The sequence below is a fragment of the Haemaphysalis longicornis genome, unplaced genomic scaffold, assembly GCF_048455015.1.
Source record: "Haemaphysalis longicornis isolate Haplotype H1 unplaced genomic scaffold, Haemaphysalis longicornis Haplotype H1 scaffold_7, whole genome shotgun sequence".
Taxonomy (NCBI): domain Eukaryota; kingdom Metazoa; phylum Arthropoda; class Arachnida; order Ixodida; family Ixodidae; genus Haemaphysalis; species Haemaphysalis longicornis.
Genome location: NW_027526422.1, coordinates 150,461,299 through 150,605,477, shown reverse-complemented (window position 1 = coordinate 150,605,477; position 144,179 = coordinate 150,461,299). Strand labels below are relative to the sequence as shown.

The window sequence follows — 144,179 nt, the reverse complement described above, 5'->3', positions numbered from 1 at the left end:
TTTCAAGCCGATGACTAAGGCCTCAGTAATCAGGCACGTTTGTACTCTGGTGCAAGGGCCACGTTCATAGAAGCACAGCAACCAATCCACGAACAAGTTTGGCACAACTGGAGGAGATGTCCGCACATTCGTATCGAAGCAAAGCACGGTGTTGCACTGCTGAAAGCTGTCAAAACATACGCAAACAAGGACGCTCTGGAGCCGGAACTGCTAGAAACAAACGCCCGTTCGCAGCTGTGTCTTTTGTATTTTCGTATACTTAATATCTAATGTAATCGTATATCCCAGCTTCCCATTACTGTAGCAGAACGTGGAGGTAGAAAGTTCAGTAACACATCTGAAGCTCGCTTCTTACGCTTATGGCGGGTGCCGGGCACGCAGGGCCCTCACCCACAATTTTATTTTTTCTGCCTTCGTTTTGATTTGGTGGAGCCCTGGGACCTCTCTGCAACACACGGACAGACGGTCGACAGGTTGGCGCCGTATTCCCGCGAGATGTCTACCAGGTCGGCTTACAAGCTTCAAGGCTATATTGTGCGTGAGTTGTATGGAGGATGGGAGGAGAACGCCAAGCAGACTCGTTGTTTCATGTTTCATGCGCGAATGCTCTATATTGTTAGATCAAAGATTTCGCAGCATCAGCTTACGGTGAGAGATATTGCGGCATCGGATGCGCGCTGTTCGTATCCCCACATCCCCCCCCCCCCTGCTTCTTGATTCTAATCCCCGCCTGCTGGCCTGGCCACGCGGCGCCTGCCGCTGAGAGAGACGCCGGTCTGCCGTCGGCGCCACAGACAGTTGTACAGAGAAAGCTATGCCTCAAAAAGCCTGCCGAAGCTCGAAGAGCCGACCTAACGGCTCCTTCGGCCAGGCGCGCTTGCGGCGATCGAGTTCACTTAAACACGCGCTGGGGCAGGCTGCGCTGATTCACTTACTGAAGATGGCGGGTATACGTTCTCGTTTTCGTAGCCGGTGCTCCCTTTGAGATGTACCGATGCAGTCGTCGTCACAGACTAATTAAGTAGCCGGAAAGCGCCAGCAATGGTGACGCCGTCGTCTAAAAATCCCCATTCCATTCCCATTCCATTCCGACCAAATGGCGCTTAATTCCATTCCCATTCCATTCCGGCATCTCGAAAAGGTGGAATGAATCCGGAATCATTCCAATTCCGGAGTGGTAACTCCGCAACACTGATAGCCACGTCCTTTGTTTAACAGCTAGGGACTGAGGTTGAGAATATTGAAAAAAATCTTACAAAGGTTTAGAATAGTTCATAATACAATTACATGAAAAGTAAGTGACAGTACCTGTTCTTAAAATCACTTGAACCGAATGTGTTCAAGCAGAGGGGCCAGGCAGGGACTCTGTCTTGACAAGCTTGTTGACATTAGAGTTCGTTGATGATGGCCACAAGCACTTCTTGTCGTTATGACGCAGCCAGTTCGTTGGTACAACAGCGACGGTGTCACTGTCCACAAACCTTACTACTGCATACATGACCTATTAAAGGAGACGGTGGTCTTCAAAATGATAGTCGCCAAAAAGTCTGTGTGTAGTATATACATTTGCATTTTAAAACTCATTAAAAAGCTAGGTACTTCATTTTAACGAGAATATCAACAGTTGTTAAAGTAGCCTTTGGCAGGACCACAATATTTGCTACTTAGTAGGAAGTATATCTGTGGTATATTTGCACTCTTAGCCTTCCTAAAAAACAAACGTGTAACTCAAGCCAATATTTATTGTGCAGATCACAAAGTTCTCCACACAATGGTACAAAAAAATAACACCAAGTTGGTGCAACGCGAACCATAACTGGCTAGTTCCTAGGATGCCTGCACCTGTAGACAATTCAGGTCGCTTCTACAGCAGTGCCCCTTTTAACATGTAACATATTTGGGCACTTGGCAAGGTGCTTGACATGCTATATTGGCACAGACGGCGGAAACAGTGTATGAAGTAGAGGGAAGAGTGCGAACTCTGTTTCGGAGTCCCTTAGGGGCACCAAAACGCACTTGGTTTTCACCTCTCAAAGCTTCCATGACAACAGTGGACCGTCAGACTCTTTAACAATGCAAATCCCAAGATTAGATGACGCACACGGTTTGGTGTAGAGGTCACCGATGACTGTAAGCTTTCTGCCAACTAGGAGTTTGTTCCCACGCCCATCGTGCGCAAAGTTAGCTACTAAGACAGGAACTGAATCAGACACGATGCAGGCATTATTACCAGTTGGTGTTCTCAAGACGAACTGAGGGAACCTTGCAATTTGAAACTGCGGCCCGCACGATCCCACTGCCAGAATGCCACTGCTGTGCATTTTTGAGTACTTAATTTTCTTCGAACAATGCTTAATTAAGCTTGTATAAGCTTGTAGTGGCTGTTGGCTGCCATGGCTAAGTCGACGTTTTGATGTTCAGGAACCCTTGCCTCGTCCCGCCTATTCCTGCCTGGCCGCCCGCTGTCACCACAGATTGGCACCGTCCCCGTCATCGTCCAAGAAGGGCGTCATCCACCCCACCCCCTGACGTCACACCGATACCAGCGCCACCGGACCCGTGAAAAAGAAACTGCCGGCACCTGTTCCTTGGGATTCGCGGCTGTTGGCTGCCATGGCTAAGTCGTCTTTTTGATGTTCTAGGTAGGCATGTCGCTTGCCCCTTTTCTTGACCTTTGTCACGAGCCTATTTTTGGCCGCTGATCGCCACTTTTAGAAGTTTTTCGTTTCTGTGTCTAAAGAAGTGTCATGGGTGTAGACTTGTCGACGTACCGTGCGCGGATTGGTAGATTTGTCTCTTGCCGAGGGCCCACAAGCCCATCAGTGCTTGCTTTTCTGCTGCGGCAATCCTATTGCGCAGTGTATGCCTGAGACCTTCGTTCTTGCTTCTAAGCACGTGCTTTGCGCTACTGCTCCTTTGCGCAGGCGATGTGGAAGCAAACCCCGGTCCTAAGATTCATGACGTTTTAGCTCTAATGAGGGAATTTCACGGTGAAACAACGGCTACCCTGGCAGAATTAAAAAATGACATTCATAGTATTACCTCACGAATTCTTGTAATTGAGTGTAACCTCAAAAAAATAACGCAGATTGAGACTAAGTTCGAGGGCGTAGGTGTCTCCGTCCGTGAAGTCAAATCGAGCATAACCAAGGTAAACGATGAACTGATTGACGTAGTGGACGACATGAATAACAGAATGAGAAGAAACAATCTAATAGTCAGAGGTTTTCCTGAGACCGAAAAGGAGGGTTATGAGGAATCAGAAAACACAGTGAAAGAGTTCTTTTCCACTTACCTTAAAGTGCAAACTGTCGATATTGAACGTGCTCATCGGTTAGGTAAGCGGCGCCCCGACTTTGATAGACCCATTATTGTTAAGTTTCTTAACTTCAAGTCCAAAACCCACATTTTGAACAATGCCCCCAAACTGATGAACCTCGAGTACCCAAAAGTTTGGATAGATGAAGATTTTTCGCCATAAGTGCAAATAGCGCGCAAAAAATTGAGGGACTTTGCTAAAGAAAACCGCAAAGGAAACGAACGCTTTTCGCTGCGCTTCAACTACCTTTACATTTGGGATCGCATGTTTCGATATGACTCAGGCACCGACAGTATTGTCGAGGTAACCACTAACCGCGATATCTCAACTGATGTAACAGACCCACAAGGCGCTATTGTACACGTGCCCACGTTACAACCTACTTCCGCAGATTGACAAACGGTTTCACTTAATAGAAAATCAACCGCTAGATCAGATATTATCAGTGCTGTTAGCCAATTTCCGAAGCATCTTCAGCAAGCTCGATAACCTAAAAGCACTTATCCACACGTGTTCGGCTGACATAATCATTGGTTCGGAAACGTGGCTCTGCGACGAAATTTCAAACAGTGAACTTAACTTTCCTACACAGTTTGCCGTTTTTCGCAAGGACAGAGCAGTATCTAGAGGAGGAGGAGTTATTATAGTAGTTAAAAAAAGAATTCCAACCCTCAGCTATCGTTTATGAAACACCCCTCGAAATTATTTGGGTTACTGCGCGGTCAGTCCATATCACTTTCGTTATTGGCGCGTGCTACCGTCCACCCGACAGCGGTCCTGAGTTTATAGACTTGTTAAATGATTCCCTCGAGTATATATCTAAACACTATCCAAATGCTGTACTGATTTTAGGTGGTGACTAACTATCCCGGCATAGAATGGTCGGCCTCATCCGTTCCCAGTAACAGTTTGCTTGCGTTTTCTTCATTTGGCACATGTACACCATTTGACCCAGTTAGTCGAAGAACCCACCCGGGGCGTTAATATTTTAGACCTGCTTTTCACTACCCATCCTGAGAATCCCCTCACCCGCGTTATCGAAAAGATTAGCGATCACAGGGTCGTTCACTGTTCCCTTTTCATACCACGCGTCGAATGTGCTAAGGTTGTCAAACACTTGTTGAACTATGCATGCGCTGACACCGAGAGGATGGATAGAATGTTTGAAGAATTTATACCCAGATTCGAATCTGATTTTGGAAATCGCACAACAAATGAAAACTGGCACCTATTTCGTGACACTCTGAAACAAATGGAAGAATGCTGCGTCCCAAATTTAACCATCAGCTCTAAAACTAATGATCCCTGGTTCACACGTGATGTAAAAAGATGTTTAAACAGGAAAAAAACTGCATTCAAAAAGGCTACGCGAACAAATTCAACGGTGGACAGGCTTAGTTATAAAAATATATCAAAGGAATCCGAAACTTCCATAAAAGAGGCCAAAGACAAATATTTCAACTGCACTCTTCCCAACCTTCTTAAATCCGATCCCAAAAACTTCTGGCGTGTGGTCAATCCTAGAGAAAGTCCTACTGATTCAGCACTAGTGAACAATAAAGGCGACATCTTATCAATGGAGGAAAGCGCTGAACACTTCAATAATCATTTTTCATCAGTATTTGCGGACGAACTTCCACTAAATTTCCCGATGCCGGCCCAACCTGACATTCTCCACCCTTTTCTTGCAATTACCGTAACCGAAAATGGTGTTGCGCGTGCAATAGAACGTCTTCCTTGCAAAACAAGCCCGGGGCCTGATGGGATTAGCGCCAAACTTCACAAATTAACCTGCCACAAATCAGCATACCTATTGACACTCATCTTTCAGCAATCGCTTGATACGGGCTGTGTACCGGAGGATTGGAAGTATGCTCATGTCAAACCTCTATTCAAATCTGGCGAAAAGTCCTCTCCCAACAATTACCGGCCTATCTCGTTAACGTGTATTTCTTGCAAGCTACTAGAGCATATTCTTCACTCACACATTATAGCGCACGCAAACAGAAACAATTTACTCATCGAGAACCAACATGGTTTTCGCAACAAGCACTCCTGCAATACCCAACTATTTGAACTGTTAACTGACCTCCATAAATCCATGCACGACTCTGTTCCTACTGATGCAATCTTTATAGATCTTTCTAAGGCATTCGATCGCGTACAACACAAACGTTTATTAGCCAAAGTCCGCAACCTTCAACTTGACGAAAAAACGACACAATGGATTTCCGAGTTCCTATGCAACCGACACCAATCAGTAAAATTAAACAATATAATTTCCAGAAAAAGCCCGATCAAATCAGGTGTTCCTCAGGAATCTGTACTTGGCCCTTTATTATTCTTGATTTATATTAACGACATCGGATCTAACATTGCCTCTTCAATACGTCTATTCGCGGACGACTGTGTCGTATATAGGGAAATAACCGTACCAACCGACGTTTCTACCCTACAGTCAGACTTAATGAAACTCGCGGAGTGGTGCCGATTGTGGCAAATGGAAAATAACATTGGAAAAACAAAACACATCAGATTTTCTTCCGGTACAGCCAACCCTCCTCCCACATATGCAGTTAATGACAGCATAGTTGAGACGGCGTCATCAATAAAATACCTTGGCATTTTCTAAGCTATGATTTAACATGGAACACTCATCTTGAGTACATTACTATTAAATCCTTTCAAAAACTCGGTCTCCTGAAGCTTCGTCTTAAGTGCGCAAACGCAGACACTAAACTTCAGGCATATAAAGCTTTGATCAGGCCTTCCTTGGAGTACGCGTCAACTATCTGGCACCCTCATACGGCAATATTGACTGACATGCTGGAATCAGTACAAAATAAAGCAGCCAGGTTCATCTGTTCTTGTTACTCTAGTTATGAAAGCGTCTCATTACTAAAGCATAATTTGAACCTTCCTTCTCTTGCCATGCGCAGAAAGTTGTCTCGCCTTTCCTTTTTTCACTCTTTGTATAATAGTGACACAACGTTTTCCCGAAGTTTCATTCACCCTGCTCCTTACGTATCTGCTCGAATCGACCATGCGCATAAGATTAAACCAATATTTTCGCGCACTAACAAATACCAGTTGTCACCCCTTTCTTTGTGTATAAACGAATGGAATTCCCTACCTTCAGCCATAGTCTCCCTCACTGATCCATCGCGTTTCAAATCTGCTTTATTGTCTTATTTAGAATCCGGTGAAGATATGTAGCGATTCTTTTCGTGTATTACGCGTGTTGACAATGCGCACACTTCTTTTCAAGTTTGTTACATGCTGTTTTGACTCACCACTTTGTCCCAGTTCCCTCACCAAATGTATAGTTGACAATGTTGTACCCGGTTTTTGTATCCCCCCTTATGTAATGCCCTCTGGGCTTTTAAGGTATATAAATAAATAAATAAATAAAAATGTGCCAGCACTCTCCCGTTCCTTTATGCGATTTACTGCCTGCTCCAAGGGCTTTCTCGCATGCTTCACCAAATTCTTAAGATGGTGCAGAAACGTTTCAGCTGGGAAAGCGCTGAAACTATCAAGTGGCCCAAAGTTGAGAACAACATCTACCAAGTGCACTAAACAATGAACATTGTAGGAGACGTAGTCCCTCTTGAAGAAGAAGCTGAATGACTGAAGAAAGCAGATGAGAAGCTCCTTAGCATAGCTATTGTACTCCTGACATGTAACATCGCTTGCAAGGAGAGAAATTGCAACGTGCAAGAGGAGGAAATGGATGTACTGGTCGTTGACAGGATGTCTTTCAAGACAACTGGACCAAAATACAGAAGAAAGCTCCGCAGTTCTGTAGCCTTCCAACGATCAATATGTTTAAGAGACCGTGGCTTTCGCGCAAATTCCTCGCACTTCATGTCTGCTAGTCTCACCAGGCATTCTGAAATCTTGTCAGCGAGACTCTGATGCAGGCGACAGTTTTGAGGGCCCCTCATCCAAAGCAGAATAACTTTTTTTGTGACTCCAATGCAAACTAGATGCATGTAGTCTAGAGGGCACTGGGAAACAAGACCGATTGGCAAGGCAGAAAGAGGAGTATCCTCTTTGTGGTGCTCCGGATGTGTTTTTTGAGCAAAACCATCGTCCGTCCGCAGCGGAGCATTTGTTTCAAGAAACACTTGTCGTCGAAGGATGCGCTTCCCCTTCTGCGTGCACTTCCCGCATCGATAGAAACCACTATGCCATTTTATGCCTAGAATTTGTGCACGTGCAGGAGCGTCACATATAAATCCTTGGACACTTATGGAAAAGCGAGTACCATCAATGAAGAGACCTTCTGCTATAAGCTCAAGCAACTCGTTTAGCAATGGACCCAGGAAGTCAGTAAGGACTTCAGGTTTCTCATATCAGTGGTAGCAGGCAACCAGAAACACCCCACTGCCAGGAATATCTTCAGTCTTGGCCAAAATTGGCCACAACTGGCTATTTGAGCTCTTGCAGAGCTGAAGCCCGTCTACATAAAACAAAAGTGAGATGCTTTTCGACTGCAATGACAAATCAGAAACCTTTGCCAAGAGGCCCTTTACACCAACAGCTATGCCAAAGTAGCTGTAAGTAGAACCGTCTCCTACTACCTCTACCTGCGCTAGACGTGGTGTCTAAGCAAAGTACGTGCATCAGATGGTAAATCTGAAAAACATGCGTGGTGGTTTAGAATCTTCAAAAGAGAGGTCAGTGAGGTGTGAGTAACGTTCTGCTCGCATGCCCACTTCCTTAAGTGAACAGCTACCTGCTCCGAATTGGTCGCTGAAATAGAATGTGGGCATTCGGCTTTAATTCCATTCCCTTCACTGTCACTTTGGCTTGAGGTTTCATGTCCTATTGCGCTAACCTCAGTAGAAGTAGGTACCCTACTAGCCAACTCTGGCACTTCGACAGCTTCAGGATCACTCCGACCAGTTTCAAAATCCTGGCCTGGTGAATGACGAAAAGTTGATATTACGGCACTCGTTCATGCCTCTGTATCCGGTGTTTCCCGACCCGACTGATCCACTGAGAACGTAGAAAAAGCTCGTGTGCTCTGAGCATCGCATTGTTCTACTAGTGGTCGAACGGCAGCATTGAGGCGACGGCTCCTTTGACTCCGCGATAGCGCGTCTATCGGTTTCTTTTTTCTTTCCATGAATCAAAGCTCACAAATGAGGAATTCTCAATCCCAACTCACTTTCAGACGTCACAGACACACCACGTATTCGTCGAAACGGTTGCTGCCAGTGCGCGAAACAACGTTAGAAACAACAAACAATAGAGCTGCTTGGCGCGAGAACGAACATGGAGGAGAAAAACAAAGAGGCGCGAAAGCGTGGCGCATGCGCACTACAAAAAAAATTGTTTTGGCCGGGCCGTAGGATTTCGTATCTTTCCGACATAAATAACGTCTCTATGCATAACGTAAAACATAAGCTATTTGTATAAGCATTTTATTTTTGTATAAAACAGGTCACGTTAAATTTGTTTTGGTAGCCAAAAAAAAAACAGATTTGAAGTCGACGATAGCAGCAGACTGTGAGCGCCCGAATCATTGGCTAATCACTAGCGCCATCTTTAGTTACCTTAGGCCGACGCAGTTACAGCCCTATTCAGTGGTTACAGGAATGTGGGCCCAAGGCACCCAAGGGAGGTCTGGACGCGCTTAGTGCGCTGAAGCCCCAACCACATGGAGCGATTTTGCAAGCGACTTGGGGAGCGACGCGACTAGCGACGAACTACTTTTCGCCGCGGACCAAGTCGCTCATCGAATCGCTCGGTTCTGGGTCGCCAGAAACAGTCGCTCGCCTCCCGGAAGTGGCCTCAGCGACTAGCCAATAGGAGAGCCCCTACGTAGCACGCAACCTCCGGTTTTGGAAGAGAACGGGGGGAAGATTTTGCAAATCCACGCAGACGGCGTTGGTGGTGCAGCGGAAAAGAAAGCTTTGCGTGGCAAAGCTTGTGTACACGCTGAAGCAGGAGCAAGAAGGCTCCCGCACACACTGGGTGAGACTGGGTGAGAACGACGTCAAGAAAGCGAATTCTTCACGGCGTTCATGTTGGAGCCGAGAGACGAGGCGCAGAAGGAAAAGCGTGCGCTATCGCTAACCCAAACCAGTTTTAGAGATGCAATGAAGTGCAAAAAGCAACATAGAAAGGCGTAATACTTTTTAGTCATGCGTTTTATGACAAATTAACAAAAAAATGTTTGCAAACAACCAGCGTACCAAGCGCGTTTGTGCGGCAACATTGAAATCGCCATCCTCAGTCGCTCGAGCAGTCGCTGTCATGTGGTTGCCTCGGCGAGCGACTTCGGTTCGGCGACTGCGAATCCTACTCGCGTCGCTCGTCGCGTCGCTGGAAAAATCGCTTCATGTGGTTAACGCTTTAGTCTGTGCCTTTTTGTGCCCACCTCCGGTGCTTCCAGCGCGGTCAGCCGTGTTGTTTACTTTCCTTTCGATAAGTCTGATTCGCCTCGCCATGTGCCCCGCCCTTGACACCGGAGCCTCTGTGCAGCGACGCAAGTACGCATAAGCCGGCCTTCGCCGTTCGACAGCAAGTGCGCCATTTTGTCTTCCTCGCCCGGTCGTTTCGCGCCGTTCTTTCGCTGTCCTCCTTGAGCGCGTCTGCGCTTTCTTACTGGTGGACGCGCCAGCAAGATTGTGTTGTGTGTGTGACCGCCTGCGTAAAGCCGGCTCAGCGGAATATGCCTGGAATTGTGTGGGAGCGCCTCGACCCAGTGACAATGTCGCGTCTAGACATCGACCTCATGCGGGAACAATTGGCTCGGCGACAGCTGGACACCGCCGGTTCCAAAGAAGACCTCTTTCAGCGACTTGAAGCCGAGATTCGGCAGCAGTGTGAATCGAGCTCCCCATTTGAAGCGAAGGCTTCCGCCTCGTCCACCGCGGCACCTTTGACGCTAGACCCAGCCACGGTACAGAGCCTTGCCTTGCTGTTCCAGCAGCTACCTCGCCCTGCAGCGACGGGGGCGACACTGCCCGACCTGTCATCTTCCATCCCGCCGTTTGAGCACAGCCGCAGCCTCAATGTATGGCTTGACGACGCGCAAGGAGTGTAGCAGTTTGCTTAATTGGACGACGCCACCACTCGCCTGATCGCTGCTCAAACTGGCATCTCGCGGTCGGTAACAAGTACGCCACTTGGGTCACTTGAAGTGCAGCCGAGGCCAGCAGAGGCCATTCAGGCAAAACGCAAGTTTGGTTCATTCGAAAGATTGCCTCGTTAGAATCATACTTATACCACTTTTAACGCTCACTTCGCTCATATAAGCTATATAATTAGGAAAGCAGGGAATGGCCATGCGACCCACTAGCTCATTTCCTGTAACAGCACCTATGATGTCATATGCCCAGCTGGGCAATTGGCTGAGGCCGACAAAAGCAAACGCAAATTAGGCAGGGGTTATAAGCTTGCCGAACGAGCAGTTCGCGCTCAAATGTAAGACATATTCATTTTACCGCAATAAGAATGGTGTGGTTACAATGAAAGTTACGAAAATACACTTAAGCAGTGAAAGTTACGAAAATACACTTAAGCAAAGAAGTACCGATGCCAACTGCTGTTGGTACTGGGCGGGCTATGCCTGCTTTAGCTGCACAGCAGTTCGCCACTTTGGAGTTGTTTTACATGACACTGGCTGATTGTCATAAGCGACGTTGCCTTACGTGACCTGGTTTGTTGAGGATTGTTTCACAAAACAATTAATTTGGTGAGAGAATCAAAATTTTAACCTAAATGGATTTCTCAGTGAATACTTATTTATTTATTTATGAAATACTGCAGGCCATAAAAATGGCCCAAGCAGGAGTGGGAGGTGGTACAACGATAATGATATGACCAATTACACAGTCGTACAGGTGTAGAAAAAAAAAGAAAAAAAACGGGAAAAACAGACAGGTATACAAAATATTCACAAGTAACATTAATCACACTTCAAAGTAATTTTCCAAAGATTTTAGTACATTTCCAGACTCAAAAATATGGTGCGGCAGTTCGTTCCAGTCTGTTATTGTGCGTGGGAAAAAAGAGTACTTGAAGTTGCTAGTGCGTGCAAAGATAGGTGTGAATTTGTAAGAATGGTATCCTCTAGTAGGGCGTGAAGATAACGGAGTGAGGACGTGCGAAAGTTCCATGATGCTGTTTTTCCTGGATAGTTGAAACAGAAATTTAAGTCTCGCTAGTTTCCTTCGGGATTCTAAAGTTGGAATTTTGTTATTAATCATTAGTTCTGTCGGGGAGTCAGTCTGGCGGAAGCGATTGTAGATAAACCGAACAGCTAATCTTTGGACTCTATCAAGATTGTTAATATCTTTTTTAGTGTGCGGATCCCAGACTTCAGACGCGTACTCTAAACAAGGCCGGACTATTGTGTTAAATCCGAGGAGTTTAGTTTTAGCGGGAGAGCTTTTGAGGGTGTGCCTTAGTAACCCTAATTTTCTACGAGCAGATGAGCAAATCTTTTCAATGTGGCAGGACCAAGTTAAATTGTTGGTGATTGTGACGCCAAGATATTTATAACTTTGTGTAAGTAAAAGGGGAGTTCCTTTTACAGTGTACGAGTAAATTAGTGGTTGCTTTTTGTTAGTAATGCGCATAGATACAGTTTTCTCGGGGTTTATGTGCATGTCCCAGCACTCACACCAGTTATTAACTGCATCAATACTTTGGTTCAATAACACTTGGTCATCTGTGGATTTGACTGAACGAAACAGAAGGCAATCATCGGCAAACAGTCGCATTTCAACACCATGTTTGGCACAGGATGTAATATCATTGATGTAGATTAAAAACAGTAGTGGTCCCAGTACGCTACCCTGGGGAACTCCGGAGTTAACAGGAAGAGGATTTGAGTAGGTACCATTTATATCAACAAACTGTGTGCGAGAAGATAGATACGATGTTACCCATTTAACAATGGTCGAGGGAAAACCAAGCAAGTTAAGTTTGTGAATTAATTTGGAGTGGGGTATTTTATCAAATGCCTTGCTGAAGTCAAGGAAGATAATGTCAGTTTGACCGGATTTATCTAGGACTGAGGAGAAAGAATGTATACAGGAAACTAATTGGGTTGTAGTGGATAGACCTTTACGAAAACCGTGCTGGAATGGTGATAGTACGTTGCGCTCCTCTAGAAAAGTAATCATATAGTTCGAAATTATGTGCTCTAGAAGTTTACAACAAGTGCTAGTTAGGGATATTGGTCTGTAGTTAGACAAAAAAGTGGTATTTCCTTTTTTAAGAACGGGAATTACTCGAGCAATGCGCCAGTCGGAGGGAACAATGCCTTGGGATAACGATAAGCGAAAGATTAATACAAGGAAGCGGGAAAGCGACTGGGCGTAACGACGTAAAAAAGCATTTGGCAGGTTGTCCGGACCACAAGAAGATTTTGTTTTAAGGTTCAGAAGCATGGAAAAGACACCTTCAAATGTTATGAAGTCAGGATCAATTTCTGCAGAATTACTACCAATGGCACTATTAAATGAGCATGGATTGGAAAAAACAGAGTGAAAGTAACGGTTAAACTCTGTGGCCATTTGTTTCTCATCTTGAATATTTTGATCGCCAAGCACAATGCAATCTGCAGTTTTCTGTTGATTAACTTTTATGTGGCACCAAAACTTGGCTGGATCACTCTTAAGGAATTGGGGTAATTTAACAGAATAAAATACGTTTTTGCTGGACCGTATTTTTTCTGAAAGCGTTCTCTTTAATCTCTGAAATGGCAATCCTTTTGAGTTGCGCTTTCTCATACGCTTCATTTTCCATGCAATTTGAATAATTTCTCTAGTTATCCATGGATTTTTGGAATGCTGCTTTTTAGTTTTGTTTGGAATAAAATTGTCGAGGCAATAGCCACAGAGTGACCGGAATATATTCCAAAGATAGTTTACATCATCACCAGAAAAGCGATCGAAGGCTACATCAAGGTAATCTAGAATTGTCTCGTCATGGGCTCTAAAAAAATTTTTAAACACTTTTTCTTTCCCGTGCATATTGTCAGATTGATTACCAAGACGGCATGTAAAGAGAACCATTTTGTGATCAGATAGGCCATCATCAACCGATACATAATAATAATATTTTTATTTTTCTTAGAGGAACAAAATACATGACGGGTCAGCCCAAGCCAGACAGGCTTGTCGGGCTGTACTCGGCAGCCAGTGTCAGGACACTATAAAATACTGCAGGGGTAAAAGAAGGAAGAAAAGAAAAGAAAAGGGAGAGGAAAAAGAAACGGTAGTACAATGAAACCAAAAGGAAAAAAAATCAAGGAAGTAAGCAATATGTGATGCATACATACAATATGGCACAGGGTTACGCAACTTCAGAGAAGTTTTTTCTTAAATACATTTTCAGAGCGCTTTTAGATGAAATGGAGTAAATAGCAGTGGGCATAGAATTAAATATATCGGGAACATAATAATTGCGTACAAAACGTCCAAATCGCGTATAACATCGGGGCGTGATAAACAAAGGATGACGTCTCAGTGGTCTTGTAGGGACAAAACGAAACAAAAAATCGCTATTCCAAAAATTGCGAGAGACAACAGTGTGCAAAAACAAAGCGTCAAAAGAAGGCAATTGTAAAGCAGAGAACAAACTGGTATTTTCGGGAATGTTGATATTGTAGGCTACATTTCTTAGCAACGTTTTTATAATGCAGTTTATTTTCGTACTCCAAGTGAAAGAACAGTGAAAATATACAGTGATTCCGTATCTCAAGATACTGTAGCCAAGTGCATGTAGGATAATCTTACGCACTGGAAAGGGGAGGAGGAAACGACTGTTATAAAGAGTACATGACAAGCCCCGAAGCTTATTGCAGAGCATAGATAGGTGACTGTTCCATGTCATATCCGAGTCGAAGATAATTCCTAAATACTTTACATTCGGCGATAATAGAAGAGGAGAGCATTGACAATTATTACATCGTGAACCATGAAGAACGAGGGGTACAGTATGATCAATTTGCTTGTGTGGATTGTGAAAACAAACCAGTTTTGTTTTTTGCTTATTTATTGTAATAAAGTTTCTGGAAAACCAGTCCATAACAGATTGACTATCCCCTTGTAACATTGCAACTGATTTGCTGTAAACGGAGTGCTTGGCAAGAAGAACAGTGTCATCGGCATACTGAAATATTTGGCAGTGGGTTATATGATTAGGTAAGTCGTTTACATAGACATTGAATAATATGGGAGATAGCACGGACCCTTGTGGGACACCAGATTTTAGGAGAACTTTCGAACTAACGTTATCACCAATCTTGACTACCTGTGAGCGATTGCAAAAATAGTTAGCTAACAGTTTGCTGAATGGACCTCGAAATCCTAGTAGATATAGTTTTCGCAGTAGTATTGTGGGTATAACAGAATCAAATGCTTTGCTTGCATCCAAAAAAAGACCCGTTACTACTTCGTTGTTATCGAAAGCGGAGAAGATTAAATCCGACAATTTTTCCAAAAGTACAACAGTCCCCTTCCCAGGAACAAAACCAAATTGTGAACTCGGCAATAAGTTGTGTTTTTCCAGGAAGTTGGTTATTACTCTGGCTAAGTGTTTTTCTAAAATTTGGCTAATCGCAGGTAAAATCGAAATCGGCCTGTAGTTGTCAACCTGTTTGAAAGAGCCATTTTTATGTAATGGCTTCACAACTGCAGTTTTTAATTCATCTGGAAGAAAACCAAGTTCAATGTAACTGTTCAGCATAAATAGAAGTACCTTTTCTAAAACGGGAAGGTTACGTTGCAACTCGTAGACAGATATACCATCCAAACCAGGCGCCTTCTTTTGCTTAAAACTAAATAGTATGTTGTGTAAGTCATACGAAGTCATGAAAGGAAGGAATGCAGAGGATTCTAAACTGCTAATGTTGTCGCAACCTTGGATATCAGCTGAATGCGTAGCCAATGATGTTTTAGCGAAGTGAACATTGAAATCAGTAACTGCGGATTCCAAATTGGTGAAGTGTTTGCCAAAGACGTCAACTGATTGGGCAGGATGTCGACCGAATATTTGAATAATTGTTGACCAAGTTTTCCTAGGGTTGTGTCTGTTGTCATGGAAGGTTTTACTGTAAAATGAGCGCTTCTCTGACCGAAGTAACGCAGTTACCTTATTTCTATGAACTTTGTATAGGTTCCTCAGAGCAGTGTTATTAGGAGAGCGCCTACACTTCTCCCAAAGTTTGTCTTTTTCTTTAATAGCCCTAAGAACGGTAGAGGTAAGCCAAGGCAAGTCCATATTGCGGTTTTTAATTTTGATGGTTTTTTGTGCAGTGCCTTTTAATGTGTCAATAATGGTAACAAATTTAGTATAAATATTTCGTGCAGTTGCCCCTGCCATGAATGCTTCCCAGTCAAAATTATTGACTAAATTATCGAATTTAGCTACGTCAAGAATAGACACCTGCAAGTGCTGGGGTGAAACCTTTTTCAGCACGGGAAAATAAACATGGCAACCCACAAAGTAGTGGTCGGCAAGTTTCTGTTTGATAATTGCCGAATCGATGCGAAAAAATGGTGCCCTAACATTGATATGGTCAATACATGAAGTTACTAATTTCGTACCAAGGTATTCTTCCCTTGTAGCGGAGCAAATGGTTGGAATAACCCCGGATTTGGCCAACACGTTTAAATATTCGCAAGCAGTCGGGCGCGCCGCACATAAAGTATTTATGTTGATATCACCAGCCAGACAAAAGAGTGAAGTTGAGGGAAAGGAAAGTAAGAATTCATCCAGTTCGCTTACGAAAAGGTTGGCATTTTCGGAGGGTGGTCTGTAGATAGCCAGGAGCGTATGTATGTCAGAAAGGCATTTGCTAGGAAACACGAGATCTAATATGGACGATGTGTGATCCTGCACCCTTGTCGGCACATTCACAGCTTGTTCAAGATCGCATGCCAGCATTAAATCGAAAACAACCTGATCACTTGAGGAGGAAGAGCTTAGTTTGGACCAATTAATATTAGGTAAATTAAAATCCCCTGTTAGTATTAGGCGGCTTCCAGAATATTCTACACAGAAATCATAGATTTTGGACAAAAAATTGTCATCTGAAGTCGGAGAGCGGTAGGCCGCTACTAAAATAATAGAATTTCAAAACACGTTTAGTTTCAAACATAAGCTTTCATGGTCGTCTATTTGTTTCAATGGCGTAACCATCACATGAGTGCTCAAAATAACGGCGACACCTCCGCCACGCGACGGTCTGTCCCTTCTATACACTTTAAAGTTGCGAGGAACAATTTCAGCATCACTGACACCTTCGTGCAGCCAAGTTTCAGTCAAGACCGTGATGTCAGGAGAGTATGCTAACAATGTGCTCTCTAGTTCAACGACTTTGTTGATAATGCTTCGCGCGTTGATATTAAGAAGACGCAAGGTTTGATTACGTGGAGGCGGGATTTGTCAGGCATTTTCCGGGGGCTTAGGTGCCGGTGATGAACTTAGACGGGTAATGGTTGGAACCTTTACGGGACAATTGGTGCTGTCATCCCACATGAACGTGTCGTCATCGATACGGAGCTTATCGTGCAAAAGATAGGGTTTCTTGCGGTTTGCCTTATCAATTTTAGCACTGTCCCACAGCAGTTTACGCCTGCGGAGCGTGCAGCGGGAGTAATCATTTTGGATAAAAATTTCGGTGCCTTTGAGCTTCTTGGCGTTGGTTAGTATTTCTTGTTTTTCGTTGTAATCCTGTAGGTACAGAATTATGGGACGATTGCCAGTTTTCTTTCCAAGTCTGTGTATTCGTCCAATTGACTTGCACTCTACGCCAAGCTTTTTGCCAAATAGTTGTTTAACGACGTCATTTTTTAGATGATCTTCCGTTTCATTTACTTTTTCTACAAGGCCATATATGACTAAATTTGAACGGCGGCTACGGTCTTCTATGTCAACAATCTTTTCTGATGTCCCCACTACGGAAGTCTTTATTTCTTTTAAGCTTGAATCAAACTGATCGATCTTGCTTGTTGAGTCTTTTGTTTCGGTGACAAGTTTTCTACCACAGAAATTTTTTCAGTGATAACCGCAAGAGAGGATTTTTGGACAGCCTGTTCGCTTTTCAAATCGACTATGCTTTTCAAAATTTCACCTTGTTGCGCCAAGATTTCAGCGAGCATCTCTTCTATTTGAGGACCGGGATTCAGTTCTACATCTCCACAAAGCAAAAGTTTGCAAGCATGAAAACAATCATACACAATACAGATGCACATTTGTGGGCATGGCACAACAATCAAAAACCTATTACTTGAACGTACGCAGCTGTGTTTGCTACTAACCTGGATAGCAAAGGGAACAGACATGGTCAGCATTGCTGTTTTGCTCACTTCGCCATGCCCACTGAAGTGAAACCGTTGAAGGCCAGGCTTTATAGTCCGCGCTGAGGCTGACGTCACAGGCAGGAGCGCCATGGAGCAGTCGACGAGCAGTTGAGTGGGCATGGCGAAGTGAGCAAAACAGCAATGCTGACCATGTCTGTTCCCTTTGCTATCCAGGCAATCCTGCTTGGTAGCGTTTTCTTCGAGCCCGTCTGTCATCAGAAGCCCATATTCCTGCCCTGGCCTGCCTCGTCACAGCCTACCGCACCACCGCGCATGCCTGAACCAAGGCACGTGCTGTATAGTCTCCCGCCCGTCGACTGCTCCATGGCGCTCCTGCCTGTGACGTCAGCCTCAGTCACAACATCAATTGCTGCCGAACAAGCACTGGGGCCACTATAAAACATGTAATCTTTTGAATCAAACTTGAATTTTGTCTGCATCGCCCCTTTAAAGGAGCCATGAATACAAAAAACATGTTTGTTCTATTCGAAACATTTCGTGTTTTATAGTTTCACCAGCGCTTGTGGGGCAGCAAATTATCCCGTATTCACTGAGAAATTAATCAATTTATGCTAACATTTTGATTTTCCCGCCAAATCGTGTGTTTTCGTAACGTCTACAATGAAGTCAATGGCGCGTATAAAAAAACGTCCACTGCGCCATTCGGCTCTTCAGCCTTGCTTGCCGTCAAACCTCCCAGGTGGCGCTAGCATACTCAGCACTCCGGCGTTGCTTTGTTTTAAATGCATAGCATTTTAGTAACTCACAATGTCACGCGGCGTTCGGCCTAGTCCGCAGCCAGGCCACTACACTATAAAAGAAACAACAGTTTCCGGCGCCCGGATTCGAACCCATGACGGCGCGGGCGGAACGGCAAGTGCCGGGCGCACTACCGATTGAGCCACGCAACCAACACGGATTTCGATGCACCGATAGCGCCTTATATCCTTCACTCATTTATGGTTTGTTTCGAAAGCGCCATAAGTTGTCACGCGCCTCCGCAAGATGGCGACACAGGTTCCGCGATCGAGACTATGATCGAGAGACCCGCCATAAGTTGTCACGCGCCTCCGCAAGATGGCGACACAGGTCCCGCGATCGAGACTATGATCGAGAGACCAGCAGCGCTGGTCGCGTCTCGTGCTGCCGGGACGCCCCGCTGTAGCCCACCGCAAATTTGATGACGTGCAGCGTGTAACAAGAAAACCAACAACCAATACGTAATCCATACGACTTGCCGGCGCACCCCCTCGGAAATGCTGTGCATTTGATCGTGCCCCTCGCGAGGGGGATGTTTTTTCTTTTAGATACGCCTGACCTTCGTTTAACCATATGTCCAGATATTTGTATTCCGTTACCCACGGTATTGCTGCTTTTTCTTCTTCTTCTCTTCACGTCACTAAAGCTACGTGCAGTTCGGTCTTAATAGAATGCCCGCACGCTCGCCATGCGATACAATGTTTTCGAAATCGGCTCCCCTTTAGCGCGCATACAGACACTGCGTGTACAAGCGTTACGATGATGCAGTTTAAACAGTGACGACTTCACAAAAGCAAGTGGAGCAGTTACGCGTAAGAATGAATTGTGCAGGAAGACGTACACCACACTTTGCAATGGCTGCTTCTTTGGTTCATGGCTATATTGTTATCTGGTATGTACCATGCCAACTACACCAAACGACCTTCTGCACACCGATTGCAGCACTTACAGATATAGATAAGGAGAAAGAGGGAAGACGCATGATGGCACTGTGTTCCCACCATCATGTGTCACCTCCTTTGTCATTCCGGTCTTCAAGCGCTGTTTCCGATGATCCAAAACCAGTTCGCATAACTGTGAATACTGCGCCCTTCTGTACGCCATTTCGAGCTTATGCAGACGTATTCCCGGAGATTGTAATAGCTGCTTTTCCTTAGCAAAACATTCAACGTCCTATTTTTGTTTCATACCCCAAAAACCTTCGTCCCTCTGATTGCGTGCACAGGAAGCGGTTTGCCAACAGCCGATCAACTGGGTGCCCGCCTTCTATGCGACTTGCATGGAGCCCAGCGAGGACAGTTTCCCACCCGCCTTGGCTCATTTTGCGGAGTGGAAGAAGAGCTTGGGCCTGCTCTGGCCTGAGCTACCGCAGGCGCCGACGCCGCACCCGCTGGACGTCCTCCTCTCCCTCGACCTGCGGTGGAACATCCACCTGGTCTTCACAACGAAGGTGCTGGTGGACCACCGGCGCAGCCCTCAGGCCGCGTTCTTCCTGTCGAGGGGAACGTTGGACCCACACTTGAAGCGACGTGAAGACGCTCTGCAAGGCCGCAGCTTCCGGGACTCCGTCGCCCTCCACATCAAGTATGCTGCACAGTCATGTTAGTGCACGCACGGGTTGTCCCGGGCGGGAACATGAGCTTTTTGCGCTCGAAAGTATGTGCGCCAATTTCTGAACTGGATCGGGAATTGCAACTTACGCTCGCTCCTTGCTGCACAGTCACACGTGTGTTTGTTGGGCCACGGCCGTGCTGCAGCGGAGGGACCCGCTCTTGGCCTAGTCCGGCCGCCGTTAAACACAAGGAATTCATTTTGATATAAACTTTATATCCTAAACAAGGCCCAGTGCCACGGGCAACGCTTATGCAGTCAGCATCACGCTGTCTTGTTATGCCGTAACCACGACCTGTTGACGCAGCCGTCGCCGCCTGCATAGAGCAGCACGACAAATCGCTGTGTAGATACGCCAGTATCTACGCTGAGGCATAAAATAAGTAGGGAATGAATATGATAATGCCTAAAAATCTGCATATACGGGCGTAGAGCGCCCGTAGATTTACAAATTAAGATGCTCATGAAGGCGGATAAAATAACTCTATGTTGGAGACGTAACATTGCCTGGACCTTCAGAGCGTGCTGAGCTAGAAGGGCTCACTGTGCGCACAAAAGAATTATCAGGACCTCCCTCCTGTTTGAGGGTGTTGCAAGTCACGCCCTCTACGATATGAGCTGAAGCAGTTGATATTGTCACGGGCTATTGCACCTTGGCAAAGGAAAGGACTTCAATAAAGGAGCGAAGATTATCCAGGTGTCGAAGTATGGCCAATCTCTCATCCAGAGATACGCGCCACTGCACTGGTCGGAAGCCAAACTAGTACATAGGCTTAGAAAAGGAGACGACGACGCTGAGAGCCTTGTGGACGTGCGCGCTGTTCCTTTAACATTGTAGCTGCCTTAGCAATCGGCTTATATTTGCCTGTTAATACATTTTATGACGAACAGTGCCTTCACTGTCATGTCACATTTCGCGTCACAAGATTTACAAAATAGTTTAGAATGCATTTGTCAGTGAACATTGCTTTATCTCCTGATGAACGTGAAGGGTGCAGTGGAATGTTGTATGTGCAAGTTTTAGGAGAGGGTCGTTTTCTCACGGTGTTCATAATGTGAACTTAACACCTGGAGCATGGAAAGCCGTTCCCCACTCTTGAAACAAACTGCCAGGAGCGTGCCATTAAAAGATATGCGTGTGTGGCGCGAGTGTGGCCTATTTGCAATCTGCAAATGGAAACAACGCAAGGCGGAGCCCCAAGTTAAGAACTTCATCCAGCATTTTAAGGATGTTTGACTGGCGGATCCATATACCCAGAGAATGCAGTTTAACGATACTGACGAGGTCTATCCAGTAGATAGCCTAACATGCTACGTCAGGTGACTAATACGACAAATGAAAAAAAACGCCGGCGAGCGGTCTCGAGACAGAGTTCAGCAGTTAAGGGTAAAATTTGAACGTATTTACACCTGGCTTGTTTTTGTTACGGTAGAAAGTAATCGCTTCCTGAAACATGGGGTATGCTTGACAAACGGGGTCATGTAATGCAACGTCGCTTACGCCAATCAGCCAGCGTTGTATCAGACAACTCTAAAACATCGGACTGCTTGCAGCTAAAACAAGCATAGTGCGCCCAGTACCAACAGTAGTGCGCATCGGTACTTCTATGTTTACCTGTATTTTTGTAACTGTTGCTCTTTACTGCACAATTCTTACTGCTGTAAAATGGATATGCATTGCATTTAGGCGAAATAGCTTGTTTGGCAAGCTTATAAGCCCTGCCTAATTCGCGTTTGCTTTTGCCGGCCACCGCCTATGGCATCATAGGTTCTGTTAGCTAGTGGGTCGCGTGGCCATTCCCTTTTTTACTAATTATGTAGCTTATTTGAGTGAAGTCTACGTTAAAAGCCGTTTTAGTATGATTCTAACCAGGCAATTTTTTGAATCAATCAAACTTGTGTTTTCATTTTCATTTTTTTTTTCATTTATTTACTCTCAGGGCACGGGGCATTACAGAGAGGAGTAGGCTAACAAAAAATATACAGTAAAAAGGCAGTGTTACAAGGAATTACAATTCAGTGTTCGAAATGGCTGTTTTGAAGGCGTTGGCGTCAGTGATTGATGCAATGAATGCTGGAAGGTGATTCCAGTCGCCGGACGTTTTTGGAACAAAAGAGTGGAAATATGGGTTCATGTGGCTGAAAGGAACGCCAACCTTGTATTGGTGATCACTACGGGATGATATGTAAGTTCGGGGCAAAAACAGTGAATCGGAGAGGACTCTATTAGTATGATAAATCTTATGAAAGAGACACAGACGTGAATTTCTGCGTCGTAGGGAAAGGTTAGGCAGGTTAAGATTGACTTTCATTGACGTGACACTTGCAGTCCGAAAGTAGTTAGACATAATAAAACGTGCAGAGCGATTCTGAATGGATTCGGTACTGTCTATGAGGGTGTTAAGGTGAGGATCCCAAATAGAAGACGCATATTCAAGTTTTGGCCGTCAGGGCTCCTTTAAGGACACGTTTTTCACAGAATTGACCCTAATCGAGTGGTAAGAACAGGCTATGAAGGTATCTCAGGCCAGAAAAAGTGCAAAACGCTCGTAAGCCAACCACCTACAGGTTTCAAACCCATCAACAGCGCCAACCAGCCGCGGCCTGCGCAACAGTCACTGCCAAACTCGCAGCCATCTGTGGTACCACAACAGACCAAGGACAACTTGTGCCAGCGCCTTGCTGACAACTTATGTGCTTTAGCTGGACGAAGCCCATGCCTGAAAGTGGCAGCAGCATCGTCCATTCCACTTTTGGCTACAGGATGAGCAAGGACTTCCTGCTTAGCATGTGTGGCATACTGTGTGCCACACGCAGCTCTTCCAGAGTCATGGTACTGTTCAAGTGGGTGTCGCCAGCCCCCTGTCCGAAGACGACTGGAGCGCCTTTCACGAAGCCAGGACTAAGGCCCTTACCAGGCTTCGGTGAGCATCGAACTGCCAGTGTAAGGAAGCAGCACAGTGTAGACTCACCTCTGCAGCACAGCCACAGCCTAAACGGCCACAATGCACTTATTGGCTGCCTATTGGCTCCACAGAATTGACCCTAATCGAGTGGTAAGAACAGGCTATGAAGGTATCTCAGGCCAGAAAAAGTGCAAAACGCTCGTGAGCCAACCACCTACAGGTTTCAAACCCATCAACAGCGCCAACCAGCCGCGGCCTGCGCAACAGTCACTGCCAAACTCGCAGCCATCTGTGGTACCACAACAGACCAAGGACAACTTGTGCCAGCGCCTTGCTGACCCCTTATGTGCTTTAGCTGGACGAAGCCCATGCCTGAAAGTGGCAGCAGCATCGTCCATTCCACTTTTGGCTACAGGATGAGCAAGGACTTCCTGCTTAGCATGTGTGGCATACTGTGTGCCACACGCAGCTCTTCCAGAGTCATGGTACTGTTCAAGTGGGTGTCGTCAGCCCCCTGTCCGAAGACGACTGGAGCGCCTTTCACGAAGCCAGGACTAAGGCCCTTACCAGGCTTCGGTGAGCATCGAACTGCCAGTGTAAGGAAGCAGCACAGTGTACACTCACCTCTGCAGCACAGCCACAGCCTAAACGGCCACAATGCACTTATTGGCTGCCTAGCCACCTACATGACTTCGTGCACGAGTGAAACGTTCGGCAGCGTTTCTCCCGCGTGTATCAGTGTTGCGCCTGTTGTGGATAATGTGCGCCAATGCAGCTCCAGGACCAAGCGATGTCTGGAATGCGCTCGCTTGTTTGTGCTTCTTTTGTGCCCGCCTCCAGCATGTTCAGTCATGTTATGTGATGTTGAATAAGCACATTCCTTTCAATTAGTCCGATTTGCCTCGCCATGCAACCTCAACACCCCAGCCTCCATGCCCGCAGTACCGCATACGGTGCAATTTATGAATCGCGAGGAGGTCCGGAGCTAGCGCAAATTAAATGTAGTGTGATTTTAGCAGTACAATTCACGACAATCAAGGCCTAAACCTTAAAAATAGCTATGGTGATTTTATTGAATTGTCGGATTTGAAGATGCGCAGCGGGCAAAATGGATCATGGAGAAAGAATCTGGCTTGGATGTTTTCGAAAAAGCATATTGCGATCGCAAGATTAAGTGAAGATTGAAAATGTAAGCGCTTTCGAGCTCAAGTTGGATGTCGGAATTCGCTACTATAGAAGTATAGAGCATGTGCTTGAAATTTGCTTTGAAACGGCATATTAAGGCGTATGGAAGCGCAAATGTCAGAAAAGAATTTTTAATAAATTTATCATGAGTGGTTTTCAAAGTGTCAAAACGTGTAAGAAACAAATAGGCTCGGGTAACACTTTACCATGTCTCTGAATAAACCTCGCTCAAGCGACGTTTTTAAAACCTCTTGGCGTAGCCAATGCTTGGTTTGTTCTCAGCAAGACATCTTTTACACGTTTACAAATAAACTTGTAAGAACTGCTAGCAGTAAACGTCTGAAAGATGTCTTCGTGTAGAGGTAGACGATTGTAGCTGTTTCAAGCTGTTTCAAGACGTCTTCAAGATTACTTGTGTTTCATGGGTTTGAGCACAGTCAAGAATATGGGCCGTAATAAGTGAGCTTGCTGCTTCAACATCTAAATGACTTATTAGCGAAGGGGTTAGTCTGGAAAGTTCTTTGAATGTTTTCCAGTCAGCTGCATGTTGTTTAAAAGTTAGAGGCAAATCAGTGTCTTGGGAGTTACTGCTTATAGCTAGTAGTTTCACGGGGAAATGGTCGCTGCCATAGGGGTTGTTAATTACTTTCCACTCACAGGTGGGCAGTAAAATTGCGGAGCCAATTTCCAAGTCTATTGCGGAATATGTGTTGTGGGCCGTGTTGTAGTATGTTGGATGTTTCTTATTAAAGATGCAACTGCCGGATGATGTGATGAACTTTTGATGAACAACCCTGAAAGGGTTGATGAACAACCCTCTCGCGCATCAGCTCGCGCAGATCCCCAGAGAGGGTTGTGGGCATTAAAATCCCCAATAATTAAGTAGGGTTCAGGTAGCTCATTGGTGAGCTTTTCGAATTCGATGCTGGATAGACGATAGTCCGGTGGAATGTAAAGAGAACACACTGTAATTAGTCTATCAAAAATTATGGCTCTAACGGCAACTGCTTCAAATGAAGTTTGTAGCTGCAGGTGTTGACAAGCAACAGATTTTTGCACTATTATTGCCACACCACCAGACGGATGGTGGTAGTTCAGTCTGGCTTTACGAAATATAGTGTATTGTGTTAAAACGTTTGTCTGAGATGGGCGTAGATGTGTTTCTTGGAGGCACAGTATGTTTGGTTTGTCCCCGCACGGGGCACCTTGAGTATTCATGGTGACGGTGTTGGCGACACCGCGGACCCCGAGCCCCCAACATAAACTCTGACCTACCGTGGTGATGTGTTTAAAAGTGAAGGGTAGAAGCCTCAAACGGTGGTGGCCGTCGGAGCCCAGGTCAAGCTCCGGTGGATGGGCTCCCTGTCTGTTTACCAGGCAGGGAGCTCCGGGACCTCTCAGGCTATCAGGGTAAGGTTTGAGAAGAAAGTACCCCCGTCCCCTGCTTTTTTCTATGCTGTATGGAAAATTCAAAACCCCCCTCCAAACGTGATCGGTCCCTGAAAAGGGGCCGCACCGAAGTATCTTTCCCTCCACTTTCAAGTATGAGCTTCCCAAAGCCAGACAAATACTCTCGTTTCCTTGTTATCGAATCTCTTGATTCAGCTCGCCCTCTTGCTTCACAATCAGTATTTTTAATTACAAAATACCTTGATGGAATAATTGGGAAAACCTACAATGCCAAAAAACAACGCACAGGTGAAGTCCTTGTTGAAGTAAAAAACCAGCAGCAGGCAACTACACTTCTTGGTCAGAAGAAAATGGTCGATCTGGACATCAGGGTCACACCCCACTGCAGCCTGAATAGCTCGCAGGATGTGATCTCTGAGGCAGATATTCTTAATGAGACAGATGCCGACATTCTTGAAGGTCTAAAGGATCAGGGTGTCACAGCCGTGCGCCGCATCACGATGCGTAGAGATGATAAGGTAATCCCCACGAAACACATTATCCTGACCTTCAACTGCTCCTCACTTCCTGACCATATCAACGCAGGGTTCATCCGATGCTCCATTCGTCCTTACATTCTAAACCCGCGCCGCTGCTTTAAGTGCCAGCGGTTCGGGCACGGAACCAACTCCTGCCGTGGTCGTCTGACCTGCGCAAAGTGCGCTCAGCATGATCATCCTTCCGATAATTGTCCATCGTCAACCCTCACCTGCGCCAACTGTCAGGGACCCCATGCCGCCTACTCTCGAACGTGCGAGAAGTTTAAGCAGGAGAAGGCGATCATTAATGTGAAGGTAACTGAGAACATCACCTTCCCAGAGGCACGAAAGAGGTTCGCCTCTTTCCCCCTGGGGAGGTACGCCGACGCGGCTCGCCGGGGGGCGGAGCGGCGTCTGGTGTCCACAGGGACCCAGTTCAGCGAGTCTGACCTGGTCCCTTCTCCGCCCCCCCCCCTGGGGTGCCTCAGGCAGCCCAATCCGTTGCCACGCCGCTTGCTGAGGCAGCAGCGGTTGTGGTGACAACCTCTTCTGTGGGGACCGGTGCCGCTCCCGCCTCTGCCTCCCCGTCCTCCAGTGCGTTGGAGGTTGCCGACCGGATGGACACCGGGGGCCCCGCATCGGCTCCCGCCGCCACCGCCCCCCCCGTGCCACCTCTGGTGTCCCGGACGCCCTCGGCGGTGGCGGCTCAAACGAAGGGCTCCCGAAAGGGGGCCAAGTCCGGGGGGCCTGGTCCGCCGGGCATCCTTCTGGCATCCGACGAGGAGATGGATGTCACGCCGTTCGTGCCTGCTACGCAGCGCAAGGAGCGGCCTCCGATGTCCAAGCAGACAGAAAAGCCTAAAAATCCTAGAATAAGAGCACCGAAAGACGACACATGAACAAACACACACACACACACTCCAGTTATTCTTAAACTTAAATAATGGGAACAGAAAACATCATCCAATGGAACTGCAGAGGCCTCCTTAAAAATCTTGGCGATGTGTATGAGATTCTGCATGCCAGTCAGCCAAGTATCATGTGTCTCCAGGAAACCCACCTCAATTCTAAACAAACAAATATCTTAAATAGGTACATGGTATTCAGAAAGGACAGGGTTGGCTGCACACACTCTTCAGGAGGTGTGGCAATTGTCGCCCGGAAATCCTTAGCCTGCCACCTTGTCACTCTGAACACTGTCCTTGAGGCTGTAGCAATCCGTACGATAATATTTAATAGTTTATGCTCGGTATGCTCGGTTATAACGGTATGCTCCATATACATTCCTCCTGATGTCACACTTTTGAGCTCTGACTTCGAGGCGCTGGTCGACCAGCTACCCGAACCGTAGATCCTAACAGGCGACCTTAATGCACACAACTCTCTTTGGGGCTCCTCCAGAACGGATGTCCGAGGTCGCCTGTTGGAGAAGTTTCTTACATCCTCCGGAGCATGCCTTTTCAACAAAAAACAGCCTACATATCATAACTTAGGACACAATACATACTCTCATCTTGACTTGGCTATTGGTTCCGCAGTTCTCTTTCCATGTCTTGAGTGGGGTGTGGGCACGGACCCATATGGTAGTGACCATTTCCCCACTTCATTAACGTATATAGGTATAGGCCCGAGCAGTCCATCTTCCCATAAAAGGTTTAATGAATCAAAAGCAAACTGGAGCACATTTACACAAACATCTCAACTACACCACACATCCATAAAACACCTACACGTGGAGGAAGCCGCCCAACTCGTCACTGCGCACATCCTCGACGCTGCCGAAAAGTTCATTCCCCAGGCCTCCAGTGGGTCCCGCACCCCAAGGAGACCCTGGTGGAACGAGGACTGCAGGCGGGCGCGAGAGGCCCAGAACAAGGCGTGGGGTGTCCTTCGCCGGTACCCCACGTCACATAACCTCATTTCTTTTAAACGGGCAAAGGCTTTCGGGAAGCGACTGCGTCGTGAGGCGAAAAGGGAGAGTTGGCGCACCTTCCTTACTTCCATCAACTCATACACTGACACGCACAAAGTCTGGACACGAATACGAAAACTAAAAGGACAACAGACACACAGCCTGCCCCTTTTTAGTACAACAGGGGACACACTGGAAGACCAGGCTAACACACTTGCAGAACACTTCGAACACGTGTCCAGTTCAGCACACTACACCAACACTTTCATTAAACACAAAGCATCATGTGAGAAGAAGTCCTTGCGAGACACTAATAAGTCGAACTCATCCTATAACACCCCCTTTTCACTTCATGAGCTGAAGGTCGCACTCGGTACTTGTAAACCTTCAGCTCCAGGTGCAGACAGGATTTCATACACTATGATACAACACTTACATGCAGACACACTTGAAACACTTCTTCACCTCTACAATAAAATATTTCTTTCGGGGCACTTCCCACGCTCTTGGAGGGAGGCCATAGTAGTGGCTTTCCTAAAGGAAGGGAAGGACCCTTCCTCTCCCGCCAGTTATCGCCCCATTGCCCTGACAAGCTGCCTGTGTAAGCTCTTCGAGAAGATGATAAACAGGAGACTCGTGTACTTCTTAGAGTACAACGGTCTTCTCGAGAGCTGTCAGGCAGGCTTTACGGCGGGGCGATCTACGAACGATCAACTCGTTGCGTTAGAGTCATATATTAAAGATGCTTACCTCCATAAGCAGTACAGTATGACAGTATTCTTTGATCTTGAAAAGGCGTACGACACTGCTTGGCGGTACGGCATCCTCAGCAATTTGAAGTCCTTTGGTATGTCGGGTAACATGTAGAACACGCTTGCCAGTTACCTCTCTGAAAGAACGTTTCGCGTGCGAGTTGGAACTGCACTCTCTAGAGTTCATGTGCAGGAAAACGGTGTTCCGCAAGGTGGAGTTTTGAGTTGCACGTTGTTTATTGTAAAAATGAACTCTCTTCGGAAGGCTCTGCCACCAACCATTTCCTGCTCAATCTATGTAGACGACGTGCAATTATCCTTTAAGTCTTGTAACCTGTCTATCTGCGAGCGCCAAGTCCAGCTTGGTGTTAACAAGCTAGCTGGCTGGGCAGATAGCAACGGTTTTAAATTTAATCCAGTGAAGTGTACTTGTGTTTTGTTTTCGAAAAGGCGCGGCATTCGGCCGCGCCTTTTCTTAATGGTGTCTCAATTCCAGTCAGAAATGAACACAAGTTTTTAGGTGTAGTCCTTGACGAAAAGCTCTCGTTCATTCCACACATAAAACAACTTAAACATAAATGCTTAAAGGCCATGAATATACTCAAGGTTCTCTCCCACTCTTCTTATGGGGCTGACAAACAACTTCTTTTACGTGTTTTTACCAGCCTGATAGGTTCACGATTAGACTATGGAAGCGTTGTTTATGGGTCAGCAAGTAAGACATCCCTCAAAATGCTGGACCCAGTGCTTCATCTGGGGCTCCGGTTGGCATGTGGCGCCTTCCGGACTAGCCCGGTCGAAAGCCTCTATGTGGAGTGTAATGAGTGGAACCTACAACGTCAGCGAGCATACACAGATCTTCCTTTTGCTTTTAAAATTTCATCTATGCCACACCATCCTTTTAAATCGGCTTTTTATGATACGTCTCAGACTGCACTACTCCTAAACCGACCATCGTTCTCTGCGCCCTTCTCTTACAGAGTTAGAGAGGAAGCGTCAGAGCTTTCTGTCTCCTTTTTAGACACCATACAAAGTTCTCAAACAGATTTTATAGCACCATGGCATCTCCGCCCTGTATCATGCGACTCATCCTTCACACATGTAGATAAAAACGGAGCTCCCACATGTGCAATTCTGCAGCACTTCTTGTATTTGCAGCAGAAGTATCAATTTTCTGAATTTTATACGGACGCCTCTAAAACTGCCACCTCTGTGTCCTGCGCGGCGCATGGGCCCGGCCTTAATGTCACTAGAACTCTTAACAGTAATACCAGTATCTTTACGGCAGAGGCTTATGGTGTACTTCTTGTTGTTAATCATATCCTTCAAAGTCACATCCCACAATCCATTATATATACAGACTCCCTCAGTGTCGTGCGGGCGTTGTCGTCAACAAAGTGTTCAAAAAATCACGTTGTAAATCTAATAGTCAAGGGTATTATGTCGGTGTATGTACGCAAATTTGAACTGGTTCTTTGCTGGGTCCCTGGCCACAGTGCTATAGCCGGGAACGAAGCAGCGGACCGAATGGCTGCTGCTGCTACACTCTCGAATACAGTAGACATAACCACATTACCCTACACCGACGTGAAACCACACATCAGACAACAACTTCGCAAAACATGGCAAACACACTGGAGTGAACAGACAGACAACAAGTTTCACGTAATAAAACCACACTTGGGACCATACACCACCGACACACCTAATAGATACACTGAAGTCGCCTTGGCTAGATTACGGATAGGGCACACTCATGCAACGCACTCGCACCTTCTAACGGGGTCTCCAAGACCTCTGTGCAGCAGGTGCGGAGAGGCCCTATCCGTGATCCACATCCTCATACAATGTAAGGCACTCGACATTACACGACGAAAACACTTCCCACAACTACACACACGACATATTCCACCACACCCGTCATACTTCTTGGGAGATGATGCCATGTTCTCTGTTCAGCGAACCTTAAGGTTCCTATCTGAAGTTCATTTCTTACAACTCATCTCTTATCACCCATAGTTTTACCCCTGGTCCTATACACCAGCCACCGTATTTATCTTTTAACCACTCACGTTCTTCACCCTGGCCCTTTACACCAGACGTGCTCATAGTATTTAACTGACTTTATCTGATTTCCCTCCTTATCAAATAAACTTTGTATTTGGCGCTCTTTGCCCATGTCGGCCTTGCGCCATTAAACTTAAACCATCATCATCATCATGTTTGGTTTGTGATTTGAGAGTATATCATATATATCGTCAAGGTTGTTCAACAGCCCCCTACAATTCCACTGGATAACACTTTCAGAAGCCATAAATACCAAGAGAAGAGCGATACAGATCATCAGATGTTTTTTTTCATTAAAAGGGTCATTAGTGAGGGAGTTTTGTTTTTGGGGCCCTTTGAGTAGTTTACCTAGGTCGCCGAGTGAGTTCCCGGTGTAGTGATCTTGGACGACTTCGGTTTGTTTGATTTACCCCGACCAGTGGAACTGCAGTGCTTCTGTTGTGTTTCAGAAGCAGGTGTGCTTGGAGAGACATCCATGGCTCATCCAAGGTTTCTGAAGGAGAAGTGTCAGTGGAGACACTGTTTGTTCCAGAGGCCGCAGCCACAGCACTGGACATTGCTGCAACAGCAGTGACCGCAGGAGCAGCCTTCTGCTGTTTTGCAGATGCCCGGGACGGAGCCAGATCATCACTCATGTGGGCTGAGCTCGTGCTTGAGGCCTTAGGCACAGCACCAGAGCTCGTGCTGGAGGCCTTAGGCGCAGCACAGGTGGTCGCGCTGGAAGCCTTAGGCACAGCACTAGAGGAGGGTGTAGCAGCAGAAGCCACGGGAGCAACTATCTGCTGCTGAGCAGGGGGCTGTGGCGGGACCAGGTTGCACTGGGTGCCCGCATCCACCAGACGACGCTCCACCCCCCGGCGAGCAGCGTCTGCGTAACTTCTGCCTGAAAGCAGAGCATGCTTCAGGCGTGTTTGTGCAAAGGTTAGGTTTTCAGTGACTTTGAGTTGAATTATTTCTTTTTGCTTTTTGAATGCGAGACATGCACGTGAATACGCAGCGTGTGGGTCCCCACAGTTTGGACATTTCACTTGTTCTTTTTTGCAGTCATCACTGGTGTGATCAGCACGTGCACAGTGAGCACAGGTGGGTCGGCCACGACAAGACTGAGTTCCGTGGCCATACTTCTGGCACTTGAAACACCTTCGAGGACTAGGTATGTAGGGGCGTACTGGACAGGATATGAAGGCAGCATGGACGGATTCAGGAAGCGTTGGACGGTTGAAGGTCAGAACAACATGCTTAGTTCGAATTTCCTCACCTGCGCGACGCATGGTGATCCGCCGCACAGCCGTGACGCCCTGGTCCCTCAGTCCTTCAAGCAAATTCTCATCTGTCTCGTGAAGCAGTTCCCTCCCAGATATCACGCCTGCGTTGTATTCAGGCTACGATGTGGTGTGACCGTTACTTTCAGTTCAGCTAGGGTGTTCTGTTTTAGTAGGTTGTGACTGGTTTTTTTCGTTGCACCTCTACCAGCAGATCACCAGAGGCTAGTTTCTTAGCTTGGTAATCCCGGCCGACAACGATGTCAAGGCACTTTGCAATGAGGAAGACAGATTTTTTAGCAAGTGGTGCATTTTCATCTTCAGAGTGGATAACCAGGTATTTTGTGAAAGTTTCACCTTGGGAGACTGGTTTCAGTTGTGTTACCTCGGTGCGGCCCCTTTTAGAAGGCCGATCAGTTTTTTTGTGGGGGATAGAAAAAGCCATATGAGCATGGAATCAATTCGGCGGCAGAGCCGGTCGCCCACCACCGAGCCCAACAAGGGAACGTGACGTTAAAGTACACGCCAACCGTTACCCTGCCGCTATAACCCTATACTTGGTACCAAGGTTGATATCCCTGCACAGGGTTAACCCTTGCCGTAGAAATCAGGAAGGAAGGAGACGACAGGACAGGGGTAGGAGAGGAGATAGGAAAGTGAAAGAGTGGATAGAAAGAGAGGAAAAGGCGACTGGCTGATTCCCCCCGGGCGGGTCAGACCGGGGGTACCGTCTGCGAGAAGCGGGGGCCAAAGTGGAGTGTTGCCACTGCTGGGGGGCCATAAAGGTCCAAAACAACCCCAACTTTGGCTGAGCCACCAGATTCCCATTTTCCCCGGACACGGCAAAGCCACGCACAGCCGGGACGTGGGTGGGTCCAACCCACATGTGCTCGGGTCCGTGGTGTTGCAAGACACCAAGTGCCTACGGCAGTAGGCACCCCTGCGGAGCTCAGGAACGTGGTGGCGCTACTCAGCAAAACACCTTGAGTACACAAGGTGCCCCCTGCGGGGGGTAGAGCACCATGTACATTGCGTTCCGCCCGCAGGGTCGAGGGATCGAAACCTGGCGCCGGATAGTATTTTCTTTTATATAGTGTAGGGGGAGGGGTGCGGACAACGACGGTGCGGACTACGACGGGACAACGCGGGTGACATTGTGAGTTACTGAAATGCTCTGCATTTAAAAGCGGGACGAAGCCGACGCGGACGCCGACTTGGTTCCGGCCGAGCAGTTGCTGCGTTTGGTCAAGGAAATCGTGACGCCGTGCGCCGCGGTCCGCAAACGCAAGGGCATCCTGGACCGCGAAGCTTACGCTTCCATTATGCGGATGTCCAACCCGGAAGAGTACGAGCTTCTCCGCGAGATCCTGCACAGGCAGATGACGCATGGACAGGCCCCGTTGCGCGTCTTCCTGACGGGTCCCGCGGGCTGCGGCAAGACGTTCGCGCTCAAGCTCGCCATGGACGCCTACAACCGGTGCAACGCGACGACGGCGGCGGACAACGACAACGGCGGTGGCGCTTACAACGCGTACGTCGTGTGCGCGAGCACGGGCAAGGCCGCGGTCGCCGTGAGCGTAACGACGGTGCACGCCGCATTGAAGCTGGCGAGAAGCAGCGGTGGCAGGCGCGGCGGCGGCGGCGAACTGGACGGCGGACTGAGCCACAGCGACCTCAACACGTTCCGCGTGGCCTTCCGTCGCGTCAGATGCGTCGTCGTCGACGAAGTCAGCATGATGTCGGCGGATCAGCTCAGGGACGTCGACTGCCGCCTGCGACAGATCACCCAGCGGGCCGGCGAACCCTTCGGCGGCCTGGACGTGATTCTCTGCGGCGACCTGCGTCAGCTTCCGCCCGTGCAAGCGAGCGAGATCTACAAGCGCTGCCGCAACGCCGACGGTCTCTTCGGCGGCGGTGCCGGCGCGGTCGTCGCCTGGCACCACGTCGACTACTTCCCGCTCGTCCGTGTCGTCAGGCAGGCCGACCGCACGTTCTCGGACGTCCTCACCAAGATCGGGGACGGACGCGCCTTGGAGGACGACGAAGTGGCGCTTCTCGAGAGCAGGTTCGTCACCGCCGACCGGGCTCTAGAGCTGGCGCCGTCGGCTCTCCGGATCTTCTACTCAAACCGGGAGGTGACGCGCTACAACGAGTTGGTTGCAAGGTCGGCGGCGGAGGGCGGCCACCAGGGCGGCAACCAGGACGACGGCTACCACGTGCTGCGGGCCCGCGACGACCTCGTCGGTTGCAAGACGCCCCACCTGCTGGAAAACGCCAAGCGCAAGGTGGACAACATGACGTTGACCGATTTTGGAAACCTTGCGCGCGAAGTTCTCTTCGTCGCGGACAAGCCGTACATGCTCACCGTCAACGTGGACGTCGTGGACGGCCTCGTGAACAGCGCAGTGGGGACGCTCGACTGTGCGAGTTCGAGCAACAACAACAAGAGCGACAGCAACAGCAACAACAATGACGACCCAAGCGTCTGTGGATCCAGTTTGACGTTCCGGTGACCGGCAGGTTGACTCGCGCGCGCGCCAAACTCGCGTTGCACAAGGCCAAGAACGCCGGCTACGCCGACGTCGCCCGCAACGCCGACTGGATCCTCATAGAGACGCATTCCCTGACATTCACCATCGACCGCAACGCCGGAATAGCCTGCAAGAGAACCCAGCTCCCGGTCGTCCAAGCCAGTGCCATCACCGTTCACAAGTCGCAGGGCGCCACGTACGCCTCGGTCGTCTACGAGTACTCGCGAACCCACCCTCAGAAGCTCGTCTACGTGGCTCTCTCGCGGTGCACCCATCTCGGCAGCCTCTACCTGACCAACGCCGACGGTGACCACGCCTTCCACCACCGCGAGGCCAACCCCGACAGTGCCATGGCGGACGAGTTTTGAAGGCTGGAAAATCATCGACTGCAGACCGTAACCGGGCGCTACCTCGACGCCCTGCGACGAGAACGAGACCAACAAGACCAGCAACAACGCCGCCGCCACGCGTTTACGCTAGGCGCTGCTGAACGCTCGATCTCAGCGGGTTCACGCGCTCGACGTTGCAAGAGACCCGGTCCTGCAAGAGGTCGACGTGCTGTGTCTCGCCGAGACTTGGAACAGAGAACAAGAAGTACAACAACAGCTCGAAGGATTCGCACCCGTGGTTCGTGCGCGCGCCGTGCCCGGACGTAGCCGCGCCGCCGGCGGCGACGTCTACCGAAACGTTCGACGACGACTCGTGCCAGCGCTCGGAGACGTCGGCGTGGTACGCCACCTGTGGAGTTACGCCGACGAACGCGGCGAATACGCCGGTTTCACCGCCGTCTGCGACGACGCCTACCGTTACGGCCACCACCACCACTACGAGCGCGACGACGACGGCGAGATCAGCGTAATCGCCCTCTACCTCTCGCCGAACCTCCCTTGAGACGCCGTTGCAGAGTTCCTGGCCCGGGCCATGAGCGACCACCACCACCACCAACAACAACTGCAACTGCAACCAGAACAACGACGGCCCATAGTCCTCGTCGGGGATTTCAACGTCGACGTTCGCAAAGACGACTGGATCGTCAGGCACGTGCGCGACCGTTACGGTCTCGACTGCGTGTCTGACCACAACCCCGCCAACAGCAGCCAGCCGACCACCATCCACGGGTCCTGCATAGACCTCGTCTTTGCGTCGTCGTCGTCGTCCTTGTGCGTCCAGCCCCTACTCTCGGACCCCCTCACCGTCCACCTTAGCGACCACAAAGCGGTCGTGCTCGTCGTGCGCTAAATCGACACTCGCCATCTCAACGACCACTCCTCCCCAGAGGCCCCGCAGAGAGGGACCGGAGTAAATCCAGAGGCATTCCCCACGTCGACAACCGACTGAACACCCCTCCATCCCCAGGCCCCCCTCGAGAGATAAAAGAAGAGAAACAATAAAGATCCCACCGATTGGGGGGGTGGAGTGATGGCAATAACAAGTTGACGTTACCTACTTACGTCTCTGTCCTCTCTCTCTCTCTCTCTCTCTCTCTCTCTCTCTCTCAAACCCAACTACCAACACCAACACCTACCACCAACAACCACCACCACCACCAACCCTAAGCCACGTAAACGACCCCAATGCTCTGCATTTACTTGTGTCCCTCGCGCGGGGGCATGCGACGCAGGCTTTTTCTAGGTGACGATGCCATTGTTTCCGTGAAAGGTGTGTTTGAGTATTTGTCAGACGTCAAGTTTTTACACCTCATTTCCTATCACGCATTATGAAATGTGGCCCTATACACCAGCCATGCTCATTGTCGTTTTGTGATTTTACTTTTGTTTTTGCTGACTTAGTGTTTAAGGTTTCACCCCTCATATATGACTATTGTTTTGGCTCGACTATGGCAGTGTCGTGTATGGGTCTGCTACAAAAGCAGCACTGAAAATGCTCGACCCAGTGCTGCATCTTGGCCTTCGCCTCTCATGTGGCGCATTCCGCACTAGCCCTGTTGAAAGTCTTTATGTCGAGTGCGACAAATGGTGCCTAGGGCATCAGCGGGAGTATGTTGACCTGTTGTATGCATCCAAGATCGTGTCTCTGACCAACCATCCTTTTAATCCCACCATGAACGATACATCAAATTTACAACTCTTTTTAAACAGGCCATCTATTCCCTTACTGTTCTCTCTCAAAGTTAGGGAGGAGGCTTCTGCACTCAATGTCCCCCTTTCTGACACGCACAAGACACCCATCCATAATTTAATTCCACCATGGCATCTACATCCTATATCATGCGACCTATCATTCATATTAGTAGAAAAAAATAGGGTACCCAGAAGTGCAATTCTGCAGCACTTCCTGTTCCTGCAGGACAAGTACAGGTGCGCAGAATTCTATAGCGACGCGTCGAAAACTGGTTTTACTGTATCTTGTGCAGCGCACGGACCAAATTTTACCGTAACTAAAACAATGAATTTTCATAGCAGTATTTACACGGCAGAAGCCTATGGCATTTTACTTGTTTCAAACCACATCCTCGAACATAAAATTTCAAAGTCCATCATCTACACAGACTCTCAAAGCGTTGTACAGGCACTGTCATTAGGAAGGTCATCTAAAAACTATGTGATAAATGCTCTTTTCAAGGTACTAATACCTGCATATGCCTCAAATCTTGAAATAACTATATGCTGGGTACCAGGGCATTGTGGAATCCCTGGTAATGAGGCCGCCGACCAAATGGCTGGTGATGCTGCACTCATGACTACGGTTGACATTACAACAGTACCTTACACTGACCTAAAGACACACATCAGACGACAGCTTCGTAACACATGGCAATTACACTGGAGTGAACAGACAACAAACTACACGTAATAAAACTACAACTGGGACGCTACATAACTGACTCACACAACAGATACACTGAAGTCGCCCTGGCTAGGCTGCGGATAGGCCACACACATGCGACGCACTCCCACCTGCTCACTGGAACTTCGGGACCCACGTGCAGCAGGTGTGGAAAGGGCCTATCCGTAGTCCACATACTAATCACATGCAAGGCACTTGACACAACACGACACAAACATTTCCCTGAATTATACAGACGACACGTTCCTTTGCACCCATCATATTTTTTAGCCGACGAACCCATGTTTTCTAGTCAGCGTGTTTGTAAGTTTTTAGCTGAGGTGAACTTTCTGCAGCTCTTGTCATATCACGTGTAATCATCCTGGCCCTATACACCAGCCATCTCCATTGTCTTTTGTTTTGCATCACTTTTACTTTTAGTCACATGTTTTAGTATGTACGGTCTCATCACAATTCAGTAACATCTTCTTTGGCGCTCTTTGCCCATAGTCGGCCTTGCGCCAATAAAACCCAACTATCATCGTCATCAGTATTGTATTAGTCTTCTTCGACATGGAAAAGGCACCCGCATGGGGCACCTTGAGCAATCTTGGTGACGGTACTGGCAATACCGTGGACCCCGAGCCCCCATACTCTTGCTGTAGTCTACCGTGGCTACGAGTTTTAAGGTGAAGGGCAGAAACCACGAACGGTGGCCGTCGGAGCCCAGGTTAAGCTCTGGCGGATGGGCTCCCTGTCTGTTTACCAGGCAGGGAGCTCCGGGACCTCTCTCGGCATCACCCCCGTCCCCTGCTTCTATACTATGCTATATGGTGTTCTCTAAACCCCAACCCAAACGTGATCGGCCTAAGAAAAGGGGCCGCACCGAAGTTTCATTCCCACCTCTTTCAACGACTGTCTTTGCAACAAATGTGAATAACTACTCTCGTTTTCTTGTCTGTATTCCTGGTTTCGAAATTCCTGCAAAACACAATAGGTGGAAAGTATCAAGCTAAAAAGCTCAGGACCGGAAAAATCCTAGTAGAACTCAATGTCGAACACCAAGCCCACACTCGTCTTGCACAAACCCACATCCAGGACCTGGACATCGGGGTCACACCCCATCGGAGCCTCAATAGCTCCCAGGATTGGATTTCTGAGACAGATCTCCTTACCGAAACAGATTCAGACCTTCTTGAAGGTTTAACGGATCGGGGTGTCACAGCCGTGCACCATATCACGATGCGCAGGGGTGATACGATAATCCCCACGAAACATATCATCCTGATTTTTAACCGTTCCTCACTTCCTGAACATATCAACGCAGGCTTCATTCGATGCTCCATTCGTCCTTATATTCCGTACCCGCGCCGCTGCTTCAACTGCCAGCGGTTCGGGCATAGTACAACCTATTGCCGCGGCAAAACAACCTGTGCGAAATGCACCGCGCAGGATCACCCCACCGACAACTGTGATTCTGAAAACCTCACATGTGCAAACTTCAGGGGCCCACATGCGGCCTAATCCAGGAAGTGCGAGAAATGCCAAGTGGCAAAGAAAATAGTCAATCTAAAAGTGACAGAAAACATAACCTTCCCGCAGGCGCGGAAGAGGTTTGCCCCTTTCCCCCTGGGGAGGTACGCCGACGCGGCTCGCCGGGGGCGGAGCGGCGTCTGGTGTCCACAGGGACCCAGTTCAGCGAGTCTGACCTGGTCCCGCCCCCGCCCCCCGCTGGGTTGCCTCACGCAACCCTACCCGGCACCACGCCGCTTGCTGAGGCAGCAGCGGTTGTGGTGCAGACCACTTCTGTCGGGACCGGTGCCGCTCCCCCCTCTCTCTCCCCGTCCTCTAGTGCGTTGGAGGGTCCCGAGGGGATGGACACCGCGGGCCCTGCATCGGCTGCCACCGCCACCGCACCGCTTGTGCCACCTCTGGTGCCCCGGCCACCCTCGGTGGTGGAGGCTCAAACGAAGGGCACCCGAAGGGGGGCCAAGTCCGGGGGGCCCGGTCCGTCAGGCACCCCTCGGACATCTGATGACGACATGAATGTCTGGCCGTTCCTGCCTGCAACGCAGCGCAAGGAGCGGCCACCGACTTCCAAGCCTACAGAAAGGCCTAAAAAGCCTAATCCCAGAGTAACAGTCCCGAAAGACGACACATGAACACACACACACACTCCAGTTATTCTTAAATTTACATAATGGGAACAGAAAACATCCAATGGAACTGCAGAGGCCTCCTCAAAAATCTTGACGATGTGTATGAGATTCTACATGCCAATCAGCCAACTATCATGTGTCTCCAGGAAACCCACCTCAATTCTAAACAAACAAATTTCTTAAATAGGTACATGGTATTCAGAAAGGACAGGGTTGGCTGCACTCACTCATCAGGAGGTGTGGCCATTGTCGTCCACAAATCATTAGCATGCCACCCTCTTTCTTTAAACACTGTCCTTGAAGCTGTAGCGATCCGTACGATAATATTTAATAGGTTGATAACGCTATGCTCCATTTACATCTCCTGATTTTGCACTTCTGAGCTCTGATTTCGTGGCACTGGTTGACCAGCTGCCAGAACCATCCATCCTAACAGGCGACCTTAATGCGCACAACTCACTTTGGGGCTCCTCCAGAACGGATGCCCGAGGTCACCTGATAGAGAAGTTTCTTACATCCTCTGGAGCATGCCTTTTCAACAAAAAACAGCCTACATACCATAACGTAGGACACAATATATACTCATACCTTGACTTGGGTATTGGTTCTGCAGTTCTCTTTCCATGTCTTGAGTGGGGTGTGGGCACGGACCAATATGAGTGACCATTTCACCACTTCATTAACGTATATAGGTGCAGGCCCGAGCAGTCCATCTTTCCATAAAAGGTTTAATGAATCAAAAGCAAACTGGAGCACATTCACTCAAACATCTCAACTACACCACACAGCCATAAAACACCTACACGTGGAGGAAGCAGCCCAACTCCTCACGGCGCACATCCTCGACGTTTGCCAAAAGTCCATTCCCCAGGCCTCCAGTGCGTCCTGCAACCCAAGGAGGCCCTGGTGGAACGAGGACTGTAGGCAGGCGCGAGAGGCCCAGAACAAGGCGTGGGGGGTCCTTCGCTGGTACCCCACGTCGGATAACCTGATCTCGTTTAAACGGGCAAAGGTTTTTGGAAAGCGTGTGCGTCGGGAGGCGAAAAGGGAGAGTTGGAGCGCTTTCCTTACATCCATTAACTCATACACAGACACTCACAAGGTATGATCAAGGATATGTAAACTTCATGGACAACATATACATATCCTGCACCGGCTTAGTATAACAGGGGACACACTCGAAGACCAGGCTAATACACTTGCACAACACTTCCAACACGTTTCCAGCTCTGCACACTACACAAACACTTTCCTGAGACATAAAACTGCTTGTGAAAAGAAGTGCTTACATGATAATAAGAGGTCAAAGTCTGGTTACAATTCTGAATTTACACTCTATGAGCTGAACGCTGCCCTGAGCACATGTAAACATTCAGCTCCAGGCGCAGATCAGGTTACATACACCATGATACAATACCTACACCCAGATACTCTTAAACACTCTTGAGATACTCTTGAAACACTCTTGAGATAATCTTCGGTTCCAGGCAACTGCGGCATTGCCGGAAACGAACTGGCCGATGAAATTTCCGCCAGTGCTGCATTGGCACAGTAGACTTAACAACAGTACCTTACACAGACCTCAAGCCACACATAAGACAGCAACTCCGTAAAACTTGGCAAGCAGACTGGAGCGAACAGACAACAAACTACGCGTCATAAAACCACACTTGGGACAATACACTACCGACTCACACAACAGGCATACTGAAGTTAGCTAGATTACGGATAGGCCATACACATGCAACGCACTCGCACCTGCTCAGGGGATCTCCAAGACCCCTGTGTAGCAGGTGTGGGGAGGGCCTATCCGTGGTCCACATACTCATACAATGCAAGCCACTTGACACATCAAGACACAAACACTTCAGAGAACTCTACAGACAACATATTACCCTATATCCATCGTTTTTTCTAGGTGACGATGCCATTGTTTCCGTGAAACGTGTGTTTGGGTATTTGTCAGACGTCAAATTTTTAAACCTCATTTCCTATCACGCATAATGAAATCTGGCCCTATACACCAGCAATGCTCATTGTCGTTTTGTGATTTTACTTTTGTTTTTGCTGACTTTACTTAGTGTTTAAGGTTTCACCCCTCATGTATGACTATTGTTTTGGAGCTCTTTGCCCCAGTTGGCCTTGCGCCATAAACATCCAACCATCATCATCTTGAAACACTCCTACACCTATAGAAGGATATATGGCTTTCGGGGCAAATTCCAAAATCTTGGAGGGAGGCTATTGTAGTGGCGTTCCTGAAGGAGGGTAACAACTCTTCTCCCGCCAGTTATCGACCCATCACCCTCGCAAGCTGCCTGTGCAAGCTTCTCGAGAAGATGATTAACAGGAGACTCGTGTACTTCTTAGAGTACAATGGTCTTCTCGAGAGCTGCCAGGCCGGCTTCAGAGTGGGGCGATCCACATACGACCAACTCGTCGCCCCTTAGTCGTATATAAACGATGCCTTTGTCCACAGTGTTGTGCTACGGTCTTTTTTGATCTTGAGAAAGCCTACGACACCGCTTGGCGATAGGGATACTTAGCGACCTGAAATCATTCGGTGTTTCTGGCAATATGTTTAACACTCTTTATAGCTACCTGGTAGAACGAACCTATCGTGTAAGAGTTGGTACTGCCCTTTCAAATGTTTTTGTGCAGGAAAATGGTGTGCCTCATGGTGGCGTTTTGAGCTGCACGTTGTTCATAGTCAAGATGAACTCCGTAAGGCGTTGCCACGAACCATTTCCTGTACAATGTATGTAGATGATGTCCAAATATCTTTTAAGTCGTGTAATATGTCAATTTGCGAAGGCCAAGTCCAGCTTGGTGTTAATATGCTAGCTGGCTGGGCTGATGAGAACGGTTTAAGCTTAACCCAGTTAAGAGCACTTGAGTTGTGTTCTCCAAAAGGCGTGGGATCAGGCTAGATCCAGACATCAAACTGAATGGTGTCTCGATTCCGGTCAAAAAAGAACACAAGCTCCTAGGCATAGTCCTTGATGAAAAACTTTCTATTATCCCTCATATCAAACAACTAAAACAAAAATGTCTTAAAACAGTGAATATTCTCAAGGTCTTGTCTCATCACTCGTACGGTGCTGACAAACAACTTCTGCTGCGAGTGTTTACCAGCCTGGTAGGCTGGCGGTTAGACTATGGGAGTGTTGTGTATGGTTCAGGAAGGGAAACTGCTTTGAAAATGCTCGACCCAGTGCAGCACTTGGGCCTTCGACTTGCGTCTGGTGCTTTCCGGACTAGCCCTGTGCAAAGTCTGTACATCGAGTGTGACAGATGGTGCCTAGGGTACAAGCGCGAGTATGTCGATTTACTATATGCGTTTAAAGTTTCATCAATGTCTTATCATCCCATTAAGTCTATAATGAACGATACAGCTACATCCTAACTGTTTTTAAATCGTCCATCTAGTTCTGCGCCTTTCTCGCTCAGAGTGAGGGTGGAGGCCTCTGAACTTTCTGTCTCGTTTTTAGACAGTTTAAAACATCTCTCATTGGTTCTATAGCCCCATGGCATCTTCGTCCTGTATTGTGTGATTTGTCGTCTACGCAATTTAAGAAAAACACGGTGCCCATAACTGCCATTTTGCAGCATTTCATGTATCTCCAGGCGAAATATGGAGCGGAAGAATTTTTTAGTGATGCATCAAAAACATCCACTCCAGTGTGTTGTGCTGCACACGGACCCACCTTCAATGCTTGCAAAACAATGAATGTGAATTCCAGCATCTTTACGGCGGACGCATATGGTACATTTCTTGTTTTAAATCACATTATCTAACGTAACATTGCTTATTCCATCATTTTCACAGATTCACTTAGCGTTGTGCGCACATTGTCGTCACAAAGGTCTTGCAAAAATTACATTGTAAATCTTGTTTTTAAACATTTGACTTCAGCGTATGCGTCAGGTCTGAATGTGACCGTCTGCGGGGTTCCAGGCCACGCTGGGATCGCTGGCAATGAGTCGGCTGATAAAATGGCGGCTGCTGCTGCACTCAGAAACACTCTAGACATAGCAACAGTACCATGCACTGACCTCAAGCCACTCATCAGACAACACCTATGTAAAACATGGCCAACACACTGGAGTGAACAGACAGACAACAAACTACATGTAATAAAGCCACACTTGGGACGATACATAACTGACTCGAACAACAGACACACCGAAGTGACCTTGGCAAGATTACGGATAGGCCACACACATGCAACACACTCGCACCTGCTCACTCGATCTCCAAGACCCATGTGCAGCTGGTGTGGAGAGGGTCTATCCGTAATCCGCGTACTCATCCAATGCAAGGCACTTAACACAACACGACGCAAACACTTCCCACAACTATACAGACAATACGTCCCGTTTCACCCATCGTACTTTTTAGGAGACGAGCCAATGTTTTCCACCAAGCATGTTTTTAAGTTTCTCACCGATGTCATTTTTTTACATCTCATCTCTTATCATGCATCATGACAACCTGGCCCTTTACACCAGTCATCTTCATTAGCTTGTGTTTTACATTGTTTATTTTTACTGAAATTCTCTACTTTTAGTTTCACGTACCTGTCATGAAATCACTTTTGTTTGGCGCTCTTTGCCCTTAGCTGGCCTTGCGCCATTAAAATCCCAATATCGTCATCATATGGAAAAGGCCTATGACACGGCCTGGCGGTACGGCACCTTGTGTGACCTCAAGTCGTTTGGGGTTTCCGGCAACATGCTGAACACGCTTGGTAGCTACATGTCGGAAAGGACCTTTCGAGTGAGGGTTGGAAGTGCTCTTTCGAATGTATACGTGCAGGAAAATGGCGTCCCTCAAGGCGGTGTCTTGAGCTGTACACTCTTTATTGTTAAGATGAACTCTCTTCGGAAGGCATTGCCACAAACCATTTCCTGTTCTGTATATGTAGATGAAATTCAAATATCTTTTAAGTCCTGTACCTTTTCAATTTGTGAACGCCAAGTACAGCTTGGAATGAACAAACTTGCTGGCTGTGCGGACGCAAACGGTTTTAAACTGAACCCTGTAAAAAGTACTTGTGTTGTGTTCTCCCGGGAGCGCGGGATTGAGGCAGACCCTGAGATCACCCTTCATCACGCATCTATTCCTGTAAAAAAGGAGCACAAGTTTTTAGGTGTCATATTTGATGAAAAACTGACGTTCATTCCACACATCAAAGAACTTAAACATAAATATCTCAAAACACTAAACATTCTCAAAGTCCTCTCCCACCAATCCTATGGTGCAGACAAAGAACTCCTTTTCCATGTCTGTACCGCCTTAGTCGGGTCTCGGGTAGACTACGGTAGTGTTGTGTATGGGTCGGCATCAAAAACAGCACCTAAAATGCTTGTCCCAGTGCTCCACTTGGGCCTGCGCCTTGCATGTGGTGCGTTCCGCACTAACCCGGCCACAAAGTCTGTACGCTAAAAGTAACAAATGATGCCTGGAACATCAAGGAATGTACATTGACTTAATATATGCTTTTAAGGTCTTATCATTGAATAACCATCCGTTTAAAACCTGTCCTCAAGGATACATCTATAACCCAGCTATTCTCAAATCGTCCATCTGTGTCTTTGCCCTACTCTCTGAGGGTGAGAGAGGAAGCTTCAGGTATTTCCCTTGGGTTTTTAAATGTATGCACATCATCATCATTTTCTGGCGTTCTACCACCATGGAAACTGCAGCGTGTTTGTTGTGATGTTTTTTTATGAAAATAGATAAAAACAGGGTTCCGAGAGCTGCGATTCTGCAGCATTTCTTGTCGCTTCAGGATAAATATAAATGTGCCGAATTCTATAGCGATGCCTTGAAAACTTCAAATACGGTGTCGTGCACCGCTCATGGTCCCAACTTTAATTCTTGGAGAACCATGAATGTACCCACCACTATCTTCTCAGCAGAAGCATATGGCATTTTACTCATCGTTCAGCACATTCTTAAAAACAAATTCCCAAGTGTGTCATCTTTACAGACTCTTTGAGCGTTGTGCGTGCATTGTCTTCACACAGACCCAGGAAAAACCACAGTGTGAATCTTGTCTTTAATGCCATAATGCCTATATATGCTAAGAATTTTCAACTAATCCTGTGCTGGGTTCCAGGCCATGCTGGAATCGCCGGAAATGAGACCGCGGATCAAATGGCAGCCGCTGCTGCACTTGAAAACACAGTGGACATAACAACAATACCCTACACTGACCTCAAGCCACACATAAGACACCTTCGCAAAACATGGCAAGCTGACTGGAGTCCACAGACAGACAGACAAGTTACACATAATGAGTGAAACAAACCCACTTGTACGCCTACAGCCCGCCTGGGTTAATGCATGCTTATAAAAGATGCCGCACAATTTTGACGCTGGCTTTCACAAAAATTACGGTGAAAGCGCAGCTCGGCGTTACCGACCAAGGATGCCAAGATGGTGCACAAGTTGTCGCGCAAGGAAACCAAAACATTTAGTAAATGTTACAATGCGAACAATATATTCATGGTGCAGATGCTTACCCAAATACTTCTCGCATAAAAGTAACCATGGTATTACGTATACAACACTCATGTTTGACAACACCGCGAAACTGCTATCGTTCAGAATCACTGACACAAATACATCAAACATTTACGAGCCACAGCACGGCGGTATCATCAGGCGGAACAAAATGTGACCCATGAACACGGCACAAATTGCAAATACTTACAAAAATTAGGGCTACACAAAGAACTTCCACGAACGCGCCACAGATCAGCGCTAAGGCCGCACACTGACCGTTGGCGCCAAACTGATTACTCTCAACCCAGCGCGCGCCCAAGCTCATGCGAACGCTGAGGAGGAGGTGGAGGAGCTACAGGCAGAGATAAAGGCTTCAACGTGAATGCTCTCCCACTGTTTTCTCAGTCATGAGTCACAGGAGGCCATACCGTTTTCGCCAAAACTGATTACTCAAACCAGTGCGCGCCAAAGCTCGTGCGAACGGTGCAACGCTGCCAACGCAGCGGAGGAGGTAGCGGCAGAGAGTGCAGACAGCAAGGCTTCCACGTTAATTCTCTCCCACCGTCTCCCCAATCACAAGAGGTCATGAGGCTATATGTATATGTACAGGAGGGAACGAAAAATGGCGCGTCAAAACACTTTGCTCTCGGCTAAAGTATTCTTTCCTCTATGAGAAGATCGCTTCGCTAGAATATTGCCTTTATATAATTTAACGGACTCACGGGTTGCGGGTTTTGCTGCCGTTGGTAATTCGCATCGCAAGCATTTGTCACAACCTAATCACGTGACTATGAGCGCGAAATTCAAATTTATGTACGCGTACATATTGCGTTGCAGTCCATGTTGCCGCACTTGGGTTGATAATAATCATATCGAAGGTGAAATTTTTTCAGGTCTGAATTAAACGTCGAATTCTTCTGCAACAAGCTTGATCTGAGTAGATTTCATTGTTAACCAGTACTTATTTTGCATGACTTCTGCTGCAATGGATTTTCAGTCCTCCATGCCAATGTGATCCAGGTAAACTATATTTACGTGTACTCACCGATTTGTCTACGCCAACTGCCGTGGTGAAGTCGTCGATGACGCTCCTCTTATTTCTGCTTGCTTTACGATGCCACTTCATATCTCAAAACAAGGTTTGATGTACTCAGCTTTCAGTGCCCTTCCATACATTCAACACATCGGCACGCTCGTGAAATCAGCACAGCAGAGTTCGTTCAGAAATTGGCGTCGCAGAAAAACTTGCAGATCGTAACTTTAAAAATCGCTTGCAAAACGACCTATATGATGATAACGACGATCAAGCAGAAAACAAAATTTTTGAATGGGCGCGATTTTCTTATCTGAAACATAACGAATGTTTTCACTACGTGATGAGCGGAACAATGTAAGACTTGTTATACTACATGACAGTAGTGTGAACTAGAGGGAATGTGGCGAACTCTCCAGGTTGACCTGAAGGAAACCTAAAGCACTTTGTTTGAACGTCCTGTATTTTCCAGGCACCCAGCGATGACGACAAACAGGAAACTCTCCAAATGTCGAAGAAAGCCGAACTTGTTGGGAAGTGATATAGAGGCCTTTTGGTTTTGTACTCCCGGCCAATTATCATCGGTGTCCGATTGTTGGATGTAAATGCAAAGCTCTCAGCCACAACGACTGTGCCGTCCATGAGCGGACAACAGCTGTTCGCCTTATTTGTCTTCAGGACGCTGCGATCTAGATTTGCCGTTGCATACTGAATTCCAGCACAGCCTGGTGGCAGTGGGATGCCGTCGTGCTCCATTGTGAACAGCTCAATTACGTCAGGCGCAACTGATGGCAGAGTACGACTGGCAGCGTTTCTTTCCTGCGCTCACGGTGCAACTGCTGCAGCTGCTGTCTTCCTGGGCGTACTAGCCTTTTAATTTGGCCCATGAGGTTCTCTGAAGGAAAAACACTGAAGTCGTCAAGTGGGCCGAACTGTCGGACGTCTTGTGCGAGGTGCACCAACCCGTGGACGTTGTACGTGACATGCTGCCAGTCGCACAGCTTCCTGAAGGTTTCAATGAATGACACCAGCAGTCTGTGTGCGTGGTCGTTGTGGTAACCTTTGTTGTGGTAGCTTTGTTTGTCGAGGAGCTCCTGGAGTACAACAGGGCCGGTGTACAAGAGAAACTGTCGGTATTCTGTTGCTTTCCAGGCAGTGAGATGATCAAGAGATTGCAGTTTTCTTGCAAACTCTTTGCAAACGAAGTCGCTCAGCGATACCAATTTTACAGGAAGACTCGAAATTTCGTCGTCCCTCATCGTAAAGCAACTCCGCTTATCCAGAGCGTATGTGTTTCTTCTGGACGCCCAGGCAGACAAGGTGCATGTACTCATAAGAGAATCCTGTGACCAGGCCAAGCGGCACCATTGACAGAGGCGTGTCGCCTAGGTGGTGTTCGGGACACGCCCTCGCAGCAAAGCCAGCGTCTGTGCGGGGGGGGGGAGCACTTGTTTCAGGAAAAAATACTTTTCCCCTGTCGCCTTTTCCCTTTTGCTTGCATTTACCACATCCGTAGAAGCCACAGTGATTATTTAATGTTCAGCAGGTAGGCCCTTGCTGGAGCATCACAAATGAAACCTTTCACCTGAACGCCAAATTTGCGACCTCTTGATGTTATGCTGGTATAAACAAGCGCTAATAATTCTTGCGCTAATTCCGAAAGGGAAGTTGCTACCGAGTATGGCGTGCCTTTTCCTTCATAGCAGCCAACTAGAGATACCAACCGAGGTTTCAGTTGGTCACACCTGATAAAAAGTGTCCAAAAATGGTCTGTAGTGCTATTTCGAAGTCGCGTTCCGTCTGTGTAGAAAATGAGATCCAGTTTTGCATCAGCTTCGATGTTAGCACGTTCGTCCATCAATTCTTCTAGGGTTGTTTTCAATGACAAGTGCACATACACTTCTGGGGGAGCGGGTCGCGTTGCAGTCGTCCGCGGGGTATTAGGCAGTGTTCTAGCACTCAAAGGGAGTTCGAAGTTGCAGACACTATTCAGGTTCTGCATAAGCTTTGAAACAGCTGTTAATGGAACATTATGACCAGTCACCCACGATGCTAGTCATGTGGGAAACTCTATATCACTGTCTGAACTCTCGTCAGTTTCTGTTCGCTGCGTTTCTTCGGACGGTATGCTTGCGTGAATGACCGTCGTTGCATCCTAAACGTTTATCCCTCCTGTCACTTCATAATCGCTGCCAGGACTGGCGTTACCACCGGCTTGCTCGAATTAAGAGGTACTCCACGTTGCTTCGATCTCAATGCTCTGTGTGTCCCCAATCTCAGCTTTATTGATCGAGGGCGTTGCAAGCCGAACATCGGCATTTGAACCAGTTAGCGCTTCTATCTCTTTGTAAACTCTTCGTCTCTTTTGACGTTCAGAGAACGCCCAAAAGTCTTTTCTTTTCTTCCCGCTACTCATGATATCGCTAACAAAACGACTAAACAGAAATCGAAACGCTTACCCCAGCCAACGGTGAAGTTTTGGAGCAAATTCACACGACACAACCTATCACGGCAAAAGTTGTCCCGACTGAGATATCCCCGCCAAAACACTATTGGCGCGGGATTTTACAATCGGCTACAAGAAGTCTAGAGGAGCAACTCCTAACAGTAGTTATCAAAAATACGTTTTAAACACGTCGTTTTCGGGGGATATTATCCTTGCAATGATTGACTTCTAGAGCAGTCTTTTCCTGTCTGAAATCCTTTTCTTACGTTTCCTCCGTGAATACGACGTTTTCTAGACATTCTGTACTGCCTGGGCACGAATTTGAATCCTACTTCAATATATGACTAGCTATGACTAGGTCATAACCATAACGGATTTTTGCCCCACGTGATTCCCATCATCAAGACCTTGAATATAATTTCCCGCACGCCCTCGTGGAATCATTTTGAATTTTACCCCAATCTATGACTTATTATGACTACCTGCTGACTATACACAGGAAGCATTTTTTAAATTTACCTTGGCTGATTCCGTTAATCGGGACCTTTAACTTAATACATTACACTCCTTAGTTACACCATTTTGAATTTTTACACAATCTGCCTCATAATGCGGTCATTATTCTATCTAAACGGGCGTCGCCAAGTCAATTCAGTTGACAGCTCATTTGAAACAGCGGAGGGGACAGCCGCCGCTCCCTCCCCCTGGCGCTCACTTCTTCCTTTTTGACCCTAGCAAATCAAACCGTTAAGAGAAGCAGGCGAACAACCAGCAAGCAAACGCCACCGTGTGCTTTCCCACCACCCTCTCCCACCTTCTTAGAGGAGCCATCAAGAAGAAAAGGTGAGATAAACCTTTTTTATGACCTCAACAGTAGATTATCATTCACACGCCTAGCGGCTAAATTATCAGACACCTCCCATCCCCACCAACCGATCATGCTCATCGTACCCGCAGGTAACCTGAATTGCGAGCCCAAAGCGACACATGAAACTTAATCGCCAACCAGAGCTGCCTCCTAGGCTACTCATGTACTCAAACTCAAAATGAACTGAGGACTCAAAATGTACTCATACCTCAAATTGTACTCAAGACTCAAAGTGTACTCAGTACTCAAAATGTACTCAAACTGAAAATGTACTCAAAACTCAAAACGTACTCAGAACTCAAAAAATGTGCTCAAAATCACCTTGTCACACTAGACTCGTGCTCACTCAAACTCAAGCTCACGTGTGAGTTTGAGACCAAATGAGTCTGAGTGAGTGGACTCATGAGTGAGTGCGCCAACCTCTCATGTTGTCAATCTGATTTTTAAATCTTTGATGTCAGCGTATGCCTCAAATCTGAATGTGACCATCTGCTGAGTTTCAGGCCATGCTGGGATCGCTGACAATGAGTTGGCTAATGGAAGGGCCGCTGCTGCTGCACTCAAACACTCTAGACATAGCAGCAGTACCCTATACTGACCTCAAGCCACTCATCAGACAACACCTACGTAAAACATGGCAAACACACTGGAGTGAACTGTCAGACAACAAACTACATGTAATAAAGCCACACTTGGGACGATACACAACTGACTCACACAACAGACACACCGAAGTGATTTTAGCAAGGTTACGGATAGGCCACACACTCGTAACACAACCCCACCTGCTCACTGGATAGCGAAGACCCATGTGCAGCGCGTGTGTACAGGCAAGGTTATGGATAGGCCACACACGTAACACACTCCCATCTGCTCAGTGGATCGCAAGACCCATGTGCACAGCGTATGGAGGGGCGCTATCCGTAATTCATATACTCGTACAAAGCAAGGCACTTGACACAACACAACACAAACACTTCCCACAACTTACAGACAACACATCCCGTTTTACCCATATGCTTTTTAGGAGACGAGCCCATGTTTTCCATCAAGCGTGCTTTTAAGTTTCCCACTGATGTCAAGTTTTCACATATCATCTCCTGATATGCATCATAACCTGCCTCTTTACACCAGTCATCTTCATTACCTTGTGTTTTACTTCGTGTATTTTTACTGAAATGATTTACTTTTACAATCATGTCACTTAAATGAACTAACCATTATTTGGCGCTCTTCGCCCTTAGTCGGCCTTGTGCCATAAAAATCCAAACATCATCATCAGTTTCTCAAAATTATAATTAGTACACTCTACCAATGAAAGTAAGGCAATGAACAGTCAGTGTTTCCCATTGCGAAAAGCATAGAGAACATTGTCGGCAGAGATTACAACGCCAAGATGCTCACATCCGAGACCTCCTCGTTGAGGTAATGCGAAAGAACCAAAGCGAGAATCTCCTTAAGCAGGAGAAAATCGCTGACCTGGCAGTAACTGTAACGCCACTCCGCACGCTGAACACCATTCAAGGTGTTGTATCCAAGAATGAGCAGTTGAATGAGAATGAAGCTGACCTCCTTTGCCTGAAAGACAAAGGTGTAATCGCGGTTCGAAGAATAACCATATGAAGAGACGGGAAGGAAATCCCAACCACACACATCACCTTAACTTTTCCAAGTACCACCCTGCCTGAGATTGTGAAAGCCGCTTTCATCAGGTGCCAGGTGCGGCCATACATCCCGAACCCGAGAAGGTGCTTCAAGTGCCAAAAGTACGGTCATGGCACTCAAGCATACCGGGGCAAGTTGACATGCGCCAAGTGTGGCGACACTGAAATCTCGTCTGATAGTTCCCAGAGCACAACAACCAAGTGTCCGAACTGCAGCGGTGCACACCCTGCATACGTTCTATCCTGTCCTTCAGAAAAAAAAATTTTCCCATATTGAGATTACTGAGAACATCAGCGTCGTTGAAGCGCGCCGGAAACACAGGTTGTTTTCGGCAGCCTCCTATGCAGATGCCACCGGCCGGGGGTTGGGGAGGCGCCTGGTTAGTACAGCGACGCAGTGTGGCCTTGCTACTGCGCCGCCGTCTCTTCCCCTAACTGAGCGGCTACCGATCACTTCTGCAATGCCCGAAGAGCATCTTGCTGCCGCTCCTCCTGAGCTGCCTTTGGTAGCCCAAGTCACCACAACGGCCGCGGATCCCGCGGTTGTGGCAATTTCCAACACAACCGGAAGCCATGCCGCACCTCCTGTTCCATCACCCACATTTGATATCCCTGATTGTGAGGTGAGCATGGATACTGTGAGGCCGGCTCCCTCTGCCACGTCTGGCGTGCCTAGATCAGCGCCACCAGCGCGTGCGGCCGGCCGAAGCACCAATTGTCTTGGTGCGCGCCCCAAAGAGCCCGACTCATCGGCTACTTGAGGGGCAACGCTTCAAGCAATGGATGTTCTGCCGTCTCCTCCACCACCTGAGGTGCCCTGGGAGCGGCGCCTGTCCTCTGAGCGCCTAGAATTACAGGCTCATCAAGCAAGACATAACTAAACAAAATACACATACAGAAGTACTCATTCCTCAAAGGAACAGTATGACTCAAAGCTTACTACAATGAAATTGTAAGGGCCTGATAAAAAATATTGAGGACATTTATGGAATACTATCAGAACGCAATCCAGACATAATGTGCCTTCAAGAAACTCACCTAAACTCTAAACAAACAAACTTCCTTACACAGCATACTGTTTTTCGTAAAGAGAGGGATGGCTGCATCCACTCCTCTGGAGGTGTTGCTATAGTTGCGAAGGAGTCAATTGCATGCCATCAAGTAAGCGTACATACTAACCTTGAGGCCATTGCTGTGAGAGCAATTATTTTTGGTGGGTTGACGACAGTGTGCTCTGTATATGCCCCTCCGTATTATCTTCTCGGAGCTGCTGAGTTTCAAAGTTTAATAAATCAGCTCCCACGCCCTTTCATTCTAGCAGGAGATTTTAATGCCCATCATGAGCTGTGGGGTTCTGCACGTGCAGATGCACGTGAAAGACTCTTAGAGCAATTCTTGCTGTCATCAGGCACCTGCCTTTTTAACTAAAACACCCCACGTATTATAGCACAACACATACTCGGCTATCGATCTGGCAATGGCCTCGCCTACTCTTCCGTTTGGTACGGTGGAGCATAGATGCGAATCCCTATGGCAGCGACCATTTGGCTGTAACGTTAACTCAAACAGAAAGCCCTTCAATTCCACAACACACAAAACGTTTCCGTGCAGAGGGTGGGGATTGAAAAAATTTAAAGAAATATCCCCGCTGTTTTATGCATCTATAGGACATTTAGGTATCGACCAAGCTGCGGATATAACTACTGCACACATTATTGATGCTGCACAATCCTCCATTCCAAAACGTCCGGTACAAACAAGACCAAACGAAGGCCTTGGTGGAACGACGAGTGCAAGATGGCCCGGAAAGAGCAAAACAAAGTGTGGGCGGCCCTTACAAGGTACCCAACAACTGAAAATCTGGTTGCTTTTAAACGTACAAAAGCGAAGGGTATCAGATTTGACGTGCGGCCAAAACTGACAGTTGGAAGACATTTCTTACATCAATTAACTCGTACACTGACACGCACCAAGTCTGCAGGAGAATTAGCGCAATACAAGGACGTAACACAAACACCTTCCCACTTGTGAGTGCTGCTGGAGACACGCTTGAGGATCAAGCTAATGCTCTTAGTGAGCACTTTGAAGGTGTCTCCAGTTCCGCACACTACACCACACAATTCTTACAACACAAGAACATCGTTGAACGGCAGCCACTACGAAAGAGAAAAGCAGAACGGATGGAATGGCTACAATACAACAGCCCATTCACAAAGCACGAATTAGCTGTTGCACTTTCTACCACTGGTAAAAGTTCCCCAGGGGCTGACAAAATTACATAGGCAATGTGGAACATGTCCATGAAGATACGCAAGAAACAATACTCTTCTTATTCAACAAAATCTGGAAAACTGGACGTCTTCCTCAATCCCGGAAAGAGGCCATTGTCCCGATATAGACCCTTTGCAAAATGGCCAAATCGTTGGCGGAAAAGCAGCAAGCCACTCTGGCAACACTGTGCACCCGATGCGCCGCCATTAGAAAGGAAGCGAAAAGGCTGCGAGCACAGAGTTTCTATGGAGTAGCTACCGTCCACCGTCCACGTAATTGCATACGCGTCCCGCGAAGTGGTGTTTCCCACTGCAGGATGGGAAAATAACTTTGCCGCCCTTCCTTCGATAGAAGAGCGGCATATTGAGGATTTTTATTCTTCGAGGTCGACCACTGAAAGGTCCTACGAGTACGAGCGATCATACGTCAGCGTGGAGTCTTACGTTACGCCATCATCAGTGTTGACAAACAGCAGCAAGCAAAGGTGGGATTTGTTGCTAATAAAGAATAGCCTTAGTGCTGCCTCCTTGTTTGGTTGTCGAGTTTTAATTGCGTTTAATCGATGCGCCCTTGCCCCGTGGTAGCGGCGGCTGGCCGCTATGAACGGGCTATGAAGGGTCCGTCTCTGCTGAGCGCTCACTTTGCGTATGTTCAAACTTTCAAAACTATTCGCGAAAATTACCAAAGCATGCACAATGAAACTGATTTTGATGTCTCTGCTAGAGGTCATGTTTGCGATTCACCGCATCTGTACTTGCGGCGCTTAATTTTTCCGTCGGTGAATGCGGTGCTAATGCGGGAGCGATAGGTCGCACTCGTGCGTCAGCAGCGAGCAGAGGCAGTCGACCTTGAGAGGAACTCAGAGTAAGGACCCAACACAGAAGAAAGAGGAGAGTCGCTGCAGCGAAGCTCTCGCCGTCTCGACTCGCCCCAGACGAGCCGTTGTGCAGCGGGGTAGATAAGCGAAAGCGATTTGACCAGCGTTAATCTTCGAAAGGTAGTGCAAAACACCACTTAGGAGAGAAATATGACTACGGCGATGGGGCAACAGACTCGTGTAGCTGTGGGCGAAAACGTGCAACCGCAACGGCGTTGCTACGACCTGCTTCCTTTCTAATGGCGTCGTCGCGTTCACCACCAGTGTTACCCCCGCTGAATTCTCAGAGTTGTCCGCCTTTTTGCAAAGGGTTTATTGAAAGAAGGAAATGACTCTTCCTCATCTGGCAGCTATACGCCGATTTCATTAACGAGCTGTTTTTGTAAACTTTGAAAAATATGATAAACAGGCGCTTAATTTATTTTTTCGAATATATTGGAATTTTAGATAGCTGTCAGTCTGGCTTCTGGCCAGGTAGGTCCACAAGCGACAGTGTTGTAGCGTTGGAAGATTATAAGAGATGCATTTGTACATAAACAGTACTGTGTCTCTATCTTTTTTGATCTAGAGAAATCTTGATACCGCATGGCGTTATGGCATTTTACTTGACCATGCCGCGTTTGGTATGTGCGGCAATATGTTCAATAACCTTGAAGATTACCTTGCTCAGAACATTTCGAGTGCAGCTTGGCACAGTTTTATCGAGAGTGTTCACCCAAGAAAATGGTGTGCTGCAGGGAAATGCTTGGAGTTGCACACTTTTTATTTTTAAAATGAATAGTTTAAAGAATGTTTTACCGCGCTCACTTTTTATTCTGTCTTTGTAGACGACGTTCAGATAAGTTTCAAGTCTTCCAACAGGTCAATTTGCGACAGACAGATCCAACTGGGAGTGAATAGTCTCTCGAGGTGGGCGGATCAAGACGGTTTTAAATTCAATGGAGACAAAACCACCTGCGTCCTCTTTTCAAAACTACGGGGCATGCGACTAGATCTATTTGTCACCCTAGATGGAAAACAAATTCCAGTGAAAAAGGAGCAGCAGTTCTTTTGGTATTCTGCTGGATGCGAAGTTAAGCTTCATACCCCACATCAATGATGATGATCGTTGGATGTTTATGGCGCAAGGCCAACTAGGGCAAAGAGCGCCAAAACAATAGTCGATGATAGCGGTGAAACCTTAAACACTAAGTAAAATCAGCAAAAACAAAAGTAAAATCACAACACGACAATGAGCATGGCTGGTGTATAGGGCCAGATTTCATGATGCGTGATAGGAAATGAGGTTTAAAAACTTGACGTCGGACAAATACTCAAACACACGTTTCACGGAAACAATGGCATCATCACCTAGGAAAAACGATGGATGTAGGGGAATATGTTGTCTGTAGAGTTCTCTGAAGTGTTTGTGTCGTGTTGTGTGAAGTGCCTTGCATGCGATTAGTATGTGCACTACGGATAGGGCCTCTCCGCACCTGCTGCACTGGGGTTTAGAAGATCCCGTCAGCAGATACGAGTGCGTCGCATGGGTGTGCCCTATCCGCAGCCTACCCAAGGCGACTTCTGTGTGTCTGTTGCGTGTGTCAGTGGTGTATGGTCCCAAGCGTGGTTTTATAGCGTGTAACTTGTTGTCTGTCTGTTCACTCCAGTGTGTTTGCCATGTTCTACGCAAGTGTTGCCTTATGTGTGGCTTGAGGTCTGTATATGGTACGGTTGTTATGTCTACAGTGTTCCTGAGTGCAGCAGCAGCTGCCCTCTCGTCTGCCAACTTATTTCCAGCGATCCCAGCGTGTCCTGGGACCCAGCAGAGGAGCAGCTGATGCTTCTGCGCATACACAGACATGATAGTGTTAAATACAAGATTAACTATGTGGTTTTTGGGGGGTGTATGCGATGACAGTGCGCGAACAACACTCAAGGAATCTGTGTAGATGATAGACTTTGGAATATGATTTTCAAGTATGTGTCGTACAATCAGTAAAATTCCATACGCTTCTGCTGAAAAAATTGTTGTGTGGACGCTCATGGTTCTGGCTGCACTGAAATCCGGACCATGAGCAGCGCAGGAGACCATGGTGGAGGTTTTAGACGCGTCACTGTAAAATTCAGCACGTGGGTATTTAAACTGCAGAGACAGAAAGTGCTGCAGTATTGCAGCACGCGGTACCCGATTTTTGTCAAGCTTTATAAAAGAAAGGTCACAGGACACAGGGCGAACTTGCCAAGGCGGTAAAATGTTTAAAGAGGATGACCTGTACACGTCTAAAAAGGAAGCACTCAGATCCAAGGCTCGCTCTCTCGCTCGAAGTGAAAAAGGCGGAGTAACGGACGGGCGATTTACAAACAGCACAGATGTGGATGTATCGTTAAGGACAGGATAAAAAGGGTGGTTATTCTGAGATGAAATTTTAAAAGCATAAAGTAAGTCCATGTACGTTCGCTGGTTCTCAAGGCTCCACTTATTACATTCAACATATAGGCTCTCGACAGGGCTAGTGCGAAAAGCACCCGACGCAAGCCGTAGCCCCAAGTGTAGTACTGGGTCAAGCATTCGCAATGCTGTTTTACTCGCGGACCCATATACCACACTGCCATAGTCCAAACGAGACCCAACCAAAGCAGTATAGAGCCGTAGTAGGAGTTCTTTGTCGGAACCATACGAATTGTGGGAGAGAACCTTCAGGATATTCATTGTTTTAAGACATTTATGTTTAAGTTTCTTGATGTGTGGAATGAATGTGAGTTTCTGGTCAAACACAACACCTAAAAACTTATGCTCCTTGTTCACAGGAAGCGACACGCCATTAAGTGTAATGTCTGGGTCTGGAAGGATCCCGCGCTTCCTAGAGAACACAACGCAGGAGCTTTTTGCAGGATTCAATTTAAAACCATTCTTGTCTGCCCAGCTGGCAAGTTTCTTGACGCCGAGCTGGACTTGACGTTCGCATATTGACATATTACAAGATTTAAACGATATCCGCACGTCATCTACGTACATAGAGTAAGAAATTGTAGGCGGCAGTGCCTTCCCAAGGGAGTTCATCTTTACTATGAAGAGAGTGCAGCTTAGAACTCCACCTTGCGGCACGCCATTTTCCTGCACGTGTACCTTTGACAGTGCAGAACCAACTCTGACGCGAAAGGTTCTCTCTGACAAATAACTAATAACGGTATTTAACATGTTACCAGAGACACCGAACGACTTAAGATCTGTAAGTATGCCATAACGCCATGCGGTGTCATAGGCCTTCTCTATGTCAAAAAACACCGTAAGACAGAATTGTTTGCGAATGAAGGCATCCTTAATGTATGACTCTAGTGCCACAAGTTGATCGTTTGTGGATCTCCCTGCCCTGAAGCCTGCCTGGCAGCTCTCAAGAAGACCGTTGTACTCCAAAAAGTACACAAGCCTCCGGTTTATCATCTTCTCGAGAAGCTTGCACAGGCAGCTGGTCAGGGCAATGGGTCGATAGCTAGCGGGAGAAGAAGGGTCCTTCCCTTCTTTCAAAAATGCTACAACTATGGCATCCCTCCAAGACTTTGGAATCTGCCCCGAAAGCCATATCTTATTGAAAAGGTGAAGAAGTGTTACAAGAGTGTCTGTGTGTAAGTTCTGTATCATTGTATATGTAATGTTGTCTGGGCCTGGAGCTGAGGGTTTACACGTGCTCAGAGCACCCCTCAGCTCATGAAGTGTGAACTCAGAGTTATAAGAAGTGGCTGACCTGTCATTGTCATGTAACGGCTTCTTTTCGGCCATTTGTTTGTGTTTCATGAAAGTGTTTGTATAGTGTGCTGAACTGGAAACGTGTTGGAAGTGTTGTGCAAGTGTGTCAGCCTGGTCTTCGAGTGTAACCCCTGTAGTGCTGACCAGAGGCAGGCTGTGTGTTTGTTGTCCCTTGAGTTTGCGTATTCTCGTCCATACTTTCCGTGTGTCTGTGTAGGAGTTTATGGATGTAATGAAGGAACGCCAATTCCCTCGTTTTGCCTCACGACGCACACGTTTTCCTAACGCCTTGGCCCGTTTGAACAAAATGAGGTTTCCCGACGTGGGGTACCGACGAAGGACACCCCACGCCTTGTTCTGGGCCTCTCGCGCCCGCCTGCAGTCCTCATTCCACCACGGCCTCCGCTGGTTGCGCGGGGCACCAGAGGCGTGGGGAATGGACTTTTCGGCGGCGTCGAGGATGTGCGCCGTGAGCAGTTGGGTAGCTTCTTCAACGTGTAGGTGTCCTATGAATGTGTGGTGTAGTTTGGATGTCTCTGTAAATGTATTCCAGTTAGCTCTTGCTTCATTAAACCTTTTATGGGAAGATGGACTGCTCGGGCCTGTACCTATATACGTTAATGAAGTGGGGAAATGGTCACTACCATATGGGTCCGTGCCCACACCCCACTCAAGACATGGAAAGAGAATTGCAGAGCCAATAGCCAGGTCAAGATGTGAGTATGTGTTGTGACCTATGTTATGGTATGTAGGCTGTTTATTGTTGAAAAGGCATGCTCCAGAGGATGTAAGAAACCTCTCTATCAGGCGACCTCGGGCATCCGTACGAGAAGAGCCCCAAAGAGAATTGTGAGCGTTAAGGTCGCCTGTTAGAATGTATGGTTCGGGCAGCTGGTCAACCAGCGCCTCGAAGTCAGAGCTCAAAAGTGTAACATCAGGAGGAATATATATGGAGCATACCGTTATCAACCTATTAAATATTATTAAGCGTATTGCTACAGCCTCCAGGATAGTGTTTAAAGTGACAGGATGGCATGCTAAGGATTTCCGGACGATTATGGCCACGCCGCCAGAAGAGTGTGTGCAGCCATCCCTGTCTTTCCTGTATACTAGGTAACTATTCAAGAAATTTGTGTGTTTGGAATTCAGATGTGTTTCCTGGACACACATTAAACTTGGCTGATTGGCATGCAGAATCTCATACACGTCGTCAAGATTATTTAGAAGGCCTCTGCAGTTCCATTGAACGATATTTTCTCTTCCCATTATGATGTATTAGAGCTACTGGAGTGTGACTGTTTATGTAGGGTCTTTCGGGGCTTGGACTCTTGGACGGGTTTTCTTTACCTCATCTGGAGGTTTAGATGGAGGGACCCGCTCCTTCCGCTGCGAAGCAGACAGGAAGGGTCCCACATCCAAGTCATCAACTGATTTGGAAGGGGTACCCGGCGTACCGGACCCCCCGGACCTGGCACCCTTTGCGGTGCCCTTCGTTTTGGCCGCGACCGCCGAGGGCGTCAGGAGCGCCCCGGGTGGCACAGGCGGTGCGGCGGAGGTGGGAAACGCTGCGGTCTCCTCCAGGTCCATCTCCTCCGGGCCCTCGCATGTGCTTTGGGCCGGTGGAGAGGAGGAAACAGAGGGCGCAGCAGCATCCCCAACGGACGTGGATGCCACCACAGCCGCTGCTGGCCCAGCTAGCGCTGTGGAGGCAGGTTGGGCTGCAAGAGGCAACCCAGGGGGGGGGCGGTGGCGGGACCAAGTCCGACTCGCGGTACTGGGTCCCCGCCGAAACAAGACGCCGCTCCGCCCCCCGGCGAGCTGCGTCGGCGTACCTCCCCAGAGGGAAAGAGGCGAACCTCTTCCGCGCCTCTGGGAAGGTGATGTTTTCGTTGACTTTCAAGGCAATTATCTGTTTTTCCTGTTTGAACTTTTCACAGCTCCTAGAATAGGCAGCGTGTGGTCCCTGACAGTTCGCGCAGGTGAAGTTCTCGGATTTACAATTGTCTGTTAGATGATCATGACATACCCCACATCAAAAGTCTAAGAATAACATGCATTAAGGCACTTAACATTCTAAAGGTTCTCTCACGCCAGTGATCGGGAACTGACAAGGCTTGCTTATTGAAAATGTTTAATAGCCTTGTCAGATCGAGGCTTGACTATGGCAGTGTTATTTATCAATCATCCTCAAAGTCCGGTCTCAAACTCTTTGACCCGGTATACCACCTGGGCCTTCGATTGGCAACTGGTGCTTTCTGAACAAGCCCGATAGAAAGCCTGAATGTAGAATCGAATACGTGGTCACAACACATTCTTAAAAATCAAATTTCCATATCCATCATCTATACAGATTTCTTGAGTGTTGTTCGTGTACTGTCATACCACAAGCCCCGCAAAATCCACAGTCAGTCTCGTATAAAAATCCATCATGTCTGTGTATTCACAAAATCATGAACTGTTCCCTCGCTGGGTCCCAGAACACACGGGGTTCGCTGGAAATGGGATGGCGGATGAACGGGCCGCAGCTGCTGCAGCAAGAAACACAGTAGACACAACAACAGTACCCTAGGTCAAGCCACACATTAGACGACACATTCGTAAAATACGGCAAACTGGAGTGAGCAAACACAAAACAAATTACACGTAATAAAACCACACTTTGGACCTTACACCACCGGTACACGAACCAGATACAGGGAAGTCGCCTTGGCTAGGCTACGGATAGGGCACACACATGCAACACACACGTATCTGCTTACGGGATCTTGAAGACTCCTGTGTAGCAATAGCGCAGATACCCTATCCGTAGTACACATCTTAATTTAATGCAAGGCACTTGACACCACACGATACATACATTTACCTGAATTATACACACAAAACATGCCCTACATCCATCATAATTTTTGGCCGACAACCGAATGATTTCTATTAACGGGTGTATTAATTTTCATCAGATGTCAAATTTTTAGAGCTTCTTTCATGTTACACAGGATCATCCTGGTCCTATACACCAGCCATTTTCATTGCCTTATGTTTCGCTTCACTTTTCTTTTTACTCACGAAATTGGGTGCTTACATTTACATCATACTCGTTAAATTACTTTGTCTTTGCTGCCCTTCGACTGGTTGGCCTTGCGCCAATAAACACCAACGATCATAATCACCATAATTCGGCCACGTTACCGTCTCTTGTCGTGGATGACAAACTTGGGCAAATTGCTCTGGACATGATCACCCTACCGAATATTGTAGGGCGCAAGAGTTTACCTCTGTCAACTGCAACGTCTCACACTGGGCATATTCTACCACATATAAAAAGTTTCACCACAAGAATATCATCATCATTGAAGCCACATAGAGGATCTCACATTCCGAGGTTCTAAAAAAGTTTGCTTTTTCGGGCCTCATGTATTTCTTCCAGAGGAAGTACGTCGACGAAGTATTCCTCCTCCTCCTTGTTGGTCACCTTTGAGTGTTGTTTTCATTGGTGAACAAACAAAAACAAAGTCTGATGTACTCTTTACTAAGTGTAATTATATTGTGTACGTCAAGTATCTTGTACAAATGTTAGTTTGTCTTCAGGAGGTATCGTATAACAATGTTCCACGGCCTGTTGATGATTCGTTAAATCGTTCAAAGAGGCATTGCCGGCATACCACGCAAGGCTAGGTCCACCCGTCAATAAACATCATCATCACCACCACCACCACCACCATGATTCGTTGTTATGCGGCTATTAGTACTGATGATAATTTGATTTTAATGGCGGAAATCCGGCAATGGGCAAACAGCACCAAGAATAATGCCACTATTGGTAATTTATTCAATTCCTAAACTGTAAGCAAGTAAAAATACGTCAGGTTGGGTAGTTCATAGTCTGCTAAAGTGGCTTATTGGCCATAAACCGTGAAATCATGTGCAGGGCTTGGGCAGGCTTGTCGTGCGGAACCATGTGTCCGGAACCCTGTAAAAGTCACAGAAAACAAAATAACCAAGTAAACACTTTGCTTATATAAGGAATCAGACATAATGCAACAGAGCGCAATAGTGTGTAGTCGTTACTTGGCAGCATACCAGATCATTACTTTTCGATTTTTCACCATATTTCGGCCCTTCCTGTTCTATTGAAACACAATATCGTAAGTATTCGAATCTCCAACGTGCATAAAAAAGAATCTTCGCCCAAAAGTTCGCACTAGGCAAATGTACTTTCGGCAACAAAAATCTCTCAAGGAATTGAAATTACAATTTGAAAAATGTTTTGACAATGACAGTACATGTATGAAGCTCACATAAACATAGACAATATTCCTAGCTACGCATGGTTTAGCAGGTTTTTAATAAACAAATGAGCGTATATTACTTGTTTGAAACTTTTGATGCAAAACACTCAAATATCTAAGGCCACCCGTGTTTTTTTTTTCAAAATACGCCTTGAATTGTGTACCGAAGTAACACAACCAATGCAATCCGCCGTGGCAGCTCAGCGGCTAAGGCGTTGTGCTGCTGAGCCCAAGGACGCGGGTTGGATTCCCAGCCGCGGCTGCCGCTTTTCTGATGCAGACGACAAGAGAAAACGCCGGCGTGTTGCATATTTCCGTGCAGGTAAGATATCGAGTGGTTAGAATTAATTTGGAGACCTCTATTACGGCCCGCCTCATCGCCTGCGTAGCGTCAGCGGCTTAATCATAATTAAAGAGCGGAACTTTAGGCGAAATGCCTATTTTTTTTCTTGAGTCTGTACAAGCATGAACTAAGAGAAGGGGAGCATGTTAAGAAATAGTTTATTAAGCCTACAGTGCCTATTTTGACTATATGGGTTTTTGAGGCCTATTTTGTTTCTAGGGGCCTATATGGGTTTTTTAGCGCTTAAAAATGACGTTTTTGTGCTACATATGCATTTTTCAGTTTGTCGAGTCGATGTTCTGCAAGGACTGTTCTCGCTTCAGCTGCGCACAGCGATATATTTGTCGCACCCCGTTTGCACGAAAAATTCGCAAGCCGTGCCAAACAAGCCGAGAAACGCAACCGTGCACGAGCTACTGTCACCTCGACCTCGCCACGTCGGCCGAGCCACCAGAGGCCCTTACGCAGCGACACCGCAGCCAACCTCACCGACGTCACTCCTTTACACACGATCTGTTTTGTTCTATGTCCTTCTGACGCGCTCTGTCTGCGTACCAACGGCGAACACTCTTGTGGCAAGAGCTACAATGGCCGTATTCCAGTCGTTACGCTGTGGCTGGTGGCCGCCCCGTGAGCTGAGCGGTTCCCTACCTGGCAGCGGTTCGTAGCGAACCTGCGGCGGCTATAGGGAACCTAGCGATTCCCTAGCCGCCGGAGCTGGCAGCGCCGCTCGCCGCGCCAGAAAAAATAAAAGAATAAAAAATAAATCAAGCAAAACAGAAATAAAAAGAATAAATGAAAAAGACCGAACAAATTAAAGTAGAAAAAAACCAAACAAAAAAAACCCCTCTTTCTAAAAGGGGCGGATCGTCGGATTCGTCGTCTTAGATATGGAAAGTGAGTCGGATAGACTGAAAGAAGCCAGGCTTTGTCGTCGGAACGAAACCAAGAGGAGGCAGCTAGCCGAGGAGACAGAGGAAGAACGAGCCTTACGCCTCGAGAAGCGTCGTAACCGTACAGAGAACCAAGTTAAACAATAACATTAACCGTACCTCTCCCTAGGCACACCCAGACATAACTCAGTTAAGCAACAGCCAATTTTTTACCATGTGTCCTTTCCATTGCAAGCGCAAAAAAACGAAAAGTGAAGAAAATGGACGCGACACAGCCGCGCATATGCCACTCAAGGTCAAAGACGCCTCCTAGGGGAAAAGCACGTGCAAATCTGATACACCAGAGTTTGAAGGTGACGCCACGAACACATGCACGTCATCCGCCGATGTCGGGAACATAGCCGGACGGCAAGGTGCTGCACGTGTAGGACGAAAAAGAAACGAGAAACAGAGCTTATAGGAATAAGGATATTAGCTGAATTAGCGTCTCGACTGGGGCCAGTTGGTTCATTCTGATCTTAAACAACAGCGCAAAAGACAAGGACTAAGAAAGAAGCACAGACAAGCGCTGACAAACAACTGAGCGTAATTTATTGCTGCTCGCTTATAAATACGCTTGTCACATAAAAATACACAAAAAACAGAAGATTTACACAACCATAATAAAACGTAATCACGTCTTGTCATATCTACAACCACACGTTTACCCATTAAGGTAATTTATCTCTTTTTGCGTTAAAGCCACCGACGGCTTGCTGACACATTTTTCTTTCTTCACCGCAATCTTGAACGCTTCGTGAATCTCCCTTCGTGTCTGTATCTCTGTACCGCTTCAAAATGGCGCAGTCATCCAGAAAGGGCACACAGCCGCATGATGTGAAATGAAGAGCGAGGTTGCTTCCCGTGCGTGTTTTCATCGAGTTGGCGTGTTCACGAAGCCGGTCATTCACGCATCTTCCAGTTTGCCCGATGTACGATCTACCGCAACGAAGGGGAATGTCGTAAACGACTTCTTTGGTGCACTCCGTGAAGCGAGTGGCATGATTAGTGGTGCACGTTCTTCGATCTTCATTATGTGACTCAGCATTCACTTTACCACACAAGTTACCCAACTTGTTTTTTGCTGAGAAGACCACATTCACGCCCGCCCGGTTTCCTACTTTCTTGAGGCGATGCGATACGCCATGAATATACGGTATAACTGCGACCTTCTTGACTAGCTCCGGCTCTTTCTGCCTACGAGTCCTTCGTCCAGTAAACTCGGCTAGGAGCCTTTCCGCTACCGCCGTCAGACAATGGTTCGGAAAACCTGCCGCCCCCAACCGCCTCACTTGGGTATAAAAACTTGTTGGAGCCTGGTGGGTGCACGAACGAATCAGGGCGCTTCTTAGTGCAGTCATGGCGATACCCCTCTTCACCAATTTCGAATGCGCCGACGAAAATGGGAGCAAACGTTTTTGGGAACGCGGTTCGTACCTCCAGCACACGTGGTCTTCTGCGAACAGGAGACTCTGATCCGGAAACCTGAGGCGTCCTCCTTCAGGGAGTTCCTTCGTGAGGGTAAACACATCCAAGACCGAAGCAAATATCCCATATATGCGTTCCACCTGTGCCGCCCGGTCGTCACCCTGTTTGTACACCACCAAAAAATCATCCACGAAGCGGAACACCTTCACGACGTCTGATTCCTTGAGGGCCTCATCCAGTCTTCGATCAAAGCGGGCCAACAAGAGGTTGCTGAGTGCGGGTGCCAGGCATGAACCGATGCACACCCCATCCTTCTGGATGAATACTTCATTATCGAACTTCACTATGGTGGACTGTAGGTTAAATGACAACATGCTGACGAAGTCATCCGCACTAATGCGAACAGAATTCTGGAACCCAATGGTTCCGCCCTCGTCAATTCCATCCTTGACCGCATCGAGAAGCAGCGTTTGTGGCATCGAATAATAAAGATCCTTCACGTCCACCGAGAAGGCGCTTAGACCTTCCTGGTTTTCCTGGTCGAAAAATTCGGATACCGCCAGCGCTCTTTTTACAAGAAAGGGGTCCACGATTGGGATGAGGGACAAGCCTTTTTGCAGGTACCTTCCCATTACGTTTTGCCACAACCGCTTTTCAGAAACAATCACCCGAAGAGGACAGCCGTCTTTGTGGGTCTTCGCCGAAAAGAATGCGCACAAGCTGAGTTCACTTGCCGACTTGACTGACTTTGTTAGGCTGTCCAGTCCCAAACTTTCACAAAGGTAGATTGCCTTCCTTTTTAGCTTCTCTGGCTTCCTTCTCTCCTCCTTTCGGAAATTTTCTTCCATCGCTTCGCGGGTTTTGCGTTTATACTCTTCAGCTGGCATCACCGCAAAGCCTCCTTCCTTGTCTGACATCAGTAGTCTCAAGTCCGCCCTCCTCAGTGACTCCACCACCGGTCGGGTGCGTATAGTAGACCCTCCCTGCAAGGACTGAGGAAGGCCATCAACCCCCTCAAGGACGCATCTGCTGAAGTCTTCAGAGCTAGCTTTCGCAGCTACCCTTCTGACAAGCGACAGGAGTTCAGGCTTGTCCAGTTTTGGCTGAGTGCAGAACTTCGGACCTAACTGCAACACTTTTTCTACTTCTCTTGGCACTACAGGGTTCCCAGTGTGATGAATGGCCTGACCTGAAGTTCTAGATTTTCTCCGCTTAGGCAGGAAGGCAATCATCTTACCCCAGATAAACTCCGAGATCTGTGCCGCAGTCTTGAGCTCTGCCTGGAACCGCTGGTGGCCTTTGCTGGGTGGTCCTTCTTGGTGGCACCTCGTGCGAAGACTGTCCTTGCACAGCTGGATCTGCCTCCAGGCTTCAGACCTCAAGGCGCGGCAGACGCTCAGGTTCAGCCTACTGGACGGCGGAAGTGGTCCGACGAGATACAACGCCTCCGGAGGGACGTAGTCTTGAGTGATAGCAAAGGTATACAGCCTGGCACGGCATGTTGCCACTATTAATAAGCTTACACAAAAAGAGGGATTTAGGAAGAAGGACGAAAAAACAGCGCCCCTTTGGCATGAAATGAACTGAATTAGCGTCTCGACTGGGGCCAGTTGGTTCATTCTGATCTTAAACAACAGCGCAAAAGACAAGGACTAAGAAAGAAGCCAGACAAGCGCTGACAAACAACTGAGCGTAATTTATTGCTGCTCGCTTATAAATACGCTTGTCACACATAAAAATACACAAAAAACAGAAGATTTACACAACCATAAGAAAACGTAATCACGTCTTGTCATATCTACAACCACACGCTTACCCATTAAGGTAATTTATCTTTTTGTGCGTTAAAGCCACCGACGGCTTGCTGACACATTTTTCTTTCTTCACCGCAATCTTGAACGCTTCGTGAATCTCCCTTCGTGTCTGTATCTCTGTACCGCTTCAAAATGGCGCAGTCATCCAGAAAGGGCACACAGCCGCATGATGTGCAATGAAGAGCGAGGTTGCTCCCCGTGCGTGTTTTCATCGAGTTGGCGTGTTCACGCAGCCGGTCATTCACGCATCTTCCAGTTTGCCCGATGTACGATCTACCGCAACGAAGGGGAATGTCGTAAACGACTTCTTTGGTGCACTCCGTGAAGCGAGTGGCATGATTAGTGGTGCACGTTCTTCGATCTTCATTATGTGACTCAGCATTCACTTTGCCACACAAGTGACCCAACTTGTTTTTTGCTGAGAAGACCATATTCACGCCCGCCCGGTTTGCTCCTTTCTTGAGGCGATGCGATACGCCATGAATATACGGTATAACTGCGACCTTCTTCTTGACTAGCTCCGGCTCTTTCTGCCTACGAGTCCTTCGTCCAGTAAACTCGGCTAGGAGCCTTTCCGCTACCGCCGTCAGACAATGGTTCGGAAAACCTGCCGCCCCCAACCGCCTCACTTGGGTATAAGAACTTGTTGGAGGAGCCTGGTGGGGGCACGAACGAACGGAGAAAATCTAGAACTTCAGGTCAGGCCATTCATCACATTGGGAACCCTGTAGTGCCAAGAGAAGTAGAAAAAGTGTTGCAGTTAGGTCCGAAGTTCTGCACTCAGCCAAAACTGGACAAGCCTGAACTCCTGTCGCTTGTCAGAAGGGTAGCTGCGAAAGCTAGCTCTGTAGATTTCAGCAGATGCGTCCTTGAGGGGGTTGATGGCCTTCCTCAGTCCTTGCAGGGAGGGTCTACTATACTCACCCGACAGGTGGTTGAGTCACTGAGGAGGGCGGACTTGAGACTACTGATGTCAGACAAGGAAGGAGGCTTTGCGGTGATGCCAGCTCAAGAGTATAAACGCAAAACCCGTGAAGCGATGGAAGAAAATTTCCGAAAGGAGGAGAGAAGGAAGCCAGAGAAGCTAAAAAGGAAGGCAATCTACCTTTGTGAAAGTTTGGGACTGGACAGCCTAACAAAGTCAGTCAAGTCGGCAAGTGAACTCAGCTTGTGCGCATTCTTTTCGGCGAAGACCCACAAAGACGGCTGTCCTCTTCGGGTGATTGTTTCTGAAAAGCGGTCGTGGCAAAACGTAATCGGAATGTACCTGCAAAAAGGCTTGTCCCTCATCCCAATCGTGGACCCCTTTCTTGTAAAAAGAGCGCTGGCGGTATCCGAATTTTTCGACCAGGAAAACCAGGGAGGTCTAAGCGCCTTCTCGGTGGACGTGAAGGATATTTATTATTCGATGCCACAAACGCAGCTTCTCGATGCGGTCAAGGATGGAATTGACGAGGGCGGAACCACTGGGTTCCAAAATTCTGCTGGCATCAGTGCGGATGACTTCGTCAGCATGTTGTCATTGTACCTACAGTCCACGATAGTAAAGTTCGATAATGAAGTATTCATCCAGAAGGATGGGGTGTGCATCGGTTCATGCCTGGCACCCGCACTCAGCAACCTCTTGTTGGCCCGCTTTGATCGAAGACTGGATGAGGCCCTCAAGGAATCAGACGTCGTGAAGGTGTTCCGCTTCGTGAATGATTTTTTGGTGGTGTAGAAACAGGGTGACGACCGGGCGGCACAGGTGGAACGGATATATGGGATATTTGCTTCGGTCTTGGATGTGTTTACCCTCACGAAGGAACTCCCTGAAGGAGGACGCCTCAGGTTTCTGGATCAGAGTCTCCTGTTCGCAGAAGACCACGTGTGCTGGTGGTACGAACCGCGTTCCAAAAAAAGTTTGCTCCCATTTTCGTCGGCGCATTCGAAATTGGTGAAGAGAGGTATCGCCATGACTGCACTAAGAAGCGCCCTGATTCGTTCGTGCCCCCACCAGGCTCCAACAAGTTCTTATACCCAAGTGAGGCGGTTGGGGGCGGCAGGTTTTCCGAACCATTGTCTGACGGCGGTAGCGGAAAGGCTCCTAGCCGAGTTTACTGGACGAAGGACTTGTAGGCAGAAAGAGCCGGAGCTAGTCAAGAAGAAGGTCGCAGTTATACCGTATATTCATGGCGTATCGCATCGCCTCAAGAAAGTAGAAAACCGGGCGGGCGTGAATGTGGTCTTCTCAGCAAAAAACAAGTTGGGTAACTTGTGTGGCTACGTGAATGCTGAGTCACATAATGAAGATCGAAGAACGTGCACCACTAATCATGCCACTCGCTTCACGGAGTGCACCAAAGAAGTCGTTTACGACATTCCCCTTCGTTGCGGTAGATCGTACATCGGGCAAACTGGAAGATGCGTGAATGACCGGCTGCGTGAACACGCCAACTCGATGAAAACACGCACGGGAAGCAACCTCGCTTTTCATTGCACATCATGCGGCTGTGTGCCCTTTCTGGATGACTGCGCCATTTTGAAGCGGTACAGAGATACAGACACGAGGGAGATTCACGAAGCGTTCAAGATTGCGGTGAAGAAAGAAAAATGTGTCAGCAAGCCGTCGGTGGCTTTAACGCAAAAAGAGATAAATTACCTTAATGGGTAAACGTGTGGTTGTAGATATGACAAGACGTGATTACGTTTTCTTATGGTTGTGTAAATCTTCTGTTTTTTGTGTATTTTTATGTGTGACAAGCGTATTTATAAGCGAGCAGCAATAAATTACGCTCAGTTGTTTGTCAGCGCTTGTCTGTGCTTCTTTCTTATTCCTTGTCTTTTGCGCTGTTGTTTAAGATAAGGATATTAGCACTTCTGAACTATTCTAGTCGTGACAGCCGTCATTCGCCGTGCCGGGTAACCTCCAACGGCATTTGGAAACTTAGCTATGAGGGAATTAGTTGCAAAGCTTGTTGCGCGCTGTCTAACATTGAAAATCGCGATATAGTGCAGAGCTCCTAAACTGTGTTATTCCCGCAGCTTCCCTAGTCATCTGCTTCTGCAGAACAGAACAGCTGAGTAATTCGTACGGAATTATTGCACTTCCGTCTATATCTATGGGATTCACCGGTGTTGTGAAGAGTTGAGGAGGTCGTTCTGCTCTGTCAACGAATAAATAACTGGAGTTAAGATATTTCTTCGGTCGGCAATTGTGCCTTCAAGTAGCAGTTACTGATTGTGCCTGTTCTACCAGAGCCCGTTGTTACCCATTAAAAAACTCGGCTAAGGCGAAAAACGACAAGGCAAAAAACGACTACAAAACGACTACACTAATGGATTGCTTAAGAGGTTTAACAAGCCATAGTACACAGACGATGAGAATAATATTGACCACCTGAGGAGCTTTACCTTGTGCCGGAATTTCGAATACACGGGCGCTTTTGCCTTTCGCCTATATCAGAAAAGCGGCCGTGGCGGCCAGAAATCGAACCAGCGTCTTTCGGCTCAGCAGCACAGTACTACAAATACACTCACCGTTGGTACTAACAGTATTGTAGAGGACAAACGCTTCGCAGACGAAATTATTTAGACCACGCTACACTTGCACGTGACCTGGCACATTACTGTGCTTATTTTACACTATTAGCAGAGAGCACTTCTGGCGCTGAGAGCTTTGGCGCAACTCTGATTAAGAATTCTTCACTTATTTCGAAGGTCCAGGACAGATCCGCCACCATCCCCAATCGACCGTTTGCTGACAGGGCCATTTCTGTCCACCAATCTGTCATCATGTCGGACATTCCATTGTTCAAAAAAAAAAAAAAAAACTGCCGAAAGTTCCCAGCACCAAACATTCTTATATTGCAGATGAAATCAGGTGATGGAGCGTACCGAAGTACAAGCACGCTCCCCCAACTTGAGTGAATGTGCAGTGTTGTTTCTTCGCTTAAAATTATCGACCGAAATAAGGCACTCATTTCAAGCCGCCAATCATTAACGTGGGTTTTGCTTGTCATCGATTTGCAGCTTTTTTTGTTGTCGAATTACCCTGCCTTTTACACGCACAGATATGTTTAAAAAAGCAACTCGTGTGTGGCTAAGTTTCACGAAGAAAATAACATTACTTTCCCACAGCTCAAGGGTCGTCCGCTGTTTTAACTGCAAGTAAGAGATTTGTCGTAAAATATGCTGCTGAAGTAAATAGGAATCCAGCCTATATGTGCCTAAACGACAGTATTTGGTGCCCATAAGTTTGCGCCTTAAACCTTATTTTTCGTTCCTATAAAGTTGCTGTCTCTGCTCACAATCAGTCATAACAACGAATACATCTAGGCTAACGGAAGCAGCGCTGCGTTCAAGACTTCAGCGATCGCCACTTTTTGCCAAAGCTCTGACTGGGTCCACCAATCGGACAGTATTGTACCAGGTGAAGTGCCTTGACGTAATTTGGGTCTGGTTAAAGTAAGCACATTATTCTCGCTCTTTTGTCAGCACTACGGCGCTCGTGGAAAACAAAAAACCATTGGGGTGTATCTGTGTACCGACGTGGAGGAAAGGTGGACGGTATTCGCAAAGAACCAAGAAAATGGAGGGAAACTTCACGAAGCGAAAGACAGTACAGGTGGGGAACGGCGTATTAGGTCATTGCGGACACGTGGCTGAAGGAGCGGCCTCATACAGAGTTAGCACTGGGAAGCGTGAAGAGATACGTTTTCGTCAAGGTGAACTAAAAGCACGAACGCGCTTTCCCGTAGTCGTGGTAGTGGCAGCATTTCTTGTATGCTGCATAATTGCGCAGTTAACGGCAATGGCGGCCCCGAATCGTTTGCCAGTTTTAACAGCGGGGCGTTTAAGCTGGAGCTTGGTCCGTTGGCATTAGTAAAAATAAAAACAAAACAAGGAAAATACCAAGGGGGGCGTGAGGTTACCCCTCGTATTGAGACAGTGCCGTACGCAGCGTTTCATTTGACCGAGTGGGACGCCTCCTACCCGCCAAAACGAAAGGGCGAACATAAAACCAGAAAGGAAAATAGCAAAAAACCAAAGCACGAAATCAGTGTATAACTTTCCGATTATTTTCATTTTCTAGCCAAATAAAGTGAGAAATCGCTGATGGTAGTAATGAGAGCTTAAACGAATCCGAATATGGCCTGTTCGTCGCCTGCGACACACCAAAAATATGGTATTCATTTATTTATAAACAGGCAGATTTAGTTGCCTGCACCGTCACCCGCCCTCCCTCTTTCTCCACCAAGCGTGGAAAATAAGCCCGGGGGGGGGGGGGCGCTTCTGCCTACGCCGGTGGTATGAAACGATGGTTAGAAATATCAGTGTAAAGCTAGGGGAGAAGATGTTTTGTTTAGGACATGGGTTGATCTGCTACAAACGATGTTCTGTTCTACAAACGATTTCTGCAATTGGGGAAGTTCCTGTGGTGTTCGGGAAATTTCGTGAAGTTCGGGAAATTCCAGCCTTTCCTATGAAAACTGTGCAGTAAACTAAGATGCGGATTGAAGTGAGCCGCTCACCGCACTGGTCACGGTTTGCTGGTTGTGTCCCATTTACGAAGTGTTCGTACATAGCAGCATGTCTGTGCTCTATTCGTAGCAGGATTTCAATGAACCTACTGCGATGTCATTTCACTGTGCGCTGACAGAGATTCATTCGAAACATTTCGTCATCACCATCATTAGCCTGTTTGTGTCCAGTGCTGGACGAAGGCCCCTCCCAAATATCTCCAGGCACGTCTATCGTGCGCTAGCCGAGTCCACTCTTTACTCGCGAATATTCCCAGTCCATCCCTACATTCAGTGTTTGTCTGTCCACTTCACTGACGGTTCATTGTCAGCCACTCCGCTAACGTGAGTGTACACCTGTTGTCCTTCATATGCATGACGTGTCCTGTTAAAGTCCACTTCTTTCGCTTAATTTGAAGTAAAATGTCGTCCACATGAGTTCGTTCCCTAAACTACTCTGCTGTTTCCTTATGTCTGAGTGTGAGCCCTAGCATTCTTCCTTCCATGGCCTGTTGGGCCGATCAGTTTTCTCTTGTGCTTAGTCTCTGCCTTTTAAGTTATTGCCGGAAGAACGCATTGGTTTTTTAAGAGCTTCTTTCGTGACAGAAGAAGCTTGCGGTTCAGATATTAATGCAGCCAGCCTTTTAGGCATTCTGAGATATTGGCCTGTTGATACAGAGGAAGCTTACGGCCTGTTGACGGAGGCAGATTACTGATCAGATACCAAATGCAGCCGACCCTATACTTATTCTGCATTGCGGCCCGTTGATACCTAACTCGGCCCTCCCTGCGTAGTTTTCTAACTTCGAGAACAAATCATAACGCAAGAGGTGCTCTCCGGAACAGGATCTGGCAGCCCTGGTGTGGTATCTTGCAAAAAGGAAGGCCAAGTGAGTGGTCATTTGGAAGTCATGAACGCTTCCTTTATGCATTCGAAACGTGTAATCAGTGTCAATGTAATAGTTATGCGTAAAAAGCGGCTTAAGAGGAAAAACAAAGACTGACATATGCATGTGGGGAGTATGCCAGTGATCGCCTCACGAGTTTTGTATCAGACGGGACAAGTGATCCCTTAGGGTAGGTGTCTAAGCGACTGAGTAAATATATCATTCGTGTCACGTCAGCAACCCTCGGCGAGATTCCTTATAATTTTTAATATAGAAAGCTTGTCGTGGCAAACCGCGGTCGGTATTTTGCTGCCAATTGTGAGCGTCACTTTGTTGCGCGCAAAGAATTGAAGGCCACAAATGCAGCACAATTGCTTTAAATCTAAAAATTAAATTAACATTAAAATATTATCTGTTTTAATTAGGTACAATTTTAATTTTACTTTAATTTCATTTATTAATTAAAATTTATAAAGACAAATAAACGAAAAATATAGACAGAATTAAAAAGGAAGTTGAAACAAATTAAAATGAAATAAAATTAATTTTTTAATAGCCTTTGAAAATTACTATTTTAAATTATTACAACCTCTTTTCTTGTAAGCATTATTGAATATAAATACTAAATTGAAATGAAATAGTAATAATATTACTCTAAATAATTTTTGCCACATCAGATGAATAAAGTTTAAAATAAATTAAAGCTCCGCATTCTTGTTTAAAAAAATTCACCACATTTTGTCGTTTTTAACAAATATCTCAAACACACACAAACACATATACGGACGCTGGTTTTTAAGGGCACAGTAATATGAGGCAAACAAAGGTAGGCACTTACCCGAATAGTAGCGTAGGTTAAGTTTCCTGCAAAGCTCTGGTAAAAGCCAGCCAGTTGTTTTTTATGGAACCATTCTTTATATTCGGTCGTGTTCTGCAAAAAATACAAGCATTTTATTCATCCCATGCAACCGTAGCAGCACTTGCTGTTGAAATTCCTCGAGGCAGTTTTTCTCAGCATGGACTTCGGGCTAGGTTGGGATTCTGTAGGGCAAAATATACAGATAAATCCCCAGAGTAGCTTAAAAGGGCCCTGAAAAGCGTTTTGAGCACAGTAAATGAAGACGCGCAGTCGTTAGGTTGTGGGGTCCACGTCATCTGTGCCAAGTATAATATTTTACGTGCAGCAGAAAGGTCACAATTTTGTTGAAGAGCGTCGCCCCTTTCCCACCTTTTCCTCGGTGTTTTTGGACGCCGCCAATTAAACGCATGTACGTCATCAAATCTCTACTGTGCGCCACGAAGCGGAGGCCATGCTATTCGACGGCGTTCTCCTCGCATGTCCGGCGAAGAGAAACGTCGTCTGCTCAGCGTCGGTGGGCTTCGTCGGCACCTTTCTTTACTCTATTACCACGCTTCTCTTTGCAAGACATGGATGCAGCTTGTCAAAACACGACTGCACCCTGCTTTAGTGCGCCGCTGGTTCGCTCTGTGCCTCCCTAGGAAACCCGTTCATCGCGACTGGTAAAGCGGTCGGAATCGTCGCTTTTCGTGCACAGGTTCACTGCCGCTTTCGTATGTGTTTTTGACATGTCGCTGGTAGGAATTACTGCGATGCCACACAACAACGTTCCTCACCGGCGGGGCGGTATGTGAGAGGGCGCTTTTCGGAAGAACAGTGCGCGCGCTGCTTGAAAGAGAACTAGCCACATACGATCCTCCCTGTGCGTCTGATAAATCATTTCTAACCGGTGCATTCAGTGAGCAATTCTGCACCTATTTAAACTGTCTTTTTGGCGTTCGCCAATAGAAACCACCGTACCGTGCAGTAAGCGGGGCGACAAAAATGTTGGTGACGTCACCTATGAAAAGCGGAGCATCATGGAAGGGCACGCTCGCGCGCTGTCAACAGCGAGAAGAATGGTTAAAAAGGACGAAACGTGCCGCGGCGACAATGCGTGGTTTTTATTTAGAATTTATCAAGTAATACTCATCGCTTGAAGGAAATTCTGGACGAGGCGATTACGAATGCATTGCTTTATTTAGTTAACTGCACATCCACGTATCGGCGGATAGTATTTCAGTGCCCCTAAGACCGCTTCCTATTAGGAATGAGAAAGGCGACCAGCGCGCCAAAGCTACGCTGCGCTCCCCTACTGCGGCGTGTTCCATTCAGCGCCAAAAGAAAAGCGCTGAATTGACTGTCAAAATGGGTATACTTTACTCTTACGTTATCTAGGACGAGGTTGTATTCAGCAGCTTTCATACGCTTCTGTTATAATGCAAAGGGGGAACGAAAAAAAGAGTTTGTGGTCTTTATACCTCGACCACCAAAGCAGTGCTGTTTAAGGTCGGGTCATATAAAACAATGTTTTTAGGGGTTGCGCGCGTAAATCGGCTAATATTAGGTTCGGAGTACCTTAGGATCGCACAATGTCAATCCGAGTCCGTGCGCATAGCATTTACAATCGCAAAAAATCACACAGGCACCGGCAGTATTCGAGCCTGTGTCTGGTAGACCAGACAAAGTTAGTGTCAGTCGTCTTACCCATTGGGCTAAGCCGTTTGACCCGAGAGTCAAACGGCTTACTTTCTCGCCTGTAACGGTGCGGAGTACCTTAGGACCTCCCAATGTCCGCCCGCGTTCATCCGTGCACACACCACCATCAAGCGAAAATCAAGCGAAATTCGATTTGGGCCGTGAGTTGCAGTTTCATTTTGGGAATAATCAAGGTGCAACTAACGGCTCAAACCGAATGACGGTCAGGGCGCAATTCGGATGTCACTCGTGGCGCAACTTGGATGTCATTTCCAATCCCCGTACTCCGCTCCCTCGCCATCATCAACGGAGTGGAGATTCTGCCAGTTTTTTTATTTCTTGAGTGGGAAAATCACTTAAGGGAGGCTCAGCCCGCAGCTGATGTAGCAATAACACAAAAGAAGCGACAGAAACTATGGAAGGGCCGGTACCTATTTTATGTTATACAATACGCCTTGTTGTTCACTTGACGGGTTACTTCAGCGAGCTTTTAGCTTGAGCATTGAAATACATTTCTTTCAATGCTCACAATTTTGGCAGGGTAAATAACTCTTGGCATCTATTGGTTTAATGCAGACTGAATATTCATAATCGATTGAAAGATGCTATGGTGTGCCTATTTCTGATTTAATTTTCAGTGCCACCAAAACGTTTAAATTCCAGGCCATAGCTCTTGGATGTTTCAAACTTTTTACACAAGAAAATTCTTCGCTTGCACAATCGCAATCCCCAGTTTGATGCGTTGCCCAATTATGAATCGCTCACCTTGTAGCCGAGGTTGTTCACAAACCATTGGTCTCCTATGAAGTTGCAGACCATGTCTACGTCACCGTTGTATATGAGGCTTCTCAGGCGACCCGAATCTACGAGCTCCTTGACCGCAGGCGTCATATCATAATATTGGCGGTGATATTGAAGGATGTAACTTGAAAATAAATAAAAGCAGCGGGAGCAGGAAAACGTATGCCACATCTCCTTATGGTGTCACGAATAGAATGAAAAACGTATCTTTGTGGTGCACAGAAGTAAGCGTTTAAACTTCCAGCCCTTCGCAGGAGATGTACTGTTTTCATAACGTAATACTCAATAAAAGTTGTGCAAACCCTGGTGATGAAAGAAACTTTTCATCTTTACCTAAAGCGAAGCGAAATTTATGTTATGGGCTAAAATATTTGTTTCTCTATTTCAAGATTTATTATTGAGGCAATATTTGTCCGCTATAATGGCACACTTGTTATGCTGCATTTTCCTGTCATGCCACGCGCCCATCATCACTGGCCAAAAATTAAAGCAAGTGTGAAAACATGAACACACGCCCTTCGCGGGCCCTCCTGTACCAACCTTGATGACGTCCAGTTCAGGGGAGAACTTTCGACGTGCAAAGCAGCTTTTACGTCAGGTCGATTCATGTAAGCAGCCACGTCATTTAGGTCAATACAGTCTGAAGCGAGCTGAAAAAGGTAAGAATTTTCTTGCCAGAATCAAGACTTGGAGCAAATAAAAGCTTCAGGCGAAATCAATGAAACGGTTTTTGTTCTTCGTTCTAAGGTTTGCGAGGTTTAACCTTCGAAGCTTACGGGTTGCACAAATCTCGTCCAAGTCACCCGTAACAATAAATCTCAAAAGACACTCCCGTGTTTTTTGCGCCATGCATACCCTCTTACGATGGTTCAAGAAACATCGAAGTTAAGCAGCTCAGCAGAGGTAGCAATTCTTAACGCGACCCTGCAACACTCTTTGTGCAGTGCAAGTACAGTTGCGCGACGTTTAGAGTACACTGCCAGGAATAACTGAGCCAAACATTACACGTGCACGTGAATTGGTAAGCGCACAAATCGCTGGGAAAGACGCGGAAAAACCAACCGCGCTCCCTTCAATTTCCCTCATTATGCACCCCTGGCATGGCTTAAACGAGGTCATTTAGGCCATGGCTGTCCTATTAGCTGTCGCGGATCGACTTCGCGGCTTATATCTCGCATTTCCTGTGACGATCCGCCGTCGTCGGCGCTGTGTACCAACCTCTTCTATGCCTGAACGTGTACGCATAATTTTGGTGTTTATTTTGTGTTTTGAGTGCGCGCGGAGTTTGAGTGACGGACTCAATACTCCCCTTTCAACGAGACCACTCGACAGCAAACATTTATTGCGTCAAAAAAACCCCTACCAGCCTGAGCGCGCGCTTGCGAGCAGGCAGCCATGTCTCCTCTTTTGTGGCACCAGACCGGAAATAGACCCCTCCACGTTGCGGAGAAAAGGAAAAAAAACCCCGCCATGTCGTATCGAAGGCCGCCGAAGAGAATGACGCGAGCCGCCCCGGGAGAGAGCGCGCAGCTTTCGTGCCGTTGTCCGCGGTCGAGTTGAGAGGGAACAGTTGTGCGCGATTTCTCATCCCGCGTCGTTTAGGTGGTAGTGAACGGATTTTCATAATTCTTGCGGGAGGAGATTGCTGGGGCAATAGACTTTACCCCAAAATACATACCGAGTAGTCGATCGCAAGTGTTGCAGGGTCCCTTCAAGGATATTTTATTTTTTAAAAGCGATCTCTTATGTTGAGGCAAAAAGAAAATCCGGCAGCCCCATGAGCGCAGAAAATTCCTCCCGGCGGTATATCTGCGGCGGTATATCTGCTATATAGCGGCGGTATATCTGCTCATTTTGCAGCAAATGTCGCTGAAAGACGTTAGTTTTTTGCCGCCCCTTGCATGTAGATGACTCTCTTCCCTCAGCCGCTCACCGACAATGCTCTTGCACTCCCGTCTCGCTTCTCCTCGCACGGGGCACCTTGAGCAATTTTAGTGACGGGGTAGATAGCAGTTAGACGTAAGGAGGGGAGATTGGATGGCTTTATAGATTATGTTGCTGCACTCTCGCATCTACCGACACGGGTAAGTTGCAACGGCGCTTTGGAAGGAACGTAATAGACTGGTAGACCCGGCCGCACGTGACAGCTTCGCTGGTTAACCCCCTGCATGGAGTACGTGGGCGCGACATCTTTGACGCTGACGTTGAAACACGAGCAGCGTAATGGCAGTCTGCGCGAAATGTATATATTAGGCGGCCCTTTTACAGATTGGTTTCATTGGTGACAAGCACTTTGGATGTCAGGGGAAACCGTTTCAGCCACCCCTTCATAATAAGGGAAGCCAGCCGCGCTCCCCCTAGTCACAGCGGAGAGTCAGTTAGCGTTGGAAGTTCAGTCATAAAACGTAGGGTATGATGCTGGTGAACCTTGTCGTTTCGCAGTACCATTGATGGGAACAAGACAAGAGGTCGACATTTTAATGCTTAGCATCCTTCGGCGAGTATCTACACAGCCACGACCGTGTGACAACCTGCGTTCGCAAAAAAAGCAGAATTGGAAGTAACTTATTTGATCGTTAAATGGAGAGGATTGGTAGAGCATATTTTTGAAAAACCCAAAACTATGAAAAATGACTTGTTTTCAGAACAATGATCTAACGAAATCAGAAATATGTACTTTATACATCTGCTGCTGTTTCATTTGTCTGTGGAGAAGTAGCAGGAGGAGATGTATGAGGTGCATATTTTTGGTTTCGTGAGATCGCCGTTTTGAAAAAAAAAACCACTGGAGGCAGCAAACATTGACGCGTTTTTCAGCATTAGCGATAGAGTCGCGGCTGTTATGATCAAGCTAAACAAGCGATACAGGTTAAAGATAGTACAGGCCTCTGCGCCAACAACCAGCTATGATGACAAAGCTTCCACGAGGACGTCGAATGAGCAATGAAGGAGGCAACAACGCAGTTGATGATTGTGATGGGAGAATTTAACGCAAAGTTCGGTAGAAGCAAATGTGAGAAAGGTCAGCGGGAAACTTCATAATAGACAATCCCAACAGTCGAGGAGGATTTGCAGAGAGAACTAACCTGAGGTTAATGAACACTTTCCTCTGCAAACGAAAGAATAGGAAATGAACATGGAAAAGTCCCGATGGTACAACCTAAAACGAAATTGACTGCATCCTAAGTGACAACCCCGGTATCGTGCAAGACGTAGAGATTGTAAGATTCGGCGCAGCGATCACAGGATGGTTAGATGCAAGCTAAGCCTGAATCTCAAAAGAGAAAGAACGAAACCCGTGAAAACTAAGAAACCCCGCACGCAGCCAGTCGAACCAACATCGCGGGAGTTTACTCTTCAAACAACTTCGCGCTACTGAACGAGCAGAATTACGTGAAGGTAGGCAGCCTAAATGACAGCCTGACATCAGCACTCATTAAATCAGACGCAGTGGTAGGGGTAACAGCATGTAGAGAACTACCGGGAAAAGTAACAGAGAAAACGAAGGAGCTAATTGCCAAGCGTAAGAACATGAACATAAAAGTGTCATGTGCGGCGAATTGGATTGAATTAGCCGAGCTTTCGAAACTAATTAATACAAGTAAATGAAACGAACGACGTTCGTGCATATCACATGGCAGTGATCGAGGAAACGCTGCAAATAGGGGTAAGCTTGAAAGCAACTAAGAGAAAGCTAGCCATCGGCAAAGACAGGATATACGCACACAGAGATGAGGAGGGTAACATTATCCACAACTTGGAGGAGATAATAAAGGTAGCATAACGATTCTACACCAGGCTGTATGCCAGCGACGTTAGACCAGGGAAAACTACTGAGAGTACAAGCTCAGCTTGCGATGTAGTAATGGTAACTATCAAGAAGACTAAAGACTAAACAAGAAACCTAAGCAGGAAACTAAACACGACGAAGCCCTCAAAATAGTGTTCGTAATCCGAATAAATTGCGAAAGCGCACCAGCCCTGCACAACGCCTTGCATTTGCCGAAAAATACATAAATGTCGAATTGAAGACATTTAATCGCTATAATGACATGAATATAACACTATTGGCAAAATAAAACCTAGAGACAATAAAATAACCCAACATCTGTGGCTAGGTATAGCCAAATATTGCACTAAAGAACCCACACTCTATAGAAGAGGCATAAGTGTGCTGCGCATTAGGAAACAATTCTCTGAATTTGTGCGGATTATTTGTCCTTTCCGTGCAAAAGGGCACCTCATGTTAAGTGGTTATATTGGCGCTGTCTGTCTAAACAAATGCTTGTCAACATCCTACCGTACATTGAAACAATTACATTAAACGTGACCATACTATTTTTATCCTTTCTGATCCGTCATGACGCTGGTAATAAACAACATGAACAGGAAGGAACGCGTTACTGGCGAAAATGTAATTCCAGGGTCATAAGTCTGAGGCCGCGTTGTAAATGTATGTGGAGGAGTGCGAGCAGCGCCTGAAGACGTTTGTTTCTCTTCTCCAGTGTTACAGAGGGGCCAGGTACGAATGCTGTAATAGATTCGCAATGTTCTTTCCTTGGTATTGTAGCGGCAAAAGCACGGATTCCTTGTTACTACGCAGCATAATTTGCGGTGTTTGAATTCGCACAAGTCCTCGATGTCACTGAACTTGTAACATGTAAAGATATGAATTCCGTTGTGTTTTATTATTACAAAGGTGAACAACACATCTTGCGCAACTTACCTGTTTGGAGTACGATCGGTTGCGAACAGCGGCATAAAGATGCCTGTGATAAGGCGACGTACGACTCATTATTCTCGCAGTTGTTTCGAGTAACATGTTGTCCATCCTGCACTCGTCATAAATGTTGTAATGATTCAGAGGAAGTGAAGCCATCTTCTCATAAACTTTCTCCACCTGTTGCAATAAAACAGAAGAATTATGTTGGAGTGTTTGCTTTACAATGGTTACATCGAAAAGAAATTTAAGATAGTTCAGTAAAGTTATTGCCGGCAGGCAAGTCTGCAGTTGACATTCTTTTCAGCATCGCGTTTGAAACACAACCGCTGAAGTATTTATTGTGTTGTGAAAATATGTAATGTCTTTGAATTTGGAGCCTAATAAACGCTTAGGCTCCAAAATCAGTTATTCAGTTTTTAAGCGAAGTGCGGATCGGCAGCATTTTTGCAGGTATTTTTTTGACCTGGACGTTACTCTGAAAAAAAAAATAGCGGCGGTATATCTGCTCACTTTGCAGAAAATGTCGTTGAAAGACGATAGTCTTTTGCCGCCCCTTGCATGTAGATGGCTCTCTTCCCTCAGCCGCTTACGCACAATGCTCTTGCACTCCCGTCTCGCTTTACCTCGCACGGGGCACCTTGAGAAATTTTAGTGACGGTATTGGCGACACCGCTTACCCCGAGCCCCCCACATAAGCTGTAACCTACCATGGTGATGTGTTTTTAAGGTGAAGGGTAGGGTAGAAACCTCAAACAGTGGCCGTCGGAGCCCAGGTCAGGCTCTGGCGGATGGGCTGCCTGCCTGCTTATCAGGCAGGGAGCTCCGGGACCTCTCAAGCTATCAGAGTAAGGTTTCAGAAGAAAGTACCCCGGTCTCCCTGCTTTTATACTATGCTATATGGTATCTTTAAACCCCCCCATCCGTGATATGTCCCTGAAAAGAGGTCCCAAAGAAGTATCTTTTCCCCCATTGTCATCTTTAACATTTCCTGAACCGAATCATTACTCTCGATTTCTTGTCATGGAGTCCCTCAGTCCATCCCACCCTTCCCGCCAGTAACCCACTCATGACAGGCTGTAGACGTTCGAGTCACGCCCCGGGGGTTAAAAAGAAGGTCCCCTTCTCCCCGTGTAGTCGGAGTGGCGCTGGGTACCACCCTGAAGCGTCAGATACACTTCTAGTAAATATAAATAGCCCAGAAAGTGAAGAACACAGTCGCCCAGATAGCCGAATTGGTAAGGCATTCGACATGTAATCGAAAGGCGCGGGTTCGGTTCCCACTCTGGGCTCGTGTTTTTCTTTCTTTCTTTCTTCTGTATAATTAAAAAAAATGTTCTCTTAATTAACTGTAGTGAAAAAGAAAAGAGCCTAACCACACCCCTATGCCTCCTTTGGCGTTGTAGACTGCAGACCTATCTTTCTGTATTTCCTCAACGAGCCCCTCATTGCCTTACTATATTATTCTGCGAAAGCCTAGCGAGGGTCTCGGTTCCGGCAGCCTTGATGCCTAGGTAGCATAAGAGGGCTTCCCGCCAGTAACCCGCTCATGACAGGCTGTAGACGTTCGAGTCACGCCCCGGGGGTTGAAAAGAAGGTCCCCTTCTCCCCGTGTAGTCGGAGTGGCGCTGGCTACCACCCTCAAGCGTCAGATACACTTCTAGTAAATATAAATAGCCCAGAAAGTGAAGGAGAACTCAGTCGCCCAGATAGCCGAATTGGTAAGGCATTCGAGATCTAATCGAAAGGCGTGGGTTCGGTCCCCGCTCTGGGCGCGTGTTTTTCTTTCTTTCTTCTGTATAATTAAAAAAAAAATGTTTACTTAATTAACTGTAGTGAAAAAGAAAAGAGCCTAACCACACCCCTATGCCTCCTTTGGCGTTGTAGACTGCTGACCTATCTTTCTGTATTTCCTCAACGAGCCCCTCATTGCCTTACTATATATATATATATATATATATATATATATATATATATATATATATATATATATATATATATATATATATATATATATATATATATATAGTGTAAGCGCGAATCATGAGTTTAATTTAGTGTAGTTGTTGACGCGAACGGCTGTTGAGGGGTTGGGCTGGCAATAGTAATAGATGGCTCTGTCGAAGGTGGCGCTTGACAACTTTCCTCTGTTGACCACAGCGGACAACGTGAAAGCGCATCGGCATCCGAGTGCTTTTTGCCGGATTTGTACACCACGTCAAAATCGTACTCTTGCAGCTTGAGTATCCAGCGGCGAAGGCGTCCGGTTACATTCTTGAGGGAGGATAGCCAGCATAGTGCATGGTGATCCGTTACAACGGTGAAGTGACGACCATACAAGTATGGTCGAAACTTTCGAGCTGACCAAACTACAGCCATGCACTCCTGCTCGGTTATTGCGTAGTTTCGCTTGGCTGGCGTCAACGTCCGGCTGGCGTAGGCAACCACGTGATCCAAAGATGATGCATTGCGTTGCAGGAGCACAGAACCAATACCATGTCCACTGGCGTCGGTGTGGAGTATTGTGGGAGCGTTGTCATTAAAATGGCTAAGTACGGGTGAAGAAGTAAGAGCCTGTTTGTGCTCCAGGAACGCTGTTTCGCATTCTTTAGACCAGGTAAACGGTGTGCGAGAAGTTAAAAGATTGTTTAAGGGTGAATCTATTGCCGAAAAGTTCCGAATGAATCGACGGAAGTATGAAGCCAATCCAAGAAAACTGCGAAGTTTTTTCTGACGAAGAGGTCGGGGAAAATTTATTACGGCTCTCGTTTTATCCGGATCGGGGCGAATGCCATCCTTGCTCACAACGTGCCTGAATACTTTGGTGGATGTAGTTGCAAAGTGGCATTTTTTTTGCATTGAGTTGGAGACCGGCCTCGCTGAAGCAAGTAATCCTTGGTCCAGGCATTGAAGGTGCTCGGCAAATTAGGAGGAAAAGAACAATGTCGTCCAGGTAACAGATACGTTTTTCATTTAAAGCCACGAAGGGCATTGTGTATCATTCTTTCAAATGTAGCGGGAGCATTGCAAAGCCCGAATGGCATTACATTAAATTCGTAGAGGCCATCGGGTGTTGCGAAAGCTGTCTTCTCTTTGTCGGCTTTGTGGATGGGGATTTGCCAGTATCCCGATCGAAGATCGAGACTAGAAAAAATTCTGCCCCTTGCAAGGTGTCGATCGCGTCGTCGATGCGCCGCATCGGATAAACATCCGTGCGAGTGATCTTGTTGAGGGCCATGTAATCCACACAAAACCTCACGGAACCGTCTTTCTTCTGAACTAGCACCACAGGTGATTACCAGGAGCTAGCCGAAGGACGAATAATGTTTTGCTTCAACATGTCGTCCAAGTTTTCTTGAATAATTTTACGTTCTTTAGGTGAAACGCGGTACGGGTGACGACGGACGACACAGGAACCATCCGTTTCGATACGATGGGTGGCCACAAAAGTCTGCCCCGGAACAGAAGAGTTAGTGTCAAATAAAGCTTTGTGATTTTCCAGTAGGGTCAACCGGGTGTTTGTTTGCTCCGTGGGAAGGTCGGGATTGATATTCGCACCAATATGGACAGCCGGCGGTTTAAGATCAGCAGAATTATCCGCTGTTGCAAAAGAGTCAGGAGGAAGAACGTCAACGGCATCATCGTGGGGCACTGAAGCAATAGCGGCGTGTTGTAGTACAAAGAGGGTCGCCGACGTCGAACTTATAGCGGCGAGATAGGCAGATCCACGAGAAAAACGTACAAGGCACGGCGGTATTAACAGTCCTTTAACAAAGGATTTTCCGGTTGGTGGAATCAACAGGTCGCCGTCAACAATTTGGTCTGATGACACTGAAAGAACAGCTTCTTGGCCAGGGAAGAGTGTACAGTCGGAGGTCGTCACCAAACGTAGATCTGACGCGCTATCGACACTTGCGAGCTCTGTTCTTGTGATTTCAATCATTGGTTGACCACAGGAGATGATAGCAGATGCCGAACGTAAAAGGTCCCAACCCAGAATTACTTGATAGACGCACGAAGAGAGTATTGCAAACTGAACGTGATGGCGACTGTCATTGATGAGTATGCGCGCAGTACAACATCCTGAAGTCCGAATCGTATCCCCGTTCGCACTACGCAGAGCTGGGCCGGAGTAAGAAGTCCTCACCCTTCTTAGTCGAGATCACAAGCGTTCATGAATGATAGATATGCTGGCACCCGTATCTACCACTGCGTCAACAGGAATTCCCTGAACAACGACAGTAAAAGTGTTCCATGGCCGGTCCGGGGGTCTTACATTTTCCCTTCGTGTTGCAGTTTCGCCCCCCAAAACTGCAGGACCTAGTTTTCCGGCGCGTGGCTGGTATCACGCAAGACTGGTCGCAGCGGCGACACAGCCCGACGGTGTGGTGATGGTGAACGGCGTCGTTCGTTTCGGGAGTTGCGAGGAAAGTCAGCGGGGCCAGGTGGAGAGGGAGAACGACGTGGCGGCGACGTATAACGCTGTTGGCGGAAGCCGTAACTAAAACGCATGTTGTCGCGCTCGTAGGTGTCGTAGCCACGTCGCTCGTTCTCTTGGCGCCGGCGGCAAAACCGGAGATGTGTGTAAAGAATGTTGGGCCGGGCCGCATAGAAAGTCACGAGACTTGACCTCTGTGTTCTCGCACACGCACACACAACATTATATTAGCTGGATAATGGAGAAAGCCGGAACAGACACTGTAGCACACGAGCGAACTAGATGCGGGAACATCCAAGTGCGGAAGACAGTAAACAAAGTCATGAAAAAAGTCACGCGCTCACAGACGCCGATCGCGCGACGAGACGATCGCTGATGCGACGACCCGGAGACGTACATCTCTGGATGGCGACGGGGCAGACTAGTGAAGTCGATGAGGAGTTGCCCTCTCGCTGGCAGGGACGTGACGGTGGCCGATGGCTAGCGGCGGGACGGAAGTGCTTAGGCCTGCGCCATGGCGAGGCCTCACTGCCCGCGCTCCATGCCACCGGAACACTGCTCACGCTGACTGGCGCAACACCTTCTTGTGGTCTCGTGGGCTGTTGTCTCGTTGACAGCCCGGGCGGTGGCTCAGACGGGAGAGCCGGCGGCGGTCCTCGGGCCTACACCGCGAGAGTGGCCGTCTTGCTGCCTCCGAAACGAACAGCTTCCGACGTCCTTCTTCTTCTTCCCTGCTTCCTCGATACTGCTTTCTCTAGCGCGCACGTTACGCCACCGGTACCGGCGGATTGGCCCCCACTCTGCACGACCCCTTCACTACACTACCACCCTCTTCTGAAAGTTCTTAGGAGAACTATTCTGGAGACGCTGATGAGGGTGGAGGGCAGTCCTTATCGAAGAGGTGGTAAAAAAAAACTAATCCATCTAGCAAAGACATATAGCACAGTCACCGTGTCCGTGTTCGTAGAAAAGAAACAGTTCACACACCAAATTCAGGCACGTCACCAGAAACAGAAAAGTCTACGGCGTCGTCTCCTTAAGTGCCCCACAAGAACAAGAAGACGGGCACAAAGCTATGTACAGCCGGAAACTGTCATTGAGAGTCATTTCCAGATCCATGCATGCGTCTACACCAGAAGAGCCTACGGTTGCCTATACCACTCGGCGCCTCTTCCGCGTCGGGCAGCACGACCCTCTGCTATGGAACACACCGTGATTCCCATTCCTGCGCCTCTTAGTAGAGTGTGTATGTATAGTTAATCCGGTAGGAACAGGGCTGTATTGCCATGTGGTGAGCATGTCACGTTTCTTGCGGAATCGTGGCTTTTTCCTCCGCTTGCGTCTGTTCTTAATCCGTTTCGCGGATGCTTGAGCGAAGTAGTTTTACGAGGCGTTCCACTTCGCTGGGTGAGCCGGAAGGCGGTAAGTCGTCCTGCGTAACAATTGCACAATAGTCCATTCTTACGGAGTAGCAAGCCTCTTAAAACTCTTTTAGCTTGACGCATAACATGACTGTTTTACGGCTCAACATCGGCAAACGTCGAGTCTCGAAGTGATTGAAACTCATAAGGCACTGTCGCTTCCGGGATCTGCGACAGCGCGACGTACAGACAGATGTTTTTATGGCCGGATGCATCGCAGTCTTTCGGGGGAGCTTTCGTTCCCGCGGTAGCCTTTGTAAGTGCGAAAACACCTCACTCACACCTTGGCGTTGTTTTGGGATAATGACTTCCCGGACGTTATTTGAACATGCTTTGAGACTAAGTGAACCCTGGGGCTCATCTTCCTCAGGACATTCTGTGTTAATATCATCGGTGTCAGGTGCCTGTAAGTCAAGCTCTCTTTGAACAGGCACTGGGTGGCTAGGTTGGGAGCCTGGCACATGTACGGGGGGAAGAGGTAGGTCGTTAGGACGAACGAGACATCTGCGCGATTCCAGAGCGGCGATCTGCTTCTTGAGGGCGGCTATCCTTCGTTCATCCTCGTCCTTTCTCTTCTCATACTCCCTGAGTGCCTCCCTTTCCTCTTTATCCTTCTTTTGCTCATATTGCCTCGCGACCTCTTCTTTGGGCAAACCACTTTGTGTTAATACATCAACATCGACACCAAGTCGCCTGGCCTCTCTGTTCAGAGCTAACTCCACTTTAAGTTTCTCGCGCTCGCTGTCGAAGTAGTTCCGAAGCTCTTCGCCGGTCAAGCCTAGCCCCTGTCCGGCTTTCATTATTTTTTCCAGTCCGGCTATATACATTTTGATGTGCCGGCGAAATGCGAAGAACAGTAGCAGGGCTCCTCTCTAAACTGCGGATCCTGGCAGGCTCGCCACTTTTGTAAAGAATGTTGGGCCGGGCCGCATAGAAAGTCACGAGACTTGACTACTGCGTTCTCGCACACGCACACACAACATTATATTAGCTGGACAATGGAGAAAGCCGGAACAGACACTGTAGCACACGAACGAACAGGATGCGGGAATATTCAGGCGCGGAGGAAAGAAAGTCCCGCGTTCACAGACGCCGATCGCGCGACGAGACGATCGCTGATGCGACGACGTGGAGACGTACTTCTCTGGATGGCGACGGGGCAGACTAGTGAAGTCGATGAGGAGTTGCCCTCTCGCTGGCAGGGACGTGACGGTGGCCGATGGCTAGCGGCGGGACGGAAGTGCTTAGGCCTGCGCCATGGCGAGGCCTCGCTGCCCGCGCTCCATGCCACCGGAACACTGCTCACGCTGACTGGCGCAACACCTTCTTGTGGTCTCGTCGGCTGTTGTCTCGTTGACAGCCCGGGCGGTGGCTCAGACGGGAGAGCCGGCGACGGTCCTCGGGCCTACACCGCGAGGGTGGCCGTCTTGCTGCCTCCGAAACGAACAGCTTCCGACGTCCTTCTTCTTCTTCCCTGCTTCCTCGATACTGCTTTCTCTAGCGCGCACTTTACGCCACCGGTACCGGCGGATTGGCCCCCAGTCTGCACGACCCCTTCACTACAATGTGGCTACGTATACCGCAGTAATAACAAACCGGTCGGCCCACAGCTGTCTTGTCGGGGTGGTCGCCATGCCTGGTAGGGAGAACGGGGACCGAGAGCCATTGGAATGGCCGCCACATAGTTGGCCTCAGGTTGAGCCAGGATCGGCGTCAGCGGCATGGACGGTCGCCGAGCAACCTCTGAGTAGGATGGAACCGTCAGAGGAGTAGGAGGGTCGGGAGCAGTGAGGCCAGGCATAGCGGCAAGCTCCTCTTTAATGATTTCCCGCAGGCCAGTTGTAGAAGGCGGAACATAGGCACCAGGAGCACAAGGAGAACGATAATTACGATGCTCTTCAGCCCGTATCAGCGCCCGCAGGTTGTCATGTCTTGGGTACTGCGGCGTGATGACCTCCTGCTGCAGACGGATAGACTGCAGTTCGTCCAGCCTTTGGCAGGTCGTGGTTACATCAGCTACGATCGGCGGGTTTTGAAGAGCGAGAGCTGTGAATGCAAATTGTTTGGTGCCCTTCATTATGTGACGAACGCGGTCTCCCTCCGACATGTCGCTGTTAACGCGGCGACACAACGCAAGAACATCCTGAATGTAGGAGGTGTAAGTCTCGTGAGCCTGCTGGACGCGGCTTTCCAGCTTCTTTGCGGCTTCCGAGCGAGCAGCGGAAGAGCCGAAAATCTGGTGCAGTTGCGTGGTGAAGTCCGACCAGTCACTGATACGGCGCTCATTGTTCAAAAACCACGTCTTGGCTGCTTTGTCCAAGGACCACGAGACGTTTTGAAGCTTCGCGTGGTCGTCCCACCTGTTAAAAACGCTGAAGCGTGCGAAGGTATCAAGCCACTCCTGTACGTCCTCATCCGGAAGGTCAGGCAACATCGGCGGATCTCCCTGGTGGCTGGTTACTAAGTAAGGTGGGAAAGCGGCTGAACCCGCACCGCCGGTTCGGCTGTCGGTTCCGCTGGCAGGTTGCGCTGTCATAGGCATGGTATCTAGCGGTAAGCGACGACCCGAACTGAGCTCCAGGGGTGCACCGAGAGATGGAGGGCAAGGGATCAAACCGCACGCTCCACCACTTGAGAGGCAATGCCAGGAGACTTGGCGGACGACGTCTATTCGGCGAGCGGTACCCTGGCCAGAACAGGATCAATCACGATGGCGATGATGGCGCGTCCCAGAAAGACGACGAGCGATGAGATGATGATGGACGCACACAATGCAGCGACGACGACGAAACACGAAGGCGGTATTGGCCAGTCATAATACTGAGCTATGGCCTGATGACGAGACATTTATGATTCGCGCTTACAATATATACCGTAATTACCCGATTCTAACGCGCACCTTTTTTTCCGTAAAAATAGGTAGAAAAATCGCATGCGCGTTAGAATCGGATACGAAACCAAAACTGCCGAAACAACGGAAATTTCGTCTCGCCCATCACCATCTCAAGATGGCGCCAAAGCTTTTAGCAACAATGTTTCGGACGCAGGAAGCATAGGCGCCCAGGCTTTTCTATCGGCGTTCTCACAAATCGTCAAATCGTTCCACTTGCGCACTTGATAACAGCAATGGCAGCATCGGCTCCCGCGCATTTAGTACGAGTGGCGGTCGGCTGGAGCGTGCGCCTCTGGAGAAGTTCGCAGGATGGGCGTGCGAGGCGTGGGCCACGATCCCATCGATCATGGTTGAACGTTCGTTATGAAGTGTGGCATCGCGAACGCGCTTGACGGCACCAAGGACGAGATGTTGTGGTCAGCGGAAAGCGACGAGGAGTGAGATGACTGAGATTACGTCGGGAAATATATCGCCCATTTCTCTCGCATTCGTTTGCCTGGGTCAGGTCACAAAGTTCCGTGCGCGTTACAATCGGAGGTGCAAGTTTTTTCGGTTTTTTTGCCAGGAAAATTGGGTGCGCGTTAGAATCGGGGGCACGTTAGAATCGGGTAAGTACGGTATATATATATATATATATATATATATATATATATATATATATATATATATATATATATATATATATATATATATATATACGGAAAAGGCCTATGACACGGCGTGTCAGTACGGCATCTTGAGTGACCTCAAGTCAGTTGGCGTTACCGACAACATGCTGAACACCCTCGCGAACTACATGTCGGAAAGAACCTTTCGAGCAAGGGTTGGAAGTGCACTTTCCAATGTATATTTGCAAGAAAATAGCGTTCCTCAAGGCGGTATCTCGAGCTGTACACTATTCATTGTTAAGAAGAACTCGCTCCGGAAGGCATTTCCACCAACCATTTCCTGTTCTATATATGTAGATGATGTTCAAATATCTTTTAAGTCTTGTAACTTCTCCATTTGTGAACGCCAAGTCAAGCTTGGGGTGAACAAAAGTGCTGGCTGGGCGGACACAAACTGTTTTAAACTGAACCCTGGAAAAAGTACTTGTGTTATGTTCTCCCGAAAGCGCGGGATATACGCGGACCCATATATCTGTATTAAAAATGGTGTAGGAATTCCTGTCAGAGGAGAACAGATTTTTTAGGCGTAATATTCGATAGTAAATTCACATTTATCCCTCACTTGGAACAGCTCGAACAGAAATGCTTAAAAACAATGAATATTCTTAATGTGCTGTCACACCAATCTTAGGGTGGTAATAAAGAACTCCTTTAACGTCTGTATAATGCTCTGATAGGATCCCGGCTGGATTATGGCACTGTTGCCTATGGGTCAGCGACTAAAACATCTCTGAAAATGCTGGACTCAGTGCTGCACCTCGGGCTCCGGCTTGCATATGGAGCTTTCCGTACTTGCCCAGTTGAAAGCCTTTATATAGAATGTAGCAAGTAGAGCCTAGAACGTCAGCGAACATAGATAGACCTTCTTTATGCTTTTGAAATCTCATCAATGCCTAACGATCATATTAAGTCAGTCCTTTATGATACATCCATATCACAGCTTGTTTTCACCGCCCACTTATTTCTACTTCGTCCTCACATAGAGCTAGAGAGGAAGCATCAGAACTCTCAGTCTTCTTTTTAGATACCATGAAAACAACTGTTACTAACTCTATAGCTCCATGGCACCTTCGTCCTATACCATGTGACTTATCTTTAATACATATCGACAGAAAACGAGTGCCAAGAAGTGCGATTCTGCAACACGTCTTGTCCCTTCAACACAAATACAAGTGTGCAGAATTTTATACTGACGCCTCAAAAGCTGCCACCACTGTGTGCTGTGCTGCGCACGGACCCAGCTTGAATATTATGGCGAATTCCATTGGGCGAACGGGAGCAAGTGGAGCGAGCAGCCAGAGCAGCACACGGGAGTAACGGGGACGTGTGCTTTCGTTCCGCGAATGAAACATTCGCGCTGCTCCGGGAGCAATGAAAAGAGGGGGAGGGCGAGATGTCAAGAGTCATGTGACCAAACGTTTCCCACGCTCGCTTCCCGGAGCATTTCGCGCGGTCGTGATGTCCGCACGCAGTTATTCCTCGCCAGTTTTGCCAGATACGTGCCGGTGGTTTTGTGTCTGCCTTCCGCATGGCGACGAATGAAGAAGCCGAGCGGATGTTCATGTTCATGATAAAGGGGTCACCATCGTGTCTCCCAAAAATTAGCTGCGAACGATAACAGCGTCCACCGTCTTTTCCAGATGCGGCTCTACCTTCGGTCGCTGCTCCGGCGGGGTGAACAGGTGCTCGAACATAAACTCATGCAATGTCAAATCGTCGTCGTGGTCGCTGCTGCTGCTGTCCGACGATGAGCTTGCGCTTCAATCTGTGGTGCTTTCATCATCTAAAAGTAGCAGCAATTCCTTGTCCAGACGGCCGCGCTTAGCTGCTGCCGTACGCACTGAGCGACTACCGGAGCTGATGGATTCCGCCATTTTTCCTCCGCCACCCGGGGATAAAACCAGAAGTGACGAAAAAGAGGTCATGTGACTTCCTCGGCGTTCCCTGTTACTCCGCCGCTGGCGACGGAGCACCGAGAACTGCTCTCGGCTGCTCTCGGCGCCAAAAAAGTGCTCCTCATCGACCAATGAAACACGACGCCCCTGCTCCTGCCCGACCACTGGAAGACGCTAGAACTCGCGAGAGCACTTTGGGTGCAGTTAGAAGTGCTCCTGTTCGCCCAATGGAAAGCGCTATTAGTTGAACCATGAATGTGCATACTAGTATTTTCACGGCCGAGGCCCACGGTATACTTGTTTTGAACCATATCCTGCAAACTAAAATTGCACAGTCCGCAATCTATACTGATTCCTTAAGTGTTGTGCGGACGTTGTCAGCGCAAAAAACTTCTAAAAAACATGTAGTCAATTTTCTTATCAGCGCCGTTATGTCTTTATATGCGTTAGGCCTCGAAGTGACCGTGTGATGGATGCCAGGTCACTCTGGGATCACAAGGAACGAGACCGCAGATCAAATGGCCGCTGCTGCTGCACTTAGTACGACAGTTGACATAACAACAGTACCATACATCGACATGAAGCCACATATCAGCAAATAACTTTAAAAAACCTGGCACACGCATTCAAGTGGACAGACAGACAACAAATTACACGTAATAAAACCGCACTTGGTACCATACACCACTGACACACACAACAGAAACACAGAAGTTGCCTTTGCTAAGCTACGGATAGGGCACACGCATGCAACGCACTGGTATCTGCTCACGGGGTCTTCAAGACCTCTGTGTAGCAGGTGCGGAGAGGCCCTATCCGTAGTTCACATACTCATTCAATGCAAAGCACTTCACACAACACAACGGAAACACTTCCCACAACTGTATAGACTACACATCCCATTACACCCAGCTTTTTTCCTCTCTGACGATCCCGTGTTTTCTGTCCAGTGTGTCTTCAAATATTTAGCAGAAGCAAAATTTTTAGACCTAATTTCATACCACGCATAAGGTGGCCGCCTACACCAGTCATCCTCAATGTAATTTAATGATTCTACTTTCTTTCTTGTTTACTGATTTTAGTGTTTAGACCTTCATCCTTCATAATAACCACTGTTTTGGCGCTCTTTGCCGCAGTTGGCCTTGCGCCATTAACATCCAATCCTCATCATCATCCGTCTTGCTCCTCCTATGATAAAGACGGCGGAGGTATGCCTAAACGCAATTTTCCTTCTTTCCACTTTGTCCGCTACCTATTGGAACTTTATGCAGAAATGCATTATAGTCGGGGGTTGTCGTGCGTCCCTTGGCCGGCGTGCGCAGCGCGTCTGATGATGATTGTGGCATGATGCCCCTAGGGATTGGCCAACCAAACAATCCATCACGACATAGCTTCGCGTTCAACCACCATCGCCATCTTCCCGTAGGGGAACCGCTGAAGAAGAAGAAGGAGAAGAAGACAAAGCTGCTCCCCTGATTGGGTATGTGCCATACCTAAAGGCGCAACAACAACAACAACAACAACAAAGCTGCGAAGATGAGGGCTGCGTGAGTTTTGGCTACCGTTATCCTCCTCGGCCGGCGCATCTTCCCGATCTGAACCCGGTCGAAGAGCGGCTCATCGCGCCTCGACTCCCCTTCATGAGCATCAGGCGGCTGACTCGAGGCAACGGGCAGTTTGGAATCAAGGGACAGGCGGTGAACGTGCCCATCGACGTATCGAAGGTTGTGCGGTGCCTTCCTCGCGTGGTACCCGAGGACGTTGCGTTCGACGTTCGCATTTCTGCATCCTCACAATCCCCCTCGGGGAGGTGCGGGGGAATTTTTTTGATATTGTTGTAGTTTTAATGCCGCCACGAAGTCCAAACTCTGGTGCGAGCTCTTTCAACTATTGTTTTTAACGCGCATTGTTTTATTTGCTATCGAAAATGTCAACCGTTCATCTATTTTCAATTAACCGCGTACAGAAGCAATTTATTGAAGTTTTGCCTCAAATATGCCTGTTTTCCTTTTGCTCAACAATGTTGACACGTATGAAGGACCGTAGGAGATTTGGTGGTTTGAAAGGTTTTGCAGATATAAACTCGTTTCAGAATTACTCTAGCTTTTGGTCGGGTGGCTGAATCGAGAGACAGGCAGACTGACCGAAAAACAGAGAGACAAAAATGTTTGTATTTAAGTTGCCCAAGAAAAACTATCGTTTTCAAAATTTGCTAAAACACCTATTGCGAAGTCGTCATATGCTGCGTAAGATTCATATTTGGATCAAACGTCGCGATTTATATTCAGCCGCTCATGAGGAGTTAACGGGATGTGTACGGTTTAAACCAGCCGAACGCTCTAAGGGGCGCGAAATTCTGCTATTTTTTTTTAAATGCAGAGCATTTCAGTAACTCACGATGTCACCCGCGTTGACGTCCGTAGTCCGCACCGCACCCCTACCTACTATATAAAAAAACTATCTGGCGCCCGGTTTCGATCCCTCGGCCCTGCGGGCGGAACGCAATGTACATGGTGCTCTACCCACTGCGCCACAAAGCCGACACAGAGTGGGACGCTACGAACGCGCCTTATATCGTTGACTCATTCAAATTACTGCTGACGAGCGCTCTCTCGTCAGCAGTTGCCACAAGTGCAACAACATTAACGTAACGCAAACTACTTAACGTCGTGCGCCCCCGATAATGCTCTGCATTTGATCGTGCCCCTCGCGAGGGGGATGTTTCACTGCGTCTTTTCTCGGTCGCGGGACCCGTGGCGCCATCTGGCGGAGGCGCGGCACAACTCGTAGCACTTTCTTTGAAAAAGCGCCTCGAAAGCGCGGCAAATATTAAATAAGGATGATAAGCTTTTCTAGAGCTTTGCACGCATCGGGACGATGCTCTCTCGACGGAGGGGGAAAATGTCACGTGTATATTACTTTTGTGTTTTACACCGGTTGCGGTAGAGCAAGAAATAATCCTTTATTTTTTGTTGTGTTATTATGCCACCTGTCCACGATGTCTAAACGCAGAACAGGGGATTTTTTTTTGTTTCTTTAGTTATTCGTGTGCAGGCCCTGGATTACCTTCGTGACTGCGCTATTTATTTTTAGCGTTCGCATATGCTATAGATATCTTCATTTATATAAGTATGTTAGTTTTTGTACTTGTAGTTTTCATGACAATGTTTTGTGATGGTGATTGGAGGCTCGGTTTAAGGATCGCAGAAATCTGTATTTATTAACTAAACTATGCTATGCGTAAAATAAAAGCTTCTGCACAATCCTCAGCAACCCACTGTGGGGTATTAGCCAACGGCGACCGCCCGCATCATATGTTGACGAAGATGATGGCTCCTCAGAATGGTGCTGACGATGATAATTACTTTATTTGGAATAAAGCTGGATGAAGGGATGATGAAAATGGGATTCTTACGGGATTCCTCTTTCTCAGGTGGAGGCCTGCAGATCTTGGACGCGAGCGGAATCTTCGGCCAGTTGGACGACCTTTCGGGGCATTTCGAGGTCGGAGCTAAGTAAAAGGTCTCTCACCACTCAGCACTGCTAATGGGTGAATATATGCTAGTAGGATTGGTGACTGAGCATCAAAATCCCACTCATTCGAGGACGCCAGTAAAGGACGTGCTGCATGCTAGGGTAATGGTCTGTGATTCGCTTGAATGGAAGCGGGTTGGATTCAAGTGGCTCATTTAGTTTAGACAAGAACAACTAGTTATGCCGTTTTTAAGTTGATTATATGCCGGGCAATGTGTAAAAGAACAGCGTGTAAAAAGAAAGCGTGTAAAACAATGTGTAAAAAGAAATGCCTCACGGCACAGAGAAAATTCGGCGACCTTTGCAATTGAGATGCGAAAAGTGAAGAAACAGCCGACCTGGCTGTCTTCACTAGCTTTAACTTGGCTTTTCTCGGGTCGATCGCTTGGTTAAGAAAAAAAATCTGCCCAATGCAGACTGAGTCTCATCAAATTCTACAATTTAACCTCCTAAAGTCTGAGATCCAAACTGCCGAAATTCGAAGCTAAAGTCCGCTTCTACTCAGCCAAAGTCTAAAGCCAACGCTGATGATAAGGCAGTCGGATAGACGCCTGTTTGATTACGCGAGAGACGGACGTTCGATTGTGACCACGGGGGGTGTTTTTTGCGTGCGACGAGCACTCCCAACCACTGCTGCTGGGCTGCTTGCCTCCTCACCAGTTTTCCTCAAACGTCTTGGCCGAGTATTTCCCCCCTCTCCACTTTGTAGAGCGGAGTTTTCTGTTAACGTTCAGCACGGCCAGAGCCCAAGCTTGAACAGCTCCGCTGTTAAAATTTATTAGCAATCAGCCATAATTTATAGAGTGCAATACACAACTGCATGGTTATTATGCATCTGTTGAAACCGGGACGAATCAGCATGATGTTTAAGGGCGGAACAAACAAAAACTACTGTTGAATACGTGACCCACGCCGTCGGTTAATCTTTGGTCCATGTGCCAGCCATAATAGCAATTCACAAGGAAATTATTGGTGAATATGTGGACACCTGCACTGTAAACAAAATAATCTCTGCTAGTATATTGTTAGTATATGTTAGCATATGTTAGTATATGTTAGCTAGCACACAATAATCTCTGCTAGTATATGTGGGCCACCTAAAGCATTTGGCCAGCTCTGAGAGCACTTTTATGCATGGAATCATCGGATGCAATAAGCTAGGCAATAATAAATCCGACATTTGGTTCAACACCCTGTCGTATGTGAGTGGTATTATTTTCTGTAAAGTTCTCCCGAGTTTCAATAACGACAGCTCGGCTTTTCTGATTCTAAACCAAAACATTTGACCTTGAATAATGTGGGGCAATACTTCTCGTGGTGTAGATATTATTTCCAATAATTCAGTTCAACATGTTTGTAATTTGTCGACATTTTTTACCTCCATTGCATCCCTTCATGCAAAACGATTTCAATACATTGGCAAAAGCCCTCGGGCATCTTGTGTTTTACCTGCCAGTAGCCACCACGAGTTTTGGGGACAAAAATACAACGGGAGGTATGTGGTAAATGTTGCGGATTACCTACCTCTTCTTTGCACAAGGCCACCGTTTCTGTCTTAGGGTCCAGAAAATTACATCCCTGAGGGCTCGCACTTCCATTGCAGCAGTGTTGTATCAACCTTGTCCATGTGCTGCAGAAGGAGAATGTCGAGGACATCTAAGCGCTCATTAAGAAGCATAATTGCAAAAGCATGAGTGCCGAATTGCGGTAGGCGCTGTTGCGTTCTCATTATTTTTTGCTTTTCGTGCCTTCGTATTCTTGCGGTTGCTATTACTGCATACAGCCACACTGGTATCGCCAAGTAAAGGTAACAGTCAAGGTGGGCATACGTTGCGACTCGCCCGGTGCTATTTTTTATTTAGCCTGCTCATGTGGTGTCGACCGAGGAGGAATATTCTGCTCCCTGAAAGCAGTGAAGTGCGTCGTCAACACACGGGAAAGAACACTTGTCAACGCGTAAATGTGGGCCAGTTGGTTCGAACTGTGAAACATGGTCACGTAGCGCGGTAAAGACGGGACAAAAGTAGAGACCACACAGGACTACCGCTAGACATCAACTGAAAATTTTACTACACACATCAAAAGATATACAGGGAAGGGCGCACGCGTGAACATGCTCAAAGCACAAAAAAAATGACAACGTCAAGTGGTGCATTTTTTACGCACGTGGCAAGTTAGCATCCAGATAATCTATTTCTCTTTTTGACGAACTAATGGATGCCGTGCTTACACACTTTTCACCGGCTTTCATAATGCGCCACGCTTCAAACAGTTCACGGCTGGCTTGGTCCTTAAAACAGCGCAATATTATGGTCTTCTCGTAAAGTGGAACACAGTGTGGAACGCACCGGCAGCGGCGACAATGGTCAGCTAAATGGCCACCCGCAGTAAGCGCTTGAACAGCTGTACGGCGGTCCCGGAGACTGTCATCAATGCACCTACCAGTCTGCCCAATATAGCATTTCCCACAAGATAGAGGCACTTCGTATACAACACCTTGTTTGCAGCCAACAAACTGCGTGGCATGCCTCTTAGCACAGCGGTTTCCCTTTTTCTCGCCATTCACAGCAGAGCACATTCGTGCTAGTTTTTCTGGGGCGGAGAACACAACGTCGGCCCCACATTTCCCCGTCACCTTTTTAAGGCGGTGGGAGAAATTGTGCACGTAGGGGACGACCACAGGCCTCCTTTCGTTGCGACGTTCATCTCGCCCTTGAGGTCGTGCCCCTGACCTGACGTCAGGCAATAGGCTTTCAACTACTGATTCTATTACTTCCCGAGGGAAGCCGGCATCTTTCAAACGTGCAACTTGGTGCTGAACACTATCGGCGACTTGGTGCTGACAAGATTTCTCGAGGGCACCGCGAAGACAGCTAACGCCAATACCCCTTTTCACTATCTTCGAATGCGCTGAACGATAATCCAAAATTGCCTTTTTTTGACCGCGGCCTATACACCTAACACACGTGTGTTCCACTGAAATTAAAACACACATCGAGGAACTGCAAGGACCCATAGTTTGGTAATTCATGAGTGAATTTCAAGCCGTCCGAACACTAGCGCTAGTCCTGTGTGGTCTCTACTTTTCTCCGGTCTTTACCGCGCTACGTAACCATGTTTCACACGGGAAAGCGTACTCGTCCCTCCTGGTTACCTAGTTTGGGCACCGATATTCGACGCAAAAGCATATCGACCCATGGTTCTTGGCCAGAATGATGGCTAGAGGTGCCCATGGGCCGTTTGAGGACCGAATAACTCCACGCTCGAGCATGTCGTCCACATCTGTATGCGAAGCTCCTTTAAGTAAAACGATACAATCCCTTTCGTAGCGGCAGTGCGAGCCTGCGAGCCAGGGTCCACGGTCGAAGCGCCGGTTGGTATTTCGCTTATTGAGGCTTTCAGGCAGACAAAACACGAACGAGATTGTTGAAGGGGTGTCAGCAGTTCAACTCATGGGTGGAGCCGAGATTGAGAACGTCGGAGAGCAAAACATCCGGTTCTAAAGTAGCACTCAATTCAGCGATATCAGCGAGCATCGTTTGTTGTGCACGTATTTTATCGTACATGTTTTCGCTTGCTTACACTGTGGTTATCACTTTAGTGGGAAAATTGTAGATGCGCAGTTTCTTCAGATAAAGATAATAATTTGAAGCTTTGCTGTATCACTCGCTTCAGTTTTGTGATAAAGAGCGCATGTGCGTCTGGTGGAATTACAGTGGACGCACGACATAAGGAACCGATTAGGTTCTGTGCAGAAGAGAAACTGGCCTCTGGTAGAAAATGCTTTTTGACCGTTTCCATAGCTCTCTATCGACCAGATAATCATGTGAGAGGCGGCGTCTCAACCATACTGGTGTTTGAAGCATTCTAATCGTAGCCCCGTTTTGTTTTATTTTCGATGTTCTATTTACGGAGCTTGACGTGCGACAGCTGCACATGGGTTATGAGAGGCCCGTAATGAAGTGTTACAGAACAATTTTAACTGCCCTGGAGAATGAAAAGCGCTAATTTTGTTTTTTACCGTTTTGTTGAGATTTTTTTCAGCAGACTTGTCTACAGGTTATTCTTCAGACAAGTTGCCCGTGTGCAAGTTTGTTCACTCCACGTGTCCTAGTGGCGTTTCATTTTTTCTAGGGTTGAGCAAACCACCGTGCATACAAAACTATACTAAGCATACAGCTCCCTGTCACTTTTCCGATTATCCTTCTTTTTGTGTTTTTAAAGTGTATTCCCTATCGCCGTCTTCTGGGGAAGTTTTCCGCTACTTTTAAGGCGCTCCATTTTGCTGGCAATTACATACAGTTCTCTGATCATAAACTGTGTGGCCTCTAACTGCTTCATTTGCTGCGACAAAGGAGCTCGGGCTGCGTATCAGCGGAGGAACGGTAATACTCCCTCTTTCACATCCACACCCACTTCGAAGTGGGGAAGGAACGCATGCGCACTGTGTGCTCGCATCAGATTTCCTAAAGCTCAAAAAGCTAAATCTGCGCCGGGCGTGCGCGGAAGTGCGACAGGACGCTCGCCTTCACATTTGCACCCAGCAGTCCTTCAAAACTGATTTCGAAGGGGTGTGCTGCAGTCGTAATCATGGGATGATCTGGTCATGAGGTTTTATAAAACCTGACTTTTAGCCACTAATCATAATGGAGATGATGGGGACTTGCAGCGACGAGCCCTTGGAGAGACCACGGCGTAGTGCAGCCGCTTAACGCGGCCGATACGCAGCCAATGCGATCGATAACAAAAAACGTTGCGCACAAAACTAGCTCTTTTTGTAGGTTACTTCGTGATTCTCCAAAAACACGGTCGTTACCCCGAAAAAAAGAACAAAAACAAGATTGACAATTGCAAAAAATTAAAACAAGAAGCGCGAAAACTGATGAAAACTTGCAAAATAGCTAACAAAATCACAACGGTTTATCTAATCGGTCCAACACCCCCACGCGGTTAACTAAACAAACTTCAACAAAAAGACCGCAACAAGGACAATTCAGTTATGAGTGATAGCCATTAAACGAAAATTCTCGAATAGGGATTTTCGACCAACTGTTTTTTTTTAAAGGAGAGTCTTCAGGTACTCACTCAAGATCGAAAAAGCCGTGGTGGTAGCCAAAAAACACGAGCGAGTTGTCAAGCGCAGTTTCGTCGAGTGCACCGTTTCCAACGACGAAACCCTGCGAAAGCACATCCTACATCTGGTAATGTGCTCCTGTGTGTATTTCACAGTTTCTTGATAGGAAAATTGCTGGCCATCGCAACAAGCCTCCTGTTCGCCCCAGTGACTACCGTGAGGGGCCATTCTACTCTGCGAAGGTAGATGGCCAGCGATGTTGACTAATTCAGAGTTATCATGTGTGTCCTGTGAGCCAGGTGCTGAGGTTTTCGCTTATCGTTTTTTGCTTATCGAGCACGAACGGGAACGGAAGAAAATACCACAACCACTCAACATATAATGAAAAGTACTTTAATGAACCACTTGATTGATTATGTGGTTTCGCGCGCCGAAGCTACACCTGGCCTATGAGGCGCGCCGTAGCGAAGGGCTGTGAGTTAATTTTTACACCCTAGGGATGTTTAACGTGCGCTGACATCTCCACACGTGGATGTTCTCGCTTTTCACCCGTGTGAAAAGTAGCCACCGCGGCCGTGATCGAACCTGTTTACTTGGGCTCAGCAGAACAACACCTTATCCACTATGCCTCCGGGGCATGTTAAACGAACCATTTAAAGAGTAACACACGTGTTACTATTTACGCTATTTACAGCTTCGCTGGTTAACGATCTGCACGGACCGCAAGACTGCATTCCGTTGTCAGTGTTATGGAACGCTCTAGTGAGAGCAGTGGATAAATGGTTTAAAAGATTCAGTGTAGACCCTTCTTAGGGCCGGTAATTTTTGTAAGTTTTGGCAGCGCAACAAACTATGAAAACACGAAGTCGTAACAACTGGGCCTAGGAGCGGCCTCCTTCTGTCTTCGTAATAAAGAGGTGCCTCTAACTGTCTCTGTAATAAGCTAACGGTATCCCATCGTCTTGTCGTTGCCCATGGAAGCTACGCTTACCACTTAGTTTTGTCCACATCACAGTTCATTGTCACTGTTCCCTCCGAAAATGGTATAGGGACTTGGGATGTAGTGTCGCCACTCGGACTGCAGGTTGGTACAAGGCGGAAATTGGGTGACGAATATTTTCTTGCAGCAAGACTGCTTGTGCTTTGTGAACCAATATTCATAACTAGCTGGGAAGTTCGTCGTTAAAATTTGCACAATGCTTCGTTTATAAGCAGGGCAGTCTATCGGTGTCCTTACCCTGAGATTGATTCCCTTGGGCGCTTTCAGGAGCCGCTGGGTTAGCATGGGAACGTAGACACCACCGTAGCTCTCGCCTGTGATGTAAAAGTCCTTTTTACGGAGGGTTGGAAACTTCCGAAAGAAGGCCTGTATTGCAAGGTAGTTGTCGTCGGCAGTTTTGTCGTCGTTTGTGTCGTACACACCACTAGGATCGTACGAGAAGCCTACGCCTGCAGGAGCCTCCAGATAGAGAACGTTGGCCACCTGTAACACAAAGTTGCTTCAGTTGATTGAAAGCCGATAGAATGCTTTGCTGGGAGAGTTTGCTCATGGCTTAAAATATAACAGACGGGAATATAAGTACACAGGGCGGGTGGTTGTCCCGTCTACTTGTCTTTTTCCCCCGTCTTCATGCGCTGTATTTTATTTGACATTAAACCCAGGCTAAGCGAACGGTTGAACGCTTTCTATAGCGGAGTTCATAATTTGGATAGCATTCACAGTCAAAGTTTAGCGTAACCAGAGGCAGCAGGAGCATATTTTAAATCTACAGCGTGATGGCCTCTTCTCCAGCCTTTCCACTTTCCGAAAGAACCCATGAAATTTTTTTATCTGATCTCTACGAGGAGTTGCAACAAAATGGTTCTCTTCTCTCTCTCTCTCTCTCAGGAGCTACCTGACATCCCCTAATCCTACCGTTCAAATTGACGTTTCCTTGAATTTTTATACATTGGCCAAAATACAGGCTACTGGGTCCCATCCCCTTTTATAAAACTGTCAGTGAAGGCTGTATGCAGCAGGTAATATTTGCCAGGTAAAAAAAAACAGCGGGAAACAAAAAGAGAATGGTACAAACAAAAGTAGCGACACATGAACCACATAAGCTCAGAATCACAGCAAAAGACACTCCTAACTTGCACGTTTCTTACACATGGCTGCACTAACAGAAAAAGATCAAAACGAAAAATAAAAGAAATCAACTATGCCTGAAAGCATTCAAGTAGGCGGAGGTATTGAAGCACAAACCACACCCAGCAGAGCCCATATCCCATCCCATGATAACCATAATGTTATATTGGTTCAACGGCTGCAAGTTCTCCGCCTTACGTGCTTTCGCGAGTTCAATGTTTTTGTGGGGGAACGCAGAGGTGTTCGTATAACAGCACGGCTGATAACTTTGTCAGCGGTTTTGAGTGCCTTCCCACTGATACCCGGAAGAACTTCCGGTGCATGGCTTGTTCAGCCAGGGCTTAAAAATCCCTCTTGTAAATAAGCCAGGCGTTTGCGATGCAGACGTCAATTGCATATCCGAACAGAGGAAGACGCCATCTGTGAGATTTCGCTGGGGTCTTGTAAGCATGGACAAGCATATCAGAAAAGTCCACTCCACCGATGTGCTGGTTGCAGTATTTTACTACAGCAGGACAAGCCACAGGCACTTTGAATTTGTGTGCTGCTCTACTTTTGCGCTGTGCTGACTGGTTCAACGCCACAGGCATTGCTGAAAAGTGTTACGCACTTGTTATCATGCCACTTTACAGCAAGTATGTCACCGGAAGAGCAAAAGTCCGTGAGGTTCTTGAAGGTCTTGGAAAGCGCAATCACTACTTTTGCACCAAGTAGCAGCCCCTCGCCCCTCGTATACCCTGAGGGTCATAGAAAGTACTCGAACCTGGTATATAATGAGGTCATGAATTATTGTGTTAGGCCTGTATCGACAGAATAATTCGAATTCCCATTTATCCGGCTTGTTGGCGGCATACTGGAGCAGGCTGCCGGCACGTGTGCCCTGGGAGGCTACAATGACTTCGACAATGCTTTGTTTGCTTTTTGCCGAAATTTCGGATGTATTTTTCTGAAAACGTGGCCTCATCTTAAAGAACCGGTCGCCATCAACTACGTGGGTGGGGTTATCAGCAAAGTGAATATACCGTTAGAGGGCGTGGAATATTTTCAAGGGCATAACATCGGCTAGTGGAGGAAATCGTGCTTGCAGTGACCAGTAGTTTTCAATTGATGGGCGATTTTATACACCCATTAGCACGAAACACCCTGGAATCGCCGTATTTCTTCTGCAGTTTTACCCAGGCTTTCCTTGCTGCTGAGTGCTATGCAAATTTGCTTGCTAGCTGATGTGCTCAGCAAGGTCATCAGTGAATAATGACAGAAAGGAAGCGTCCGGGGAAGCACCATGCACTTCTAGAACCACATTCGCTTTTTCAAAAACTTGTATATTTGGTACGCCCCTTGTCTCCTACGTTCTTTGCTTCTTCTAATGCCTTTGCTTTTTCAGTACATCCACGTAACCTAATTCATCAGACGCCGCAACTAGGACTCGGCTACGCTGGTTGACTTTCTTTGAAAGAGTGCAGGAAGGCGCCGTCGAGGAGTGTTTTCGGTGCCCGTTACTGGATGCGAGAATATCACTAACAGCTGAAGTTCTAGTTTTGTCGGAAGTACGTTTATGTCCTGAATCGCTGGGCTCGTCTTCATCAGGGAGATTGTCCTTACTCGTGTTGATTTCCGAGTCACTAGGATAAAGCGGAAGCAGCGCGATGCCCTTATCCGGCGATGGGCTCCGTATATTAACGCTGTGTTGATTCCTACAAGAAAATTAAAATACCCCATATTGCTTGAAAGCACAATCGACGAGCTATATGTTGTATAGGATGAACGTTTCATAAATGCGGTACCTAAGAATTCACAAAAATTGGTAGCCGGTAGCAAACCTGGGGCGCAATTCTCTAAACCGAGGGGCCGTCGTTTCGAAACGACGCGGTAGCGCCATGCAAATGAATGTGATCTCGGGTGGGGGCGCCGCTTTGAGGTGCGGAGGGAGAACAGCAATCCCCGCGAAGTGACACACGCTTCCCCCGTAGTTTTGCGCGTCGCTTTGCGCCCTTGTGCCAGTGCACTTCGCGGGGATTGCTGTTCTCCCTCCACACCTCAAAACGGCACCCCCACCCGAGAGCACATTCATTTGCGTGGCGCTACCGCGTAGTTTCGAAACGACGGCCTCTCAGTTTAGAGAATTGGGTCCCAGGTGCAACGTCTGCCGCATTTTCACAATTATAACACACCCCCGTTTGTAACGTGCAGGTAGGTGTGGTGGGTAAAATCGAAAAAATAACTTGACGCACGATCCAACAGCGCAGGTGTAAGACACGACACCACGTACCTACAAGAAAACGTCTTGCTTCTCGCACGCATCTGTGGCTGGAAAATTCCTGGCGCTTCATAAAGTTTCTTATTCAGCTCCTGTCGCCATTAAAACTACAGCGGGGAACTTAAAAAGTGCTTGAGATTTCAGGTGCCTTGACCTTTTTATTTTAGACCCGGCGGCTGATTTATGAATTCCACCTGGGAATCTTCAAGCTCTTGATAACGTCTGTGCTCAGTAGCAATGAAGCCTTGGGGACAATATGGCTCCGCTTTGTTTACGTACATAGCACGCTAATGCCTTCCGGATGACTAGCCGGCATGGGCATGCCGGCGTCGGTGAAGAAAAGCACTAATGGCAACCGCAGAAAGAGGTGCAACAGCTGTCCATAGAATATCTCTGAAGGAATGAGGGCAGCAAAATTTGCTCACGTGAGACTGACAAATTATTTTGACCCAAATTGAGTAGGATTTTCAGAGAAGCTTGTGTTCATGGCAATGCTGCTGGCCGTTTTGACGTTATTCTCGGTTTTCAACCCGATTCTAACGCAAAAATTGGAAGGCTGCTTGTAGCAAAAAAAAAAGTGCTCGTCATAGTCTTCCAAATACTGTAAGCCGCGTCGTTCTGCCGTAAACTGGCAGGGCAACAATTATAATAACTACCGTCACGCACCACTTGTAAATTACATAGTTTAAAAAACCCTCCAAGCATCAATATTGCTTCCTAAAGCCTACTTCTACGCAAAAAAAAAGTTGGGAGCTTGCTTCTCAGTAGCTAAACGAGGGTAGCGCGTGTTATCCAACTAAACGATGATCGCGCACGTTAAGTCAAATATAGAACAGATGTCGCCATGTACTTCAAATTTTGTGAAGCGTACTGAAGAGCTGGACATAAATAAAGCGTAATTTCGCGAAAAACGTGAAACATTCGAATTCGTGTTGTTTTTCACCCCTTTTTCCTAGGTCCGCAATATTGTTGACGTTCCAGCTAAACGAACATTGTGAGCTAGAGTTTCTTCCACGCGAGTTTTTCCTCTAAACCAAGTCACACATTTCCTTTCCCAAAGCGTTATTGTCATCATGCTTACTTCCGCAGCCGGTTCGGCAGCCACTTGGGCAACGGTTCTGCCCATGGGTCACCAACTTGGATGCTTAATCCTCTCAAAACAATACCCAATGACGCACCTCTGACGACAAAAATGTTTATGAAAAGTTGCTGTTTCTCTTCGAATGCATCCATAACAGCCCCATAAGGAGTAGCCGGCGGGTCTCGAGTGAAGTGTCCAAACACAGTGGCAGCGACGTCGTAATGGCAAAACATTTAGCTCTAACGACCGCAGACAACTGGTTGTCTTTAACAGAAGATTACGTTATAAGGCACTAGCGAAATAACTGGCACAACGAAGCTGAATGCAGTTCATAAAATAAAGCGAAGCTTGACTGGTCCAGATTTTGTTAGAATGCATATTGGCGACCATTTGCAACTAATTTATTCGGCAACCGTGCAATATTCGGTTAATAGTCTCAGTGAGGACCCCTGAAAAAAAAAAAACAAGATATATATGCCAGAGGTTGGGTGCCAAACAAAAGTACTTGCCGTATTCCAACTGTGTGGATTGATGAGCAGCCCCTTTCCTTTCTTTCCAACACGAAATGGTCCATTCTCGGCCATTGCCCCGATGAGTGAGCTGGCTCCTGGTCCACCGTTCAGCCACAAAAGCAAGGGATCGGTTTCGGGGTTGCGCTGACTTTCCATATACCTAGGTAAGGGGAAAAAATACCAATAAAATTCAGGTTAGTTCAGCTTTGTTGGCTTAGAGCATGACATTAATGGCCTTGTCTTTGGCCAAGTAGGGCTTTAGGTAAAGCTCGCCAATGCTACACGAAATACAAAGACGAAGCATACAGATTAGTACCAGGGCGTTAAAAAAATGCTCACATTTTGTTTAAAACAGGCGGTCATCTATCTCTCCGAAGTCATCCTTGTCGCAAATAGTTCAATATTTCTGCATTTACATAGAAGCGATATGGAGAGTGGCTGCGTGAGGACGAAAGCGAGTGTTGACGTGTTGACGTCCAGGAGTCGACTTGTAGCCTAGCTGCAGCCAGGCCCATCGCCCCCGTCGCTCTCCATGAGGGTCACCGGATCGAAGGCCCGCAAAATAGTCAGCGCTGTGCCTTTTTCTTTAGCGGCAGATTAGCCCTTTTGTTGCCTCTTGAGAAGACTCGATAGGTTGCCCGCTTGGGCTGTGAAATAATTTGTAGCTATCCTCATGCCCCCCAAAACCTAAAGGGTCGTGAAGGCAAAGTACAAGTTTGTTTTGTTCGAAAGATTAGGTGTTTTATAGTGCCCCAAGCCCTTATCCGGCAACAACCGATGCTTCATTCACTGAGAAATTAGAAAATGTTAATCTAAATTTCAATTCTCTATCTACATCGTTTGTGTCGTGACGTCAGCGGTGGCGTATTTGGGGCAGGTATTTGGAACGAATGTTATAAGTATGTTTACTAGGGCTGTAGCGGAGGACAAAACGTCTTTCGTTGCTTCCTTTACCGTTCGTCCTTCCAGATGATGCTGCGATAGTGCTCAGGAGCGCTATGCACATTCGCTTTGTTTTTGACAGGATTTGTACTTAGCCCATTACGGGTGATAGTAATCGATCCGTGAAGCATTGGGTATACACGACAAGCAGTCACAGGATACGATGTCGCTTATGCCAGTTTGCCAGTGTAAGGTCAACGTGCCGAACTGCTGTGCAGCTATAACCGGCAAAGTGTTCGCAGTTCGCACTGGTGCTTCTAGGTTTACGTGTGCGTTCGTTACCCCATGGTTTTTACTGCTATAAAAAAGAATATTCATTAAATGTAAGCGCAAATAGCTAGTTCAGCAAGCCTATATGTCCTGCCCAACTTGCGTTTTCTTTTTCAGGCCTCAGCCAATTCCACAGGTGCCCATAATACCTGATTTGTTATTGTGCGGGAATGAGGTAGTGGGTCGCACAGCAATTTTTTTTTCCTGTTTACATATCTTATTTGAGCGAAGTTTGCGGTAAATGTGGTGTCAGAGTTATTCTAACTAGGCAATCTCTCTAGTGATTTATCTCTGTAGTGATGTAAACTTGTGTTTTATCTTCGTGGCCCCTTTAAGCTACGTTGTCACAATTAACCGCGGCAATTTATACGTATTCTTGAGTGCACCACCACTACCTACTGGTGATCCTTATTTGCGAGAGGCCGGAGAACAATTTTCTGCTCCAGCAGTACCTGGCTTAGGCATCGTCATTGTACCGTCGGTATCTTCGACCAACAATGGCGGCATCAAGAGGCACGTCGACAAGCGTTTGTTGAGGCCAACTAAGACTAAGCGGTCAACAATCAACTCCAAAATTAGTTGGCCTGAAAACGGAGTGGGAGTAGCAGTGTTTCAACAAACCACATTTCACTGCTAGAAGTATTATCATAGTGTCTGGTAGATCCCGTCTTGTGAATTTTGTCTGCGTCCCTCGTCGCTTTTTCGCGCTGTTACACTTCAAAATACATACGCACCAAGTCGCCCAACCTTCAGTCCTGTTGCGATACTTCGCATGGGGTCGCCGGTTCCAGGATTAGAGATGGGGAGCCGCTTTATGATAGTAATCCTGATTGGGCGCATGAGGGCGCAACGAGGATCAGTACCCCCATATTTCGAGAGCTCAGAGTTTCGGCGAGGTGTTGAAACGCCGCTGCGTCTTAAACACAAGTACACTTCATTGCTCTCCAAACATTAACGTATCGGTCTCAGCATTGTAATTATTACGAGGAGGCAAAGGATTGCAGATTTTTGTTCGCGTTCATACATTGCGGAAGCCCCCAGTTTTTTCATGACGTTAGGTGAATGCACAGTCCAATGTTAAACCGCTGTGAGGAGACGAGGAAAATATTAGTGGCGGTCGAGTGTCTCGAATCTCTCAATCTTTCGCAGCCATGACAAGCGATGGAGTAATCTGCTGTAATTTACAAACGAAGTGAGATAACGCTAGAGCGCACTTGAGGCGTGGGTGGAACATTTGCAGTACACGGGCATGCGTGCGTTGTCCGGGAGCCTGCAAGGCCGTCCAGTATTGAAGAAGTTAGAGGCAGTGTAGTGCGGAACCACTCTGGCGCTCGTATTTCATGACAGGGACGCTGAAATGTATTTAATGGAAACGTTCGCATTGTTTTTTAAGAATCTAATATATTCTATGTTAAAAATTAGCCGACTAGTGAAGCAATGATCGCCGCAAATTTCGCGCGTGTTGTGCTTGCCGCCATTCCTAAAAGTAGTTCCCCCTGCAGATACACTGATAAATTAATGAGCAGGCCAACGTCGCGTCACTAAGTTTTCGTTTTTCTGAAGTATAATAAATTGGTTCGCCTTAAAGTGACACCGACAGCGCAATCGTATTAGACACGCTTGCTTCGGCGGGAATATTTGGGAAACGAGCTAACCTTTGCGAAAATCATCTGCACCTTTATTGAAATATACCAGCTAATTAATAGACGGATGCCTGTGCTCTAAGGTCCCTCAAGACGTAACTGAAGCATTGAGAGTTAAGCGTATCTGTGAAAGTGGCACAGGGTCCTGCCAGAAAAATTGGTTCCGCCTCGTCTGACACGCAAAACAAATTCTGATACTGCGATCGGTAATGCAAGATGATACTTCTTAGCACGAACAAATGCATGGCGGGCACCAATTGCTTTTGCCGCAAACCTCGCCTTCGAGAAACTGCCGATAAATTCGTTCGCGGCCCAATTTTTTTCACCATATGCTAGGAGTTCATTTATTGTTCATTTTATTGTTCAAACGCAAACGCAATACAGGAGGAGGTCCCGAAGTTCCAAAGAACTGTCCGGGGGACCTCCCATGAAAAGATATCAAACATTGCTACATTTGAAAGCAGCGACAATTATACATTGCTGAATAAAGTAACCTGATTAGTACGAAAAAACACTTCATAGACAAATTAGTTTGGACATTGTACAAGAATAATATATGTCATGAAGTTTTGAACAATACAGTCATCAGCATACCGAGAGCATAATTGAAAAGTTAACTGTCAACTCAAAGCTGAGGCAAAAAACTGCGTACAAACAAGCATAAGGAAGCAATGACGAATCACTCAGAAACTTAGAAAACATGATATTTGGGGAATCCTGTGAAGTTATCCATCCGTCTGCAATAAGAGTGTAACGAAATATTGCTTCACCCTTCTACTAAACTGTGTTGACGTGCGAGAGGATTATATATGGTTAGGGAGGCGGTTCCATATTGAAATGCCCATGAAGTAAGCCGTAAATTGACCATAGTTTGTTTTGGCTTTGGGTAGTAAAACATTGTTATTTTCGGAAAACCGCGTGTTATTGTAATTAATCAGAGCAGTGGCTGTTAGGCTGTCAATAAATATTTCTTGGGCACGAGCACGGTAAATCACTGTGGTTACCTTTTGCTGGAAAATATTTATCACAGGCAAAATGTTTAAGCTGTGAAATATCGGTTTCGCGTGAGCCATGAAGGAACTAAACGTAATGAGCCGCAACGCTTGGGTTTGTAAATGTTGCACATGCGCAAGGTGAGTGGCGTATGTGTTACCCCATGTAGATACGCAGTATTGCAAATGGCTATGAATGAAAGCGTGATAAAGAGAGATCATAATGTAACGCGGAAAATAGTGACGTGATTTGATAAGTACCCTTAGCCCAAAGCCGTTTTTTTTTAGATAGCAGTTTAGTGTGCAGATTGAATTTTAGGTGTTGCTCCAGCAGCAAGCCTAGGAACATCACATCTGATGAGGGATGAATGACATGGTTTTGCAACCGTAACGGCGATGTTAGTTCAATTGTGCGCAGCTGCGAGTGAAAGATTACAAAATGGGTCTTTGTAGGATTTATGCAAAGTTTGTTTTCTGCGCACCAGTGGGATAGGTTGCTTAGATCATAATTTAATTGATCAACTATTACGTTTGCCGATTTATTGTAAGCATAGATGGTTGTATCGTCAGCATGTAGCAAGCAATTACTAAAACGTAGACATTCTGGCAGGTCGTTTATATATATTAAAAATAATATTGGGCCCAGAATAGAACCCTGAGGGACACCTTTATTAATACTGAGTGGTTGTGAAAGAGAATCATTAATTTTGACGACTTGAGATCGGTTAGTTAAGTAGCTGCGCAGTAGTGATAAGGCGGGACCACGGATTCCAATATTTTTAAGTTTTTGGCAAAGTTTATTATGACAAATGGTATCGAACGCTTTTGTGAAATCAATGAAAACTGCTCCAACATCGTCACCTGCATCAATTCGGCGTTTTATATTGTCGGTAAGAGATATTGAAGCTAGCTCAGGTGAATATCCTGGGCGGAAGCCATACTGATGCGGTGTTAGAATGTTAAATTTATTGAGATACCTTAACAACTGAGTTACAATTAATTTTTCGATTATCTTGCTAAAAAACGGCCGTACACAAATTGGACGATAGTTCGAGACTGTTTCAGGATTTCCTTTTTTGAAGACTGGAGTTACCCTACCGAGCTTCAACGCCTCTGGAAATGTGCCAAATTTAAATAAACCGTTTATTATGTGAGATAAAGCGGGTGCAATATAATGGGCTACAAGCTTCATTTTTAAGGGGTGTATTTCATCAAGTCCAGGCCCCGTCGTTTTTAGGTTTAAAATAGTAGTGATAACTTCCTGCGTATCAGTCAGGAAAAGGTAAAACGAGTGTACGAGTGAAGAGGGGCCCGTATATGCTGTACCAGAGGTTGATGAGGACCTCACGTCAGTACCAATAAAAGATCGATTAAATTCATTGGCGATGTCAGTTGAGGCAGTCAGCGTACCGGCCTGTGTAGTAATTTTTGATACAGAGTGCTGTGATGTAGGCTGATTAAGAAACGTTTTGATTAGTTCCCAATTTTTCCTAGTATCGCCTTGACATTTTAGAATTTCCTTTTCGAAATAAGCCTTCTTCGCCTCTTTTAAGAGCTTGTTAAGCATGCCAGAATAATTAGTGAAACGTGTCCTTAGGGTTAGGTTGAAGGGTTGACGCTTTAATTTCTTATGCAGGTTGTGTCTTTTATTGATACTACGCAAAAGGGCCCGGGTTATCCATGGATTTCTTGGTGCAGAGTACATGAGGACCTCACGTGAGGACCTCACATGAGGACCTCACATGAGGACCTCACGTGATTATTTTAATATTATATTATTTTAATATTAATATTATTTTCAATATTATTTTTAATTAAAAACAAAATGTGGGGTATACAAAGGAATAAGGTTAAAAAGGGTGGAAACGCGATTAACACCTTCAGTTCCTTGTAGTGTGTTGCAAGGTTCCCAAATGAAAGTTTATTAGTTTACATAACAATCATTGCATAGAAGCATAGAACTGATATGAATTTCCAAACTGCAGTACTTCATTTAAAAGGTTTTTTATGCTTACCGTTATTATTGAGTCATGTCCCTAATACAAGTAAGTAGCGTAGAAATGTTCGATTTTTGCATTGAGCTCACCAACTCTATCTTTTTTTCTGCTGGGTATAAAATAAGGTAAGCAAACATGCGTAAGGAAACGAAAGCATACGCGCGGTGTAATCCAGTCTATGGTGTTTGCTTGCGCACTTGATATGTGGGGATATAGCGACTCCTTCGTACGTGTTGAATGTATAAGTACATCTGTGTACAAGTGTGCTACTGGCCTTGCACAAATAAGAGTATGTGTGGAACAGCTTAAAACCTGGCCCTGAACACTGGAAACACTCTTTATTTTACAAACACCTTGATAAGCTGCTCACCATGTGGGAAGATATTTATGGCCTTATTGCTGAATAAGGCTGTTGATTGTTTTGTGTTTAGATTACCGCGATTCTTTAATCTGTGAAAAAGGCTTTTCCCAACGACAGGTGGAGTTATTTTGCTTTGCGATTTCTTAATTGGTACGATTGATAAGCTTGTCGCGTTTAGTTTTCATTTTGTCTAGTTGTTTTGCCATGGATTCCTATAAACTCCATAAGTGCTTGCTGCTATTACCGCTCCCCATTTGCCTAAGGGGTTTGCGAAACTCCTCCGGGTTTTGATTGAATAAATGAATGATAACGGAAATGTTTTGTTTGAACATTTGAGCGGCGGCCTTGACCGGAAAGGAACTAAAAGTGTAAGTAAAAGAAAAGTTTTAGACAGTTCGAATGGTGATATTGTTCAAAGACGCACTTAGGAGTGTTCGCAAGGTAACACTGGGGTACAATTCAAAGAGGCACATGAAAGTTTTCACGAATCCGCGGTAATGTCCATATTGCTTATAAATTCCGCAGTGTTTAAGATATCATGCTTACAAATTTTCTACTCACGAATACTTCTATTGTATGATTTTTACTTTTGAGTACTTTTGGTCTCTATCTTTTTGCGCCCTCTCCTAAGCGCTACTGGACTTAAATCCGGGTTCATTCTTTTGCTGCTTTTCCATTATTTTCCTTTTCCATTCTTTTCCTACGCCCACGCCCGGTATTCGCACACGCGTACAAGTACGGTGAGATATGCAGAATAATACCAAGCGGGGCGGTAACACATTCGCTTTGTTCCGCGGTGCCCGGTGTTACGTTCTACCGTTTTCTTTTTATCGCTTGCCGTTTATCATGCAGTCACCCCGTGGGAGATGCGACACCCTATTGTGTTTGCTACCGTTTTTTTATGGGGACAGATATGCTTTTGAAGTGACTGCAACACTTCCGATAAGTGCTTTCACTCATTCTTTCGCGTCTGGAAGCATTGTGAAAGCTACAGTTATCGCCAGCACGGAGCGGCACTGCGTGATTTGCTCCGCGCAGCAGATCCGCCTTCCATTTCTGCTTTTCTTTTGTGGCTTGTTTGCGGCTATCGATTGCGGTTATTGCTGCAACTAAATATAGTTGGCCATCAGCCGCTACACCACTGTAATGATGTAATACCAGCGTCCTAAGAACGCTAATACCGGGAAAAATCAGACAGATCTTTCCAGCAAGTGTGTAAGTTATCTGATAAGCACAGGGGCCGGGCAGCTGAAAGGGTGGCGCCACCACTCGGCGCTCCCTTCATTACTGGAATGGGCAGGCGCACTGCACTACACAGCCTTCCGTTGTTTTTGTCGTGTTCGCTTCGGTGACTTTAATGTTTAGGTGGTTTGTGAGTGGATATGTGCGGTCAAATGAAGCCCAGACAGATGTGTTGGATTCTTAGATGCACAAACGGCTCCGTAAACTCGCCGGACGCTTATAGGTTTGGGGAAGGGCCTCATTAATATGGGCGCGTTTTGCGGCGCTCTACGCCTGGCTCCACTTGATTAGAGCGCTAATTAAAGTATTAGTATTGGTATTCATTTCAACCAGTTTAAATTATTTCCACTGGTTTCTATCACCACGGTTTTCACCCTACCCTCAGCGATTGGATACCTCGACACGTGCGCTTTGAAGATAAAGGCACTTACGTACGAGTTCGATTACCGTGTGGCCGTGCAAACGGCGCGGCAGTCAACAATTTCTTTCTGTAACAGTAAGCTTTCTGCCTTGTGTTTCCATGAGTGACAGCATGGGAGACTCAGAGTTGAAGCGGAGCTTCCGCGTTTGTAATGGACATTTTATCGAGAGTCAGAGTAATTGAACTACCCAACAGCTTCAGCTACAAACCCTCCCTTCTCCCCTCCCTATTTTACCGCCTCCGTGAAATAAAGGTGAAGACCGATAGACAGCAAAGGTGTTAAGAATGTGTAATAGTGTTAACGTCAAGCTGTGTTTTTTAAGTGCGATGCACTTTATAAGCGACCCCAAACCATCCACCGCCTGCGGCGGCGGCGTCCGCAGCCCTGCTCTCCCTAGCAACGGCGCAGAGCGGAGAGGAGCGTCGGTAGCAACGGCGCAGTGACCTCACTCACCACGTGACGCCACGCCCTCACCGCTCCCTCGCGGCGCGGCGGTGTGCGCCGCGCGCATCCCTCTCCTCACCCGCGCCGTGACGTCACGCACCACCTCCTCTCCCGGCAGCTGCCGTGCGCCGCTGCGCGCGTCCCCCTCCCCCTTCGCTCGCTCCTCCTCTCTCCTCGCTGGCTGCAGCTGCGCGCGCACCCCTCTCTCTCGCGCGCCCGCCTTCTCTCTCAGCCACCTGGCTCGGCGCGCTCAGCGCGGCGTACCCCCCTTTATATGCAGCGATAAACCGCCAGACCTCCGTGGGTCGGCTCGCGCGCGCTCTCTCGCTACAGTCTCCTGCTCGCTCTGCTCCAGTTTAGACCGTTCGCTGGCTGGGCGCCTCTCAAGGCGATGTCAGAATTACTACGCCGTGTACTCTCGGCGCAAGAAATGCATTCGCACTTCCTCACGATTCCCTTCGGGGAGGTGGGGGCAATTTTTTTAGCGCGTGAGCATTGTTGGCCGAGTACCTTAACACAAACCGTGTAATTTCTTGTCAATATATTATCGTTTAGAAGTAAATGTTGCTCATTGAAAGAAAAAAATATAACCAAACCGGAACAAAAATCACCGAATTTGGATAGTTACAGCGAAATGTGCCCAATCTGGTGTCCACCGTCAGTTGCAGAAAGTGTTGAAAAATAAAAATACACTGGAAATGATTTAATAAATAACAGTTCCACATATTCGTGCGCTTTCATTCCTGGCAAAAAAAAACAGAACTGATAATGAACTGATGTAATCAACGTGTATTCCGATCCCACCCTCTCAGGTGCATGGTTACCTGTCTGGATTTAGGCATTTCACGCCTCTGAGAAAACGCCATACTGGTGAAACAGAAAACCCGCATGGGAATATGTTTACCCATTCATTGATAATTCTCAAAATTTCTGCAATTTTTTTTATGCCGTAGCCTTTGTTCGGTCGTACAACGTGTGACAGCGGTTTCAGTGCAGCGCAAGCGTTGCAATTTCTGTTTATTCGAGCGTAGGTGGGAGCTTGTGGTAAACCGCGAGCGCAGTATTCAGTTGTGAAACTGAAGGCAGATTTTTGAATCCCCCCTGTCTCTCGTTCTTAAGCCACGCAATAATTGTTTTTCGAAAAACCATTAACCAAGTAGCCAGCAACAAAGTCTGGTTACAGGCACAAAGCAGTGCTTTTCCATGTCAAGAACTTTCTGCTGTCATGCAGTATTTATTCCGGAACCGATTCCAAATTCGTGTTGTCGACGCATTTCTGTAAAAGTACTCACGTTTCTGCCGTAAGTAATGAGGTTACGTTGCGCTGTCCGTCGCGATGAGGTGCGCCGTAGAGGAGAGCTCCGGATTAATTTTGAGCGCCTGCAGATCTTCAATGTGCGCCCAAATATCGAACGGAGGGGCGTTTTTGCTTTTCGCTTCTATCTGTAAAGCGGCCGCCGCGACCACGAGCGAAGTGTTTGTGTTTCGCGGCTCTCCTGCACATTTACGGGCCTTGAAGAAAGAAATTTTCAGCACCATTTCTACCTGGTATTTCGGACGCAGTAAATGTATAAGGCAACTTTTACTGGAAGGTATAAATGCTGCACTGTGAATTTCGAAGCACTTGACGCTCAAAAAACGCCCTCGTCGAAGACGCCTGATGAGTGACGAGAATAGGGTTCGCTGACATTGTTTTTTGCTGAGCTAAATGTTTCGTGAAAAGTTACCGATGGAAAGATCATTCTACCTTGGTCATAGCTAGGAGGTTTTATTGCCTCTAATGAGGCACAACCTCCGACGATAGCTGATGATGAGCTCGGCCTCCCCCTCCATCTTACTGCTACAAAGCCGCGACTCCAGGGGCGTCCAATCTTTGGGGCCACGGCAAAGCTTTTATGACAATAGTGCATCGACAGAAGCGCTTGGAGTTGGCTGCCGAGCACGACCACTGGAAGACGCACGAACGGCAACAGCTATTCAGGGATGAGACTGGGGGAGGGGGGCGAGGGGGATGTCGCTATGGCAGGTAATTCGTTTGCCTTTTCGGCATCTCCCGAAGGCAACCGCTTGTGTGATGTTTTTTGTTTTCATTATGGTGTTTACTCTGTAACATCTCCCTTGTAATACATTGTCGGTCGTCTGAAATAAAACATTCACGTCATGGTTTAGGAAACGGCGAGTTAAAACAGGACCACAAAGAAAAGAACCAGACGGGACGAGTGCTGTCTTTTTTTGTGGTCCTGTTTTAACGCGCTGTTTCCTTAACCACGTCGCAATACCAACTCGCCCAACTCTCCATTCTGCTGTAAAATATTCACAATCACATTCACCTTCACGCCCTGCTCTAAACAAGGACTTCACGTGTAGATTCATCGGCTGTTGTGCGTTAGGACCATTTTATCCGCGTAGAGATCCTTACGGAAATTGCGTTTGAGTGTTTCTGTGGCACGTTCGACGAGAGCGGTATCTGTAGCGCGGCTAAGAGGCCGTTCCTCCGTCGGTGTAAGAGGCACTGTGTGGAACCCTTCTGTAGGACTCTAGGTAAGCTTCAGTTTATAACCGCATGATAGACGAACACGCCCTTTGTTATAACGACCCTTTAAGGATGGTTGCTTTAAAAGCACAGCTTTACTAATCTCTTCGAATGGTTTCGCCGACGCGGTAAATTTGACCTTCATTTGACCGCAGATGCACCATGCCCTTGGCAGTGCATCACGTGATTCGCCCGCCGAGAAGCGCCGAGCAGCGCCGACGACCGCGTTCGCTAGCCGCTGCCGCTGCTGGCTTACCGCAATGCACTCGCCGCAGCTGGTTCGCCCCTGACAACGTGACTCGCCGCGCGCATACGAGCTTGTCCACGGATGACAGAAAGCCCGTGCCGTCTTCTCTGGGCGTTGCACGCGAGCTGTAGGGTTTGAGCCGTCGTCGGCAAGCGGAGTCTTACCACCTCGCGTGTATCGCTCGGCGAAACGCCGGAAGCGGGACTAAAACTGTCGACAAAGGCATACTTTGGACGAATAGCACTGATGATTGATTGATTGTAGGGTTTAACGCGCCGACGCAACGCAGGCGATGAGGCGCGCCGTAGTGGAGGGCTCCAGATTAATTTTGACCACCTGGGGATCTTTAACGTGCGCCGAAATCTCGTACACACGGGCTTTTTTGCTTTTCAACTCCATCAGAAAAGCGGCCGCCGCGGCCGGGAATCGAACCCGCGACCTCGTGCTCAGCAGCGCAACGCCTTAGCCGCTGAGCCACCGCGGCGGGTCAAGGACGAATAGCACTACAATTGCAGCTAAGTCAATGGTCAACCGAGTGAAACAAACACTTAACCAGGCTAAGCCGCAGCCATTTTTATTTCTAGGAAGAGAGATGCCCGGTACACACTTAATTCTGTACTCAAAGACTTGTCTCAATCTTAAATTCGATAGCTCCCATTTCAGACCCGTGAGCAGACACTGTTGACAGCTGTTCAAGGGGACTAGAATCATCTCCTACAATTCCCTATCTTGCGGCCGTCTAGATACACTTTCAGCCTCCATAAATAGAACCCTTGTAGCAGAACTGGGGCTGAACTGGTTAGGATTGTGCATGTGCCTACGTTCCACTCAGGGCCTTTTTAAATTTCAATCTCTCACCACATCATGCGCAAATAAAAAAGAGCGTTCAGTGCTTACAAGGCCCTCTTCATTTTCATAGCTTCTTTACTGTTCGTGTGCTGTAAATAAATACAAAGGGGAGATGTTATGTTGATTTTCTTTTCTTATTGTTAGCGTTCAAGATACCGGAGACTGCTACCAGACGCCGCAAGGGGTGCGTCAATTGTGCACGTCGGTCAAATTAGGAGAGGTGATAGATATGCATTCATTCCTCAGTGTATTCTAGTCCACTGCTGGATGACGTGCTTGCCCAATATGGTAAGCACGTCGTTCTGCTATACTACAGAATGGCGGCCACTCAACACGGGCTATGTAAAGTGCAACTACACGTGTAATTGCTTGAGAATGGGGAACAGGGTCAGAATTAACGGCTAGCCCCCGTGAAACATGCAGAACGCCTTCAGTAAAATGTTCGGTATGGCTTGTTGGTGCATAGCTGCCCACAAAATACAGCGCTAAAGTGAACACGCACACTAAGGGAGACAAGAAGTTGTGCTATATTTTGGTTGTTCCTATTCGTTGTCTCTCTTACTGTGTGTGTACAGTTCTGCGCTTGTTTTGTATGCAAAGTACCCATTATATTTTTACGCGTAACGCAGATGCTTTGCAGGAGATGAATAATGGGTAATGGGTGCTTGAAATAAGCGTAAAAGAATTAAGGTTATGATAGACCCAGCGCGATACCACAGTGGCTAAGGCGTTGTGCTGCTGAGTCTAAGGATGCGTGTTGAATTCCGGTCATGGTGGCTGCTTTTCTGATGGATGCGAAAAGCAAGGACACCCGAGTGTCCAGATGGCGGCGGGCGTTAAATTGATTGATTGTGGGGCTTAACGCGCCGACGCAACGCAGGCGATGAGGCGCGCCGTAGTGGAGGGCTCCGGATTAATTTTGACCACCTGGGGATCTTTATCGTGCGCCGAAATCTCGTACACACGGGCGTTTTTGCTTTTCGCCTCCATCAGAAAAGCGGCCGCCGCGGCCGGGAATCGAACCCGCGACCTCGTGCTCAGCAGCGCAACGCCTTAGCCACTGAGCCACCGCGGCGGGTGGCGGGCGTTAAAGATCCTCAGGTGGCTGCAATGGATCCGGAGCCCTCATAGCCGAGGTGTAGCCTTGGCGCGTTACCACCCGCATGCAGTCGATCAATAGGCATGAGATAATGTGAAAGGGGGCTGTGAGGGTGTTTAACGCTTTATTGAATGAACTGTGGGTGCGTGTCGATCTTGTTCAGGTGCCCTGTGATCAAATCAGATTACACGGAGAATCGTAGAAACAGAGCAGAGTGTGCGCTCCGGTAGCAATTGCATCAGTGCATTTGTTTCGCTTGCTGAAGACAAGACTGCGTAGTTAAAAAGCACGTGCGGGCGCACAACGACAGCGGCGTACGGAAGATAGAGCGCTTTTTTGTTGCGTCATTTTGCCACGGGGCGTCAAAGAAATGGAAATAAAAAATGAAAGTGGCGCAAAGCAACCTGCGGAAGACAACTTGCATTCCACCACTTTCCATTTTTACATCGTTCCATTCCTTCTATGCCCCGTAGAAAAATGACCCCCCCCCCCAAAAAAAAAAAAAATGAAGATGGAGAGCGCTCACTGTTACATTTTTTTTTTCGTTGGCAGTGGTGTTATCTATATGAAGGTCTCCGTGATAAAATACGTTCAATAGGAAGTCAGCGCTGCATCCTTTCTTATTCTTGTGTCATTTTTTTTTGCGGGGCAGTGATCGGAGGGTGCCATCCAGGTGGCTGTTCAAGTGGTGGAAAGCGTGGTCGCAAAGTTCAACAGCAGATTCGCAGAAGGACCAGCTAAGCCTTCGCCTTCCCATTCTACACAGATTTTTTAGTGTAAGGTTTTCCGTGGAACGTTACAATTTCTACATATAGTTTTATCATCCTTCCCACTTGTATAAGCAAGTAATTTGTTAATATAATATTTATCTTCCTCACGACAAACATTCGGTCATACAGCGTGAGCACACAGGAAAATTTGTATGTAGTTCTGTACTTAAGGTCGGTTCAGGCCTTTTGGAGAACTATTTGCCCCGTGGACTGTCAAAACTGTCAGAACGGCGCCTACCTCAATAATAATAGTAACTGTGTCCAGCCCTATTTTATACGTACACAAGAAATTCTTTGTGGCATACCAGCCTGTACAATGCAGACATGTTACGAACCAATAGTGAAGCCGGCGATTCCCTCCAGCGTACAGGAAGCCAGAGTACTGTTTGAACGTTGGCTGCACAGAAAGGCCCGGCAGGTGACGAACCTCGTCCTCGGCAGGTCCCTGCCCTCGAGCACACAGTACCATTATAGTTACAAAGATGCCCACTCTTAAGCACGAAGGGATCGCCATGGTTACCGCATCTGCAAGGCAAATGTTCACAACAAATTAGCAAAACACGAAATCTTACACGGTATAATTTGTACAGATTACGGCACTCTGTCAACCAAACAACGGACAGTAATATACACACATCCCACCTCGGGTGGCACAGTTGGGAAGGAACCAAAACATTTAGCGTGAAGTAAACAAACTAAACACCCAGTTTCAGCAAGTATGAAAACTTCTGAGACAGCGGAGCTGTGGTTCTCAGGTTTCGGCTCGAACAGGCGCTCGCCCAAGAACGGCAGCGCCGCCGTAGCGCAAACTCTGTGGTTCGCGCAAAAGTATGGGTAGGTAAACGTCAGCGAGAGGACGAACAAACGAGTGAGCGAGGAAGAGAACCAACCAACGAGCGAGAAAACTAGCCAGCGACCAAATGAACGAATGAGTGAGCGAGCGAACGAGCGAACGGAATCGGCAGCTGAATGTCACCGCTTGGAGGCTCCCTCCCCCACTGGGAGGGCGAGGAACCCTGAACGACTTTTGCGTTGGGTATAGGAACTGGTTTCTGGGAGGGCGCTGGCGCTGCTCCCACTCCTGTGTAATGCGCACCTACCACACACTCGCGAAAATGCTCGACCTACTACAGCTGCGCTGTTAAAAACCAATCATACGTATTACTGCTTAACGTGTTGCATGCCCAGCTCCCCCAAAACATTCGGGTTTAAGGCCTTCACTTCGAACGTCACAAAGTCCCTGCAATGGAAAATGACTTCGCTGTGCACATTCTCCATGGCAACGTAGTAGTTAGGCTAAAAGGATGAAGTACTGTTTAGGTGTTGTGCTACTTGAGAGTATGTTAGGAGCGTCAATAATTCCAGCAAAAACTCAGCCTCCTCAAAACGATAGCTACGCGCTACAACATATTCTCTGCCTGGCTCATATAATGTATGCACGTACACTATGATAGTAGAATACTTACAACTGCCTCATCTCCAACCGAACAAGCTGCTCCTCAAAAGCGAGGGAAGAAGGCAGCTACAGAAACGCTATCCACTCGTTACGACAGGCTGCGAAGGATAATTGAGTGGTGGATATCACATCGATATGGTATGCCTTTAAGAAGGGGATTGTGATTCCGGGCTTTTTTTCTGGGTGATGCTACGAGTCGAAGCGACACCTGGGATATAAGGTCTGCCATAGTGGAGGGCTTTGTATTGTCAGGAGAAAGCGATGAAAAGGGAAGTGGAGCATCGCTCTATGGTCGCAGCCTCTGACGACGAAGTGTGTCTGCGTGGCTGCACAGCGTGTGCGGGCTGTCATGGTCGTCATTTAAATATACTGTAAATACATCGTTCGCCTACTCATCGTTAATGTCGTCTGTCATGCCGTCACGGGAAAATATTCATTTTAATCACGTGGGGATATTTAAAGTGCGTGGCAATCTCGACAAACGGGTGTTTTTAAAGCGGAGCATTTTTTTTGCCCTGCTGCTAGGTTTGGTGGGGCAGTTGCTGCTGCTTTTCGTTTTCTTCACTAAAGCGGACTTCGCGGCGGGTAATGAAATCCTTGCTTACGGTTTTTTTCTCTTTTGTCGTTATGACAGCAGCAGGACGCCTTAGCAGAGTACGAGGGCGGGTGTTCGATTCCCGGCCGCGGCAGCCGCTTTTCTGATGGAGGCGAAAAGCAAAAAAATTGCCCCCACCTCCCCGAAGGGAATCGTGAGGAAGTGCGAATGCATTTCTTGCGCCGAGAGTACACGGCGTAGTAATTCTGACATCGCCTTGAGAGGCGCCCAGCCAGTGAACGGTCTAAACTGGAGCAGAGCGAGCAGGAGACTGTAGCGAGAGAGCGCGCGCGAGCCGACCCACGGAGGTCTGGCGGTTTATCGCTGCATATATAGGGGGGTACGCCGCGCCGAGCCAGGTGGTTGAGAGAGGAGGCGAGCGCAAGGGGAGAGGGACAGCGGCGCACGGCAGCTGCAGCCGAGCGAGGGGAGAGAAGGTGCGGGTGCGTGACGTCACGGCGCGGGGAGGGAGAGTGACACACAGCGGCGCACGGCAGCTGCCGGGGAGAGGAGGTGGAGTATGTGACGTCACGGCGCGGGGAAGGGAGAGGGACGCGCGCGGCCCACGCCGTCGCGCCGCGAGGAGCGGTGAGGGGCGTGTCGTCACGTGGTGAGTGACGTCACTGCGCCGTTGCTACCGACGCTCCTCTCCGCTCCACGCCATTGCTAGGGGATAGGAGGACTGCGGACGGACGGCGCCGCCGGCGGTGGAAGGTTTGGGGTCGCTTATAAAGTGCATTGCACTTAAAACGCCCGTGTGTACGAGATTTCAGCACACGTTAAAGATCCCCAGATGGTCAAAATTAATCCGAAGCCCACCACTACAGCGCGCCTCATCGCCTGCGTTGCGTCGGCGCGTTAAACCCTACAATAAATCAATCAATCAGGACGCCTTGCACGTGCACTGAGCCACAGTGGCGTGCAGTTCCTAGAGTAGTTCTGCTGGGTATATGTCTACGTTAAGGAAAGCCTTTTTTCACCCGGTATCTTGTCAAAGCGATATTTCTAAGGCAGTGTGTGGGAGTGTGCCGCGTTTATGAATGGGTCGTAACCATGTTTCGCGTTCTCCCCAATTCGTTTTAAACCGACATACGCCGGTATAACAAGTAACTGTTGCACTGCTTTATGTGTTATAGTTCCAAGAAAGCCAGCTATTTTATAAAAAAAGCATTTTCGACAATAATAGAGTGGTTGATGTCTTGAAAGGGCTGTAGATGCCCTATATTTTACGGGGCTAGAAGTGCAGTTTATAAGAGTGCATATTTTATCTTTCTCCTCGGTGGAGGAGGGTGCACTAACCTTGAACCAATACTGGCCTTGCTGTTGGTGCATTTTGGAGTTTCGCAGCACTATGTGACAATGTTGTCTGCCGTGTGTGAAATCTGGTGGAAATCGCCTCCGTCACACACACACACACACACACACACACACACACACACACACACACACACACACACACACACACACACACACACACACACACACACACACACACACACACACACACACACACACACACACGCACACACGCACGCACACACACACACACAGCAGGAGCTTTCACGTTCAGATTATGCATGACACGAACGTTTAAAAAAGACACAACTGCCTGTGTTGTTTTTTTATTTTCTGGTCCTGTCCAGTTTTCTCGCTGTTGTTTTAATTATCAGTAGTATACAACTAATTCTACTTTCCATCCTTTTACAAGCGCATCTGCAGCGAATGGCTGATGTGTGCTCTCTCCAGTCTACGGGGAGTTAAGACCTATCTCTTGTGAGCAAGTCGCTTTATCTCAATGGGCGCTCCGTTCGTCAATAGCGTTTCTGACCGCATTAACAATTTCTGATGAAGATCAGAGGTATCGGGCGTTCAATCAGCCTTTTTAAAGCGAATGTTTGCATGCCTCACTAATGCATTTATGTCCGAGGAAAATTCACAACAGAAAATCCAAGTTTAAACATACTTCAGGAAAGCCAACTTTACATAATGGGTTTCAGAAAAAGTTCATCAATGATTCACCGCATAACACCAATGCGATGTCTTTGCACGCCTAACGGACATGTCGTAGTTCGAAAAATATAGTTTTGCATTACACACGGCTAGCGATGACGATGACGAAGTACATGCTCTACGCAGGGTTGGGCTTTGGATTTAAACTTCGGTGGTGTGGGCTTGATGTTGGCTTTGCACATTGGCCGTTTGGGTTTGAAATTTCCGAAAGTGAATTTTGGACTCTGGCTTTGAAAAAAGTTGCATGGGACAATGCTTTGCCTTTAACCGTATTTCTCTTGAGGAAGAGGCTTTAATAATTTTTGAAAAAATTATTATTGAGCGTGAAAACGCAGACGGTGCCGATCATGTTTTTGCCGAAATCAGTAATGATATAACTTGCAGAGTGCTTCACTCGTTCATTTAGTGGGGAGAGATTGAATAAAAAAAAATATACAACACAAAAACCCAGTAAAGCAGAAGTGTGGGCCTGTTTGTTCACGATGTTCAGGGAACAACCAGTGAAAACACGCTACAGAAGAAGAGAGGAAAGGTACAAAGACAGACTGGACTTCCACCTTGCCTTGTACTTTGCCTCCCATAGCCACATCTGACACCTTGTACCTTACACCTTGTACCTTGCCTCTCCTTTTGTGTGGTGTGTTTTCAATGGATTTCCCTGAACGAAAACCCAATTCAGCCTGAACAATCCAGGAGAACAAAAGATCCACCGAAGTGGAAGATCCATTCAAGCCTGGATATTTGCCGAGACAAAAAACCCGATCGATCCTGAATACCCAATGAGACCTTCCGGAAGACATACCCAAACAAAAGATGCAATCTGACCCTAATATGCAACGAGACGACAGGCCCACCGAGATAGAAAATACATTGTTGAATGTTTTGCTTCGTTGAACCATCGGGTGCGTAATCGTTGTTACCACCTCCTTCAATTTGCTACTGCGATTGCCGATGATATTGTATTGCTTGCGGTCGCAAAGTGAACTTTTGGTGTTGTTAGTGCTCACGTCTCTCCTGGAGCTTTTTTTGTATAGCATGCAGCCAGATTCACTCTAAAACGCGTTCAAATGCTGAAGATAACACAATGAACATTACCGGGTGTTTTACTTTTATGGCTTAAGGTTCAGTCCCTGTTCTATAGTTGAATGGCCGCTCATTTAAAAAGTAGGTAAGTGGGAAGATCACGTATGATCACTGTTAAATCTCCCGCCGGGTATGCGCTGTTCACCATAATCATCATGAAAGCACCCCTGTCATTAAAGTTATCGTCCCCGCTAAGGGCAGCCATGGCCCAGGTCTCAATTGCGTCTTTCTTCCGTTAATATTTTCTGGTGCCGCTAAACCCGGGAGGATGACCGCACACGACGAAGGAGACCACCGACGTCCCCTCCGGCTTGAGGTACCCAGAACCCCGTTCCGTTGACGGCTGTTTCTGCTGATCACCCCGCCCTCAGCCGGAGGTCGGCATGGCTGGCCCAGACCGTACAGTGGCGACGGACAGTCAGTGTCGAATAGACAAGCTGCGCCGGCAGCAACGCATCTTTCGCGTAGCTACTGAAAGACTGCTCAAGGCAGCGAATGAGCTTCTGGAAGCCCCGTCTCCATCTCCGCACGACTTGCAAGCGACCATTGATCTGCTTGAGAGCAAAGATGCCACGATTTACGAGTGAGACCAAACAATTATCGATATTCTTGACCATGAGGAAGTCGAGCACGAATACTTCGAGGCCTTGGCGTACCGATGAAGTATATGCCGCGCCCTAAACCGGCTACGCAATGCCTTGAAGGTCTCAAAGGCATCCGGCATGATAGGCACCACCAACGCCACTCCTAACAGGCCAAATTTCCCTCGACCACTGACCATTGTGGCCAACAGCGTTCTCCCGACAACCCATCGAGGTGACTCTCTCGTCCGCTCACGGGCAGCGACCTTGCCAGTTGTGCAAAAGGTCAAGGATGCAACATTTAACGCTGAGACACGTGAATGGCAAGGGTCTGGGAACGATTTCGAGTCGGCAACCCGTGAACAAAGAGATTTTTCTGACATCGACAGCGTGAGGCCAGGAGGTCCGTCGATGGATAACATATCCATGAAGGTGGTGCAAGAAGACGATCTGGTGGTGCAAGAAGACAATGCGACGTGCGACGCGGGGAAGCGATTCTTGTTCTTACCAGAGAAGGAGAAGACTATCAACAACAATTTTCCCGGTAACGTCTCGCAAGTCTCCGTACAGGAACAAGCCGTCGTCGCAGCGCAGGATGCTTCATACCAAAAAGGCTGAACACACGAACTTGCAGGTGCGACCCAACACCGAGGCAGCGTCCAGTGTCTCAACAAAAGGCAAGGGTGAAGACCGCGAGGATCCGCGTGCAACAGACAAGGACGACTCGGCTGCTTCCGTCCAAATGGAAGACGAAAAACATGCGTTTAAGGACGGGAAAGAAAGGCTAGATACTCCGCAGTTTGGGTTTGAGAAAATCTTTGTTCCGGAATTCATGAAGGTGAATCCTTATCGGAACTACTTAAGACCCGCCCAGCTCCTACCATCGAAGTAGTTGAAAGCGCTGCAGTCACGAGCGAATCGCAGTCGTTTGATCGCACTGAAATTGAAACGGCAGAAGAAACCTTGCTGTTCACTGCTTGTCAGTGGCAAGAAACCGCGAGATGTGGTCAAGAAGCACTGAAGCCACATAGTACTCGGACACCCAGCACGAAAGCACGCTTCTCAGAAGTAGAAAAGACCGAAAGGAAAACTCGAGGCAGCCGACATACTGATTGGGGAAGACCACTCTACGGCTACACCAAAAATTTGAGAATTGCCCGACACCACCTTTACTACAGTTTATACAAACCTATTGGACTGAAAACGCTTGAGGGAGCTATTCGCCCAGGTTGGTTGTCATACGCTACGCCTTGGCACCACCAGGGTGTGCTGAAGGCTGCGCGATGGTGCATGCATCGATGGAAACAGAAGAGGTGACAAATTCGAAGACCGCGTCGCGAGGGCTGACTACGGACCGAAAACCAAAGTGTTAGGATTGCGGATTCAGTGTTCAACCATCGATTATCTTGGGCGCGGAAGGATGGTAAATCTCCCGCCGGGTATGCGCTGTTCACCATAATCATCATGAAAGCACCCCTGTCATTAAAGTTATCGTCCCCGCTAAGGGCAGCCATGGCCCAGGTCTCAATTGCGTCGTTCTTCCGTTAATAATCACTATTTGTTTCGTCACGTTTGATCACATCTCTTCTTTCTATAATACACCGTGTGGGAATATTAGGCGGAATTTGCCGAGAGTAGACCAGCAGTTCTTTCTCTTGGTAAATCATTTTTGCAGCTTTGTTCCCGGTGGTTCAACGAAAAAAAACACCCAAAAGTGTATTTTCTCTCTCGGTGGGTCTTTAGTCTCGTTGCATATACCGGCTCGATTGCATCATTTGTTTGGTTACATCTTCCGTCTGGTTAGATATCCAGGCTCGTCTCTATTTTTTGCCTCGGTAGATATCCAGGCTTGACTGGATCTTCCACTTGGGTGGATCTTTTGTTCTCCTACGTTATTTAGGCTCGATTGGGTTTTCGTTCAGGGAAAAATCAGCGAAACACGCTAAACGAGAGAGGCAAGGTTGAAGGTGTAAAGTACCTGAAAAAATGATTTAGTAAAATCAGAAGCAACTACTGGTCCGCTGTCGAGAATTTCAGCCTATTATTCCCACACGGTGTATTAGAAAAAGATGTGACGTTATCAAACGTGACGAAACAAATAGTGGTCATACACAATCTACAACTTGCCTACCTTTTAAATGAGCGGTCATTGAACGATAGAACATGGACTGAACCTTACGTCACAGGAGTAAAACACCTGGGAATGAATGTTCATTGCGTTACCTTCAGCACTTAAACTTTATAGAGTGAATCGGGATGCATACTATAACAAAAACAAAGCTCCAGGGGCAGTGTGAGCAAGAATAACAACAAAAAAGTTGCTTTGCGACCGCATGTTAGTTACTGCAGAAGGACAATTTTGGGTCGTACTATCTAGTGCCGAATCCATAGCGCAATCCCATAACTGCACTTGAGTCTCGGTCAAGGTACCTAAATTTCTCGTTCTAGGGCTTTTTCTCAAATTGTTAAGTTTAAACAACTTTTCTCTGTGCAGTTTTTGCATTCCTGGTCACAAGACAGGTGGTGGAATGGCATATACGTAGTTGCTCTTCCTGCAGTTGGTTTTAACCTATGCGCAGAACGCAGAAGCGCGCAATCTCGGCCATAATATGGTCATGTCGGCCATACCATTTCTACGGTTCGCATGTTCTAGCGTACTGGCGTGCTTTATACGCAAGACAAGCTCGCGAATATAGCGCAAAGTGACAAACAAATGTCGTCGTACTTACACATAAAATGTGCCACGGTAGAGAGAGTACGATCGGTTTCACTAAAACCGCAGATGCTCGAACCTATGCCTTGGAGAAGGCATATAAGAGCTACACAACGGTATGGCCCACGCTCCGAACAAGTTGAGCCTAGGTCTGAGAGGTTTCTTATCATTACCTCGAAGTGCTGCTATCAGAGGTAGGGTGGTGCTTCCCGCATTGTCCTTTTTATCGCGCCCTCAGCCATTCTTTATCCGCGCAGCTTTTCTTTGTGCACGGACAGCGACCCTTTAAAGAGTGTTTACTACAGATTCCATTTTCGCATGCAGGGTCGATGTTGAGATAGAATGAATACCGGTCACATATATTCCAAGAACCACTGTCACATTCACTGAAGGGTGCGGAAGGCTGAATAACCAAATAAAACCATGCTAGGTTTTTCATTGGTGGGGGCATATGAGTCAAAAACAATGCCAAGCGATGTTTAGTGATATAGCGTGTTATGTTTGCTGCTACGATATGAATAGAATAATTTTTTTGCATATTAATTATCGGTTATGACAACAGCAACTTAAAAGTGTTAAGAGATGATGAGAAGAATAAAGAAATGAAGGCATCATTAATTTTATAAATGGTCCTTCTCGCAACAGGACTTGTAGTCGGTGACAGCTTAACTCTGTAGAGGCTTTTTGAACATCAAAGGGATTTTGTGTCCAACCGCAACCAATGACGTCTCACTGTTAGTGTGATGCTTGCGACGAACGTTTGAGAAAACTACTTCCAATATGGCCGCGCTCGCTTTCCGACCGCTGCTGCGTCGTCCAGCGATAACGCGGTTGCCGAGAACCAAAAGCTCTTACTTCGATTTGTGTTACGAATGTGCTGTAGTGCATCAAGAAGCCCCTCACCGTCGTCTGCCCCTGTGTGTCTTGCCGCGTCATGCTTTGTAGGTAAGGAAATCGTGTTGGGCTGTTTTTATCCGAAACGTCGCCACCGAGCTCGATTTGAGAGTGTCGAAGCTACATCTGTTGCTCGTGTGATTGTGGAAATTGTGTCGGTGTAACACAACCTGTGTGAGGAAATAATACGGTTTACCTTCGTCTACGGCAGAAGCGGCGGAGAGTTGCAAGCGTTCTCGCTTCTTGCTGTGAGCGTAGGCTGCGTCCGGTGTTGAGCGCAGGCCTACGTGGTGTCTGTCCGGCCCGTCGGGGATTGTGCAAACGTGTGCGGCGTGTTTTTTGGCTGGATCGGGCCGCTCGTACAGCCTTACGAGTTAAGTCTATAGACAAATCTTACGCCGTAAGGTATCTCCTGACTGATACGCGTTTCTCTGGCTTGCCGGGGTACAGGTGGAGCGGCGGTGTGGCGTCTTTTTCCTGGCGTAAACAGGTATGATTACAGCAGTATTACAGAGACTCAAAAAGAATTAAACGTTCGTGCACAATTATCCGAGACTGGGTAGCTTTAAGAAAATTACTATGAACCTTCCTTCCTGCGAGAGACGGGAGCCTGTGACGTTATTGTTATGCCAATGGGCACATTATAGCACATACAAAAGTATGAACGAGTGCGAGTATTGTTGAGGTAATGAATTGTGGTGGCGTTTCGTTTCTTGACTGTCATAAACTCTGGTTAGTCGTAATCATCAGTAGCATTTTTCAAATGTATAACAGGGGTAAACACACATCGGGACTGTGTAATTGCCGGATTTTGAACCCCGCCATTGAAGAAAGCCGGAAGTGTGTGGCCCCATGACATGAACATGCATTTTTTATACACTGCCAAAAATACACATGCGCGCAGCTTTTTATTATGCCTGCTAAGCTTATGGTACGCATGTTCCCATCGCTACACAAAGTGGCATCAGAGAAACTGAGTGTGCGTGGACTGATGCCGCGCATTTTGTCTGCACCGTGGAATTTCTCAAAAGTGTCGTCAGCTGTTAAAATTGTTTTGGAATAGCTGAATGCATTTCGAAGTAATGAGCAAACAGTTTATCTTCCCTTTAACTTTCTGCAAAGGTTTTGTGTTGACTTTTATAAGTTATAAAGTTTGTCTATTCCAGCTGTGTTTCATAGTGATGGCTGTGGTTAAATGATTGCATTCTGGTGATTTCGCACTGAAGAATGTACAGAGTCGTACGTTTAAGTTTCAACAAAAAAGTTACAATGTGCGTTGGCAGACATTCAGATTTCCAGCGTGCCTGTAATGATATACCGTCCTTGTTTTACTGAGTGGGGGACATGTTTGGGCGTCTTCCCATGGAGCATTCTTTTATTTAGATTCAACACCGCTTCCCACTTTAAGATGTGTTTATTGTTCCACCAACGGTGACAAGAGTTGGAGAACCTTCAAACAGTGACTGAAGGGGGTTCAGGTTGAAGAGCTGCAGCAATAATTGCAAACACGTGTGTAGCAGGTACAAATGGGCTATGTCACCCATTCGGAGTGCTACGTTCATACTTTTCAAGCATACGCTGTTGCTTCTGGTTACACAGCTGCAAAAAGAATAGAAAACAACGATGCGGCATATCAAAACGATTTAACTTCACGCCTTCAGAGTATCATGTCGCGGCTTTTTTAGCACACGCTGATGCTTCTGGCTGTACAAACACATTCAACATTGCAAGCATCTGCTAAACAGGTCGCAATGGTATTTTTGTCAGTTCTTCAAAATGCTATGTAATTCCTTCGCAAGGTTGAACTGTTGCTTCTGACTAGAAAACCATGGAAAGAAATGAAAGGTCTATCTAATAAAATATGTTCAAATCTGTTTATGCCAGGCCTTCAGGCTGTGATGTCGCTGTTTCTCACGCACACATTGTAGCTGCTAGCCATGAAGTTGTGGTGAGAGGTGAAGATGCTTACTTAGTACGTTATAATAAATTCATGCCACACCTTCATGCTGTGAAGTCGCTGCTTCTCACGCGCGCACTGTTGCTTTTGGCTTTAAAGCTGCATTTGGCATTGAAAACGCTTCTGCAGCAAATAAAAATGTATTCAACGTCGGAATTTCGGGGTGCCAGTTTGCTGCTGCCAGCTGGAAAGTGTGGTGAGAATAGAAAATGCTTGTGCAGCAGCCCATGACACCTTGACAAGAGGCAGTGAGAATTAAATGTTTCTTTTGCCTATTCCAGTTTGGTGCTCTGATTGGTTGCAGAAGTGCATAAAAGAATGGAAATGCTTGCTTGGAGATGTCGGCGCATTTTTAAATAAGTCACTTGGATCTCATATTCACACGCATATTATTGGGCCTGCTGAGTGTAGTTAGCTACATAGGTGCAGTAAAAATTGAATGCACTTGTGTAGCTGTTAGTTCGTTTCGTATGGGGCAGTCAGGGTTCGACGTCACTGTTTGGTGTACATAGGAAAAGATTATTGGCTTCAGGAAGATTATCAAAAATTAAAAGGTTTCCACAAAAGTTTGACATGGCTGCAAAGGAACAACATGTCGAACCGAATATTTTCTTTATGTATGCTATGTCAAAAGCTTCATCATTAAAAAAAATGTCTTCACGGTGGACTGCTGCATTTCAGTGTAAAGCCAATGAAAGTTCAATGTAGCATAACTTGTAAACTAGAACTTTTGAAGGATGCATTGGTAGTACACTATTCATTTTTAGGTAAAAGCTCGCAATAATAATTTTAAATGCGGCTGCTAGTGCTCAAGGATGCTTTTCTATCCACCAGTAAGTTTTCTCTGCTTGATCATTCCACTGGAAACTGCGGGGCGGTGATATGAAACTAAAGAACGCCGGACGTTGTTTTATTACATCGCCGGTAAACACGTCAGAAATCGTCGCCTGGATTGAAATCATGACACTGTAGTTTGAATCAAACCAACTTACGAAGAACGTCTTGCCACTCGCGTCTCGTGAAGTAGCAATTATTAGAGTAACGTTTGACCTCCCTCAATTCTCCGCTTGCGGCATAGGGTGGCGTCGTATATTTAAGTGTAATAAGGTAACGCTTGTTTTTTCGCACCTACAGCTGACTTTGCAAGGCAGCACGCCCCGTGTGGCATCGCTACCTCCACCGTTAGCTTGCGTCGTCACGATAGGTGTTTGCAGGTGCAGGGCGTCACTACGTTCGAAACGGTCGCACAGAACACTACGTTGCCCGGTGATATCGCGGCCGATTTCTGAAATCCACCGATGAGTTTTCGCCGCTGGTTTCCTTTTCACCATGGGCTCACAAAAGTACTATCGCGCTCAATTTGACTCACAACAGGCGAGTGGCCGCCGCAGCCGCTCCCCGGGAGGCGGTGGCGCCTTGCAGCGCAGCACTCGAGAAGTAAAGGGAGAGGGGGTCCGCTCTTCCGATAATCATGAGCAACCCCCGAGTGCTCTGTTTCCGTTCGCGCTCCGAATGCGATGCGCATGAAGCTGCCCGATGTAGTTCAGCTTGGCGCAGCCTTGCGACTCCAGAATTGTGACGAGTGATTGTTTTCGTTGCTATTACTACAAAATGAACGGTAGCTTGGATATTGTTATGGAGCGTATTTTTTAAAAAGCATTGTTGTTGATCATCTTAAAAATTAACATTAAATTAAAAATTAACGACGGCACCTTTAGGGATCCATTCAAGTTGGCGCACACCGCGGTCAGTTAACGATTTCTTGACAGTTTTTGCGGTGTGCACAGGGGCCAGGTCTTGCTGGAAGAGGTAATCGCCGTCTATGGCATGGGCCGTCTAGGGCATCTGGGATCATTGCATATTCCAGGATTTCGGAATACTTCTCTGCAGTTAGGGAGCCTTCGATTCGGTGTAGTGCCCCAAGTCCATCTCTGGACATGACGGCCCACACGTTTACGGTGGTCCGTCCGCTTGAGGCCACTTCTTGTATGTATTCCGGCTCGTAGCAAGTGTTCACAGGACGCCAGACGCGACGTTTCTGGTCCCATCTTGTGGTAAACGTCGATTCGTCCGAGAACACCACCTGCTTCCAGTCGTCAACGCTCCAGGTGCTGTGATCAGACGCAAAACTTAGACGTACTGCTTTGTTGTCGTCGGATAGAAGAGGCTTTTGCATGGCGACACGGCTCCTCAGTCCGGCTTCTGCCAACCTTCTTTTCACAGTAGTCAGTGAAGCTAAAACACCTGTAAGTTGAGCATGCTGCTGCGCAGTGCCAAACAGATTAGCATAAGCCGCGGCGACCAAAACTTCGTCTTCAATGGCGCTGGTAACGCGAGGGCGACGATCATGAGGGGCGTTACAAATTCTCCCTTCATTTCTATAAGCCTGAATAATGCAGTTCACTGTGTTCGTTGATCGGCCAGTTAATGCAGGGATTTCTCGCTGCGTATAAGATCTCAAGCATAATTCCACAATGCGCACACGTTCACTATGAGGCACTCTTGACATGGTGCGGCCTGCTGTGAAAAGAACAATGAAGCCGAAAAGGGCATTGAAAGGGGCGTATAAAACTGGCATCAGTGCTTTGTGCTCTCCTCCCGTTTTTCAGCGCGAAAGTGACGCTGTGACCAATAGAAAGCAGTAGGCGATAACGGTTCCTTGGAAGATAGCGTCACGCATATTTTCTTTTATACTTACCTTATTATTTGTTACGACACTTATAGGTTTTCATTGTGTGTAAGGCAAGCATAGCGGCGCAGTGGCCATCAGTGACTTAGCTGAAAGCATAATAGTGCATTTCGTACCATGAGGCATCGTCAGTATTAGAGGCAGAAGCAGTAAGTAAAAAAATGCGGGCAGCCAGTGCTTCAGATATCTTTGTGTGGAAGATTGAACGTTATCGATATTTCGCGACACCCTGTTATTGCCGAACTGGAAGGCTTGCGCAAATGCGCATAAGAGCATTGCAGCCAATGATAAAACTTATCGCTGGCGATAAGGTAAGCTACCCCGAAAACTTCTGAGGTAACAACTTATACCAGCCGCAAAGGAAAGAAGCGAGAATTGGTACACACGGGGGATGCCGATGGGTGTCGGAACATCTGACCCTCTCCCTTTACTTCTCGAATGCTTCGCTGCTAGGCGCCACCGCCTCCCGGGGAGCAGCTGCGGCGGCCGCTCGCCTGTTGCGAGTCAAATTGGGCGCGATAGTACGCGCACTGCATCCAACCACTGCGGCGACAAACCGCCCTTTCTTCCACCCTGCGTTTACGACGTTTGATTCAACCGTGATGGCTGTGGAAGATATTGTACCGACTACATTTATTGACAATGAGTGCACACTAAAACCGAAGAAATAATCGCACTGCGACGAGCCCGACCAAATATAACAGACGACCGCTGCGTATGGCCAAGCAGACGACGGCTAAGCGACGTGCAGCGATCGCAGTTCGATTCAGACTCAAAAATTGTATGCGCATTGTTTATGTGTTTATTTCTGTTGTCTAACAGCACAACAGTCACATATAGCCTTGTGTTAAATATAAATACACCAGAAATAGTTTGTACCAAGAATAACCTTTGAATAAGTAATTTGTTTTCTCCCTAGCAAGTTCTCAATGAGGGCGACCATTTCTTTTTCCTTTTAAAATCATTCATTCTTGAGAATGAAAGATATACAAAGGACTTTATAATCAAATGGTTATGTGTCAGCCGCTCGTATCAGTGGTCATATTAATAAACAGGTGCAATCCGACGAACTATTTTTTGTAACCGCTGAGAGTCAGGTAGCGGCCGCACAATGTTTGTGGGCGGAGCTCCTGCTACGCTCTCACCCTGTCATGAACAATAGCGTCTCAACGGATACACTCAGAGCCGCCGTAACACTGGCGCAGCCTCAGGCTACACGCGATAAGAGACGAGTTAAAAATTCATTGCAAGCGACGCTGGCTAAAGGAGACTAGTTGGTTAATTCAGGTTCGTCTGCTGGAAAAAAATTCCCGTGCCTTCCCGCGAGGGGAACACGAGTAAATGCAGAGCATTGGGGCCTCAGTACTGATTGAAGGCAGTGTTGCTTCCATCGCTTCTTCCGTGATGCTGGAGTAGCAGACACGAGTAAACGTGGGCACGAGCGTAACCAAGGAAGGAAGGAGCAACGCAGTGACTGAAACACGAGCGACCGCTAGCCGCTATATTTGCAGCGCGCGCAGTAGAGGGAGAGCAGTACGGGGGGGGGGGGGGGGGGGAGAGCGCGCATGCGCAAGCAGCGCGCGCCCTTCCACGACCCACCGCGCTGCTATCACGCACCTGTTTGGCCGAGACCGCGACGGAGCGAACGGGCTGACTACGACGCATGCGCGCGCCAGCTGCTGTTGAGAGAGAGGAGGGAAGGAGAGGCGCACCTGCTGCGGACGCGAAACTGTTGACACCGTCCGACGCAGGAACAGGCGAGGCTAAGAAATGCTCTGCATTTAAAAGGCTGCAGAAAATCAGATAATTGTCTAACAATGCCTAGCATACTTATCCTGCTTGCGTCAGTTTTTGCGACAGGTTTGGCTATAAGTGACGAAATATGCTGAGTTATTTTATTGTTTGTAAATTTTCGTTCGTTTCTGTGTTCCAATTATGTAAATTTACACCGGAATAGCAGTTAAGTATTGTTACTCCGCTAGTTATGTACTTTTTCGCAAATGCAAGGCGCAATGCAAGGTTGCCCAGTTTTGGCTATTTTTTCATTCGTATTCCGAACGTTCTTTTCCAGAATTTTTCAGTGTAGTGTTCATTGTTTGGAGGCAACGTATAAACATGCATATTTTTATTTTGTCAGGTCATTTGCCTAAAATTTGTATTTTTAGAAATTTTTATTTCTTGTTTTTCTGAAGTACCCATCAACAAATCACTATATTTACGCTATAATAACAATTGATTTATTTCCGCCAATTATGTTTTTGTGGAAATGCGAGGCGTTAGACGGTTTTCTTATTTTTGCTGTTTTTAATGTTATTTTCAATGTTTCTTTTCGGGTGGTTTTTTTAGTTTAGTGCTTTATGGGGACGATGTATAGGATGCATATTTCTTATTTCGTAGGTTCATTTCGGCATAATATTTATTATTTCTAGTTTTTTATAGTATTGTATTTTCCTGTTTTTCAAAATTTCTTTGGACCAATTATCTTCAATTACGTGATTGTAATGAATAAATGTGTTACTTTAGCCAAGTATGCATTTTTCAGGAAATACAGCGCATGACACGGTTTTCTCATTTTCGCTACTTTTACGTCTGAGGAGAGAGCAACGTCCGGCGATCGTGCCCGTCACGCCACGCGAAGGTGGTGACCGTCACGCCGGTCGAACGTATTCCTCTGGGCCGGCAGATGGCGTCACCGCTTTGAGGGTCGTCCATGCGTGATGTCAGCACGCGACGCAGGACTGCTTATAGAAATGCGCCGCACAGAACAACCCCACTGACAACTGCAACTCCACCACTCTCACATTTGTTAAAGGAGCCATGCAGACAAAATATAAGTTTGTGTTATTTGAAATATTTCGTGTTTTATAGTGGCCCCAGCGCTTTTCCGAATGCAAACGATGCTTTATTCACTGAGAAATTATTCAATTGAAGTAAAAATTTTGATTTTCCCGCTAAATCGCATGTTTTCGGGGTCTGCAATCACATTACAGGAACCGACCGCTCTGCAGCCTGGAACCCCTGATTCGGGGTCTGCAATCACATTACAGGAACCGACCGCTCTGCAGCCTGGGACCCCTGATTCACGCATCCGCCGTACAGGGTGGGGACACGTATGCGCTGGCGCCGCCATTTTGGTTCACTGGCTTGCTGCCGAAGCAAGTCATTGTATCAAAACCGCGCTAAAATTATCGCCGCAGCGGGGTCAACTGGTGAAGTTTGAATCATCTTATCTGTTTCGCGTTGCTGGGTCTCGTGGAAAACGAAATGAACAACGCGTTGATCACTTGAGCGCGTTGACCCAATTGCAGCGTCACGGGACAGTTCAAAGGGTGTCTCCACCCTGTACGGCGGCGCTGGCATTGAGGTATTCGCGCGTTTGTTTACGTTACTGAACCGAGATGGTACCACCATACCGTGGCGTGCCGTTTTCTGCCTTTTTTGTTCTTGGAGAAAATTGTTTCGTGAAACATAGTGCTTGCTCGACAAATATGTTCACGTAAGAAACTGTCGCGTCAATCTATCGGCCAGTGTCATCTGAGACAACCCCAAAGGCCCGCAGGTCTGTGCAGCTGAACAAGCATAGTGCGCGCAGTACCAACAGCAGTACACATGGGTACTTCTATGTTTACATGTGCTTTCGTAACTTACACTATTTGTCCCACAATTCTTACGGCTTTAAAAATAATGTGCCCTAAATTTAAGCTCAAATAGCTCGTTCGGTAAGCTTGTAAGCTCTGCCCAGTTTGCGTTTGCTTTCACCGGCGTCCGCCAATCGCAGAGCTGGCTCGAATGACATGATAGGTTCTGTTGCGGGAAATGAGTTAGTGGGTCGCGTGGCCATTCTCTTTTTTTCTAATTATGTAGCTTATTTGAGCGAAGTTTACGTTAAACGTGGTGTCAGTATGATTCTAACGAGGCAATCTTTTGAATAAACCAAACTTGTGTTTTCTCTTCATGGCTCCTTTAACTGCCGGGTACCGGACGCGGCATACTCCCGCACCTGAGAAAAGTTTCATCTTGAAAAGAAAACAATGGACATCAAAGTTACACAGAACATTTCCTTATCAAAGGCGCGAAAGAGATTCGCCCCTTTCCTTTGGGAGAGGTACGGCGACGCAGCTTGCCCGGGAGGGGGGGCGGGGCGGGAGACGGCGGAGCGGCGTCTGGTTTCCGCTGGGACGCAGTTTAGCGGGTCTGACCTGGTGTCGCACCCGCCCACACTGGGTTGCCTACGGCTGCCCAAACTGTCACTGCACCGCTTGGCGAGTCACCAGCGGTTGTGGGGACAACTGCGTCAGTCGGGAGCGATGTTGCATCCACCGTTCCCTCTCCACCGGCCCAAAGCACACGCGACGGCACGGGTGAGATGGAGACGGAGAAAGCAGCGGCAGCTCCCACCCCGCCGCACCGCCTCTGCCACCCATGGTGCGCCTGAAGCCCTTAGTGGTGGCGGCTCAGGGAAAGCGCACCCAAAAGGGCGCGTGGTCCAAGGAGTTCGCCCAGTCGTGTACTCCGAGGACATCCGGCAATGACATGGACGTCCGACCATTCCCCCCCGCAACGCAGCGAAGGGAACGGGCTGCGATGTACAGGAAAATAAGAAGGTGAAAGAAAACCCTCCAAGAGTCCAAACCCAGAATGACCTTACATAAATAATCACACTCCAGTAGCTCTCGAAAACGCCACCAGGGGGCTGACAGGAGCAGTACAGCTCTGTTTCGGCTGCCGTTTATGTCGCTCAATCAGCAAATTTCTAGTTCATCCGGCCAAAATCTAATTAGTATCGGCTAGCGGACGTCACGAACTCTCTTTGGACACCAGAATTATCCGGCTACTCCCAGAATTCACCTGGAGACTACCATCAGAAGATCCGAGGCTTCACCAACCGAACTGGGCCCATTTTGTAGAGCTGGCTCCGAGCCCCGGCGCCGCGAGCTCGAGCGCAGCCCGAGTTTGCGTTCCAGACAACCAGGTCAGTGCACGTGCTTCAAGCTCGCCGCCTGTTTGCGCCGACATATACATAGATCCGCTGAGCGGACGCACGCGACCGTCAGACAATCCTTGGATCCCTGTGCTTCGCAAGAAGTCAACTTCATCGCAATCACCGAACAGACAAGCTAACGCAACTGCGAAGACCACCACATCTCGAAACCCACCACCTCGGCTACCGCAAGATCAATACACGATCGTGTACTGCCCGAGAACTGGACTGAACATTTCGGCGTGGATACCGAGAGCAATTTCTCACAGCATTGCCGCGGCGAGCCTAATTCCACAGCAACATTTCTACGGTTACGTCGTCGTCCAAGTACAAAGCCCCAACAACCTAATTGTTGCTTGCACCCCGGATCCTGAACAAGCCAGCACGCTCAGCGCAATCCAGTCTCTCAGGCTCGGAGCAACGGACTACGAAGTCCAACCATACATGAAACCGCCACCGAACACAAGCAGGGGACTTATCCACGGCCTTCGTCCGGAAGTAAACACAGACGCTACAGGATATGCTACAAGCCAACAAGACTGCTTCTGCACACACGCCTCATGGGTCGAACCACCTCGGCCCTACTGACTGAATGTGGGAAGCCTTCTATACCGATGCCGCCCATTCCGACGTTCTGTGCAAGTGTGTCGCTTGTGCGGAGAACTCGGCCACCGCCAAGATGTGTGCCCAAACCTGGACCGACCAAAGTGCATCGACTGTGGACTAAACAACACAGCCAGTGACCATCAGTGTGCACCAAAATGCAATCTGTGTAATCTGCCCCACACCACCGCTGGGAAGGACAGCCCTAAGAGATTAATCCCCACGATCCCAAAAACTTCGACAACCCGTCACACCGCTACGCAAGGACCAACAGCGCAGAAGGTTAGCTGGTCAGCCATAGTTGTTAGTGCTCCCGCTGCTCCAGAGTTTCCCCCTCTCCCAGTCATAACGCCTGACACGGAACCACCACACACACAACCGGCATCCGAACTTACACAACTACTCAAGGAGATTAAACAACAAGACGCCGACTTGCAAAAGAGGAAAGAGGCGTTGCAAACCTCCATACAGCGCCAACCTAGCCCACCACCCGTCCCAGAGCCAGCCCAGACATTCATAGAAGAAAAGGTGTTGCCACAAGTAGTGAGCCTCATAACAGAGTCCACCCAAGTCCTCAACAAGCTAATCTCTGAAACTGCTGAAAATATGCTCGGTCCCATCAACCAAATCGCGTCGCGGCTGTCAGCATTGGAAAACCGGTCACCTCAAGAAATTTTACTCCCGTCGCTAGAATCTAGGATTTTATTTATTTACAAAATACTGCAGGCCTTTATGAGGCCCAAGCAGGAGTGGAGTACAGATACAATATTCTGATACACATTAACACTGCAAGCAAAAAGTAAAGAATAACTAATAAAAGCAGCGCAAGGGAAAAAAGCAAGGGTATAGTAAAGCCGAGGTTTGGCATACAAAGCATGCATGAAAAACATGAAGAACTGGGAAAAAAAGACCATTTATAACGCCATACAACAAGCAACTGAAATGGGGAGAACACAAGACAGCGGAAATTTTACATGTTAAGAAAATGTTCAATTGACCGGGGTACATCATTTGAAAGAAATATGTGGCCGGGGAGGGCATTCCAATCTATTATGGTTCTTGGAAAGAAGAAATGTTTAAACTTCTCTGTACGTGCAAAAATGGGAGTTAACCTACAGGACTGGTGATGTCGTGTGGGTCTAGTGGTTGAAGGTTGAAGGTAGGTAGAGGAGTCGAGCTTTAAGTCCTGATGCCAGAGATAAAAAAGAAATTGTAGCCTAGCAAGCTTTCTCCGAGATTCTAATGAGCTAATTCCATTTGCGTTCATTAGTTCGGTGGGAGAATCAGACCTTTTATAATGATTATACGTAAAACGAACTGGAAGTCTGTTAATCTGTTCAAGTTTGTTAATATCTTTCTTATAGAAGGGGTCCCAAACAATACATGCATATTCTAGTCTAGACCTAATTAACGAGTTGTAAGCCAACAGTTTAACATGCGGGGGCGAGTATTTAAGCCTGTGTCTGACGAGACCAAGTTTGCGACGAGCAGATGCGCAGACAGCATCGATATGTTTGGACCATGTTAGGTGACTAGTGAGTGCTACGCCCAGGTACTTAAAGCTTTCAGGTTGAGCAATTGCAACGTTATTAATGCGGTATTGGAATTCAGCGGGACATTTTTTTATTGGTAACGCGCATGAACACTGTTTTCTCGAGATTAAGTTTCATGTGCCACTTATCGCACCAGTCAGACATAGCCCTTATACTACCATTTAAAACAACCTGGTCATTGTTATTTTTAATTTCCTTGTAAACAAAGCAATCGTCGGCAAATAATCTTATAGTAACGCTCTCATCAATACAGGCTGTTAGATCACTTATGTAAATTAAAAAAAAGCAACGGGCCTAGGACGCTTCCTTTCCGGACGCCAGAATTAACGGGAAGGGAGTCAGAGTAGTGGCCATCTACATCGACGAACTGACGGCGCGTGTTTAAGTAGGACGATATCCATTTAACTAGGTTGGAAGGGAAGTTTAATCGGTTAAGTTTCAATATCAGACCAAAATGAGAAACCCGATCAAATGCTTTGCTGAAGTCCATAAATATTATATCCGTTTGACCAGATTTATCGAGAGTGGACGCGAGTGTATGAACGGTAGAAATGAGTTGGGTGGCGGCTGAGAAGCCTTTACGAAAGCCGTGTTGAAACGGAGTTAAAAGATTATTGTATTCTAGAAATGTAATCATAAAATTTGCAATACAGTGCTCCAACAGCTTGCAGGATGTACACGTGAGAGATATCGGACGATAGTTTTCGATTTTTGTCCGATCACCTTTTATAATTCAGCGACAACACGAGCGATTAGCCAGTCCACGGGCACAGTACCACTCGAAAAAGACAACCGAAAAAGGATTACAAGGAAACGTGCAAGTGATAAAGCATAGCGGCGAAGAAATGTGTTTGGAATGCAGTCAGGGCCGCATGACGATTTCGGCTTTAGATTCAACAGCATCGAAAAGATACCCTCATAGGTTATGAAATCAGAGCTAAGGTCGTCCGTTTTATTGTGATATGTGTCACATGAGCTGGTTTTTGAAAAGACGGAATGAAAGTAACGGTTAAAATGCGACGCAAGTTCTTTGCGGTCGTCAATTTTTTCTCCGTCGATCGAAACGTGATCAATCGATGTTTTGCCATTTTCTTTAAGATGGTGCCAAAACTTTGCAGGGTCAGCCTTTAAGAATTTTGTAACCGTTTCAGAATAATAGAATTGTTTACTGGCACGTATACTTGCTGTCAACC

At 47.2% G+C, this 144,179-nt stretch overlaps 1 protein-coding gene across 1 annotated transcript; it reads right to left on the bottom strand.

Moving 5' to 3' along the window:
• Nucleotides 1–62,714: 62,714 nt before the first annotated feature.
• On the bottom strand, nucleotides 62,715–130,484 carry LOC144147129 (lysosomal protective protein-like). The gene is made up of 11 exons (XM_077679203.1): nucleotides 130,326–130,484; nucleotides 122,207–122,396; nucleotides 108,058–108,220; nucleotides 103,320–103,565; nucleotides 102,094–102,185; nucleotides 98,533–98,638; nucleotides 82,166–82,339; nucleotides 77,980–78,089; nucleotides 77,404–77,563; nucleotides 74,941–75,033; nucleotides 62,715–62,878 (listed from the first exon to the last, which is right to left on the bottom strand). The coding sequence occupies exons 1-11, from the start codon at nucleotides 130,477–130,479 to the stop codon at nucleotides 62,795–62,797; spliced, it is 1,572 nt and encodes a 523-aa protein (XP_077535329.1). The 5' UTR covers nucleotides 130,480–130,484; the 3' UTR covers nucleotides 62,715–62,794.
• Nucleotides 130,485–144,179: the final 13,695 nt, after the last annotated feature.

Bases quoted from the DNA above. Each gene is read 5' to 3' on its own strand.
- LOC144147129 (XM_077679203.1), bottom strand. From the start codon at position 130,479: ATGATAAGAAACCTCTCAGACCTAGGCTCAACTTGTTCGGAGCGTGGG. The intron at 122,397-130,325 runs GTAAGTACGACG...TTTGCCTTGCAG, and splicing joins TACCGTGGCACATTTTATGT to ATGCGGTAACCATGGCGATC. The intron at 77,564-77,979 runs GTTGGTACAGGA...TTTATTTTCAAG, and splicing joins CTGAACTGGACGTCATCAAG to TTACATCCTTCAATATCACC.